The following is a 121,896-nucleotide window of genomic DNA, read 5'->3' on the forward strand; positions in this document are numbered from 1 at the left end:
ACTTCTGACCTTCAGATTAAAGTTTCTGTTGATTTCAAGCAGAGACCAAAGCAGTTGTGGAAGGAACACTGAAAAAGAATTGAATCCCACTGAGAGAAATAAAGGAGAAAAGCTTCTGAAGCTGGAGGAACAGGGCTGGGCATGTTCCCCAGATATGTTGGGGTGTAATGTTCCTCTTTCCTTCTAATAAACTGCAATCTGTTGAGGATTGACCATCTGTCAGCTCAACAATAGCAGTGATTTCTATGTGATAAATAAAATGCAAATTCTAACCCATTTGAATAAATTAATAATCTGTAGCAAAGTATTCTAAGGGTTTTTCAGGGTGGAACTGATTTAAACATATCCATTCAAGTTTTGATTTAAGTCATTAATCAAAAAGACTTTGTTTAATCATTTTTTCCTATGAGCTGCTCTCTTCATTTTCCACTTTGAAAGTGCACTTTTGGGGAGAGATAGGGATCTGAATTATGTAAAAACAAAATTGCACACCAATTTTTTTTCTGAACATTCTTATGTTCTTTTGGGACAAAAAAAAATACACTGCATGTTACCTTTGGAAAAAGCTTATAATTTAAGAACTGAAATTCATTATATTTTACATATAATAAATAGGAATTATTTTACTATTATGAAATACTGTTTCTCAGAACAGAAATAGGCATAACTCCAAACTTCTGATTTCCTTAGTAGCTTTCTAGATATGCCTCTAAAATACTCTCAAATCCAGCCCTTACTGCTACCTTTGATTTAACATATTCGTAGAACTTTTAAAAAGTTTGAATGAATATATTCTTTCATATAATACCTTACCATGATCAGTTTGCCTTGTAATTTATCAATTGATTATATTTTTGCAGTTGCTAGGATGTTTCACAAAATAATAAGTATTACCAAACATTTTAGTTTTATGTTTTTATATCTGATTTCTAAAAATTAACCTGATATTTATCCATGCTGGGTGTCTATATAAGTATTTTTTAGAACGTATTTAGAATGAAAGTGAAATAGTGACTTCTATTTTCTCTCTAACAATCTTGCAGTCTTCTCCTACTGTTAAGCTGTAAACGGGCAGAGTTTGGATTCATGGGAAGGCTCTCAGCTGAGAATCCGAACTGTACATAAAACTATAAAGCTTTGTTGTCCCTTCCTGTTTCTGTATTCATCCCATCTATTTTCCAGCAAACATTTATTGGGCACCTACTCTGTGGCAGGAACTTTCTTAGGTATTGGGAAGCCAACAGTACACAAGAGAGACATGGGTTCCTGTCCTCAGAATTTATAATCTACTCCCTACTTTTCTAACAGTGGCTGTAAATCGATCCTACCAATTGTTTTAAATTCTGTATTAAACTCTAGATTTAAAACAGTGACATTTTCAAATACCCTCTCTTGCACAAGGGCCCAAGCTCCTCCCTCTGGAGCACAGGCCACCGGCTATGACTCTCAGTCTCACTGATAGATTCAGTGCTGACAGTTCTATTTAATTCTGTGTTATTGCTCAACCAGTGTCTAAGGATTTCAGGACCTTCATGAAAATTATATATTTATCTTTCAAGCTCTAGATGGCTGACTCTTTACCTTATGGGAACATGCACTCCTCAACAATGAAAATATTGAAAAGGTGATTAAGGTTTAATTAAGCTGCCAAGTCAATGAGATTGATATCTTTAGAGATAATTTCCCTTGCCAGATTTTAGAAATGATATAAAATTCATTTTCAAACATTTATCCGCAAAGCTTTTCAGATTTACTTACACTACAGAGATATCATAGAAGCTCTAGGAAAAACAGAGTATTTAGAGACATCAGAGATTTTTGTTGTTGTTGTTGTTATTTGTTTGCTAAGACAAAGAAAACGACTCCAGAAAAAGGACCAAGTTACAAATGGCAATGCATTATCTAAAGTTACTTTGGAAAGAAAATTAAAAGGGCTGTTTTGACATTATTTCTCTTACTTATTTTGTTTTCTTGAAATTCCAAAGTCAAACACTGAACAAAAAGGTCAGCTGAGAACACACATATATTTGGGATAAACTGCTGCTCAGAAATGAAGCTGATAGAATCTCTCTCAGTTTTGTTTTTAACAGTGATCTGACAGATGTGCTTATTATTGCATTTAACAAAAACATGACAGTTACCTACTAAGAATCAAAAATAAAGGATACAAGATGGCTGGGATAGTCTGCTTCTGGCAAGAGGGTAGACAGGTGTTTTTAAATCCTCCTGCAGCAGAGCACCTAGATGCCAGATAAATTTCACAAAAATTATTTAAAATGGGCTTCCCTGGTGGCGCAGTGGTTGAGAATCCGCCTGCCAATGCAGGGGACACGGGTTCGAGCCCTGGTCTGGGAAGATCCCACATGCTGCGGAGCAACTAAGCCTGTGCACCATAACTACTGAAGCCCGCGTGCCACAACTACTGAAGCCAGCGCGCCTAGAGCCCATGCTCCGCAACAAAAGAAGCCACGGCAATGAGAAGCCCGCTTAGCGCAACGAAGAGTAACCCCCACTCGCCACAACTAGAGAAAAGCCCGTGCGCAGCAACGGAGACCCAACGCAGCCAAAAATAAATTAATTAATTGTTAAAAATTATTTAAAATATATACCCGAGGAACTTCCTGGTGGTCCAGTGGTTAAGGCTCCATGCTTCCAATGCAGGGGGTGCAAGTTCAATCCCTGGTCGGGGAACTAAGATCCCACATGCCACGTGGCGCAGCCAAAAGATAAGAAAAAAAAAAAAAAAAAGACTGTCTCCTGGGTTATAATCCTCAGGTTGGCAAGAATAAAATGTATACCCGAGAACATACAAAATAAGAGAATACCTAGGGATCTTACATAAAGAAGGGACTAATATATGAAAGCTAATCTAGCCACGAGGCCTCAGCTGACCTCAAGATGATCTGAACAGCAGGGAACTCGAGCCTTGTTTCTTTAATCATCATCATCATCATCCTTATTATTATTCCATTGCGTTCATTTATTAATAAGCACCCTAACAATCTACATGTGTTTCAGCTTTCATGTTTACAGAGAAGGAACTTTCCCCCAGGCTGTGTGAGGATTTCCCCGTAACTCCCTGGTGAGTTCTACAAATACTGAAATAGAGAAGCTGGCTCCTGAGTCTGTCTGTTCCCAGCTTCCCTTTGGCTCAATATGAATGAGTTAGTGTTTCCCCAGAGTAAATCTAAACTAGATATCTTTAAGAGATGTTCTGGTTAATCTACAGCTGGACTAGAAACTGATGGAGAGCTCCTAGAATATTAACATGAAAAGTGGCTGGTTTTCCTCCATTTAATAACAATCTGCAAAAAGTAAGTGTCAAAATCTAAAAAGTAGCATACCTTCACCAATCTATTGGTAAGAATGGAATTTCTATGAAACACCACAAATTTGATATTAGATGGAACTTGTACTAAATGACCTTTAAGGGACAGTTGGTTCCTTTTTAGTGGAATTCTTTTCAAGGAAGATATATGTTAGCTTCACATGGTTTAAACTAACAGTTCTACTGTGAACTACTCTCAGTGTATACATACATACTCATGGATCAAAGCCAATTTCCTTTAACAATATATAAAAAGATACATTTTTAGGGTGCTAAACCTAAAACCCTGAACACCCCAGCCGAGTAATGATATTCATTAGTACCAAATTGCACTAGTAGTCTTGTGGCTCTCATGTTAGAATAAACATAATATCTATATTATCCTAAAATACAATTCTTCTCAGAATTTCATTACATACATCAACTTTTGTCATATATCAACTAGCTGATATTTTTGTTCTTTATCAAAAAATGCTAATTATTACCAGACTTTATATGGTTCTTAAGTCATAATTCCTGATTTCTTTACATATTTAATATGAAATGGTCCAGAAGGTATGTCCACTGTCAAAGACTGTAGTTCCTTTCAGTGATACAGCACATACTGCAAAATTAACTATTACCCCACAAAAACATCTCAAATATAGTAAAAAGAACCTTGGCTTTTAATGATTGTTCAGGAATAAGAAGGAAGGCCTTAGACCTGAGCAAAGCAGAGTTAGAATTCAGGCCCCAGAAGACACTAGTGCACTCAAAAGACTTCCCCCTCATTAAAATGGTGAACTAGAAAAAAAAAAATTTTTTTTTTGCCCCTGGGAAAAGGGAGAAAAACAGGAAACTTTGTATTCTGACTCCTGCTCTGGGTAAAAAAGTAATATAAAACCCAGGAATTCTCACCTGAGAATTTTTGACTTTGGCCCTTTCACTTGGATTTGTGTTTCAAATCATACTACCTACAGCACCCAGGAAGCACCAAACATTTAAAGGTTGGCAGTGTCTTGGAGCACCTGGCAGAAGCAAATACAGACCTTCTATGGAGATACATACCCTCAGCTCAGAACTTAGGATTCCCCAAATCAGCCAAATGTGAGGTCCCAATGTTACCAGCCCTCCCAAGTCGGCCCCCAGCAAGGGTCCCTCTGCCCAGTGTTGTTGGAGACAATAGAACGAGACTGATTGAGGTTCAGAAGCAAAGGAAGACTTTAGTCTTTGAAAAGAATGGAGAGGTGTGAGCTCTGGCTCTAGAGGACATGGTGTCCCGACAATCCGTGGGCAGGGCTGCTTTACAGGGATCTCGGGGAGGGGGTGGGGTTCCTGGGGGGCTGGGGGCAGCTGCGCGCTCAGGCTCCAGATCACAGTGCTGGGTGGGCACAGCGTCTCTGCACACGGCCCCACCGCCATCTTGGATTGAGTGTCATAGCTGCGCTTCTGCCCACGGAGCTGAGGCGCCTGCGCAGTCTTCGGCACCAGGACCTCGGGTCTGATGTGCCGGGTTCAAGGCTGAGCACCTGTGAGCAAGTGAAACTAGACTAAGCACAAAGGAAAGAAAGGTTAGACTTAATTTTATTACCCAGATTCTATTTTTATTCCCCAGGAATTGTTAATGGGCTTTGCTGGTGACACCAACATAAAATGGCAAAAAAAAAAACATGAGGAAATAAGTCACCATGAGCAAAAAGTCATGGCTGAATAAGATACCAAAGGATTTCAGATATTGAAATTATCACATGGATAATATAAAATAAGTGATGACAGACGCCAGCTGTCAGTTTCAATGTGGTTCCTCTAAAGGTACCAAAAATATGAGTAAAGAACAGCAGAGTATCATAAATGACCAGGAAGTTCGGAAAAGAACCAAATATAACTTCCAAAAATAAAAAATATTGTCATTGATGAAAGCAACCTACATGTCCATAGATAGATAAATGGATAAAGAAGATGTGTACACACATATATATGTGTGTGTGTGTGTGTGTGTGTAATGGAGTGTTATTCAGCCATAAAAAAGAAGGAAGTCTTGCCATTTGTAACAACATGGAACTTGAGGGCATTATGCTAAGTGAAATCAGTCAGGCAGAGAAAGACAAATATTGTATAATCTTACTTATATGTGGAATCTTTAAAAAAAAAAAAAACGAACTCAGACACAGAGAATAGATTGGTTGTTGCCAGAATGGGGGAGGGGGGTAAATGAAGTGGGTAAAGGGGGTCAAAACGTACAAACTTCCAGTTATAAAATAAATAAGTCGTGGGGGTGTAATATACAGCATGGGGACTATAGTTAATAATACTGTATTGCATATTTGAAAGTTGCTAAGAAAGTAGATCTTAAAATTTCTCATCACAAGAAAAAATATTATCTACAGCAGAATAGTCACAGCTGAAGAGACATTGAAGTCAATGATGGAACTAAAGAAATTACACATGATATAGCACAGAGAGAGAAAATAGAAGAGAGATCAGAATTATAGACGATAGAATAAAAAAATTGAAGATAGGGCTTCCCTGGTGGTGCAGTGGTTAAGAATCGTCCTGCCACTGCAGGGGACATGGGTTCGAGCCCTGGTCTGGGAAGATCCCACATACCCCGGAGCAACTAAGCCCGTGGGCCACAACTACTGAGCCTGTGCTCTAGAGCCTGCGAGCCACAACTACTGAGCCCATGTGCCACAACTACTGAAGCCTGCGTGCCTAGAGCCTGTGCTCCGCAACAAGAGAAGCCACTGCAATAAGAAGCCCGCACACTGCAGCAAAGAGTAGCCCCTGTTCGCTACAAGTAAAGAAAGCCCGTGCGCGCAGCAACAAAGACCCAATGCAACCAAAAATAAATAAATTTAAAAAAAAAAAATTGAAGATAACTTGGAGTTCCTGAAAGAGAATAAACAGAATAGGGCAGAGACAATATTCTAAAATATGAGTTAGGGCACTAAATTGTTCACTTTCAAATGGTTAATTTTGCTACATGAATTTCATCTCAATAAATTATTTTAATATGTACTTAACATATATATAATTTCTTATATGTATAAGAAATTTAATATGTATGATACATATCTTAACATATATATGTATGTGTATATATATCAGATTCAGAAAGCACGCTATATCCCAAGTAGGATAAGTAAAAAGAAATGTACAGTTGGAGAAAAGAACAGATTATCTCTGAAACATTGACAATCAGCTGACCTCTTAAAGTAACAATGGAAGTCAGAATAGGGTGAAACGTATAATATCCTCAAGATGCTGAGAGACAATAACGTCAAAGTAGAGTACTTTACCTAGCTAAAATGTGACTCAAGAATGTGAACAAAAGAAAGACATTTTCCTTACTTCAGAAAGAAGTAAACTTATTCCACAAGGAAGAACTGAGATAAAAGAAGGAATAGTAAACAAAGAACTTTGTAAATATGGATAAATCTATATAAATATTATAACATCATAATTTAGGGGATAAAATTTGGCAGGGTTATCAAAGCATTTAATCTCCTTCATAAATTTCTCCTCCATCACATTACTTTCTCCTGTCATGGGAATCATCCTATATGTGAGCAGTCCTTGGCTTCATCCTTCAAAGATTTTAACATGTGGCCTCCCTCTTTCTCCCCCCCCCCCTTTTTTTTTTTTTTTTTTTTTTTTTTTTAAGTTTTACTTGATTTTATTTATTTATTTATTTATTTATTTTTGGCTGTGTTGGGTCTTCGGTTCGTGCGAGGGCTTTCTCCAGTTGCGGCAAGCGGGGGCCACTCTTCATCGCGGTGCGGGGACCGCTCTTCATCGCGGTGCGCGGGCCTTTCTCTATCGCGGCCCCTCCCGTCGCGGGGCACAGGCTCCAGACGCGCAGGCTCAGCAACTGTGGCTCACGGGCCCAGCTGCTCCGTGGCATGTGGGATCTTCCCAGACCAGGGCTCGAACCCGTGTCCCCTGCATTAGCAGGCAGATTCTCAACCACTGCGCCACCAGGGAAGCCCCCCCCTTTTTTTTTTTTTTTTTTTTTGTCTCTTTCAGTACTGTAGGCTGCAAATTCATAAATTTAAGGCTTTTATTCATGTTTTCAGCAAACATTGATTACTTGCTTTGTGCCAGGGTTTGTGCCAGACACTGGAGATACAAAACGGCTTGCTGTCTGGACAGATATATGAATAAGTACAGGAAGCACGATGTCAGAGATGCTGTGATTGAAATAGTCGAGACACTTAGGAGAACAAAGGAGGGAGTGATTGATTCTGAAACCCAAGGAGACTGGAGAAGACTTCATAGAAAAAGTATTTCCAAGCCAGCAGGGGAATCAAGGGCGTGCCAGAGGGAAGGATGCATGTGTGTGCAGAGAGGATCCGTGTGAAATCATATAACATGTTAGAGGAACCACAAAAAAGTTTCACATGGCCTTAGCATGAAAAAAGTGGGGCTGGGGCCACTGCTAAAGACAGGGCTTGAGAGAAAGGCACGGGTCAGCTCAGGAAGCACTTGGTCAGGCATGCTAAGAAGTTTAGGCTTTAGTACATGGACAGCAGGAAATTACTGAAGTGTTTTTAAGCTGGGCAGTCACATGGTTAGATTTGCCTTTTAGATGTATCTTATGCCATCTATGTGGCAGGTTAATCATAAGATGGGATTTCCACTTGAAGACAAAGATACAATTGAACACCAGTCTGTAGAGCAGTACAAGAAAACATCTAAAAAATTAGGGATAATATCAGAAAATATGGCCATCCAACATGAAAAATATAGAGAACTAACAAAATGCTAAAGAGATCAGCCAACCTCAAAATATTTTAAATATATATCATCAGCCAAATGAGCTTACTAGAGATGTAATGTACATGTATCGTGGAGACCAGACAGCCCTTTAGCTACCTAAGATAACAGCAGATCGATGAAAAGGAGCCAGTATCTGGATAAATGTGTCTCCAGTGTTGCAAAGAGCATTCACTGTTGGTCAACCCCTCATTCCCTTTATTCCACCTCTGCGTTCAGCCTCGTATTTTCTCCTCTGAGCGGATTTCAGGACAGAGTGCCCTTAACCAATGGCAGGTACCAAATTATCCTGCCTGTTATTGCTCCCATTGTAAATTAATACCTTAATTTTTAGGTTTATGAGTCTCCCTTTTGGCTAGAATAAATCAACCCCCTAGAATTCCATCAACTTCAAACCCACTGGTTATATTTATTTTTCTCAGCCTAACAAAGATGAGGACTATGGAGTCATCCAAGATAATTCTCACCTGCCAGCAATATTTCTCCTTGGCAATATTTCTATTGCAATAATAGGTATGATTATCTAATGTCCTAAGAAACATCCATCCTGCTCTGAGATCCTCCAGGCTATGTCCAACTCTGCAGCATAAAGAAAAGCATGAAGAGGTAGATCTCTGAATTTCTGTTCCTAAAGTACTGTGCTCAAATTTTGATTGGTTGAACAGCTAGGTGCCTTTTATGCAAGGAACCCTTGCTGACATTTTATAACACATTGGGAGATTTTTACAGTTGCATGTTTTGGATCTGTGAGCTTTGGATCTGAGGGCTTTAAAGCCATAGAATGCTAAAATACATTAGCATTCCACAGATTTTAATAAAATATTTATGAGGCAGTTTTAACATTTCCATTAACTTTAAACATTTTAATATTACTTTTAAATTTCCTCAAATTTGTCATATAACAAAAAACAGATTTTAAAATAATTGGAAGCATTTCAAATTGGCATTTCAAATACCAATCTCTCAAAAGAAGTTGCAAGTGTAATTACATTTCTATAGCTAAATCCACATTTCTTTTTAGTCATGTTACAAGATATTTATAGTATCAATTATCAGCTTCGGACTGTACTTGAATCATGTCACTTTTTAAAGTTGTTAATGAGCATGATTTTGTGTAAAAAACAATGCTTAAAACAAATAATTATCATACTAGTAATTATTCTAGTAATAATTACATCCTGAAATAATCACTAACTTGATATCACATTTTTTACTTCTTTTCTTATTTCACAGCTATCGTATTAATTAGCAAATAGCAGCTGCATAGTTGATCAATACCTCATTGTCCTTTAATTCCTTCTCCAGCCCACATACCATTTTCAATACTCACTCCCCTACCTACATGTCCTTTTGTCCCATTCTGTTACATCCACCCTCATATTTCCAAACTGGGTCAAGTGCTACTGATTTTAGAACAGTTGGCATATTGCAAAGGTGAGAACAAAATTTTTCTGGGATATCTAAGCATGTTGTGGTTTAAGTAGAAGTGAAAGGATATTTTTCCTGCTCCAACCACATCTTATAATCTTAGTGATTTCTTACCCCTGATACCTTGACTCCCCCATAGGACAGGGCTTAGTTGTAGACAAGCAGAAGATGATGTAAGACCAAGTGGTATGAAATTCCATTCAACTGCAAGCCTCCTTCTCTGTGCAGCTTGTCCTGTCATTCTGGGCAGTGAGATGCTAGCTTATCTTTTTAAGATCAAGCACAGGCCCACACCCACCCCAACTCACTTCCTTGGTTATAACTGGTAAGAGTGTCAGGAGACTCTCCAGCTGAGAAGGAGTTGCTGTACAAGCAATACCTGCCATTTGCAACAACATGAATGAATCTAAAGGGCATTAGGCTAAGTGAAACTAGCCAGGCAGAGAAAGACAAATACCGTATGACCTCACTTATATGTGGAATCCTAAAAAAAAAAAAGTCGAACTCACAGAAACAGACAGTAGGATGGTGGTTACTTGTTGCTGAGGAGTTGGGGAGATGGGGAAATGCTGGTCAAAGGTACAAGCCTTCAACTGTGAGAGGCTGAACTGTGAGAGGATAAATGTGTGCTATTTCAAGCCACACAATTTGTGGTAATTTGTTATAGTAGCAACAAGATAACTAATATACTTAGGAAATCTTCCTGTCTGGTGTTTTCAGTGCGAGGGTAGGATTGATATGCCTGTTACTCAGCGCTTTATGGAGCTTGTACTATTATCGTCTTGCTGAAAAATCTCAAAGTTTTTACATCATCAGGTAGATATCAAGTCCCAGTCTTTTCCTGAAGAGAATGCAAGACGTCTTTGCAAACTAAATGGTTTAGAAATTTTCTTTCCAAATTCATAGCCACAAAGGGAAATTTCTCCTTTTTCAGTTGCCGAACAGGCAATCTCTTTGGGCTTGGACAAATTTTTAATTACTCCTTGACAACTTAGCATTCCTGTATTAATGATGATTAGAATTTCATAAAAATTATATTTTTAAAAACCTCAAGTGGGATGGACTCGATAGATCCTGAAATTATCCTGCTTCTCTAAAATTTTATTTCCAGGAGGGATGATCTTGTTTTACACAGTTTCACCGAAAGTATAAACAACCAAAACCTAGTCTCTGTTGTAGTTTCTTACTAATGATCCTAATTTGATAATGATAGATTTGCCTTTTTTTTTTTTTTTTTTTTAAAGGATTTTCTTTTATTTATTTATTTATTTATTTGTTTATTATTTTTGTCTGTATTGGGTCTTCGGTTCGTGCGAGGGCCCTCTCCAGTTGCGGCAAGCGGGGGCCACTCCCCATCGCGGTGCGGGGACCGCTCCTCATCGCGGTGCGCGGGCCCCCCTCCACCGCGGCCCCTCCCGCTGCGGGGCACAGGCTCCAGACGCGCAGGCTCAGCAACTGTGGCTCACGGGCCCAGTCGCTCCGCGGCATGTGGGATCTTCCCAGACCAGGGCCCGAACCCGTGTCCCCTGCATCAGCAGGCAGACTCTCAACCACTGCGCCACCAGGGAAGCCCCTAGATTTGCCTTTTGCTAAAATCCCTTCAGCCGATTTCCAATTTATACAGCTGAGACCAAAAGAAAATTGATTTTTTTTCTGCAAGGAAGATTGTAAAGCTAATATCTCTAATGCTTTATGAGTCACATAAGCCAAAGTTAAAAATATTAAATTAAATATTAAATTTGAATATATTCAAATTTCAGAATTCTAGTGATTACTTAGGTTTCCTGATAGAGTTTCAGAAAGTGAAAAGAGCAGCCAATTCTATTTTAGGGGGCAGACACTTTGTGTTACAGTTTAAAGAAGGTGATTTTTTTTTTTCACAAGACTTTACCTATGGACATTGTTCAGGATGGATGTGGGAAGTTGTCTCAGGAGTCAGAGAAACCTCCTAAGAAAGAGAAATAGGGCTGTTTGGACTGAGAGTGAAGGAGGTTCCATCGTGTCTGGCCTTGGTGGCCATCCTCAAACAACTTCCAGAAAATTAAAGTTTTTGGAGAGCCTGGGGTCAAAAAGAACTCAAATGAAGATCAAATATAAACTCCAAGAATAGAAAGGAAAGGAAGAGAACCTCACACTTACCCTCATATGTTTGTCACTATACCCAGAGGTCCTAGAACAGTGCTTGACCGGTGGTAGACACTTAGTAGTGTTTGTGGAACGCATGCACGAGTGCCTGGGTGCATGAATACGAGAGGGGTTGCTTCCCTGAATAGTTTTCTAATAACTAATGACATGTCCAAATGGCACCAAGCTTATTTACTCCTTGTGGAGTCACAATCACTCTAAAAACACGTTTGAGATGTCAGGATGTATTATCAAGTCACGGATACTTTCATTATCAAAAGATTTTCCTCTCAAAGCAATGCCTTCTCCAGCTGAGCATATAGTAATTTGTTGTTCTTTAGTAATGAAGAGTCACATTATGGCTTGGTATGTTTCATAATAACCAGTTATTTTTCAGACTGCATTGCAGACTCAGTGGTCTAGGAGGAGAAAGAGGAGAATATCTGGATCCAGCAGTTTCCTTGCAGTAGAGATGTGTCACCACAATGGGGATATAGTTATTTCCAGCCAACATATGTCATGTAGTGTTCTTTATCATAAATGAGTTGAGATTTTTTAATTAGCATTTGGTATAGATGAAGAATATGGTAAATATATAACTTCCTTCTAAATTTTAAGTATCAATATTTCTATAAAAGTCTCAATCTATTGAAAAAAGGAGAATGCTATTTCAAGCACCACCCCAGCCAGACTTCACAGATGTAACAAATGTGTGCTGGGATCTGGGGATAGTAATGAGGCAGAGGATGTGTGTTGCACTCGCATCTGTTCTGTCAGCCCTCACTGTTGATGGTGAACAAACAGGGCAGCAAAGTTGAGGCCCTATAGGAAGGAGAGCTAAACCAGGGGGAGAGAATAGAGCATGACATACAATCCCCCAACCACAAGCAGAGGAAAAGTTAGGGACATAAATGGAGGGTGCAAGTATTAGGCAAGGTACCATTTCAGGCACTTAGATGAAGCCAGATTAAAAGGGAGGGAGCCTGATGGTCAGGCCATTAACGGCTCAAGCATGATTCTGGCTCATGCATGGTCAGATGGGTATGTAGAGTTCAAAACAGACGCAAAGAAATTGACAACAAATATCAGAAAGGACATTTTAGGTGTGGAAATGGCAAGCTGATCTATAGAAAGACACACTCAAGGTTAATCTTGGTTTGTGATTTTTTTTTATTGTGGTAAAACAGGCATAACATAAAATTTACCATTTGAACTATTTTCAGTACATAATTCAGTGGCATTAAGATCATTCACAATGATTTGACACCCAAAACAAAGGCAACAAAAACAAAAATAAGCCAGGGGGACTACATCAAACTAAAAAGCTTTGGCACAGCAAAGGAAGCCATCAACAAAATCAAAAGGCAACCTGCAGGGCTTCCCTGGTGGCACAGTGGTTGAGAATCTGCCTGCTAATGCAGGGGACACGGGTTCGAGCCCTGGTCTGGGAAGATCCCACATGCCACGGAGCAGCTGGGCCCGTGAGCCACAACTACTGAGCCTGCGCGTCTGGAGCCTGTGCCCCGCAACGGGAGGGGCCGCGATAGTGAGAGGCCCGCGCACCGCGATGAAGAGCGGTCCGTGCACCGCGATGAAGAGTGGCCCCCACTTGCCGTAACTAGAGAAAGCCCTCGCAAGAACTGAAGACCCAACACAGCCAAAAAGAAATAAATAAATAAATAAATAAAGTAGCTATAAAATTAAAAAAAAAAAAAGGCAACCTGCAAAATGGGAGAAAATATATGCAGATCATATATCTGATAAAGGGTTACTATCCAAAATATGTTAAAAAAAAAACCCTCATACAACTCAATAGCAAAACAAATGTGATTAAAAAATGGGCAGAAGGTCTGAATAGACAATTTTCCAAAGTAGACTCATAAATGGCCAATAGGTAGATGAAAAGGTGTTCGACATCACTAATCTTCGGGTAAATACAAATCAAAACCACATGAAAGATATAACCTCACACGTGTTAGAGTAGCTAGTACCAAAAAGATAAGAAATGACAAGTGTTGGCAAGGACATGGAGAAAGGGAAGGCTTGGCGGGAATATAAAGTTGTGCAGCCACTACGGAAAACACCTTTTTCATAACTATTGTTAGCACAACGTTGCATATAAGATTCGGAATGATTAAGAGATTGCCCAAGATCCTGGTATAGCTAATGAGTTCTAGAGGGGAGCTCTATTCTGTTTCTCCAGAAGCCCAGTGAAAAGTTCTTTCTAGACCACAGCAGCCTGTCTGGAACTGAGAGTTTGTGCTGCACCAGAAACACAGGAAGTCAAATAGTCGTTCTTAGTCAAGCTTCTTCTTACAGAAGAGTAACTCATTTTAGTTTGTTCCTTGAACAATGTCATGCTGAGAGTAAGGACAGTAAAATATGATTTTGTATTATCTTCCAGATTTATAGAGTTAAAGTTTCCCCAATTTAAATTCCGTATGTGTAGTCCAGTGTTCTGGACAATAGACCAGCGTTCTTCATCAAGAAAAATATCTCTAAGCTGTTATTTGGTGCACAGCGTGGACCTGGAACCATGCCACAGGGCTCTGTGCATAGTCAAATACTTGAAATAAAGTAGAAGCTACAAGCAATGGGATGGGAGAACAGAATTGTTGACTCTTTGATATTAGGCACCTTCTTCAATACAATGGGCATAAAAATGCAGTAGGTACAATAAGAGTAGCAGAAGATGAAATGTTTCTGCTTATGAAATACCTTCTTGAATCACACACCATCAACCACAAGTTCCCACCTGGAACACAGAATGCTTTGCCTGCTAGAAGCTCAGAGTCTGAGCAAAGCCTGACATTTGGAGCAAAGTGAGGCATCCTATGATGAATTATAAAAGAAAAAAGAACATGAATTTAAAGTAGATCTGCTCAAGAGAATGGTAGAGCTGTTGAATCTTGAACTTTCATACCAGTTGTCTAGTAAGAGAGAATCCACATGCACCTTCAGAAAAAAAAGAGGTGCTTCTTTATAGAAAATGCATGAATTGACATATGAGCACAGAAAGCTATTTTACATACTCTGATAAGTCTCCCTTTCAAACATCACACTTTCATGAAAGTTATAAATAGCAGAATTGCTATTAAAAAGAAAAAAAAGAGAACATTTTCCTCTGAAGATACAGCCCTCAGGAAGGCTGTTTTACCACCAGCAAAAAAGGTGATTTGGGGCAGCAGAGTGAGCCTGGCTTTAAGTGTATCTTTCCTGCCTTCCTAACAATGCCACCATTCGGTTTAGCTTAGGGTCTCCATTTCCCTTGGAGAGTGAGGCTTTGAGATTTGACACAAATACCCCAAGAGAAGTCACACTTGAAATGATACCAGTCTTTTATACTAGGATGACTATCCGAGTGGCCAGGTGGACCAGGGAAAGCTAGAGTCTGACATCAGAGGAAAGGGCCTCAAGGCAGGCTGAGGTCAGACTTCGCTAATTTACCACTTTGCTTGGGGCTGGCACTAGGAGTCTTGGAGGTAAACAAGCCCACAGTGCCCCCTGCGGGGCAGGAGAGCAGGGATTTGGGGTTTTGTTTTTTTGTTGGGTTTTTTGTTTGTTTTTGTTAGGCTTTGCTACCTTCAAGCACATTTTGGTAGAAACAGGAATTGTCTAAATCCACCAAAATAATGGGAGTTTTGCTTTGCCAGCTTGAATTGGAATCTGCAAAGCATGTAGTCAGCAGAATCAGTACAATCCCAGGAATGACACTCTTTCTTTCAAACGACAAACAAAAGTCATATAAAGTTTAAATCGTCTTAGAGAAAAATATAACCCTTTTCCCTTCCCCTTAATAGACATATTTTGCATCTTTATGACTTATATGAATTTTAATTCTGTGCATGCTTAGTTTTGTTTTTTTTTTTGCATCTTTCTTTTTTTAATTAATTAATTAATTTATTTATTTATTCATTTATGGCTGTGTTGGGTCTTCGTTTCTGTGCGAGGGCTTTCTCTAGTTGCAGCAAGCGGGGGCCACTCTTCATCGCGGTGCGCGGGCCTCTCACTGTCGTGGCCTCTCTTGTTGCGGAGCACAGGCTCCAGACGCGCAGGCTCAGTAATTGTGGCTCACGGGCCCAGTTGCTCCGCGGCATGTGGGATCCTCCCAGACCAGGGCTCGAACCCCTGTCCCCTGCATTGGCAGGCAGACTCCCAACCACTGCGCCACCAGGGAAGCCCGCATGCTTAGTTTTAAATGGTTATAATTGTATGTATTATAAACATCATTTAATTTTTTTTATCAATCATTATTTTGTAAGTTTCAAAGGCTACATAGGTCTGTTAGGTTGCTGGATAATGATTTACTTAATCATAGTTTTGTACCTTGACACCTTGACCAGCATTTAATCTAAATGACATACATGAATGATTTGTTTCCGTTTGAATTAATTCTTTAAGATAACAGGCATAGTGACTAGTGACAGATGCACAAAATTTGGAGGAAGAAATGTTTGAATTCAGATCTTGACTTACCTGCATTTAGGCAATGTGCTCCGGGAATATTAATTATCCTTTCAAAACCTCAGACGTCTCTTCTTTGTAACGGGGCTAGTAAAACTTAAATGATAAAACACAAATACAGCATCTGACACGTGGTTGCATTGTGGTAATAGCATAATCAAAAGTGGCTATTGTGCTGCAGCAAAAATTATCAACTATCAAAATTATTAAGTAGGATGCCTTTCCTGGTCCTCAACTTCCAAAACTAAATCCAGGAATCCAGTAAAAACAATGCCTGCCCAGGCGTCCCCTTCTCTCTTCTCCTTAAAGACCTTTTTTTTCTCTTTTTTTTTTTTTGGATTGCTCGAATAGAAGCCAAGGTACCTACCACAACAAGAGCAGGAAAGAAGAAAAAAAAGTTCAATGTAAGGCAGAGCTGGAGGGACAGTTTTAGAGCACTGACATAGGAGAGATCCTGGAACACAGGAAAATTGGAGGGTGGAGGAAGGGGCCTTTTTTTTTTTTAATTTATTTATTTTTGGCTGCGTTGGGTCTTTGTTGCTGCATGTGGGCTTTCTCTAGTTGCAGCGAGCGGAGGCTACTCTTCTTTGCAGCGCGCGGGCTTCTCATTGCGGTGGCTTCTCGTTGCGGAGCACGGGCTCTAGGCGGCGGGCTTCAGTAGTTGTGGCACGCGGGCTCGGTAGTTGTGGCGCATGGGCTTAGTTTCTCCGTGGCATGTGGGATCTTCCCAGACCCGGACTCGAACCCATGTCCCCTGCATTGGCAGGTGGGTTCTTAACCACTGCGCCACCAGGGAAGTCCCGGAAGGGGCTTTTAAACGGTGCTATCCCATGTTATAAATCATATCCATCTAATGTTCTTCAATGTATAAAAGCAAAGAACATAATCACTTTTTAAAATTTCCTTGCTGTTGATTCACTTTGTTATAAAGCAGAAACTAACACACCATTGTAAAGCAATTTTACTCCAATAAAGATGTTAAAGAAAAAAAAAATTTCCTTGCTGCTAAATTCTGCCTCTGGAATGTGTCTTTGTTCTGAAAATAAGCAATGTGGATCCCTAGATATATAGGAATTAAGTCATCATCATCATCCTCATCATTATTATCAGTATTTATTTGTAGACTTGAGATTACAGGATGAAGGGGTAAAATCACTTTCATGACTAATAACATTTTTCTGTTTAGAAAGACTGCTCTGGTTTACATTGGTTTGGCTCCTTTTCAAAAGAATCAGTCTTCTTATGTGCCAGGGCCTACAGCTGTTTGAGGTACATTGGTCATCAAGCATCGGTCTCTGCAAACCTGAGTATGTGTCAGGGCTTTCCGGTGATGAGACTCACAGAATCTTTGGGGAGAAGGGAGGCAACAGGAGAAGGCTATAGTTTTTCACGAGCAGCTAAGGCAAACCAAGCCCTTGACAGCTGTTCTCTCCCCAGCCCCCTTCCTGGCCCTCTGGTAGTCATATCGTAGTGGCCAATCCTTTATGTTCACTGTCTCAGCAACTCCTCAGTATGTGTACACAACTACATCACAAATCGCGAAAAAATCAAATCTAAATCAAAAAATCAAATCAAACTGATGAGAACAGCAGCTTCAGCCTTGAAGAGATACAATTCTTAGAAACTCCTCAGAGGAGCTCTGCTTTCACACAGAGTTCAAACAAACAGGAGATCTGTTATCTTCTTGCCCTGAATACCTAATGAAAAGCTAAAAACAAACGACATCTGTATTAGCTCAAGGTTGCAATTAAATGGAAAGCAAAATTTAGAACAACAGCAAAACCCTGATACAGATCAGTTCACAAGAGTCATGTAACATTATCAGCTCTATAAATAAATAATGCCTCTGGCCGGAGTAAATAAATAGGAAACATCTATCTTTGCATTATAAATGGCAATAGAAATGAGGATATTCACACTTACAAAAGGAGTGGCCACTCTAGTACCTCATTCTAATTAAAGAATAAAATAAAATATAAGAAATATAGAAAAATAAATGTTTTGGTCAATCTATACTGATAAAAGTCATGGAGACATACTATACCTTCTGACCACAGTAATAATTCACAACACAGCCACTAGAGCCAAGGCAATGTGTTGAATAAGTTTTGTGTGACACTGGAATCTCTTTAGTAAGATACGATAAATGTTTCTGGAAATGTGAAATGTCAAGGATGTCATGAAGTGAGTGGCTTTAAAAAAAAATTATTTGACATATTTAAGTCATTTTAAAGGGGGGCTTGAAGTTCTGTTGAATGGATTAAATTTGACAGAAAGTTCTAATTCAGAAGCATTCGAGGAAAAGAATTTTGGAAGCCTAAGATAGAGGGCAACAGAAGATAGTGAATCCTGAAGCATAGTCACCCTTACCCGGACACACCACCACCACCACCACTACCACGTACTGCGAACATACATGCAGGTTTTTAAATATGTCATAGACAACCATGAATGGGAGAGAAATGTTTTAGCGCCTGGGAGACCCACTGGGTGGCCTGAACTTGGAAAGCCTGTGATGAGTGGCTGGCTTCAGCAAGCTTGTTTGCAAATAAAGCTTGGCTCTTTTTAGAACTAGGGTGAAATCGTCCCAGCCCATGCAATCAGCACCAGCACCCCTCTGCTCTCTCTGTTCCCATTGGCCTCCTCCTGAGTCACTCCTCTTCCTGCCAAATGCCAAGACCCTCTTATGGGCAGGAAGGGAAGTGGGGAAAGGGGCATACAACAGAGGAGTGGACCTTGCTTTATCATCTTGAAAGAGGGCTGCTAAATAAGCCTCTAGAATGGTCTTGTTTCATTTTGTTGAAATGCTTGCACTCTAACGAGGCATCAGCCTTGATTCCTTATATTGGCAGATGAAAAGAGAATAGGATATGTACCCATAGCTCTAGCATACGGTATCAGCTTTTTAAGAAATCAAGTCATCTAAGTACTTTTTAAAAAAATTATGGGTTTTATTTCATGCAAATAAGCACCCCTTCTTCCTCCTGTGCCATACCACAAACTTCCCAGGGTAATTTATTCTCTAGGTCCCTCTTGGAAGACAGGGACTGAGAACATTCATTACAAAGAAGGATCAACTGAAGAGCATTTCCTTTAGTTAGTCCTGTAGGTATAAAACTGCTTCTATGTTAGTAAGGACTATCTACCCAAATACCACAAAATAAATGTTTTAAACAGAATCCTTCCTTCTACAATCTTGGGCTCCTATCCTGCTTAAAGCAAAGATGGAAACTTGATACAAGAGACACTGTGCCTCTAGGAACACGAACTAAATGCGCTACAAACACTCTGCCTCACTACCCTGGCTTGAGTGTCCTCTCATCCTTCCATTTATTTCCTGTTCTGGGAAGCACAGGAGTTAAAAGTTTTGGACCACGATGGCTGAGGGATTAAAAACGGATATGCTTGCTAGTGGTAGTTCTTAATCTGCTGCAAAAACAAAAAAAACCAAAAAAAACCAAAGGGAAAGTTTCATGCTAGATATTAAAATGCAAGCTTTACAGTGACTTGAAATCCTTTCAAGGAAATACTCAAGGGAACAGAGAAATCAGCCCGCAATCAATTAGGAATAGGTGGAAAGTGCTTTGACATGAAAAAAAAAAAACAAAAAAACACCATCATCCTCAGGACTCACTGACAATTGACAAATAGAGGGGAGAAACGATTGCCTGAGATACATCATGACTTTAAGAGATTTGAAGAGAACAGACACTGGGGCTGTGTCTCCAAGGGAATTGTGCTAAATAGCAGTGGTTCTCAAAGTGTGGTCCCAGACCAGCAGCATCAGTATCACCTGGAACTTCTTAGAAACATTCATTCTAGGGCTCTGCTTTACCTACCTAGGTAGATGATTCTAATACTTGCTAAAGTTTGAGAAACACTGGAGTTACGTTCTGGTAGGGCTTTCATTTCCATATTGTATCACCCATAGTGTGTGTGTGTGTGTGTGTGTGTGTGTGTTTAAAACTTTAGAAGAGGATATTAACCTTTAAATTTTTGCTTGTTTTAATCCAGGGATGCCAGTGGAGGGAGTAATAAACTCAAAAGTGGGATCAATAAATAACAATAAGTAACCTTAAAATGATAGAAAAAAGGTCAGTAGGAAAATATGCAAACTGCTTTTTTTATATTCATTTTCTTAACAGTCAATTGTGAGTCCCTCGAAATTCTATTGATTTAAAAATCATATTTATTTTCATTTGGAAAGAACCTTAGGAACATCTGTTACCTTCTCATTTTACAGCTGAGGAACCTGATGGGGTAAGGAGTTGCTGACACGCTTGTTAAACAGAAACTCACAATCCAGGTTCTGAGGAAGAGATACAGCAGGTAAAAGTTTAAATTGAGTAGACATTCTTGATTTGGAAGAAAAATAAAATATTTACCCTCGTTCTATGAAATTAAGTGGTTCATTTAACTGTCTTCCCCATCTCCTGGCTGCTGCCAGAGGCTGGTGGCTAAGGCTGAGATCTTCAGAGGAACACATGCTCTCTCGGGAGGCCATGGGTCAGCAGAGCAGACCGTGGCCCCAGTTGCAGCGCTGCCTTTGCCAAGGGAATGGAAGAGCCTTTTCACTCCCTGCTTCTTCCCTCCTCCATGACAGGCGTAGCACTAGCAACAGCCCTCACCTTCCTTCTGTAAATGCACGCTTCAAATCCGGAAGGAAATCTCAAGAAACTTGCCCAGAGAGGATTGCTCTTGAGTGAGTAAAGGAATAAACTTTATTATAATTATTAACCACTATTATTTTATTTATGCACGATATCCCTCCTTCTTTCATAAGGTATTTAAGGGGGGACTTTGTTTTTAAGGGCTGGGTATCTGTCCCATCCGCTACCAGACCTCAACATCTTCACAAACCAAGGGGATGGAGAGTCAGACCTGGACCCATGTCTCAGTCCTTCCTACAGTGATGAGTTCACTGCCTTGCACAGAATAAGGGATCCATGAATATTTGGTGAATTACTGAGTGAATGTGAGAGAGGAATGAGGTAACTTGGCAATGGAAAGCGTATGGAAATTTTCCCATTTGTCAGATGAGAGGGATAGTTCCTAAGAGTTGAATCCTTTGTTTTTTACCTTTAGGAGTAAAGATAATAAGAGTATATAAAGTCAGGTTAGGATCACCCTGAAGTAAAGCATGACAAACCAGATCCTTATGTGTCTCTGCGTCTGGGTGAAGAGATCTTCCACATTTTCAGGGAGGAAGGTACCTTGGGTTTGGAAATGTTCCAAGCCAGAGTCCAGGCAATCTTCACAATTGGGATGAGTTATGGTTCCAATTGAAAATGAAAACTCAGAGCTAACAAAAAAAGCAATGGTGAGATCGCAGTAAGATTTGGAGACAAATTATGTTATATGCCATCATAAAACATATAAGGCGTCTGCTAATAGTATGAAAGCTCAATACCTATTATCCTGAGGAGTATAAAACTCAAGTGTCAGATAAACTCTCCATTGCAGTACTCCTAATAATTCTGTTATTTTTCCTACTACAACTTCTATGATAGCTTTCAAGTGACTAAATGAATTAATATAAATTTTTTTTTCATTCTGCCTGGGCCTCTTGCTATTTAAAGTCTTAATAAACAGTGAAATAGACAAGATGTTGATTGTTGGGAGGAAAAAAGATGGGAGGCAAATGACTTTGGAAGCAAATCAATAGCTGATTTAATTTAGAAAAAAATAGAACTATTTAAAGAAAAAATTCTGCAATTTATTTTTTTAATCATTATATTTGTGCTCAAAAAACTTACAGTGCAATATATTAAGATTTTATATGTTAGCTTCAGTAATAACTGATTGGAAAATGCAAAACAATATCTTTAATATATTAATAGCTTGGACTTCTCTAAATATTACATGTGACACATAGTAACCAACTGATTATCTTGACAAGATGTTTTAAGTTCTAACACTTTGGTTTGCAAATCTATTAGGAAAGCCATATAAATGACATTAGAAATAACTTCCTGTGGGCAAATTTTTTAAAGTAAGGACAAATAAAAATATCTTGGCTGAGAATCATGGAGATTGTGGGGAAGTAATATTCTTGAAACTGAGTCCTCCTAAAACTGAGTTCTCTTACAGAGTTTATGAGTAACCTCTTAATCCAAAACTGTATTCTCTTTCTTGTCCTGCCCTTGTTCCCCTCAGGACTGAAGTATCAAAGGACGGGGGCTGGGGGGATTGAAACCAAGCAGTACCCTCTGGGGCTTTCCCAGTACAAAAGCTTCTCCATGTCCCCCGTTTCCTGTTTGTGGAAAAAAGGCTTTAGTTTCCTAGGCCTTCCCCTAGTTCCAAAGAGCAGACTCACACAGTTAATGACTAGAAAAATAGTCACAAGACGTCCTAGTTTGTCCTAAAGGGATATAGATAACAATCTGATGCATACTTTGAGTTGTTCTGGAGAAACTAAGACCCCCATCCAGGTGGAGGATGGTGACTACATGCTGGTCACAAGCACGTAGACCCCAGACTGGCTGGAACCAGAAGGTTGATGATCGAGATTCCGGAAACATGACGCTGTTACCAACCAATCAGAAGAGGGTCCATGAGCTGGTCACACATCCTACAACCCTCTCCCCTATCACTGTCTTTAAAAACCCTTGCCTGAAAGCCATAGGGGAGTTTGGGTCTTTTGAACATGAGTTGCCTGTTCTCCTTGCTTGACACCCTGCAAATAAACCCTTACTTTGCTGCAAACACCCACTGTCTGAGTTTGGCTTTCTTCACCGTGGGCACACGAGCCCTTGCTTGGTAGCATTCTGTTTCAGGCAGGGATTGATAAACGTGATCTGAATGCTGAAATTCTCTCTGTTCCTTTTTCTGATGGCCCTTCTTCCTCTTTGATTTCCAGATTGCTTTTTGTTTATTTGGAAGCTCATATAAGCCCAGTGAGGGCAGGGGACATGTCTGTGTTGTATATTCCTGTATCCTCAGCAGCTAATGTAGTTCCTAATGCATGTCGGTACAATGCAAGTTGGAGAAAGAAAGGGATAAAAGAAAGAATACTTTCTGTTGACATGTTTAGAATATCCTTGACTGGTCATTTCCTTGAAAGAAAAGCAATAAGCCTTAAAGATTTACAGTCACAGTCATTGACTAGTGGTCAGGGTTCATGAATAGTAATATATGTATAATATATTGAATCTTTTTCTTGTTTATGATATTTAAACCTAAACCATGTTGCAACAAGAATAGGGAATGCACTAACAAATTATGCACTGTAAATTTGCAGAGGCATATGATTATTCATCCTTATTCAGAGAATGTATTTTTTTTTCTTTAATGTTCTGTTGGGCTTTTTTTTTTTTTTTTTAATTTATTTATTATTGGCTGTGTTGGGTCTTCGTTTCTGCACGAGGGCTTTCTCTAGTTGCGGCAAGCGGGGGCCACTCTTCATCGCCGTGCGCGGGCCTCTCACTATCGCGGCCTCTCTTGTTGCGGAGCATAGGCTCCAGACGCCCAGGCTCAGTAGTTGTGCCTCACGGGCCCAGTTGCTCCGTGGCATGTGGGGTCCTCCCAGACCAGGGCTCGAACCCGTGTCCCCTGCATTGGTAGGCGGGCTCTCAACCACTGCACCACCAGGGAAGCCCTGTAATTTTTTTTAATCTTAAAATAATTTTTATATTTGTGTCTATTGTTGTGTTTGGACCAAAAATTCTTTAGTATATATTTAATTGGAATAGACCGCTGCACCTGATGACTGTACCATCACACTGTGAGTGAGAAGATGTCACCAGGGAACCAGAAGCTTCTCCTTTGCCTGCTTAGCTAACAAGGCTGAGCAAACACTGACATCTAACTCCCCCTTTGCTCTCAGATCCCATGATCTAAGAGGAACTCAAATTACACTATTTTAAAACAACAACAACAACAAAAAGTGCATGTAAGTTTTCAGCCTTTTATAAATAATATATTTTCAGAACTCAGCTGCGTTCAAAATTTCAGCTGGAAACTGAGTTATGTATCATAAATGGAGTCAGTACTTTACACATAACAGATACTCAAATATTTGACTGATGCTTTAACATTGCTGATCCAGAATTCCTATGCAGGCAGAAATTTGGATTGAGAAGAGAAATATAAAATTATCTTTGAAATAATGAAGAAGTATAGAGGCTTCCAGGGTGGTGCATAAGACAAGGGTGTTAGTGGCGGTGGTAGTCCTGATGGTTGTGATAGTAGTGTGATAAATTTGTTGAAGGGATAGGATGAGCTCCCATGGTACTTGTGGCATTTGAAATAGATCTAAGAAGCAAAGAATTGTGGAATGCAGAGTCTGTTCCAGAACAGCTGAAAGTGTGGTGTGGCTGGAGCACACATGTAAAGAGAGGGAAGGAAGAGGGCTGAGGCTGAGTTGGAAAGTCAGACCACATTTTATGGAAGGTCTTGGGTGTCTTTGTCAAGAGTTTAGATTTATTCTCCAGGCAGTATTAAAGGTTTTAAGCAGGAGAGTGAAATGAACAAATTGCGTTTTAGAAAACTCTGGTCGTAGATAGAGAAAGAATTAGGTTAGAGAGACCGGAGAGAGGAGGCTGTTGCAGAAATCCTGGTAAGAAATGACAACAGTCTGAACTAGGGCAGCAGTTGCGGGAGGTTTAAAGACATTTCAAAGGTAGAATTCACAGGATTTGGCTGTTGGTTCTGTGCAAGGAGTAAGGAAATCAGAGGATGAGACCTTACCCCCAACACACTGGGCACTCGAAAGCAAGGTGATGTGTCTTTAGTGCACTCATTCGTTCCACAAATATTCATCAACCACCTATTCTATTGCAGGCATTGTACTAGATTCTGGTGCTGCAGAGATAAAAAGTAGGTAGATATTAACAGGCAATTCTCAGGAGAAGAAACACGTGAAGAGATGCTTGGCTTTCTTAGTGATCAATGAGATGTCCATTAAAACAACAACAAAAACATTTGGGGGGAGAGTCTGGCAGATTGATAAAAATAGAAAAGAATAATAATACCACAGTAACATATCCCAGTTTTATAGACGAGTGCACACACGTACACACACACACACACACACACACACTCAAACACACACTAACGTGTAGGAAATATGAAAATTGTGTACACTACACTTGTTTATAGTGGTTCTTCTCAGATAATGAGGTTATGGTCTGGTGGCTTTTATTTAATTCCTTGTGCTTTTTTTGTACTGTATAATTTTATTTATTTTTTTAAATTTCGTTAAATTTTTTTTAATTAAAAAAAAATTATTTATTTTTGGCTGCGTTGGGTCTTCGTTGCTGGCTTTCTCTAGTTGCGGCGAGCGGGGGCTACTCTTCGTCGTGGTGAGCGGGCTTCTCATCGCAGTGGCTTCTCTTGTTGCGGAGCACAGGATCTAGGCGCGTGGGCTTCAGTAGTTGTGGCACGCGGGCTCAGTAGTTGTGGCTCATGGGCTCTAGAGCACAGGCTCAGTAGTTGTGGCGCTCGGGCTTAGTTGCTCCGTGGCATGTGGGATCTTCCAGGACCAGGGCTCAAACCCATGTCCCCTGCATTGGCAGGAGGATTCTTAACCACTGCGCCACCAGGGAAGTCCCTGTACTGTATAATTTAAAAAATTTTTAACTATGTATTACTCCTATAGGCTAAAAATAACTAATAATGCTATTATTTCTACTTTGGAAAAAATGATAAAGAGATAGTAGAGGGCATGGGAGAGGGAAGGGCAAATGGAAAGGAGTTGGAAGCATGGAGTGTAGAGCGAGTCACTATCCGTTCAGCATCACAAAACACCAAGTGCTAGAGACAGCCCAGAAGAGTTTAGCACTAATCCTAAAGGTAATAGGGAACTAGGTACAGCTTCCAGTCAGGAGAGAGACCTGGACCCATGCACAGATCCATTTAGGGTCAGCATGGAAAATGCACTGAAGGGGCTTGGTTAGTGGCTGGGAGATCACGTAGGAGGCCAAGAGGTGATGGGACCTCCCACGACATGAGGATCCTGGTCAAGTTAAGTGTGCAGCCTTTCTGTGCCCCAGTTTTTGTCTGTAAAATGCAAATAATAATAGTAAATACCTCAAAGGGGGATTCATCATGCAACAACTAATGAAGGTCAGTTTTCAGGACCCCTCACTTGCACCAGTCCAAGTATTTACTTTGTAAGTACTAATTTTGGTATTTGTAATTTTCTTTCTTTTTTTTAAATTTTATTTTATTGTGGTAAGAGCACTTAACATGAGATCTATCTTCTTAACAAAATTTTAAGTGTACAGTACAGTACCATTAACCATAGGCACAATGTTCTACAGCAGATCTTTAGAATTTACTCATCTTGCATAATTGAAACTTTATACCTGTTGATTAGCAACTCCCCATTTCCCCCTCCTGCCAGCCCCATGTAACTGTCATTCTACTCTCCGATTCTATGAGTTTGACTATTTCAGATATCTCATATAAGTGGAATCATGCAGTATTTGTCCTTCTGTGACTGGCTTATTTCACTTAGCATAATAATGTCTTTCTTCAAGGTTCATCCATGTTGTACCATATTGCAGGGTTTCTTGGTACTTATACTTTTTTGTCCTTTTTCTTTACAAGAACCCCTAAAACCATACAAGTTTCAGGCCTCAGGAAGCTTGGAGCCATTTCTGACAAGGCTTAGGATTGCTCTCAGGATGAAATAAGCTAATCAGTTTTGGTTGGTACCTGCCATAGGAGTGTCAAGTGCTTTTATTATGTGGAGGTGGAACATGGATAATGGATGCATCTAGGATGATCCCTGGGTATTCTGGCTTGGGCTACAGGGTGCTATTCGCCCATATAGGGACTATTCCATTTTAAAATGAAGGAATACTGGTTCAGTTTTGGATATGTTGAAGTTTAAAGTGCAGATAAAATACTGAGTGAGAGTCCAGAAGTAGGCCATGAAATGGTTAGGTAGAGAGCTCAAGAGAGAGGTTAGGGTTATCAATTTGAAAATTATCCAAATACAAAAGACAATTAATGTCACAATTATGGATGAGAAGGTCCAGGGAGCATGGGAAAAATGAAAATTGGAAAGGGCTCGGAACAAAATTCTGGGGGATACCAATATTTAGCAATGAGTCAGATTGTGATGGTGGTTACATGAATCTATATAATTTCATAGTACTGTACACTGCCCTTCCCCCCATAAGAGTGCATGTAAAAACTGGTGAAATCCGAGTAAGGTCTGTAGTTGAGTTAATAGTACTGTACTGGTATAAATTTCATTTTTGATAAAGTACTATGGTTATGTAAGATGTTATTTTGGGGGAAAGCTGGGTAAAGAGTCCACGAACCACTATTTTTGCATCTTCTTTGTCTTTATTTCAAAATAAAAAACTTTTTTATTTTTTAAAAACGAGGCTGCAGCAGAATCACTGTGGATAGCCTTGGACATGCCCGTTTAGATAGGGCTGATCCAAAGTTGCTGGATAACTTGGAGTAAGATATTGTGTGCTGATATTTTATGGTTCTCTTGAGCAGCGATCTAATTTCAGGCTAATTTCAAAAGAATGCAACCAACTGCACAAGCTAAAACAACTGTGACATTCCTGCTACAGTCTGTCTCCAGCCAATAACAACCCTAAATCTTTATAGGAACAAAGAAAAGAATCAGGCAGAGGCAGAGAAGACTAGAAGGGAAAATTCTAGAAGGGGATGAAACAAGAGGAAGTAGCCCCTGCATTTCTCTGTGGCTCTGAGTATCTAAGAGAGAAACACCTGTTCAACCCAACACCTGGTTTATTCCCAGACACTAGGAAAAAGAATTCTATTTCATTCAGACACTTCCATAGAAAAATTAACAAAGGAAAAGTAAAATCAGCTAGTTTTTGTTTTTGGTTGTTGTTGCTTTCAGAAAACATAAAAATCATTAATAATCTTTAGAGGTAGCCTATTCTCATAGATCCTTCAGGATATAAGGATCGTTTGAAGTGATTCAGTGCCGTGCTAAATGTGGTCTGTGGACCAGAACCATTGGCATTCCCTGGGGGCTTTTGCCAGAAATGCAGAATCTCAGGCCCCACCCCAGACCTATGGAATCTGAATCTGTTTTTTAAAGCCTTCAGAGGACGTGTATGCACGTTGAAGTATGCAGAGCCCCGGTCCAGCCAATCCTGCCCTTCCACCACCTTCCTAATCATCAACAGAAAATTAATAAAGAGGTCACTTCGTGCCAGCACATGGGAAAATAACTTCCCATACACAAAAAGAGCAGTGGGAATAAAATTAATTTTTAAATTCCCCAGAAACAAAATCGCATTTTCAAAAAAAGTCTTCCTCTTCCACATTATGGTCTGCTTTCCTGCTGCTGATTTCGGGTTAGCAGCTGAGAGGCAGCAGGCTCTGGAGCTTTGTCAGGCACCAGGCAACCCCTGTGGGTGAGGGAAGGGCTCACCCTGTGGCCCCTGCAGCTTCCACCTGGCCATGGCCATGAGCCTCCTCTTCACTTTGGTGGGGAAGCTGCCCGAAGGGGGCTGGAGCACAGAAAGAGCCCAGAGGGGAGAGGGGAGTCAGGGATTCTACATCCTGGGATGTGTCCTGTCTGACAGCAGTGCCTCCTTCAGACTGTGGTATTGGAATCCATTTTTTCCCCCAATAACTGAGTCACTGCTGGACAGGTTGTTTAACAGAGAAGTAGCAAATATATTGCACTCAGGAGCTATGACTCCTGAGATCTGGGTTAGCCAAGCCCCTTCATGGCAGGTCACCTCACTGAGCCTCTGTTTCCTCTTCCATAAGATGTGGGTAGTATTTGCCACGTCTGGTGTGAGGGCTGGAGTGATAATAACAGCCACCTAAAATGAAGGGTTGGGGCTTCCCTGGTGGCGCAGTGGTTGAGAATCTGCCTGCTAATGCAGGGGACACGGGTTCGAGCCCTGGTCTGGGAAGATCCCACATGCCGCGGAGCAGCTGGGCCCGTGAGCCACAACTACTGAGCCTGCGCGTCTGGAGCCTGTGCCCCGCAACGGGAGGGGCCGCGATGGTGAAAGGCCCGCGCACCGCAATGAAGAGCGGTCCCCGTGCCGCGATGAAGAGTGGCCCCCACTTGCCGCAACTGGAGAAAGCCCTCGCACGAACCGAAGACCCAACACAGCCAAAAATAAATAAAAAAAAAAAAAAAAAAAAAAAAAAGAAGGGTTGTAGGGACTGCACAAGGTGATATCTGCCCAAGCATGCTGACACCCGTGAAGCATCACACAGCATAAAATATATTTTTTATTGATATTCATGATATCAAGAACTGATCTTAAAATCAAAGAACAAATATATTGATTGTAAATATATCTATTGTAATCAGTATAGCTTGATTATAAGAATATTGTAATATAATGTAAAAAGTAAATAGTAGCAATAAATACTTAGTAAAGTTTAGAAAGCTTTCAGTTTTGGTTTTCCATCAGAATGAAAGAGGACTTTTGAAGGATGCAAGGATTTAAAAAATAACTATGGTAGTTAATGTTCCCTGAGATTTATGAACTATACTCTTTATGATCTATTAGGTGGAACCATATGCAAGTGCTTGTATCAGCGCTTCATGTGGTTCTACCTAATATTTGCACTATAGTAAATTTTTAAAACGAATGACAATTTCCTCTAGTGGTGCTTTTGTTTGAAAACATCAAGGGTTCTGATTCAGGACGTCTTTTTTATTAGAAAGTTAAGAAGTATCACCCTTAAAAAGACAAATTCTTTTGACCATTTGAGGTTCTGCTTACTTTAATGCATTTTGTTCCCAAATGTTTGAGGTAATGCAGATGGCATGCATTATTCAGAAGACTGGAGTAGAAACATATATTTTGATTTGCTTTCAGCTGGAACCAATTACATTATATTAATGTTGAAATTGATACAGGTAACATTACTAAGTGAATGTGCAATATTATTACACGGTGAATTTTAGCTCCATGTTAGTATGTCTGTGCCTAAAGCAAGTATTAGAGAAATACAGCAACTCCCATGACATTTCTGGGCAGAGTAATCTAACTACAGATTTCCAAGTTATTACTGAAGTTTTATAGCCTGCATCACATCTCAAAACTTTCTTTGTCTGTGGAGGTATTAAATAAAGGGCTACAGGGATAATAGGAAAGGGTCGCTTTGGGTTTCAGTAGTGACTATTCCAACACAACAAAATAAATATAGATGTGAAATTTCAGAACTTAAGGGCAGGGGAGGAGGCCGGGGGGTGGTGGGGGGGGATTCTTACCACTTTACGTAAAAAACTCTTTTATTTGACAAGTTGATTCACTTGCCTATATGGCACAACACACTTCTTCAGAGATTTTCACAGATCTGTAAAATGAGAGAGTAATACCCATAGGGTGAGGCTGAGCGTGAAATGGTGCAGTATGTATACAAAGCGCCTAGCACGATGCTCGGCACCTGGGAGACACTAAGCAGTTGTTCGTTCTCTTACGTGCAGTCCTTCTCCAGTGTCTCCCATCTCAGTAAATAGCACTTAGAGGAACAATCAGTTGCTTAACCCCCATATCTGAAAAATATGCTTAATCCCATCCTCTCCACCTCTCCTCCCCACTCCCCAACTCCAGGGAAATTATTAAGGTAGCTACAAGACTAATCATTCCGGGGCTGCTGGTTTAGTTTTACATGTTCCTTTTTAATGGCAATAAAGGAATCTTCTCCAAAGATCAAAAATGTTAATTCCAGTTTAATATATATATATTAAATATATAATATATGTAATATTATAATATATATGTAATATTATAATATGTATTATATATATTGTTCCTTTTTAATGACAATAAAGGAATGTTGCCTTTTTTTACATGTTCCTTTTTAATGGCAATAAAGGAATCTTCTCCAAAGATCAAAAATGTTAATTCCAGTTTAATATATATATATTAAATATATAATATATGTAATATTATAATATATATGTAATATTATATTATGTATTATATATATTGTAACATCTTTAAATTTGTTTTTTCTAATATTTATTTATTTATTTATTTATTTATTTTTGGCTGCATTGGGTCTCAGTTGCGGCACGCGGGATCTTTGTTGTGGCATGAGGGATCTTTCATTGCGGTGTGCGGGCTTCTCTCTCTAGTAGTGGCTCGGGCTCTCTAGTTGTGGCTCGCATGCTCAGTAGTTGTGGCACACAGGCTTAGTTGCCCTGTGGCATGTGGGATCTTAGTTCCCCGACCAGGGATCGAACCCAAGTCCCCTGCATTAGAAGGCAGATTCTTAACCACTGGACCACCAGGGAAGCCCCATTATAATATTTTATATATATATAATATTTAAATCACCCAAGTAACTGCAAAGTAGCTACTCTGCATCTACATATTCAGCATCTACTATGTTCAAAATATTTTTAAAATTTAACAATGTCTTAAATAGTGCTTACAATATGCCAGGCACATTTAACTTAATGGAACAATTTTTTTCCTAAGCACTTTACACATACTAACCCATGAAGTAGTTATTATCATTACCTCATTTTACCAGTGAGGAAATGGTGATACAGATGGGTAAAGTAAATTTGCCTAAGATCACAGAGCCGACATGACAGACTCAGAACTTGAACTCAGGCAGCTGGTTTTAGGGTCTCTGCTCTTAACCACTCCAAACTGCTGCCTCTTTGTAGGGTACAGAGTGTTGTGTACATTATCTTATTTAATGGCTAGCACAGTCCTCCAAAGTAGTTATTGTTATCCCAATTATATAAAGGTGAGAACTGAAGCTTTGAGGGTAAATTACCCAAGTTTATGTAGGTAGTAGGTAATACTGGTAAGGATTCTAACATGAGCCCATTTGAGAGTTCATGATTCAAGTATGTATTTATTTTTGGAGCTAAATCGAAGAAACCACCGAATTTCTAGTCTTGGTAAAATTTTCTTTAGTAGGATGTTTCAGATTCTTCCAAAGGATGTCACCTCTTGGGAACTAGATAACCAACAAGACACTGTGTTATAGTAGGAAATGCTGACGTTTTAAAGTCAAAGATTCCAGTTTAAATTATAGCTCTACCACTTACTAGCCATGAGATTTTGATCATGTTACTGAATGTAAATAAACCTCATTCCATATGGTTTTCGGAGGAATTCAAAGATATTATATGGAAACTACTCATACTGGATATACAGTAGTAGTTATTCAACAAAATGTTAATTTCAACAAAATAATTCTGAAAACAATCTTTGGGAATCTTGTCTTTGTCAGATTATTGCTGTGTGGTTTAGAATATATTACATAAACCTTCTGAGCTTCCATTTCTTCATCTGACAATTGCCTCCTTATTGATTCATGGTTGGGGAAGTGGGGTTGAAATAAAATGGCCAGTAGAGGACCTTCCACAGAGTTGGGCTTCACAAAAATGATATTTATTACTATCGCCCCAAATTTATTTTTTCAAAAAATTTAATACAAACTATTTTTATCTAAAAGAATTAAACAAATTCCAAAAGTCCTTACTTAACTTACTCTGGTGGAGTTATTTATAGACTCTGAGAGTAGGCTTAATATATACACAGTTTTCTGTGGGCTGTTCTAAACTTGATTTTGTTAGCATTTTAATTTCTGTCACTTCAGAACTGCATAAGAAGCACCCCACTGTTACAATCAAGCCTTGCGACTAAATAAAGTTCAGTGATGTTTAGTTATGCTGTGATCTGACACCATGGGACTTGTCTATATGTAAATTAAACTAAAGAAATTTATTTATGGCAGAACTGGCTCTTTTAAAAGAAGTAGGCATTCTCAAGGTCTACTTCTGTCCTGAATGTGATTTTTTTAATAGCCAATAACTTTTTTTGTTGGTAATAACAATACTTAAGTGTTCCAGACAAACTGGGACTCTAGGAAAAAAATAAATTCAAATTTATTTGATTTCTCATCTTCATATATTAGTTATGGCACCGAGTATTTGCAGCTCTATTAGGAAGATAATATTGCTTAAAGTTTGTATTACTGGACTTCCCTGGTGGCGCAGTGGTTAAGAATCCACCTGCCAATGCAGGGGACATGGGTTCGAGCCCTGGTCTGGGAAGATCCCACATGCCACGGAGCAACTAAGCCTGTTTTGTGCCACAACTACTGAGCCTGCACTCTAGAGCCCATGAGCCACAACTACTGAAGCCCGTCTGCTTCAACTACTGCAGCCCGTGTGCCTAGAGCCCGTGCTCCTCAACAAGAGAAGCCACCGCAGTGAGAAGCCCGCACACCGCAAGAAGAGTAGCCCCTGCTTGCTGCAACTAGAGAAAACCCACGTGCAGCAACAAAGACCCAATGCAGCCATAAATAAATAAAATAAATAAATTTATAAAAAAAAAAAAGTTTGTATTACTTTAGGAAAAGAGACTTTATTTTTAAAGCAACATCATCAGTTAGCAATCCAAACATGCAAAAAAGACTAAGAAACACAGACTGTTCAGGAAATAAATATGACTGAACAACAAAGAAAGAATTTCTGGATAGAATTGTTTGAAATTTTTGACTGTAAAATGTAACCCTTGGTGTATTTTTGTAAAGTTTCATAAAATAGCAGACTTTTCTTTTTTTTCCATGAATAGCATCTCTGCTTTTGAACTCTCTATGAACTGATGCATTCAGATCTGTGTCAAGTATTGTGTCATCTGCTGTAACATCAGTTTTGGGGACCATCAGGCTGGGATGCGTCAGCCCCAAGTACTGAGAGTGCTGAGGATGGAATTTCTGGACCTAGATCTTTCTATCCAAATTGCCTGAATATGCCAGAAAAGAATTAGCTGTTCTGGAAGGGGAATCCCCCCAAGACAATCGAGGCTGTCCAACAACGAATTCCTGGTGTTCAGTGGATTTTACCAGCAATTCATCACACATTTCTCTTCTTAGCTTCCCCATAGGTGATAAGCTCTAGAAGGGGAAGGGAGCCGCGTCTAACTAGCCAACCAGCACTAAAGATACCCTCTTCCCTTGATGCTTGTAATCCCTAATTACACAGAACTTGGAAAACCTTTACAAGTATACATGGAACACTTAAATATAATCACCATTTTAATAATGCAGAAAATGAAACTGCTTTGCTGTTTTATCAAGGGGTTCTTTCACATTCCACTTACAGGTTTCTCCTACAAAAAGTCAAACAGTGTTGAAACAGAATTTCAAACTTCAGGTGTATTCTTGCTAGTCTTTGACTGAAGGGCATTGACATTTTCTTTGAGTCTCCATCTCCACCTCCTGTAGAAAATCTGATGCTCTCATCCAAATGTCCAGACATTCCCAAGGGGGTTACAGTCTTAAGGACACCCTGTTTCTGAGCCTTTGCTTTCCCTAATTTAGTTCAGTTCAGCGTCATTCGCATATTTGTCTTCTTCTGGACCATGTAAGCAAGACATACTGAGGCTCTTTCCAAAATTTCTAGCCAAAATTAAACAAAAACAAAACACAATGCATTTTTTGGCAAACTGCACTAAAGGATTCAGGAAATTTAGGCTTCGTACATCACAATAGCAAAAACAGCTTCAAATGCAAAAGGAGGCAACTTTTTTCTTCTGAGTTTTTTGTCAATCTGCCAGGTTGCCTGTCTTCTCCTCTCTTCTCAGTGTGCACTGCTTCTCATTCCTCACTCCACTTCTTGCCAATCTCTGCTCATTTCTAATATAGTAACAGTATTACAAAATGCTGTGAGTATTCTTTCATTTATTCATCTCATTTTCCTGTGTCCTCTGGGACTCACCTTGACTATAAGTGGCTTATGTTTCCTGAAGCCAGGCAGAATAAGAAGAACTTTGGTGTCTGGTGTTAAACTCCACCTATTATGCCTACAAGTATATAGGAAATAAGGTCGTTTACTGAGCAAGTCATTAGCCTCTTTATAATATAAAAAGTATCAATTTGACCAGAACAAAGCCAAATCAGGTTAGTAAGAAATGTCAAAGGAATTGTTTTCCATAGTTTAATTAATAGATTTTTTAAAGGATATTTATGTATTTGCTAAAGAACAGACTGTATACTTTATATGGAAATATGGAATTTACAAAGACTACATATGTATCTCTAACTCTATGGGTAAGAAATTAATTTTATCTACTTATTATTCAATTTTTAAAATGCTGCATTTGTCCCTCACCCACTATTTGGTCTGCAAGAGGAAAATTATACTGTACTAAGAACATCACAGTTATTGATCTTTTATCAAATGCATGCTTTTCACAGATGAACAGTTTAACAAAGGAAAATATAATATCATAGACCTAGCCTCATGTAGAAATTTTAGAATATTATCACATTAGTCCTCAACATATAATGCACTTACCAGGAGTTTTATTTTATACTGAGTCATCCTATTGATTTCAACATGAGCTTGGACCAATTAGGTTGTATCACCAGTGATAAGCTAGAACAGTTCATGAGAGGGATGCACTAACAACTAACTCACTTCGTGTCTAAAGTAATTTGGACACTTTTCCTTTTAATGATATTCATAATTATGTGATACACTCTCTGGGTTTTCTAACCCCCTTGACAATATCATATAACAGATGAAGAGAAAAATACAGTATATTTTCAGCATGTGGCTAAAACAAGCTGGACCACCTGGATGAAATTGAATCTATTATAATTTATAAAACTTTTAGCACATTCATCTAACTAAAATGCTGGCTTCTACTTAAGTCTTTTACATTATCACCCAGGAATTGTAATTATAGTGGCTGTGACATGCCTAAATACTTAAATAGGCATATATCATTCCTAAAATTCACTAACAAGTATCGATAGATTTTCCTTCTGAGAACACTTGTGTTATCAAAATAATTCTATGTAATATTATTGTTTTTATTAGTGGCACTGTGACAGAGTTAAAATAGTATTCACATGTGCTTTTTTTTTAGAATTTATACCTAAGTGATTTTCCTAAAATTCTATTTATTCTTTCCTCCCTTCCAACTCCTACCTTCCCCTGATCCCTATTCTCCCTCTTTTCCTTCCCTGCCTCTCTTTCCCACCAGGTCTTCCTTCCTTCCTTCCTTCCCTCCTTCCTTCCTTTCTTCCTTCCTTCCTTCCTTCCCTCTGAAGTAAATTCTTGATTGGAAGAAAATAACTTCATCACTCTTAATGAAGATAAAATTACATTTAAAAAAATTATTCAGATTTGCTTAGGACAAAACCACTCTTGGCTAATCATTAAAGAATTTTAGTAAGAGAAGAATATCAAATGTCATTATTAATATTTATTGAGCACCAACTATAAATAAGTTATTTCAGTTACTTTAGATAACTACCCTCTGAGGTAGGTCCTATTATCAAAGCTCCATATTACAGATGAGAAAACAGGCTCAGAGTGATTAAGTAATAGCAACTGTGAGATGAAGGTTGCTTCCAACCCAGGCACTCGGATTCCAGAACTAGTGGTCCTAGGCACTCAGCTACAAGTATGTGATATGTATTAACATCTTTAAAGTGGGGCAGGCACACCACTCGAGGCACACAAAGACTTTACAAGAATAAAGGAGTCTCCAGATAATCAATTTCCAGATTTTAATTTCTTATGTGTTATTTCCTAACATCTCTTTTCCTACTTTCATATCAAACTTTCATATTAAAACTTCTCAGCAAAACAAAACAAACTCCTCCCACTTTGCATAAAAAAACGCACAGCTCTCACCTCCCCAGATCTTATCCTGGCGCATTGCCCAGGGTGTAAAAATCTCAAGAGTGCCAAATAAAAGGACAAGTCAAAATACTATTTGAGGAGAAATCGCCTTTAAACCATCCTAAACCAACCTTAGGGCTTCTCGTCTTTCCCTGTCTTAGACATCCATATTTCAGGTAAAGGCCTTAGAAAAGGAGGAGGATTTGGTGGGGGCGGGGGGGGGGGGGGATGTTATTAAATCAGATATAGTGTAGAGTGTGTGAAAAAAATGGTAGTTTCATTTAAAGACCTCACCTGCGTCTTCCATTTCTTCACTATTGTTAGAGAATGAATGACTTTTTTTTTTTTTAACATTTATTTATTTATTTTGGTTGTGCTGGGTCTTAGTTGTGACAGGTGGGCTCCTTAGTTGTGGCACGCAAACTCTTAGCTGCGGCATGAGAACTCTCGGTAGCAGCATGCCTGTGGGATCTAGTTTCCTGACCAGGAATCAAACCCGGGCCCCCTGCATCAGGAGCACAGAGTCTTAACCACTGCACCACCAGGGAAGTCCCCCGAGAATGCATGACTTTTGAGAAGAATCTGGTGAGAACAAAAGACAGGGGAAATCAATTGGAAGTTATGTATTAGCAGCTGGTCTACAACCAGTTGTTGCTAACTTTGGATGCCCAGGTGAAAATGACCAAATCAAATCATGCAAACATGCTAATTGGGCCAAGGTATACAGTGGTGCAAAGACAGTGGAGAGTCCCGTCTATGAAATGGTATGTGCAGATGGTTTAAGGTAAGTAAGCCTGGAATTTATGGCTGTCCATGGAATGGCCTACTGGGCAATGTCAGTGTCAGCCATATAATTATCTAAGTATAAACTGGAGATAGTTCATAATGGAAATAGTTCCCTTTATGTGATACCTGGCATACCTTACTTGGTGACCTCAAAGGGTAGATCTGGGCCCCAGGGTGTGTTCCTAGGTGATGTGGGAAAACCCGGGGAACTGGGTTGGTGGTTTCAGAAATCTCCATTATTTGCTTGTGTCTCATAGTCACTTGTATTCTTTTAAATTATTATAATAGTAAAGTTTAATATTAGATAAAAGCTCTGATTCTCATCAGTCTGTTTTGACTCTCTGACCTTTTTTATTTTTATCTCAGCAAGATATAATAAAATAAAAACAATTATTTTCTGCTAATCTCAAGTACCTCTTCAGCCTTAGGAGCAGGGGAAGATCCAGTTATGTGGTGCTTGCTGTTTTTATAATTTGGGTGGACTTCTGTAAGAAAAAACAAAATTAGGAACAAAAGTGAATATTTATTAAGAATATGAAAAATAAATCACCGAAGTTACAAGTTTTACACCAAAATTACGAATTTGAAAAAGCTGACAAATAGTCCAGAGATCACAAAATCCAGAAAAATAACATAAATCTTTTATTAAGTACTTAACTTATCCCGTGATTCTTTTTTTCTTACTTTTCTTGGCTCTATACTCATTACTTCTTCATATGAAAATGATTTTGTAATACGTTCCATAGAAAAAATAGAGAATTCGTTTTTTTCCTGTAGCATGGTTTATTAGGATAAGTTTTAAAAATATAGTAAAGGAAAGTTTATTTCATCTTCACAATTCAATATTGATACTGTCATAAATTTTTACAATTGTCAAGTTTATAAGAACCACTAATATAGTTTTTTGACTAGGCATTGATGAGAACAAAATTATTTGCTTATACTTTTACAAGTCTGATGACTGGAATAATTTTAAATAGATTAGCTTCTAACCCCATATATTTCAAACATTGTTTCTCCTCCACCAGTCTTTTGATGCAGTGTGCTGTAGGATACATTCACAGAGCAATATGACCCTGAGCTGGCATCTTTATGTTAGGGCAACAGGTAAGCCAGCAGAGCAGGAATTTTCCTGGAAGTCAGTACTACAACAGGATGGCTAGCGATAACTTAATCATACACAGAATTGACTATAAACATATCTCATAATTAAGTGTACAACCAACTCAACTTCTCCTTACCCACATCCCAGAAGTCAACACCAAGGACAGGAAGGGAGTTCAAGTGTAAAGAGTCAGCGGTCTTAACTGATTGTTAAAATCTTTTTTCTTTCTGTGAGTTTTACTAAAACATAGAAGTGAGCACATTTCAAGGGCTGCCTTGGAAGGAGCCTATGCAAGTCAAGGAGCCTGACAATTAACCAAGTAACGCACATTATGGTGATCATTTAAAATACAGGGGTAATGTTTTCCAGGGGGTGCCAAATTAATCAAGTTATGTAGGATAAAACACAGAGACGAAAACTTCAACATGATTTTAGATTTTTGTGCATTTTCAGTAAGACGATTAAAACAGCTTATTGAGAGTTCCAATTCTGGCATAACAGCGTGACGCGCTCTGCAGACCACTCCTCAAAAGATGTAAAACTCCGTAAGAACAGTGAGAGTCTGTGGTATTTGAATCAAGAGCCATTCCCTCCCTCTACCCTCCCAGCTCAGCGAGGCAGAAACTCCTCTCCAGACTGGTACAGCACAGAGCACAGGGCTGCCTTGCGCCACAGCTAGCAGTGGGAAGGCTGTCTGCCTGGGAGGGGCAGGGCACCAGCATATCTCCTCCTGCCCCCAGCGACCTATTGCTGAAGCTAAGTTCTGGGTGTGTGGCAGAGAGGTGGAGGCTCCCTTCTTGTGCCCAGCCACCACTAGTGGGATGAAGTCACTACCTGGAGTGTGGCACCGCTAAGGATACTGGGGCCTCAGTGGTACCAGATGGTCAATCTTAGTAAAGTCTTCTTGGTGTTCTTCCCAGAAACTGAGGAAGTGAATAACTATACCCACTTGGTGACAGATATTTTTGCAGTCAAGTGATTTCCAATTTTTTAATTTAAAAAAATGGAAGAAGGATCTATTGGATTAAAAAACAAATTTGAATGATATATTGTAAAGTGATTCAGGGCATATGATTTGGAAGTAGTTCAAAGAATTGAGTGACAATGCAGTTATAAAATTCCTTCTGTTAATTCTGTTTTTTTTTAATGTGGACAGAGTTCCTCAGGCTTTACATTTTTAAATATTAAAAGGAGAATAGAATTGATGCTGAATTCTGTCCCATTCTAGAAATAAATGATAATCATCTGCAAACAGATGAACTAATTGAAAAAAAGAGTCGTTTTCACCTCATCAAGATATATTTCCAATAAATATATACTCTTTGTTCAATAAATATTTATCCAAATGTAGGATACATATAATATAAATAATTCTCATAGTCAATGCAGGAGATATTTTTTTAAACTGTTTAAAATGTAATTTATATATCATAAAATGCACTCATTTTAAGTGTGCAATTCAGTGAATTTTATTATGCTTACAGAGCTGTACAACCATCATCACAATCTAATTTTAGAACATTTTCATCACCCTAAAAAGAAAACCTTGTGCCCATTTACAGTCGATTCCATTACTAACCCCAGCCCTAGGCAACCAATAATCTACTTTCTGTCTCTTTCAAAAAAAATCATTGAAACAGAAATATATGTCTTTGTCTGGCTTCTTTCACTGAGCATAGTGTTTTTGAGGTTCATCCATGTTGTGGTATATATCACTATTTCATTCATTTTGGGGATAGAACAATATTCCATTGTATGGATATACCACATTTTCAAAGATCCGTTCATTGGTTGATTGATATTTGGATTGTTTTCACTTTTTGGCTGTTTTAAATAATGTTGCTATGAACATTTCTATCAAGTACACTTGTGCACTTTGTGTATACAATTATTTGTATTATTGTTTGTATTATATGTACTCTATTTCCAGAACAAGACAGAATTCAGCATCCATTCCATTTCAATTTTAATATTTATAGATGTGAAAACTGAGAAACTCTATCCACCTAAACAAACTAAATAAATAGGAGTGAAAAGAGTTTTATAACAGCATCATCACTTGATGTTTTGAACCAAGTAAAATGGAAACATATGTCTACACAATTCCACCTATGAGAGGAGTTGCTAGGTCATATAGTAAGTCTATGTATAACTTTCCAAGAAACAAATTGTTTATCAAAAAGTGACTGAATCATTTTACATTGCTACCAGTAATGCATGAGGGTTTGAATTTCTCCACATCTTTGTACACCACCAGTTAATATCTATCTTGTTTATTACAAACATTCTAGTGGGTAAGTAATGACATCTCACTGTGTTTTTGATTTGCATTTCCCTAAAGACTAATGACACTGAGAATCTTTTCATGTGCTTTCTGGACATTTGTATGTCTTCGGAGAATTGCCTATTCAAATCTTTTGCCCACTTAAAATTATATTACTTATCTTGTTAATTATTAGGTTATAAGAGTTCTTTGTATGTTTGAAATACAAGTAAAATATGATGATTTGAAAATATATTCTCATAGTCTATAGGTTGCATTTTCAGTTTCTTGATGGTGTCTCTTGAAGAGCAAATGGTTTTAATTCTGATGATGTACAATTTACCATTTTTTTTCTTTTATTGATTATATTTTGGGGGGTCATATCTAACCAGAATAAATGAATATTGGGATAAAATTTCATCAAGTGATATGGAGATATGAGTTTAAGAAGAAAAGGAATGATGTAAAATTTCCTCCTATTAAAGAAAAGCTTGTTAATATAGTTTTAAAAACTGATGATGGATATAAAATTATCTGGTATTTAGGTTCCACTGGCTACAAGTCAAAGTTATGTAACTGTTTCATTTTAGAATGTCAATTTACAATAAAACAATTTGCATCCCTTGCAACTCTCTAAGTGAGATGAAAAATTTTGATGCTCAGTCTAAAAATGAGGGAGAAGGTACAGAGTCACAGTTTTTCAGAATTATTTTTAAGGTGTATAAGAGCAAAATCATCTAAAACCACTGTGTTAATGTATACACCGCTAAGAGGTTTTTCTCTTTGGAATGGCTGGCTGTTATCTTTCTGAGATTCCAGAGAACTATCAAGTGGAACTACCAGATTTTAAATTTAAAAGCCTCCCCCCCACTAGTCATCCAATATTCCCCATCATTAATTAATTTTGATTGAGGGGAGTAACAATTCATCTGGAATTAAGTCTCTGCCATCCTTAAACAAGTCACTTAGTCTTAAGAGCTCAGGGCACATCATATATATGTATGTATATATATGTATATAGTTTTTTAAGGCAGGCCTATTCAAGAGTGTAAAATCTGACATCTGTTGACTGAAGAAAAACGTACAACCTGAAAGTTTCAAGATTAAGTTTTATTCGGGGCTCTTATTAAGGACAGTTGCCTGGGACACAGCCTCTCAGATAACTCTGAGGAACTGCTCTGAAGAGGTAAGAGAGGAACCAGGATATGTAGGAGTTCTGTGGGGTTTTCTGGTTTTGGGTTTTTTTTTGTTTTTTGGGTTTTTTTTTTTTTTTTTTTTTTTGCTTTAAAAAAAGTGGTAGAACATCAAAAGATTACCGCTAATCACAAAGAACAGACATCTAAAGTTCATGATCTTAGTGCTTTTCTCTCTGTGGGAAGATGCAAGAGTCTGGGCTCATTATTCCATAGATAGGCATCTTTACTATCTAGGGCCAGTATCCAAAGCATAGACCGCTTTCGATTTTTCTCCATCCTAAACTCCCCTCAGGGCTCCTGGGCGGGGGCAGGGGCTGTTGCTTTGGCTTGATCCTTGTAGGACCGGAAAAGCAGGTAGCATTCCCTGTCCACACAGCTATGCTATCTTACTAATTTTAAAGAACTTCTGAAGAAAAGTAGAGTATGTTTACTCGGATTTTCCCCTGTTAGCTTTCCATAATCATAAATGGTATCGGCACACTTGCTATTTAACCTTAGGAATCAGGAATTTAACATTTTTTGCCCTGCTGCTACAGACTTCTGGCGCACACGGCTCCCCCTAGCCGTCAGAGCCCTCACGGCCCACCGCTCTCGCCCACTCCCTCCAGCCGCCTGGGGTCCGCGGAGAGCCAGAGACTGCGCAAGCGCGGGGCCGTCGACGTGGCCGGGGGACCCTGGTTGGGGGTCCGCGCTGAGCCGCTGGCTCAAGTGGTTGTCTCCGGGCCTTCCGCCCTCCATCCTTTTCTCGCCCTAGAGTTTTACGGCGACTGGGGTTCGAAGTGGACTGACGTCTCCCCAGAGACCATTTAGAAGGTCAGAGTGGACAGAATTTAGGCTGGGCAGGCGGGGACGAGTTCCCCAGGCAAAAGCCCGAGTGGGCCTCCCATGAAAGCCGAGTTGCGCGGGCTGCGCGCTCGCGCTTGGGTCACGCGGGAGCCGGGCTGGCGGGCCGGGCGGCGCGGCCGCGTGACGTGGTGCGCTCTGTGGCGCGCGGCTCCGGGGGTTTTGTCAGTTCCGGCGTGCGGGCGCGAGCGTGCGGGGCGCCGGGAACCGCGGGCTGGTCCCGGCTGAGCGCTCGGCGGCGGCTGCGCCGCGTCTGAGGGAGCGGGCCCTGGGCTGCGGCCACCGGGCGGGGAGCTCTTCGGCCGGTGCCGAAGCGCCCGAGGTCTGGAAGGCACAGGTGGGGCTGCGGCCGGCGGCGGGAGGGAATCGCCCCTGCGTGGGCCCCCAAGGCGGGTGGGTTTGTGTGAGCGCCCTGAGCCCGCGGGCTGGCCGGGCGGGAAGGGTCGAGAAGGCCGCGACCCCCAATCCAAATCTCGGAGATGAAACTTTCCTGGAAGGGAGCAATTTCGGGAGAGAATAGTCTGAGAAGTTGTTCTTAGTTAACCCCCATCGCATAGGTTTACGGCACCTTCGAGCTCCCTACTCCCCCTCCTCTTATTTACTGTTAGTGTTGCAGAGCGCCGCCTTTCTCCCTTCGGTCGCGGTCCTCCCGACGCATCTCTATTGACCAGCTTTTGCTGCCCCACCCCCGCTGTTTACGTTGGCTCTGAAAATCGATTATTCACCCTCACCCAGCGCTTACAGCTTCGTGAAAGTTCGATAGTCTTTCTTTCCAAAAAGGTCAACATTAGGAACGGATAGCTCGCGATATTACTCCTTCGAATACGATTGTTCGTGTTTATTAGGGATTGAGCACTGCAGAAGGTCCCTCCGATTTCATTTCTGTGTCTGCAAGAAGTTTCTCTTGGAATGCGCAGTTTCGTGACACGGCATTATTGCGTTCCTGTAGGGCTGGCCCAGTTCTGCACTCTCTAACTGTAATGAACTGCTTTACTCTGTCTCTTGAGAATGCTCGAGATTTGCTTTAGTGTATTGTAATTTAACGGATTTGCCTTCAAGATTGTTGCTGCCTGTGAAATTACGTTGCCTTAAATATTTAGTGATTCAGCAGTTTTCTTTGAAATTTCCAAAAGCAAGCCAAAAAAAGGTAATATAAGAATGCCCCCCCCAATTATAAATGGAGCTATTTTTTGATTCGCCCTCGTTCACATTAAAGGACCTCATTTGGTGACTTTATATGAAACGTGTTGGAAATAGGAAGCTTTTATGTGTGTCGTCTCTTAACCTGTGGGGCTTTCTGAAACGTCATTGTGTGTAGTTCCTCTAGCAAGCCAGAGTAGGGTGGGATGCTACAGGAGGCAGTTACAGACAGGTCTTTGCAAGAAGTTCCCGCTCCTTTTTTTGTTTTGTTTTGTTTTGTTTTGTAAAGGGCCAGATGGGCGGGCATTGGAGCAACTTCTGCTCCTCCTTCTAGGGAGATGAGTGGTTGTATTATTAAAGACTACTAGTGATGTTGACCGTTAGCATGATTGTTACTACTTTCAGTGTTAATAGGATTGAACTAGGTCCAAGGGTTTGTTGGTTCAGAATTTAACCTTTGCTCCTCAGTATTTTTTTTAAAGCGCGCGCGCACACACGGTTATATTTGAAACAAATATATTTTAGTTCTTTTATTAGAACATTTAAAAAATAACTTAAATGTGCCATTGGTATCTGGAGCCAGCTTTTGGTTGTGATTGAAGATGGTAATAGTGGTGTAGGTACTGTTTTATTTAATACTGCAGATTGACATTTCAAAGGCTTTTTCTGTCCCCAACTTTAAAAATTCAAGCGTCAAATCATGTAATAGTAGTTTTTATCTTTTCAAGACACTTGGTGAACACTTAACTATGGTTAAGGATATGATAGACATTGTTTTTTCTAAAGTCACCATCGTATAGTCCTGTTCCTGTGAAGTGCATTTTCTCAGAGGCTACTGAGAATAAAGCAAATCCCAGAACAACGACAAAATAGAAATATAATATTTTAGTACAAACTTTTTTCCTTCTGTGTTGAGATTCGCAACTGCACTTCACCAGAAAGATACACAGGCTCTTCTCCCTGCTAAATTTTTTTCTCTTCAGAGTGGAGATGCCCAGCAAGGAAGGCTGTTCAGCAGCAGCTGACCCATGGAATCACACCCCCCCACCCCCATGCACACACGTGTGTGCACACACACGCCTGTCTTCCCTTTGAATAGCTCTCCCATTTCCTTCAGTGACACATTATTTAAGAAATCTTTCAGCACACTATGTGAAATAAGCTTTGAAATAAAGATATATGCAAGGTCATATTGCTTCTACTTAGGGTTCCTTTATCGTGCCTTCTTTCTGCCTTTAAATGTTATCTGTTTTTTTAAGGCTTAAGACCTAAGTCTAGCATGAAACGCTCCAAGTACCCTTCACACCTCCCTCACTCTGCTAACTTGTAAGCACAGCAGGAGGTTTAGCTTTGGAATCAGACATTTCATTTCGTTTTCTTGACAAATATCTTTTGAGCCTGACTCTTTGAATCTGTCTCTTCCATTTACTAGTTCATTTACTAGTTCTTGAGCAAGCTGCTCAATATTTGTAAAAGATTTTCTAAATCAGATCAGACCTCCAAGGATATGAGGAGTAAATGGAGCATAGAACAGTGCCAAGCACATCCAAAGAGCTTAATAAGAGGTAGTAAATTATGGTGCTTCTAAGCATCACAGACCATGTGTGTTTTGTGTTTGCAATATAATAGTGAGTGGTTTTAGAACAATGTTTTTAATTTGCTTGTGAACCCCCAAAATAATTTTTGTAAAACTATCCCCCTTGCACACTTTAGGTTGTTTTATAATGTTTTACATCATACTTTCAGGTAGTTGGAAAGGATGCAGTTTCCCACGTGGTATAGATACTGACATTTTAATATAAAATTGGTATATCCCTCTTAACTATATCTCAAGGAGTATCATATTGCACTTTTATAGCCATCACCATCAATTTTAAAAATACATGGTATTTTACACAGTTCCTTTTTCTTGAAATTGTACTTTGATTTTTACCCACCCCCACTGAATATTATCTTGTAATTTATTTATGCTTGAAAGCTTTTTGTTCTGTCATACATGTCTTTAATAAAAATATTTGTGTAAGTTGAAACTAAGTTTTAAAAATTTCCTTTAACTGTAACTCTAGGAGTTATTTTTCTTCTGGACTGAATTATTACAAGTAGTAATAGTTGGTCAGAACAGTATAATACCTGATGGATTTTGACAAAGAATAAGTAAATATGAAAAATGGAAGTTTAGTGGAAATTTATATCTTAATGAGATTGATAGTTGGAATCGTGCCTCAATTGAAATTGACACCTCTGATTTTTTTGGGCTGTTTCATAGTACCATGCCTTTCCATTCTGGGGAATACACCATAGTAAAAATAGGAATGAGTGAGAGGTATTTTTGGTAAAGTTTTGTAAAGTGGGAAGATTGAAAGGAGCTTGGAAGAGGAAGAACAACAGCATGATAGCTGAACTGCAGGCATATTCCCAGGGAGGTCAGTTTTAGTGAGGAGTACTAAATGGAAGTACAGGGATCTGGAAGCCTTTTTCTTAACATTATATATGTTGTTGCAACGTGTTCCTTGACAAATCTTCATGTGCCCTAGGGGTACACATTCCCTAATTTAAAGACCATTTGAGCAGTGGTTATCAACGGGGGATGATTTTGCTGCCAGGGTACATTTGGCAATGTCTGGAGACATTTTTGATCTGTCCAAGGGGTTGGGGGGAGGGTGTGCTGCTTCTGGCATCTAGTAGATAGAGATCAGAGTGCGGTTAAACATCCTACAGTGATCAGGACAGCCTCCCATAACAAAGAATTTTCCAGCCCAAAATGTCAATCAAACCGAGGTTGAGAAACCCTGGTTTAGAGGATTAGTTTTGGAGTCAGGCTATTTAACTTTATAACCTAGGGCAGTGGGTTAGTAAACTTTCTTTGTAAAGTGCCAGAGAGTAGATAGTAAAATATTTTAGGCTTGTGGGACACATATGATCTCTGTTGCATATCCTTGTTTTTATAACCCTTTAAAAATGTGAAAATAATTATTAGCTCCAAGGTCTTTCAGAAACATGTGATCTAAGGGAGTTACTGCCTTCAAACTCAATTATTTTTCCCTCTGCAAAGTACTAGTGATAGTAACAATGCCTCAGGAGTTGTTTGTAAGGATTAAATGAGGTGAACATCTAGCAAAGTCTCCAGCACACATTAAACACTCTGTAAATTGTGCGTTGGTAGTAGTGGTGTCCTGTAGCAAGTAGCAAAAAAGTGGGTGCCAGGTCACAGTGTTGTTCAAGACCCTATTCAAGTCAATTGGACAAACTTAAAAATGCTGGTTAAATTCCCAGATCAGCTCACAAAAGCCTATTTAACCTCTGCTGTCTTGCTTTGTGAACTCTGAGCCTCCTTGTACCCTAAGGGGTGTGGAGTGCAGAATTCCTGTCCCATGGTTTCTGAGGGAAGATCTACTGACATTCTATTCTAAAGACAGAATTCCAGGGAAAGGAAATTTCATTTTAATAGGGGACTCAAGGTAGGGCAAGTGAGGTCTGATTATGGTCAATTGTATATGATGTTTTCTAAATTGGGGACTGAATATATACATTCTCTCAACTACCGTGAAGTCACTGCATGATATGGCTGACCAATGGTTTGTTTCTTTTTCAGGTTAGAAAGTATGGTTAGGCCAGTTTTGGTGATGCCTTTATAATGTAAATTGTTGCAAAAACAGCCTTATCCTGTTGTTATAATTTTTAATGAGATCACAGGAAGACAATCTCTAAAACTGCAGTATCCACAGTAGGCACATGTGGGTATTGAGCGCTTGAGATGAAGGTACTTGGAATTGAGATCCGCTTCAAGCGTAAAATACACACTAAGTTTCAAAGAGTTAACGCCAAAAAATAAGTTAAACTATCTCATTAATAATTTGCATATTGGGTACATGGTGAAAAAATATTTTGGCTGTATTTGGATAAATAAATAGTATCACTGAGATTTCTTTTTACTTTTAAATGTGGCTATTAGAAAATTTAAAATTACATATGTAGTTAACATCATAATTCTGTTAGACAATCTGCTCTAAAGCTTCAGTTTACTTTTTAAAAATTAGTAATTATTTTTTTTATCCTGTACATATTATTAAGAATTAGATATTTTTATAAGACTTGCAGTGAAAATCAGAGGTCCCACCCTCCCAGCCTCATCCCTTACTCCCAAAGGCAGCATGTATCAATTTTCTTACCAATTCTTTTGGTCTTTCTGTCGAAATCTGTAAACAGGGTGCTTATATTGCTACTTTATTTTATTTTTCAGTTTTAGGCATTGTCCATTAATTTCCTAGTAGGAAAGATGAAATTTTAGGTCTTCCATCCTATACCACAGGCACAGAAACTTCCTATCCATCCATATTCCCATCTTCTCAATATGGTTGTATTATAATTTTGCTTGTATCAAGATTCATTATTTACATTATTATGACATTAATCAAAACTGAAACATGCAGTACATGATTACTTTTCTTTCTAGCTCAGCATCTTGTTTTCCCTGGAGTTAATAATTGTCTTGATTTTTATTTCCTTAGTTTACCATGTACTTAGCACTGATTAAACCCTGAGCCCTCCCACAGTTATTTATTGGGTTGGCCAAAAGGTTAGTTTGGTTTTTTCCGTAAGATGGCTCTAGTAGCACTTAGTTGTCTTTAACTTCATTCAAAACAATTTTGTTAGATTGTACGTGACAGCTGTCATATCAGCGTGCATTTAAAAAAAGACTTATCAAAATTGGTGAATTTTAATATTGAAGATGGGAGAAAAAAAGCAACGTTTTTGGCATATTATGGTTATTATTTTAAGAAAGGTAAAAACACAGTGGAAACACACAAAAAGATTTGTGCAGTGTATGGAGAAGGTGCTGTGACTGATCGAACGTGTCAAAAGTGGTTTGCGAAGTTTCGTGCTGGAGATTTCTCGCTGGACAACACTCCACAGTCTGGTAGACCAGTTGAAGTTCATAACGATCAAATCGAGACATTAATTGAGAACAATCAATGTTATACCACGCAGGAGATAGCCGACATACTCAAAATATCCAAATCAAAAGTTGAAAATCATTTGCACCAGCTAGGTTATGTTCCTCGTTTTGATGTTTGGGTTCCACGTAAGTTAAGCGAAAAAAACCTTCTTGATCGTATTTCCGCATGAGATTCTCTACTGAAACGTAATGAAAACGTTCCTTTTTATTTTATTTTATTTATTTATTTATTTTTAATTTATTTATTTATGGCTGTGTTGGGTCTTCGTTTCTGTGTGAGGGCTTTCTCCAGTTGCGGCAAGCGGGGGCCACTCTTCATCGCGGTGCGCGGGCCTCTCACTATTGCAGCCTCTCTTGTTGCGGAGCACAGGCTCCAGACGCGCAGGCTCAGTAGTTGTGGCTCACGGGCCCAGCCGCTCCACGGCATGTGGGATCTTCCCAGACCAGGGCTCGAACCCGTGTCCCCTGCATTGGCAGGCAGACTCTCCACCACTGTGCCACCAGGGAAGCCCAAACGTTCCTTTTTAAAAACAAATTGTGAAGGGCGATGAAAAGTGGATACAGTACAACAATGTGGAATGGAAGAGATCGTGGGGCAAGCGAAATGAACCACCACCACCCACACCAAAGGCTGGTCTTCATCCAAAGAAGGTGATGTTGTGTATATGGTGGGATTGGAAGGGAGTTCTCTATTATGAGCTCCTTCTGGAAAACCAAACGATTAATTCCAACAAGTACCGCTCCTAATTAGACCAACTGAAAGCAGCACTCGAAGAAAAGTGTCCAGAATTAGTCAACAGAGAACACATAATCTTCTATCAGGATAACGCAAGACCGCATGTTTCTTTGATGACCAGGCAAAAACTGTCACAGCTTGGCTGGGAAGTTCTGATTCATCTGCCATATTCACCAGACGTTGCACCTTCGGATTTCCATTCATTTCAGTCTTTATCTCTTAATGGAAAAAAATTCAATTCCCTGGAAGACTGTAAAAGACACCTGGAACAGTTCTTTGCTCAAAAGGATAAAAAGTTTTGGGAAGATGTAATTACGAAGTTGCCTGAAAAATGGCAGAAGGTAGTGGAACAAAAGGGTGAATACGTTGTTCAATAAAGTTCTTGGTGAAAATGAAAAATGTGTGTTTTATTTTTACTTAAAAACCAGAGGCATTATTTGGCCAACCTAATAGATCTCTTCTCAAAACTTAAGAACACATTAGGTATTCTATCAATTTTAGTTGCTTGAAGACATCTCTGGAGTTCAGTCTTCTACTCCAGTAAGAACTGGTTGCATAATTGTCATCTGTGAACTGCTGTCATCAGCCTTGTGATTCCTTTCATCAAACATGGAATCCAAGAAAAAGAAGGTGTAATATCTGAGCAATCACTTGGTTGGGTTTGGAAGTTATTTTCACTCAGAGTCATGAATTAATTATACTGTTTTCTTCTAACTTCTGTTGGGTTTAAAAAGTTCCTTAGCAATCTTATTTCTCTTTTTATTTATTTATTTATTTTTATGGATAAGCCCTTTTAAGATGGTCCCTTTGAGCCTAATGTTCTGAAATTTCATGGTTGTGGGTTTTTTTTCATCCTTTGTTCATTGGTCTTTCTAATCTGGGATTTCGTGCTTTCCAATTCTGGGAAATTCTTTGAATTGTTTCTTCAGCTCTTCTATCCCTGATATGTTTTTTTATCTATTCTCTATTCCTGGAAGTTTTGTTATTCAGATGTCAGACCTTCTAGACTGAGTTCTCTCTAATTTTCTTGTCTGTTCTTTCCTATTTTTCATCTCTTTGTCTTTTTGCTCTGCTTTGCAGCAATTTTCTATAATTTTTTAACCTTATCTTCTCATCCCTCTATTGAATTTTTCTTTCCAGCTGATTTATATATAATTTTTAAAAGCTCCTTTAGTTCTTTGTCCTTTTTTGTATGTGTATATTCTGTTTTTATTTCATGGATGCAGTATTTTTTTTTCTTTATGTTGATACAAAGGTTTTTTGGAAGTGTTCTACTCCCTGCATATTATCCATTTCAACCAAATTGCATTGTTCTTATTTTTTTTTCTTTCATACTAGATGTTTTCCTCACCAGTTTTCTGATTCTCAGCTCTCTGCTTATGTATAAGATTGGGGCACTAAAAAGTTAATTGGAGACTCTCTGGGGTAGAACCTATCAACCATGGCTTCTCTGAAGAGTTAGTTGCTTGGACAGTTCCTGGGGGAACTCTCAGTGCCACTTTCTTTAGGTTTTTCCTCTTGGTGGTAGTCAGATTTCTCAGAGAAAACACTATAATCTTTTTTCTGGAGTGGTACCTATCTGCCTGGACTCCAAGACCCAAGTTGGGGAGAAAAGGTTGAAGGTCTCAGTATTCAGTATCTAATTTTTCATTGTCCTGCTTTTGATATTTACCCTTAATCATGTCTGATAGTTCCCTGTCCTGAGACATTTTATTTTATGCTCTTTTGAATGAAAATATCCAATCTTCTTTCAGGGCTGGAGAGAAATAGTGTTTTGGGGTGCTTGGTATAGGAGAGATCTCAAGGTCTACTTTGTAAATTAGCTTTGAATCAGTCCTTTTTTCAGCTCTACCTCTACTCCCTCTTCCAGAGGAAGATTGAATCCCATCAGTTCCTGTGCCTTTTGGAGGTTCTGTGATGAGATATAATTGGGGCTGCTTCTCTGGTTTCCCGATTGACAGTGTAGGCTTCAGCTTTCTCAAATCTGTTTTGTGAGTTACTACTTGTCTTCCTCCTTTTTCAGAAACAAAGCCCTGTTGACTCTTCATCCTCCCTCTTTGTGAGTTATGGCTTTGTTACTTGTTTTATTAAAGGATATAATGTGCAATATAGTGCACTAATCTTAAATTTACAGATTTTTTATGTATGTATACACCCATGTAATCACCACTCAGATCAAGATAGCATTTCCATATGCTGTAAGGTCCCCTTGTGTCCCTTCCGAGTCTATACCAACACCTGTAATCATTATTTTTGTTTCTACCATAATAGACTAGTTTTGCCTGTTCCTCGACTTTACCTGTAAAATCATATAGTATAGTATAGTAGTCTCAATATGAAGTCTTTTGTATGTGGCTTCTTTTGTGCAATTGGTGAGATTCATCAGCGTTACAGGCATCAATTTAAAAAAAAAATTCCTGCATATTACTGCATAATATAAATATGCCACTATTTATCCCTTCTCCTATGGGTGGGCATTTGGGTTGTTTAGATTTTTTGGCTTTTGTGAATAAAGCTGCTGTGAATATTATTGTACATGTTTTTGGTATGTATATTCATTCATGTCTCTTGGTTATATACCTCTAAATGGAATTGCTGGGTCATAGAGTGGGTGAATGTAGCTTTGGTAGAAATGCCAAATTTCCATAGTGGCTGTAGCATTTTTCACTTCCACCAGCAAAGTACATGAGAGTTCCAGTTGCTGTCTTCTCTAACACTTGTCAGTCTTCAGTTTCAGCCACCTGATAAGTATATATAGCCGACCCTTGAACAACAGGGGATTAGGGGCGCCAGCCCCCCCACGATCAGAAGTCCCTCTACTGCTGTCTCTGCCTCAAACACAAAGGAATCGGTAAATGACTCATCCAAGGGCAGGAAGCTGAAACAGTTTGGATAGAATCAGCATGCAGACCCTAGTTCTTTTGATTCCACGTAATGTGATCTCTAATCAAACACAAACTCTCCTCCATACTTAGTTAATTTAAAGAGCTGTAAAATGAAAATACAATACTGTATTTACTGAAAAAATCCTTGTATAAGTGGGTCCCCTACTGTTCAAGGGTCAGCTGTAGTCATGTTATGGATTTTAGTTTCATTTCCCTGAGGGAATCATGTGTTGAACACCTTTTCACATGTCTTTTAAATATTCTCTTTTGTGAAATACCTGTTCATGCCTTTTTCTCATTGAAAAGAATGGTTATGCTTTTTTAATAATCTTGTAAGTCATTTTAATGGAGTTTTGGGAGGAAACAGGGCTAACTGCATGTGAGTAACCTGCCACCTTTAAGTGGAAGTTGGGTAACTTTAAAGCTTCATTCAGATCATTTTTTTTCTCATTTCTGTCCTCTCCAATGTATGATTCAACCTCATTTTTAATTAGCTACTATAATCTGGAATTATAATGAATTTTAGAGTAAGACTTTTTTGTTCCGACCTTAAAGATACAGGAAACTTTTATTTCTTATAAGAAACTGGAATAAGAAAATTATTCAACAGATGTGTTCTGGCTTATTCTCTTATGTTTTTTAATTAAAAAGATATTTATCAGAAACTAACATACCATGGTAAAGCAATTATACTACAATAAAGATGTTTAAAAAAAAAGATATTTAGGACCAAGAGTATTATTTATTTATCCATTCAACAAATACATATTGAGTGCTTTCTCTACGTCAGATCTAATAATAGGCTTAGGGAATACATCAGTGAACAGGATGGACAAGCAAGGTTCCAGTCCTCTGAAATATATTCAGGTAGGAGGAACTGATAATAAATAAGTAAACAAAGAGCTAAATAAGGTAATTAAAGATGTATTTCCTATTTTTCAGAAATGGAACAAGAGCCACAAGATGGAGAACCTGCTGAAATTAAGATCATCAAGGAAGCATACAAGAAGGCCTTTTTATTTGTTAATAAAGGACTGAATACAGATGAATTAGGTCAGAAAGAAGAAGCAAAGAACTACTATAAGCAAGGAATAGGGCACTTGCTCAGAGGAATCAGCATTTCATCAGCAGATCCCGAACACATAGGTCCTGGGTGGGAATCTGCTAGACAGATGCAACAGAAAATGAAAGAAACACTACAGAATGTACGTACCAGACTGGAAATTCTAGAGAAGGGTCTTGCCACTTCTCTACGGAATGATCTTCAGGAGGTGCCCAAGTTATATCCAGAATTTCCGCCTAAAGATATGTCCGAAAAGTCACTGGAGCCTCAGTCCTTTAATTCACTTCCTCAGCACCATGAAGTAAATGGAAACACTTCAACTACAAGTACAGAATCAGTTTCTACACCTAGTACTTTTTCCTTACCGTCTCAAAGTCATCCATCAGAAGCACCTCCTGCGTATACTCCTCAGGCTGCTGAGGGTCACTACACTGTATCCTATGGAACAGAATCTGGGGAGTTCTCATCAGTTGGGGAAAACTTTTATAGAAATCATTCTCAGCCACCTCCTCTTGAGACCTTAGGGCTAGATGCAGATGAGTTGATTTTGATACCAAATGGAGTACAGATTTTTTTTGTAAATCCTGCAGGGGAGGTTAGTGCACCTTCATATCCTGGGTACCTTCGAATTGTGAGGTTCTTGGATAATTCTCTTGATACAGTTCTAAACCGTCCTCCTGGGTTTCTTCAGGTAAGCCAAAGAAAAATGTAAACATAATTTGAAATATGTGTAGAATATATTATTTTTATTTGTAAATATTTATAATGTGTCCAAGACAGTAAGTGCAAAAAGATTATTATAAATTCTAGTTCCTTTTTAAATATATTTCATGAAATTTATGAGCCTTGAGCATCTATGTTTGTGTTCGATAGCCTTTCTTTTTCCTGTTCTTTAGATGTAAACTCTTGTTTTAGTACTAAATTTGTGAATACAGAACCTGAGGGAAATCAGAATATTCATCCTTAACTTGTAATTTTTTATCTGAGGAAGAAACGTAATAACTTTGACTTCAAAAGGGATTTATGTAACTCATGTGTGAATGTATAACTGTAAATTTCTATACATGTCAAGCCCCAGCTGAGGGGCTGAACTGGGCTAGATCCAGTGTCTGGAATAGTGGTTCTCAACTAGTAAGAATAGCCCCCACCCCCAGTCTCCCCACCCTGAGATATTTTGGCAGTAGTTGGGGACATTTTTGGTTGTCACAGCTGGGACTGGGGAGTGTGCTACTGCTACTGGCATGTATAGTGGGTAGAGGCCAGGTGTACTGCCAAACATCTAAGCAGGAGAGCTCTTCTCAGTAAAACAATTAACTGAAAATTTCAGTCATGCCAAGGTTGAGAAACCCTGGTCTACAAGTAGAGACTGTGACGATCATCTAAGATGCAGTCCTAACTTTCCAAGCACATAAGTTTACCAGGATGCCCTTGGTCCAAGAACAAAGACTGGTGCTAAATAGAGGTTGTTGTTAGGAAACTGTTGTGGAATTAGTAACGTATTCTGAAGGTGATGGTCCAATATCAATCTGTTTTTAAAAGAGTCCAATATCAATCTGTTTTTAAAAGAGTGGACATTGGTACAGGGAAATGGGGTTCTAGAAGTAAGGATTCAGTATACATTGGGTGTAGCAGAAGGGTTTGCATGTAAGGGAGATGACTATTTGAGCAAGGCAGGTGCTTTTATCCAGAGTCCAGATGATGTGGTTTAGTTACAGTACTAGTTACCCAGATTTATTTTCTCTCTTGGTATATTCTATTTTCAATTCTTATGCAGCTTGTACATGGAGGCAACTTGAAGGTTGTTTAAAGATAGTTGGAGACTTACTGGGGATGTATAAAGGAGATATTTTGGGGCATTGTTGAAAGGAAAACTTCATTAATGGACAGGAAGAATAGTGTGAATCTCGTAAGTTATTTTAAAAAAGAAGCCTGGAGGTTAAAAAGAGTAGGCTTTTTGATTGGGATCGGGAGGGGGCTGATAAAAGATATAATACTTTCTGCTGATCTGTAATAGAGTAAAAGTGGAATTTAAAAAACCTTTGGGGCCTGGGCTACTGGAGGTGTGGGTAATGAACGTCAGGAACATTCTACATGTAGAATGAGCTCATGAGCTCAACCATTAAAATGACTTGTTCTCTAGTAAAAATTTGTTCTGTCTTAGTTCTTTTAATTTTGTTTTTAACCTTTCCAACATCTCCTATTTTGAGTCCTAAATAAAAAGTAAAGTTGTACCCAAAGTTTGAGTCTTTTTAACGGGCTCTCATTTACATGTATTCGGATATTTGTAGCAGTGTCCTTAAAGAGAGTTACCAGGTGTTCACTGAATTTTTTTGTTCTGAAAAACAAACATTGAAACAACTAAGTATTAGCAGTTAGATGTAATTTCTTATGCTGCAAAAAAATCTCTATTGCTTTATTTAGGAAATTAGAAATTAATTTGGTTTTAAATAGGCAGACTAGAATTCTATGGCTTCTAAAAACTATTTTTCTCTTCACTTTAGTTTTAATATACTTTTTAAACTTGTTAAATTTATAGTCAGTTCATAGGGAACTTGGACATGAGATTGCCCTCTGATAGTGAAACTGGGAGAAGTCAGCCTATGGTGGATGAGCTCACCAATCTGTAATAATCTACCCTAAGAAAGGTCTATAAAGTTTTATTTGAGAAGATTTGAGGATACTCCATTTCAATCAAGGTGACCAGAATGTAGTTAATCTTAGAGAAATCATGGCATAGTAAAAGAAACCTTTCCCAAACTTTAGTCATTTAAGTACAACCATTATGATTTTTTTTTGTTAAATCCAACACTTGTTATTCATATTTTTATTTAAATGTCTCATTTGTTAATTTTTTCCTAAACAATAACAACTGTGAAATTGAGGGAAAGATACTGTATTTTTCCCTAATACATGTTAAAATATGTTGCTACTCAACTTTAGTTTGTATATTACTTGAAGTCATTTCGTATACCACAGATGGTTATATATCATACTTCGGAAAATACAGTAATCAGTTTTATTGTAACTTGTCTGAAGTTTGACTTTTATAAAAGTTGGCGAGTGGCTTTTGAGATGACTAAAAAAGAGAGAATCCATTAAAAAAAAGAATTTGAAAATGTTTGTTAAGCACTTTCTAGGAAGGAGTCAGACTTGAGTGCTTGATCCCTGCACATTTGCATTCTGTTGGTCAGAGATGATGATAGTATACCAGAATTTTCCATCATTTATATGAAATATTTAATCCCTTTGACTCATGTTTATCGCACAGTATTTTGATAATCTGTTGTTCTCCCAAGTTTCTTAATATTAGGAAGAGAGTGTCCTGGGTGAGGGGCGAAGTTATATTCTGGTCACTCAAAGAATAATGGAAATGAATAATTTGGGTATTCTGATTTAAACTTAGTTTCTTCTGAATTTAGATCTCTAGGAGGTGAGCTTAATTAAGTCCTATTGTGGTAATCTGACGTCCCCAGATGACGTTGCAGGGCAGCTTTGTGTCATTTTGATTTAACTTCACAATAGATAGTGAACCCATAAATGTAACTTAATCTTCTTGCTCTGTCAGATCAGGTTGGGTTTAGTTAAAAGAAAATTCAACATTTTGAATGCTGGGTTTCTAATTAAAATAATTGTTTAGTTTCTCCGGTGGCAGATAGGATGTGCATAAACCCTAGCCCCACTTCTTGGTGTTGACTCTGAGCAACTTAACCTCTCTGTGCCTCAGTTTTCTTGTAGTTAAAATGACAACACTAACCAAGAGGATTAAATCAGTAAATACGTTTGGAGTACTCGGAAACAGTTTGATTTCATTTATTTCCACAAAAGGGTGTCTAATTTGAATAATAAAGAAAACCTTAATTTACTTTGACCATTTATTTAAAGCTAGACTCGTTGGTTAACAGTGGTCTGTTTAAGGGCACCACCTTTAAGACTATATAATTAGTGGAGCAATAACATTTTTAGCACAGTTCCTGTGAGTGTTTTGCGGGGAGATCAGACTAGCAAATGACTGATTTTTATTGGGGGTTTGTCGATGCTGATGGTTCTAGAAAGCCTTGTAAAATGCATTTCAAACTTTAAAATGTGTGTTTGCTAGTATAACAATATTTAAAACCTCGGTGAAAACCTAGTTCTATTAATTGATTTGTTTTAAATTAACCTTTTCAGGTTTGTGACTGGTTGTATCCTCTAGTTCCTGATAGATCTCCAGTTCTTAAATGTACTGTAGGAGCCTACATGTTTCCTGATACAATGTTACAAGCATCAGGATGTTTTGTGGGGGTCGTCTTGTCTTCTGAATTACCAGAAGATGATAGAGAACTCTTTGAGGATCTATTAAGACAAATGTCTGACCTTCGGCTCCAGGTAACTTATGCAGTCACCTTCAGGATGTAAACCTACTTTAACATAAGCACTTCTGCTTTTAAAGAAACTGTAATAAGCTCTAATGTGATCATAGTTAGGAAAGTGAGAGTATATAATTTGCCTGTGTATTCACAAATACAAGTTGGGAATTGGCTGTAAATAGTGATTAAGATTGTGGTCTCTGGAGTCAGATTGCCTCTGTTTGAATTTGAACTCTTCCACTTAATAGCTGTTTAACTCAAGCTGTTGATCTTCTCTACAGTTTAGTTTCTTTATCATAAAATCAGGATAATGATAACATCCACTTCATTGGGCTGTGATGAAGATTAAAAGTTAATACATTAAGGCACTTACATCAGTGCTAGCAAGTAGTAATGTTCTGTGAATATTTGCTTTTGTTATGACCACTGTCTTACTTCTCAGTTGGGAAAGTGGGCCAATGGGACTAAATGGTGAAATGAAGGTAATTTCAGCATTAGCATCTGGGTAATATTGGACATTTTAGGGGTATGACTTGAGGAACAGGTTTTGTTTGAGGGAATTGTCTTTGTTCTCATGATGAACGAAGGCAAAATAAAATGTGATTTAAAATACGGTTGGTCATCCTGTGAACTTGCCTTATTTAGCCCATTTCCTCGGCCCACATGCTGATCTGTTATAGGGAGTTGAAATAGAGTATAATGGAGATATTTTCTTTAGGTGTTCTTGCCCATCCTAACGTAGGACAAGAGGGGAAAAATATGTTTGATTGTGTATACTGACAGTTATCTGAGGTTGAAGGAGATTGACAGCATGGTAGTGTAATCTTTTATTTTCTCTTTCATTCAGCAGATACTTAGAATTCATTATTTAACCTGGTTCTATGTTAAATGATGGGATGGGAAGAAAGAACAGAGGAGGCTATAAAGATACACATATAACAGCTCCTATTCTTGAGCACCTTACAGTCTGTTGAATAACCACAGTACAGTATGATAGGTGATGGAAAGAAAAGTGAAAGGAGGTCAGGGAGGATTTCAAAAAATAGTTTCCTTTGAGTTCAGTCATGAAAGATTTGTTCCTTTTTTCTGAGGAAGTAGAATACACTTTTAATCCATACCTGTATTAAAAATTTAAGATCGAATAGATACTTAAGCTGTGTTAACAAAACCCACGACCCCCATACAGAAGTGTGTGTAGCCTCGATGTGCTTAGGAGAGGAGTTTACAAAGGCAGCAACATGGTCAAATGGATATGGGTTTACGTCTAATAAGCTTTGCTGTTTACTAGCTGAATGAAGTGGCATTCCTTAAGTATTCCAGACCTTTTATGGAGCTGTTTCTCCCTTTACCCCTACATTCATTTGGCCTATATTACTGGGCTCTAGGAAAGAAATTAAACTGACGTTTAGGTTATATGTTTACTTCCTCTGTTCAGTTTTATTTTTTGGTTGAATGTTATTTTTAGTTTTCTGTATTGTCCTAGAACTCCAACAGTAAACAAAAGCTAGTTACTAGCTATACTTTTGATTTGCCTTTACTCTTAAGCATTCATTCAGCAAAGTGTATGCAAGCAGATCACCTTTAGTGCTGAGTGCAAAAATGGAAAAACAAAATCAACCTTCCAACAATGCAGAGTAGTTAAACTGGATGTGAGGTTTGTTAATTGCCTTTATTTATTTATTTTTGAAATTTTGAATTTATTTTTTTATACAGCAGGTTCTTATTAGTTATCCATTTTATACATATTAGTATATATATGTCAATCCCAATCTCCCAATTGTTAATTGCCTTTAAACTCATTTAGTCTTGTATGTGTTTCCTAAAACTTATAATTTATTATTTAACTAAATTCAAATGTAGCTGCATCTGATTTAATGATCACTTGTACCAATTACTGCTGTAAGTTTATCTCTTGTACTTGTTTTTTTGAAATTTGCTTTGGGCTATATCCTGTGAGCCAAAGAACTCAAAGGTTTGAGGTTTGGTGATGAGATAAAAGTATAGAGAAAGACTAGTAAAAGTAGTTGTAAAACACTATCATTTGAATAGGTGTATTATTGGAGCATAGTGTACCGTAGCTTAGAGGAAATTTGAATTTGAGCTAAGCTTAGGCTTTTACTCCCTAGGCCAACTGGGACCGGGCAGAAGGAGAAAATGAATTCCAAATCCCTGGAAGATCAAGGTGCCCCTCTAACCAATTGAAGGAAGCCAGTGGCACTGATGTGAGACAGTTGGACCCAGGCAGTAAGGATGTGCGTCATAAGGGAAAACGGGGGAAGAAAGTAAGTAGAGTAAGTGAAAGATCAACAAGGTATGAGTGTGTGTTCTATTCTAATGGTACCTTTCACCAGTTTAAATTATTTATAAGATCCCCATTTACTGAAGCAGAGCAACTTGCAGATTCACAAAGTGATCACTGGTAAAATAATTATAATCAGCTTTAATATTCCCTTTCCAAGTATTTGTTACTTAACTGTTTTAAAAGATAATCTATGTTTGGGGGGATAGTTTTTTGCAACTATCTGAAAGATTTTTATAATTATGTTAATGATGTGTATGCTTTTTTGTTTTGTGTTATTCTCCACCTTCCTATATACACCAAGATCTTGGGGCTAGGTATGCTTTTCCTTACACTACCATTCTTATTCAGTTCCTTATTTCTTCATGAGTAGTCGACAGAACAGAGAAAATGGGCTTTTAAAAAATACATTTAGTAGTTTATTCTTTCATTTCTTAGATTTTGTGATATGTTCCAAATGGTAAATTTGGATTAGAGTTTAGGAAATATTTATTGAGTGCTAGAAAGCTGAGCATAGTGGGAAAAATTTTAAATTTCTCATCTCAGAATATTTCCCATCTAGTGGGGAGGACAGATTAGCAAAGAGATAATTTCTACCCAATGTGATCATTAGATGAAAGTACATAAGTTGTATAGAACGCTAGGTTGTACCTTCTACATAGATGAGTGGTGTGGGAAGCAGTTAAGGGGGCTCCTTCTGGAAGGCACTATGGCTAAGATGAGCCCCGAAGGTGAAATAAGCAAACCTATGGTGAAAGAAAGTAGCATTGTGTGAGCATTGAATTATAAACGGTTTGGTACTGTTCTTTGTTGTATTCCATACTATAAGTGCTCAGTAATTGTCTTTGGAATTAATGAATATCACATGAATATTCTACTTTTACTTGCCAACTGTCACTGTGGGTTATGTTGAGCATCTTAGACCAGCTTTATGAGGACATTGGGAGTCCAAAATGGAAGTTAGAACTTCATTTTTAAAAATTTAATTCCTTGGTTAAAAAAAAATCTAATTATATTAAAATATATATATACCTTTGGAAAGCTTTACTCCCACCTTTGTCCCTGTCTACACCATTCCTCCTGCCACTGTCGGTAATTACTTTTATTAGGATCTTGTGTTTCTTTCCTGGGTTTTTTGAGGCAGATAAAAGCAAACAAAATCTGTAATTATTTCTCTCCCTTTCTTATACATAAGGGAACATCATATAGAGTGTCCTATATTTTTTTTTTTTTTTGATAATAAAGTCTGGGGTAAATAGAGAACTTCCTCAGTCTTTTTTACCTCATATTTCATTGTATGAATATATCATAGTTTCTTTAATCAGTCTCTTATTGAGGGGTGTTTGGTGTGATTGTTTGGTATTACAAGCAGTGCTTCAACGAATAACTTTGTGGAGCCATTGATTCATACATCTGCAGGTAATTCATCAAATAAATTCTTAGAGATGGGGTTACTGTGTCAACCGGTAAATGCATTTGTAATTTTGATAGATTTTGCTACATTGCCCTCCCTAAGGAGTATACCATTCAGCACTGCGCCAGTAGTTGTTTGAGCATGCCTGTCTCCCCACAGCCTGCTCAGCAGAGTGGGCGGTCTGTTTTTTGGCAATCCGATGATGAGAGAAATATATTGGAATATATTAATTTACATCAATTTTATTATGAGTGAAGTTGAGCAAATGCATAAGGGTAACTTTAATTTTGTTTTCTGTGTGATGTCTAGTTATGTCCTTTGTCCATTTTTATTACTGGGTTGTTAGTCCTTTTCTTCACAATTTCTAGGAGCTCTTTATATATTAGGGACATTGGCACATTGTCAAAGATAGAAGTTGCAAATTACAGTGAGGTCTGAGTTAGCCCACTCCTAAGTTTTTAGAATGAAAACAAATTTAGCTTTAGATTTTGAGTGTTGGCCCCTAGCTGTTAAATTAGCAAAGTACAAGTATTTCTGTGTTTCCCATTTCCATTTAAATGGATTGGTAGATTCTGTGTTTATATACTTTTATTTGCTTTTACTTGATTTCTGTCAAAACCAGTTTATTTGGATACATTCTTCCTTACTGACTGAGTCATTTAACAGAAATCTTTTAACCTTACTGACTACTGTATGCATACATACGAATATCTAGGGGGTGATAGCTCTATGAAGGAACTCAGAGTGGTCAAAGAAAGAAAAAAGTTAATCAATTTAAATATAATTTGATACATGCTGTACTGGAGGTATGTTGGTATTTAAATCTTACTTACCAATGGTACCTAACATAAGACCAGAACAGTTTTCACCTTCATGGTGGTTACGGTATTGCACTTTATGTAATAAAATGTACTTATAACTAGGTTGGCTGGAAATATTTTCATTAATTAGTATTTGTTGGCTTAATATTTTATTACAAAATGCTTATGATTTTTCCTCCTCTTAGTATTTATTTCACATTTTGAAATATTTTTACTGTTTAGACCAAAGGTACTTCAAGTGAAGAAGTTAATCTGAGTCACATTGTACCTTACGAGCCAGTTTCAGAAGAAAAAGCAAAGGAATTACCTGAATGGAGTGAGAAAGTGGCTCAAAACATTTTGTCAGGTATTATAGTAATGTTAACTTTTTTGCCTGTATAATGTGAAACCTTTGAATCCCATTAGAGAATACTTGGAAAGATACTATTTTATGTTTTGGTTTTAAATGATCAGTTTATAAATATTTAAAAATAGAAGGAACTAGTCTCTTTGAATGTCACATATTGTCATATTGGTGTAAGTTCTTCTTGGTCTATTATTGTCTGTTTTACTCTTGGGAAAATTGGTAGTGAAAAGCTTCAGGAATCTCCAAACTTTCAGAATAGCTCTGAACATAAAATTAGTTATTTTCCTTTCCCCTTTGAAATTCCCCCTTAATCTTTTTTTCTCCCCTCTCCTTCCTCCTTCTCCACCAAAAAAATGACATTCATCCGTCTTTGGAAGCAAAGTAGCACTCCCCTAACCTTATAGCAATATAGGCATGAGGAGACCTGAGAATTACAGCCAAGCTGTTTGGGAAGTAGACCCTACTATTTAATTATGGTTAGAAAGGGCTTCAGATCATTTATTTTAAAAACAAAATAATCATTACTGACACATATGTTTATACTTTAATTGGTTAACAATTTAACTGCAGTAGCTCTCAGATTGAGACCTTCTATTTTGTTTTTTAAAAAACATCGCCAGTCACTATTATTCAGTAAGTCAAATTCATGACCCAGTAAGGGGATCTTAACTAGTTATTTAAAAGACTATCAATATAGGTTTCCATCTCTGGTTTATAGGTTTAAACTCATTAAAATAACGAAGGTGTCTAAAGCAGCGGAAATCTTTAACATGAAAAACCAACAAACTAAAATAAGTGAAAAATGATTAAGTAGTTAGGAGCAAACAAAATATTTTGCCCAGTGTCAAAGAGCTGCTTGAGACAAGTAGAAAAGATAAAGCCAAATTTTCAAATATATGTGTAACAGTAACCTTGAAAGAGATTTTTAAAGAAGTTGTAAAGGGACTTCCCTGGTGGTCCAGTGGTTAAGACTTCACCTTCCAATGCAGGTGGTGCAGGTTCAATCCCTGGTTGGAGAGCTAAGATCCCACATGCCTCCCAGCCAAAAAAAAAGTAAAATGTAAAACAGAAGCAATATTGTAACAAATTCAATAAAGACTTTAAAAATGGTGCACATCAAAAAAAAAAACGTTGTAAAGAAAAACCTTCAGTCTTACTACCTTGCCCCCTAGCTTTACAGGCTGCTAAGTTGTTTATTAGGTCAGTATTCAGAAAATTAGCCCTTATCCACACATATGTACATAACTAAATTCAAAGGTAATTAAGTTTTTGAGTTTATACTGTTATAAGACTTTATAGTATCCATGTGTAACAAACCATCCCAAACTTAATGATGTGAAACAACTATTTGTTTATGCTTAGGAATTCTGTGGGCCAGGTATTCCAAAAGGTCATATCAGGGATGGCTTGTATCTGCTTCATGATGTCAGGGCCTCAGCTAGGAAGATTCAAAGGCCGACTAGTGACTCAGTAGCTGGGGGCTGGAATCATCTGCAGACTCCTTCAGTCACACTGAAGTTGGCATCTGGGTTAGGAGAGCTCAAGATCTAGGACTGCCTACACATGACTTCTCCATGCCTCTTGACTTCCTCACAGCATGGCAGCCTTAAGCTCATCTGGCATCTGCGTGGTAGCTCAGGGTTCAAGTGTGAATGGTCCACCAAACAGGCAGAAGCTGCATTACCATTTCTGACATATTCTTGGAAATTTCCAGCATCATTAGTTATAAGCAAGTAACAAGCCTGCCCAGATTCAAGGGAATGTGACATAGACCCCACTTCTCAATGGGAAGAATGTCAAGGTCGTGTTGAAAGAAGATGTGGAGTAGAAGGTACTGTTTTTGACCATCTTTGGAAAATACCACGTGCCACAAAGTCTTAGGCCTCCTAGGCACCATACAGATTCCACACACTGGTTCTATTCGAAGAAGTAGGTCATCCTGAGAGCCAGCTAACCCTGAGGAGAGATCTCTTCAGAGATTTCAGAAGAACTGTTAGCAGTGCATCATTTGAAAATGAGCCAAAACTACCTTCTGGTAACACTTAGAGACCTTCTTTACTACTTGGGACTTCAATGTCTTCAGGCTTGTAACTCTCTTCCTTTTCATCCTGTATCCTCAGGGCTAGAGTTCTAGCAATAGCCCTAATAGTCAGTAACATTAAAACTATTTAACTGCCAATCAGAATACCTGTCTCCTTATATACCTCCTTTTAATAGGTAGCATGAAAAACAACTAGCTCACTGACTACTTAAGGTACAAGTAACAGAGAAAGGTGTAAGAAATATCCATGATTTACTCCAGAAAAAATTATCTGATCTGTCAAGAAACTATTTCTACCTGACTCATGTAGGTTCTGTACAAATATGAGTAACCAGGGATCTAAATTGAGCTCATTCACCTTAGCCCAATGATGAGTAAAGATCAATAAAAGCTATAGTCTTATACTTTATGAATGTAAGAGGTGAAAAAAAAAAAAAACTGCTTAAAATTTACACTTGTAGAAAATTGGCTTGAGAAGCCTAGACTTACACTTTAAGAAGGCAGCCGCCAAACATTTTAGATGGAGTAGAGTCTAATAAGCTACTTTGGGAGGAGGTAGAAGATTGGTGGCAGTAGACTGAATAGAGTCCCCACTGGGTTAGGTTTGAATTAGGTCATTTTGTGTCATCTGCCAACCTCTCATTTATTCAGCATTCATTCGTTGCCTGCTATATCTCAGCATTAACTGGGTGTGTAGGACGCAGATATGGATAGAATAAATCTATATCTGGCATTACACGTGCCATTTAAAAGGTCTTAATAGCTACCAATGAAATACTGTATTTCCATAGCTTCCATTGCAGCCTCTGCAGTTTTAATTATCTCTTCCATGGTGATATCTTGTTTATAATTAACATCTAGTTTTTCTCTTTATTAGTCCTGTGACTTTTCATTTATCTCACTTCCACTTATTTTTCTGAAAGTCATCGATGGACTCCATCCCCCTTGTTTGATATAGTTTCTTTGTAGGGTTATAGTCTACTTGAGCTCGCCTTTGTTCATTGTCATTTATTTTATGATTTATTAGTTTTCCTTGAACTTCAAGCTGTTTTTCACCTAACACTTTTCAATCTATCATAAAAACACATAATTTTTTCTTGACTAGACATCTTCAGTCCCTTTATTGTTATGTGAACTCCTGGCTGGAACCTGTTTGCCTGGGTTTGAGTCCTGATCCTCCGCCAAGGGTAGGACAGTGGGGATAGGGTTGGAACCAGAGGTGGACATGTTGTCTGAAACAGGAAGAGAAGCACATCAATTTTTCCAATCAGTTACTACTTGGTACTTTTCATTCACATTTTAAAATAAACGGGTATGATTTTCACATTATCATTGGATGCCTGCTTACTAATGGGCTGAAGTAATTATGTAAAAACCATGGCACAGATCTTGGAAAACATACATAAGTATTTTTAAAGGCTCATTGTTTCAGGGTATAGCCAAAAAGGAGATATTTAAAATTGTAACTCTCCCCAGGGGAGGGTAACACTTTCCTCCCCCTCTTAGGGAAAACTGTTCTCCTTGTGTTTGTTTTCTTGGTTCTCCCATCTCCTTCCCACATCTCCTTTTCCCACATGCTGTCTGGCTCAAGGCCTTTTCTCTTCACTAGAGAAGTCTCTGTCACCCTGCTTTCTCTCGGACAGTCTCTGCTTTCATTCTTGCTGCAAGAAGCATGAACAAGGCAAAAAGCTAGGGCCTAGTCTCATGAGAAATAGCTAGAAATAGCTCAATCTTCCTTTCTTTTAGAGTTTTTCTTCTCCTGAATTATTTGGGAGTTCTCATGTCTTTGTCATTCAGGTTTAAAGTGCAAATTAAAAGGTGCTAAGATCAAGGGATTTGGGATTGAGGAAGGAGCAGGACCCCCTGCCTTATGTCCTTAGCCGAAAGCAAACAAGCAAAAGTTCTGCCTTGGCATCTGAGATACAGATTGTTGGTGTATCTGTCTCCTTCAAGGCTTTGTGGGGGGAAAGTGGTGCCTGCACTAAGGCGAAAAGGACAAGGATACTGGGTCTTCTAGCCAAATACCCTCGTAATGGCACCAGAACCCAAAATTAGTCCCTAGCAGTAGTATACTGTGGTAAGTAATATATAGAGACGCCTACAAGTTGTAGTGACAGCACAGAGTAATACAGAACTGTTGTTGAGTGATAACATGACCTAAGTATTGAAAGACGAATTTACTTAGAAAAGGTATATATATTCCAGGCAGAACACTACAGGTACAAAGTTGGCTTGAAAATTTATGGCATGTTTGGGATTTGAATATTGAACTCCTTGGTTTTTTTCCTGTTGATCAGTTATTTGTTAAAGGGCTTAAAGGTATAATCAGTCCTAATTTTGTGCAATTCAAAATTTTCCTTTAAAAAGGTGCTTCCTGGGTGAGTTGGGGTTTGGTCAAAGGTGCTGAGTTTACTGGCAAAGCCATCCAGAAAGGCGCTTCTAAACTCCGAGAACGGATTCAACCAGAAGAAAAACCAGTGGAAGTTAGTCCAGCTGTGACCAAGGGACTTTATATAGCAAAGCAGGCTACCGGAGGAGCAGCGAAAGTCAGTCAGTTCCTGGGTAAAGTAACTTTAGATTCCTTTACTTTTTTTCAGTTAAATTAAAAGTAATCTCTTAGTCCAGGTTAAATCTCATTTAGATGGTTTAAATTTAAGAGTAAAGAATTAGAACAAAGCAGTTTTGCCTTTCTACTCATGGTAGAATCAGTAGACCAGCAACATCAACCTGAGAGCCTTAGAAATATTTCAGGCACTTGACACACCTACTGATTCAATATCTCCATTTTTATAAGATCTCTAGGTGATTCTTATTTGCATATTAAAGTTTGAGAAACACTGGTTAGGGGTTGTTTTGATGTGTTGGAGAGGGGAGTGTCTGCATTTGAAAAGGAATGTATTTGCTATCCTTGAATATGACATATTCTTTTAAGGACAACTCACTTCCTAAGCAGTTGAGAGTCAAGGGTGAGGGATGTATTGTCTTGAGTAAAGCTGGCTTAGTGATTCTGGTGTCAGCCTTCCCTAGTAATATGCCTCTAAACCCCTCTCCTTTGAGGATCACAGCTCTAAAGTTTGGTATTTTAAGATGGTCAGATAGCTCCTTAATGGATTGTCATAAAATTTAGTAAGATTATCTTTTTGGTATTTGGTATTCTTTGGAGTCAGATTTTTGGTTTGTTTACTTTTACATAGACCTAAATACTTCATTACTATTTCAGTGAGTATTTGCTGATAGGGAGGAAAAGTATGAATACACTTAGCTGGAAAACATGAAAGTGGGACCTACCAGTCTTGCACTGCAGATAGAAAAGGTGGATGGTTCTCTTCTAAGCAAATTGCCAAAAAGAACATTATATTTAAGAGTCAATAAGCTCTGCAAACACATCCTTAAACTAAGAAATAGCCTTGTTTAAAAAGTAACCAGCCTTGTTTTCATTCTTTTTTAAATAGGAATGGTAACATTATACAGCAAAACAACTTTAGATGCTCATGGAAGAATTTTGCTAAGTGAGAGTGGTAAAATCAAGGGAAGAATACACTTTTTGCTAAGTTTTTTTGTTTTTGTTTTTTTATGGTTATATTAGTTGACGGAGTTTGTACTGTAGCAAATTGTGTTGGAAAGGAATTAGCTCCACATGTCAAGAAGCATGGAAGCAAACTTGTTCCAGAATCTCTTAAAAAAGACAAAAATGGGAAGTCTCCCCTGGATGGTGCTATGGTTGTAGCAGCAAGCAGTGTTCAAGGTAACATAAAGGTCTAAAAATTCAGGAAGATCTATTTGATGAGGGCTGGTTTTACTTACTTTTAAATGTATTTGCAGGATTTTCAACTGTCTGGCAAGGATTGGAATGTGCAGCTAAATGCATTGTTAATAATGTTTCAGTAGAAACTGTACAGACTGTCAGATACAAGTAAGTTGAATTTTATCATTTTAATGATGAAATCTCTTGTAGCATTTGTAAAACTCTAGGACAGTTAAAATGATTGTATAGTTATTTTTATTAAGTATCTGATAAAACAGTTTTTTTTCACTTGCTATTTTTAAGTAGGGAGAAGAATAAAGTTTTAGCAAATTAATAGTATTGCTGTGACTTTGCCTTATGTTACTAATTGTTATAAATACTTGTTCATCATAAATGGAAAGAATAGGTTTAAGGTTTTTTTTTTAATGCCTGGAATTTCTGTATGCCTTATTAACTGCATGTTCTTGATGGGTGATGTTTGCCTATAGTTTTGATGGGGAAAACTTGAATTATAATTAAACTATTATACTTTGTTAATACTAGCCCCTTCTAATATACAGAGAATGTTAAATTTTCACACCTTATGAATCTACCACTGTGCATCTCTATTGGAATAGATAGATGGTATGAGAAGACATACCATTAAGAAATAGACAAACATAGAAATGAATGATTTATTCAAGTTTATCTGATAAGTGGTATTAAAGATAAGACTTAAGAACAGAATTTTCTGATTTTAGCTCTTTATTCTGTCTTTATAAATACTAGAGGGCTAAACTTAAATTTAGTATGAAGGACCTGAGTTGTTTTCTTAGCTTTGAATTAGTTTAGATCTTAATATTTAATTTTATTTAGAAGAAAATAAATAATGGTGTTCTCAACTCTTGGTTATTTGTGTTAATTATTTACTCACTGACGGCATTTGAGTTCATACTTATATATCAGACATTGTGTTCAGTGCTTTCCATGTGTATTACTTAATCTTTAATAACGCTATTATCTCCATTTCACAGATGAAGAAACCAAAAGCATAGAGCCTTAAATATCTTGTTAAGAATTGTACCACTAGTAAGTGGTAGAGCTGAGATGTAATCCAGGTCCCTCTGTCATGCAGTGTCAGAGAACAGTGCTGGGCCAACACTGCCCTTAATGGGATATCTGTGCAAGTTTAGTATCTAGAGTTATTTTCTACCACTACCTAGCATGTGTTTAGACTCCCTCCCACCACAATAAATTACCTTTGGTTTAGGAAATACTAACTTAATTTTCAGCCTAAGTTGATTTTATCTGCTCAGTCTGGGGCATGCATACCTTAGAATCAAAGCAACACAGCCATATCATCTTGGAGTGCCAATTTTACCAAAGGATTTGGAAAAGAAAATGCAGAGTAGATCTGAAATTTTGGTGGAGATGTAAAGCTCAAGTCTCCCAGCTCACATCCTGCTACTTGTGGCATTGACCTCTAACACTCTTTTTGTTATGCCTTTCAGGTTACTTTGATGGATGAGTCATAATTAGGAAAATAGTTTCTTCTTTTGTTGCAAGAGCAGGAGAAAGTCAGAAGTGTGTTTTAGACCAAAAGTGGGTTATTTTTCGATTATCATATGTTAGCACGGATAAATAAGCAGACATATGATTAAGTAGGGAGTGCTTTATTGGGTTTGTCCATTTCCTACTTTAATGAAAAAAAAATGCTTACCTAAGTACAGTTAAGTGGAGCCCTGTTAAAAGGTTTGAGATTCACATAATGAGGAAGTACAGGTTTTGATGTAGATTTTGTATTTCTTGTCCTTAGTGAGGAGAACTTAATATGATAAATAGGGTATTTTAACAGTGGTTCTGAGCTAATTTATTTCTGTTATGGTGTACATTGCTAGTTTTATCCTTTCCTCCAAAGATTCATGGAGTGAAAAAAAGGTGAGAATTTAGTTAAGTAGGTTTGTATTTCCAGTTATAAGGGTACTTTAGTCTTAGCAGTAACTTAATTAGGAAACTTGGAAAGATGGGAGGGACAGTGGGGAATAACAGGTTTTGTCCAAGTAATACTGTTTTCTCACTTACAAATAATCTGGCTCAGAAGTAGAAATTGCTTTTTAGGAGAAGAAACTGCAAGTATTAAACCAGTTATAACTCAGTGATATTTGTCACTCAAGAATTGGAAAAGCTAGTTGTTCTTTAATTTAGTTCTCAATAATTTACATAAATTTATATTTATTTACATTTATGAATTTACATTTATTTACACTGTGAAAATTATTTGACAGAGTGAGCATTTGTGATTTTCTGCTCTCATCCAACTGACGGTTGCATAGTAAAGAAAACTTATTATTTTTGGAAAATGTGTATTCTTATTGTCTGTGAGAAATTATTCCCCCAAGTAGTCATGTAACATTTTATGGAAAAACTCGAACGAACTTTTTGGCTAACCCAATATTATATAAACGTCTTCATCTGATTTCTGGTAGTATAAGCCAATACAGAGGATTATTTTTTTAATTTAGGCTATTTAAAGGCAGTTTGTATTAGAGAATTATATTCTCCATGCCTTTTATGGTTTTGATTATGATTCAGGGCTGTGTTCATTGATTATGAATGATTTACCTAAAGATCTATATAATTAATTACACTCCTAAATTTTTAAGGTAAATGTATAAGAAATATTTATTAAGACTTTATTTTTTTGGTTACATTAATACTTTTGTCCTATTTTAGATTTAGGAACATGAAGACCTACAGGAACAATGAAAAGCAATTAAGTAACTTTAAACCTGCTATATTTAATTGCAGCATAGTATCTATTAAATAATTCATCACTCTTCTACATAGCTTCTAAAGTTCACCTTTAAGCTCCTTTTTTTCCACTTTAAATTGTTTAGAGGAAAATAATATAACTTCAGTAGGTTAGGTGCATTTTTCTTTTCCCCTCAGTAATATTTTATCTTAGAACACATTTGTGAAGAATGAGCTTAGTAAAAATATTTTCCTATAAGAATTTACTCTTATAAGGTATAGTATTTTATTGGATTATTTAGTGAATTTTAAGTAAAATTCCCCTTAAATTTGCACTGGGTGAAGGGGCAAATTCAAATCCATTTGAGGGTATCTCCTTTGGCAGATGTCATGTTACCCAAAATGAATTCTATATAACATCTACTCAGGAGTTATATAGGATCAATCTTCTCTTTTCAATATGGTAACTATACAAACATTTAAACACAATCATTATGTCTTCCGCTTATTTTTTCTTCTCTACTCAATACTCCCAGTTTAACAATTCCATATATAGTTTGAATTCCAGATCCTTCCTTCATCAGTGTTGTTCTCAAAATATGGAACCCAGAATTGAATCTAATATTCCAAAAGTCTTATAACCAGATTAAATACAGTAGGGTTGCCTCCCTTGTTTTGGTCATATTTAGCATGTGATAAACGTGGCACAGAAGACAAAGAGTATATCTTTATAGTAGCTGTTACTTTATTGGCCCATATCAAACTTGGATTTGTTTTTTTTTTCTTTTTTCTTTTTTGACTTTTATTTTATTTATTTTTATACAGCAGGTTCTTATTAGTTATCCTTTTTTCTTTTAATTTTAATTTATTTATTTATGACTGTGTTGGGTCTTTGTTTCTGTGCGAGGGCTTTCTCCAGTTCTGGCAAGTGGGGGCCACTCTTCATCGCGGTGCGCGGGCTTCTCACTATCGCGGCCTCTCTTGTTGCAGAGCACAGGCTTCAGATGCGCAGGCTCAGTAATTGTGGCTCACGGGCCCAGTGGCTCCACGGCATGTGGGATCTTCCCAGACCAGGGCTCGAACCCGTGTCCCCTGCATTGGCAGGCAGACTCTCACCCACTGCACCACCAGGGAAGTCCTAGTTATCCATTTTATACATATTAGTGTATATATGTCAATCCCAATCACGCAATTCATCACACCACCACCACCACACCACACCCCCGTGGCTTTCCGCCTTTGGTGTCCATATGTTTGTTCTCTACATCTGTGTCTCAGTTTCTGCCCTGCAGACTGGTTAGTCTGTACCATTTTTCTAGGTTCCACATATATGCGTTAATATACAATATTTGTGGGCTTCCCTGGTGGCGCAGTGGTTGAGAATCTGCCTGCCAATGTAGGGGACACGGGTTCGAGCCCTGGTCTGGGAGGATCCCACATGCCACGGAGCAACTAGGCCCGTGAGCCACAATTACTGAGCCTGCGCGTCTGGAGCCTGTGCTCCGCAACAAGAGAGGCCGCGATGGTGAGAGGCCCGCGCACTGCGATGAAGAGTGGCCCCCGCTTGCCACAACTAGAGAAAGCCCTCGCAGAGAAACGAAGACCCAACACAGCCATAAATAAAATTTAAAAGAAAATTCTTCTAAAAAAAAAAAATATATATATATATATATATATACACACACACAATATTTGTTTTTCTCTTTCTGACTTACTTCAGTATGTATGACAGTCGCTACATCCATCCACGTCTCAACAAATGACCCAATTTCGTTCCTTTTTATGGCTGAGTAATATTCCATTGTATATATGTACCACATCTTCTTTATGCATTCATCTGTCGATGGGCATTTAGGTTGCTTCCATGACCTGGCTATTGTAAGTAGTGTTGCAATGAACATTGGGGTGCATGTGTCTTTTTTTTTTTTTTTTTTTTTAAACCAGAGGTATTTCTTTACTTCTTTCTTTGAATGCTATAGTTATTGGCATTTAGGCAGGTATTCATACTATTGCTTTAAATAGAAGATTATTTGTAATAGAGCCTGTTTAAATGTGGAGAGTACATTGTATTCTTTTATTTATTTATTTATTTATTTATTTATTTATTTATTTATTTTTGGCTGTGTTGGGTCTTCGTTTCTCTGCGAGGGCTTTCTCTAGTTGCGGCAAGCGGGGGCCACTCTTCATCGCGATGCGCGGGCCTCTCACCATCGTGGCCTCTCTTGCTGCAGAGCACAGGCTCCAGACGCGCAGGCTCAGCAATTGTGGCTCACGGGCCCAGCTGCTCCGCGGCATGTGGGGTCTTCCCAGACCAGGGCTTGAACCCATGTCCCCTGCATTGGCAGGCGGACTCCCAACCACTGCACCACCAGGGAAGCCCAACATGTGTCTTTTTGAATTATGGTTTTCTCTGGGTATATGCCCAGTAGTGGGATTGCTGGATCATATGATAATTCTATTTTTAGTTTTTTAAGGAACCTCCATACTGTTCTCCATAGTGATTGTATCAATTTACATTCCCACCAACAGTGCAAGAGGGTTCCCTTTTCTCCACACCCTCTCCAGCATTTGTTGTTTGTAGATTTTCTGATGATGCCCATTCTAACTGGTGTGAGGTGATACCTCATTGTAGTTTTGATTTGCATTTCTCTAATAATTAGTGATGTTGAGCAGCTTTTCATGTGCTTCTTGGCCATCTGTATGTCTTCTTTGGAGAAATGTCTGTTTAGGTCTTCTGCCCATTTTTGGATTGGGTTGTTTGTTTTTTTACTATTCAGCTGCATGAGCTGTTTATATATTTTGGAGAATAATCCTTTGTCCATTGATTCGTTTGCAAATATTTTCTCCCATTCTGAGGGTTGTCTTTTGGTCTTGTTTATAGTTTCCTTTGCTGTGCGAAAGCTTTTAAGTTTCATTAGGTCCCATTTGTTTATTTTTGTTTTTATTTCCATTACTCTAGGAGGTGGATCAAAAAAGATCTTGCTGTGATTTATGTCAAAGAGTGTTCTTCCTATGTTTTCCTCTAAGAGTTTTATAGTGTCTGGTCTTACATTTAGGTCTCTAATCCATTTTGAGTTTATTTTTGTGTATGGTGTTAGGGAGTGTTCTAATTTCATTCTTTTACATGTAGCTATCCAGTTTTCCCAGCACCATTTCTTGAAGAGACTGTCTTTTCTCCATTGTACATCCTTGCCTCCTTTGTCATAGATTAGTTGACCATATGTGCGTGGGTTTATCTCTGGGCTTTCTATACTGTTCCATTGATCTATATTTCTGTTTTTGTGCCAGTACCATACTGTCTTGATTACTGTAGCTTTGTAGTATAGTCTGAAGTCAGGGAGTCTGATTCCTCCAGCTCCATTTTTTTCCCTCAAGACTGCTTTGGCTATTCGGGGTCTTTTGTGTCTCCATACAAATTTTAAGATTTTTTGTTCTAGTTCCGTAAAAAAATGCCATTGGTAATTTGATAGGGATTGCATTGAATCTGTAGATTGCTTTGGGTAGTACAGTCATTTTCACAATATTGATTCTTCCAATCCAAGAACATGGTATATGTCTCCATCTGTTGGTATCATCTTTAATTTCTTTCATCACTGTCTTATAGTTTTCTGCATACAGTTCGTTTGTCTCCCTAGGTAGGTTTATTCCTAGGTATTCTTTTGTTGCAATGGTAAATGGGAGCGTTTCCTTAATTTCTCTTTCAGATTTTTCATCATTAGTGTATAGGATTGCAAGAGATTTCTGTGCATTAATTTTGTATCCTGCAACTTTACCAGATTCATTGATTAGCTCTAGTTGTTTTCTGGTGCCATCTTTAGGATTCTCTATGTATAGTATCATGTCATCTGCAAACAGTGACAGTTTTACTTCTTCTTTTCCAATTTGGATTCCTTTTATTTCTTTTTCTTCTCTGATTGCCGTGACTAGGACTTCCAAAACTATGTTGAATGATACTGGCGAGAGTGGACATCCTTGTCTCATTCCTGATCTTAGAAGAAATGCTTTCAGTTTCTTACCATTGAGAATGATGTTTGCTGTGGGTTTGTCATATATGGCCTTATTATGCTGAGGTAGGTTCCCTCTATGCCCACTTTCTGGAGAGTTTTTAATCATAAATGGGTGTTGAATTTTGTCAAAAGCTTTTTCTGCATCTATTGAGGTGATCATATGGTTTTTCTCCTTCAGTTTGTTAATATGGTGTATCACATTGTTTGATTTGCATATATTGAAGAATCCTTGCATCCCTGGGATTAATCCCACTTGATCATGGTGTATGATCCTTTTAATGTGTTGTTGGATTCTGTTTGCTAGTATTTTGTTGAGGATTTTTGCATCTGTATTCATCAGTGATATTGGTCTGTAATTTTCTTTTTTTGTAGTGTCTTTTTCTGGTTTTGGTATCAGGATGATTGTGGCCTCATAGAATGAGTTTGGGAGTGTTCCTTCCTCTGCAGTTTTTTGGAAGAGTTTGAGAAGGATGGGTGTTAGCTCTTCTCTAAATGTTTGATAGAATTCACCTGTGAAGCCATCTGGTCCTGGACTTTTGTTTGTTGGACGATTTTTAATCACAGTTTCAGTTTCATTACTTGTGATTGGTCTGTTCATATTTTCTATTTCTTCCTGGTTCAGTCTTGGAAGGTTATAACTTTCTAAGAATTTGTCCATTTCTTCCAGGTTGTCCATTTTATTGGCATAGAGTTGCTTGTAGTAGTCTCTTAGAATGCTTTGTATTTCTGCGGTGTCTGTTGTAACTTCTCCTTTTTCGTTTCTAATTTTATTGATTTGAGTCCTCTCCCTCTTTTTCTTGATGAGTCTGGCTAATGGTTTGTCAATTTTGTTTATCTTCTCAAAGAACCAGCTTTTAGTTTTATTGATCTTTGCTGTTGTTTTCTTTGTTTCTATTTCATTTATTTCTGCTCTCATCTTTATGCTTGTTTCCTTCTGCTAACTTTGGGTTTTGTTTGTTCTTCTTTCTCTAGTTCCTTTAGGTGTAAGGTTAGATTGTTTATTTGAGATTTTTCTTGTTTCTTGAGGTAGGCTTGTATAGCTATAAACTTCCCTCTTAGAACTGCTTTTGCTGCATCCTGTAGGTTTTGGATCGTCATGTTTTCATTGTCATTTGTCTCTAGGTGTTTTTTTATTTCCTCTTTGATTTCTTCAATGATCTCTTGGTTATTTAGTAACGTATTGTTTAGCCTCCATGTGTCTGTGCTTTTTATGTTTTTTTTCCTTGTAATTCATTTCTAATCTCATAGCGTTGTGGTCAGAAAAGACGCTTGATATGATTTCAATTTTCTTAAATTTACTGAGGCTTGATTTGTGACCCAAGATGTGATCTATCCTGGAGAATGTTCCACGCACACTTGAGAAGAAAGTGTAATCTGCTGTTTTTGGATGGAATGTCCTATAAATATCAGTTAAATCTATCTGGTCTATGGTGTCATTTAAAGCTTCTGTTTCCTTATTTATTTTCATTTTGGATGATCTGTCCATTGGTGTAAGTGAGGTGTTAAAGTCCCCCGCTATTATTGTGTTACTGTCAATTTCCTTTTTTATAGCTGTTAGCAGTTGCCTTATGTATTGAGGTGCTCCTATGTTGGGTGCATATATATTTATAATTGTTATATCTTCTTCTTGGATTGATCCCTTGATCATTATGTAGTGTCCCTCCTTGTCTCTTGTGACATTCTTTATTTTCAAGTCTATGTTATCTGATATGAGTATTGCTACTCTAGCTTTCTTTTGATTTCCATTTGCCTGGAATATCTTTTTCCATCCCTTCACTTTCAGTCTGTATGTGTCCCTAGGTCTGAAGCGGGTCTCTTGTAGACAGCATATATGTGGGTCTTGTTTTTGTATCCATTCAGCAAGCCTGTGTCTTTTGGTTGGAGCATTTAATCCATTCATGTTTAAGGTAATTATTGATATGTATGTTCCTATGACCATTTTCTTAATTGTTTTGGGTTTGTTTTTGTAGGTCCTTTTCTTCTCTTGTGTTTCCCAGTTAGAGAAGTTCCTTTAGCATTTGTTGTAGAGCTGGTTTGGTGGTGCTGAATTCTCTTAGCTTTTGCTTGTCTGTAAAGCTTTTGATATCTCCATCAAATCTGAATGAGATCCTTGCCAGGTAGAGTAATCTTGGTTGTAGGTTCTTCCCTTTCATCACTTTAAGTATATCATGCCACTCCCTTCTGGCTTGTAGAGTTTCTGCTGAGAAATCAGCTGTTAACCTTATGGGAGTTCCCTTGTATGTTATTTGTCGTTTTTCCCTTGCTGCTTTCCATAATTTTTCTTTGTCTTTAATTTTTGCCAATTTGATTACTATGTGTCTCGGCGTGTTTCTCCTTGGGTTTATCCTGTATGGGACTCTCTGTGCTTCCTGGACTTGGGTGGCTATTTCCTTTCCCATGTTAGGGGAGTTTTCAACTATAATCTCTTAAAATATTTTCTTGGGTCCTTTCTCTTTTCTCCTTCTGGGACCCTTCTATGCGAATGTTGTTGCATTTAATGTTGTCCCAGTGGTCTCTTAAGCTGTCTTCATTTCTTTTCATTCTTTTTTCTTTATTCTGTTTTGCAGCAGTGAATTCCACCATTCTGTCTTCCAGGTCACTTATCTGTTCTTCTGCCTCAGTTATTCTGCTATTGATTCCTTCCAGTGTAGTTTTCTTTTCAGTTATTGTATTGTTCATCTCTGTTTGTTTGTTCTTTAATTCTTCTAGGTCTTTGTTAAACATTTCTTGCATCTTCTCGATCTTTGCCTCAATTCTTTTTTCCGAGGTCCTGGATCATCTTCACTATCATTATTCTGAATTCTTTTTCTGGAAGGTTGCCTATCTCCACTTCATTTAGTTGTTTTTCTGTGGTTTTATCTTGTTCCTTCATCTGGTACATAGCCCTCTACCTTTTCATCTTGTCTATCTTTTTGTGAATGTGGTTTTTGTTTCAGAGGCTGCAGGATTGTAGTTCTTCTTGCTTCTGCTGTCTGCCCTCTGGTGGATGAGGCTATCTAAGAGGCTTGTGCAAGTTTCATGATGGGAGGGACTGGTGGCGTATAGAGCTGAGTGTTTCTCTGGTGGGCAGAGCTCAGTAAAACTTTAATCCACTTTACTGCTGTTGCATGGGGCTGGGTTCCCTCCCTGTTGGTTGTTTGGCCTGAGGCAACCCAGCACTGGAGCCTACCTGGGCTCTTTGGTGGGGCTAATGGCAGACTCTGGGAGGGCTTACGCCAAGGAGTACTTCCCAGAATTTCTGTTGCCAGTGTCCTTGTCCCCAGGGTGAGCCATAGCCACCCCCCGTCTCTGCAGGAGACCCTCCAACACTAGCAGGTAGGTCTGCTTCAGTCTCCCCTGGGGTCACTGCTTCTTCTCCTGCGTCCCGATGCACACACTAGTTTGTGTGTGCCCTCCAAGAGTGAAGTCTCTGTTTCCCCCAGTCCTGTCGAAGTCCTGCAGTCAAATCCCTCTAGACTTCAAAGTCTGGTTCTCTAGGAATTCCTCCTCCCATTGCCGGACCCCCAGGTTGGGAAGTCTGACGTGGGGCTCAGAACCTTCACTCCAGTGGGTGGACTTCTCTGGTATAAGTGTTCTCCAATCTGTGAGTCACCCACCCAGCTGTTACGGGATTTGATTTTACTGTGATTGTGCCTCTCCTACTGTCTCATTGTGGCTTCTCCTTTGTCTTTGGATGTGGGGTATCTTTTTTGGTGAGTTCCAGTGTCTTCCTGTCGATGATTGTCCAGCAGCTAGTTGTGATTCTGGTGTTCTCACAAGAGGTAGTGAGAGCACGTCCTTCTACTCCGCCATCTTGGTTCAGGACCTCTGTCCAAACTTGGTTTTTTTTTAAATGAACCTTTTATTTAAAATCTGGACCTTTGTCTTATTTTTGGGCAATTGATATTTGTACCTAAATAAAAAGTTTACATTTATTCTTGCTTAATTGCACTTTGTTGGATTTGACCCATCATTAAATCTATAATTTTGGCTTCAGATTTTGATGTATGTCATATTAGCCTTCCATTTTGTGTTACCTGTAGATTTGAAAGACATGTCTTCTCTACATCTTAAATATTTTCCACAATTTTTTGTGGATGAAATCTAATCACATGCTTACTGTAGCCTTTCCTCCTGACTGATCTTTCTTCAAGGTTTAATGCTTAGTGAGATTGGTGGGTCAGCTGTCTACAAATCTCCTAACAGTATTGTCATTTCTCACCTTTCAGTTTTGTCTGATTAGATACTTCTTACGGTGGTTGTCTTCCACACCCATTCATTAAGTATTGGTTCTGTCTAAGGTTTTACTCTATACTCCCTTTTCTACTCTTTGTGGATATCATCTATATCTGTGGCTACAATTACCACCTGTATTTCAGCAACTCTCAAATCTATGTTTCCTCTTAAGTTTTAATCTTCAGGCTCATACATCCCAACTACATACCACTACAGCCATTCAGTCCCTGAGTCTTGTTGTTTTTTATATTCATCCCTTTAGCTCCAGCCTCATTAGCACTACCTTAGAATAGATTTTCATCGTTTTTCATCCAGCTCACAGCTTGTTTCCTAACTGGTTCCTCAGTCTTAAACCCTTACAGTTCACAGTGCAACCTGTATTAGATCTTTCTAAAACAAAAATTTGGTCATGCCATTCCCACTGATTTCAAGATAAAGTTTAAACTCCTTAGCTTCACCTATAAGGTCCTTCTTAACCCATCTGCCTTTGATGGATAGACTAATAAGAAGCTATGTCTATTTTAAATATTTAAGGTTAATATTTCTAAGAATAGTTTTGAAGGTTGCATGTAAATTGAATTTTAGGCAGATTTATTAGAAAGTTGTGACTGAAACTTTGCTATAATTAGTGAAATCTGGAATCACTGCCAGTGTGCTGTTTTGCTATACATTACTGAATGCACTGGAGAAATTTCAGGAAAGTCTCATTCAAATTGAAAATTGAATCCCATTGACTTATTTAGAGCATTCTTTATATTCATTTTTTATTCTTAAATTGGCGGTGTTACTCAGTATATAAAATCTAATTTAATAAGCTCTAATTATAGTTAACTTTTTTTAAAGTAAGAATAAAAAATAAGCTTTATTGTTTTTAATTTTTGCTAGAGATAGGCTTTCTCGGAGTCTTTAACTGTGTAGTTTGAATCTGAATAAAGAAAAGAACTGAACAGTTATTTATCAAGCAAGAGAAGAGAGTAGGTGCCTGCCAGGAATCCTGGTTCCAGGGCATATTGGGAAGCAGAGGTAATAAGTGAGGATATATTTAAAAAATAAACACAACTGCTGAAAAACTATTGTATAGGGTCTTTAAAGATAGCTGTATGTTTAGTACTATGGAATTTTCAAAGTGCTTTAACATATACGTCTCATTTTATAAGATAAAGGAGAGGAAATTGATGAGATGCAAAGAGGTTGAGACTTCGCCAGGGTCACACAGCTGGTTGTTGGCATGGTCAGTATTAGAATCTAGTTTTCTGGCTCCCAGTTTGGTACTTTTCTCCAGATTAACAGGAGTTGCTACTAAAGTGGAGACAGCATGGAAGAAAAAGAAAAATCATCAGGGGACCAACACAGACTTCTTTTTCAGTATATTATTTTTTTTTAAATGTAGTCTTTAGAATTGTATTGCATATAGAAATATCGTAAGTGCAGTTTGAGGTATCAAACTGCATCAGTAGAATAGGGAACATTCGAAATACTCAGAAGTGGAAGTTTATGAGTCTGGAGGATTTCCTGTGCTCGAAAACACTAATACGGCCACATTCTTAAGTTATCATTGTCACTTCATTGTAGCTAACACAGGCCTGAAGAGAGAAGCCCTGAGAGAAACCTGCTCAAGCAGGAGTTACGGGCACACTTCCAGTGCTGAAACTGCTGCCGCCCCTTTCTCCTCATTGAGCCTGAGCATTGCCACCTGACCGTGAGAAGGCCCAATGTCTTCTGCAACATCAGCAATCCTGTGGAGTGCTGAGGGGTTGCAAAGCAACAGGGACAGGCAGAAAGCAGTCAGAAGCTTTTCTGTTGGGTAACTGTTGAAACAGCCCCAATCAAGAGTGGTACAGACATAAGGTTTGACAGATGTAGGCTCTGCTGTGCCCTGGCTCTGATTAACATTAGGCAAAGGACAGAATGAGGTATCATTCAGAAGCATAATAAGTTTATTTCATATTGCTACACTGAAGTTGAAAAAAAAGACAAGCATGAATAAGCCAATAGGGTCACAAGCCACTGTTTTAGGCCAGGCTAATAGTAATAGAGTACTTGTTAATTCAGAGGACAGATCCAGTGTTAGAAAAAATGTCCAGATATTGGGTCTCGAAGCATCTAGGAAACTTCAGTGTGTCCTGGAGAAAATTGTAAAATTTTGCCTCTTTGTTCTTGTATGTTGTTTAAGCAATCCTCTACTTGGGGAAATGTATGGACAAGAAAAGCTTTAAAAGCCTGGTACTTAAAAACAGGTAGAGAGTAAAACATGAAGTAGGATGAGTTTTAGTGTCCTTGTGTAAGACCTCAAGTTGTATTATTTTCTTATGGAAATGGTATTAAACACCATCAGTGGTATTGATTATGGTCAGGAATAACTACTTTTGTGTAATGCTTTGTAATTTCCCAAGCCCTTTGCTATACATATGAACTCAAGAAACTCTTAGATGGATAGGGCAGGACTTCCTCATTTAATTCATTCAACAAATATTAGATGTCAGGCACTGTTCTAAGTACTTGATACAAGAGATCTTTCTCTAATGGGGTTTATATTCTAGTGAGATGAACAATAAGCAAATCAAAAACAATGGGTGCAAAAAAGTTCTATAGTATGTAGCAGACATTAAGTTATAGAAGAAAGAGCAGTTTAAGGGGGGAATTGATTGGCCGTGGGGTGGGGCATGCGAGGTAAGGCAATTAAAATAGGTTAAATGCTGAGAGCATAATAGCTGACTTGAAGAAGGTGAGGCAGTTAGCCACGTGCATACCTGGGGTGAGAGTAGTCTAGGCAGATACCAGCCAGTACGAAGGTCATAGGGCGGCGCATGTGTGCTTGGTGGGTTCAAAGAACAGCAAGAAGGCCAGTGAGTCTGCAGTGGGGTGGAGTGGAGTGAGGAAGAGTGTTGTAGAATCTCTGCTTAGAGACAAACTCAGATTCCAGTAGTTTGAAAGACTTAACCAAAAGTCTAGTTAAGGTAGAACTCAAAACCATTTATAGTGACCTATAGTTGTTTCAGTTAGAATTCTCTTATATTTACAGAAGAAGATAAGGAAATATTGACTGATTAACAACCTTTATTATAATTTATATTTTATTCTTCAACATAAACAGTCTTTATTACATTAATCTCAGCCTCAGCTTATTTTCACAGTGATTTTGCTAAAGGACAAAATAACAGCCTTGGCACAGTGTGATTTTATTCTTTACTGTGTTTTAAGTTATTAATTAAATTGAAACCTAACTTTCTATTTTGCTCTTGGATAACATGCTAATCACATGACCTATTTAATACTAATTCAGAAGATCTTAATTTATATTTGTAATTTCATTGTATTTTCTCTAATCTTTCTTTTAAAGATACGGGCATACCGCAGGAGAAGCTACGCACAACGCAGTAGATTCTGCCATCAATGTTGGTGTAACTGCCTATAATATTGACAACGTTGGCATCAAAGCAATGGTGAAGAAAACTGCAAAACAAACGGGACACACACTGCTTGAGGACTATAAAATTGTTGATAATTCTAAGGGGGAAAATCAAGGAGGAGGAGCAAGTGTAAACATGAAAGGGGAGAAAGATGAACAGAGAGAGGAACTAGAGAAGGATGGGGCAAAGAAGAAAGATAAATGATGGAAGTGCTATGAATTGTCTATACCAAAGTCTTACAGATGGATGCAGTTTTGTTAAATGGCAAATGTGGAATTCCCCACAGATTAACCAGGATCTTTAAAATGTATTCATTCCTACAAAGTGACTATTTCATAAGCTTTATGGCATGTATTCTACTTCTAAGGAAAAGAATCAGTATTCTTGCATCTGGCCTTTAGAAACACAGTTACATTCTCTGTGAGTTGGTTTTTTTCTAAATGTGGCTAAAATATTTTTGCAGTTAAAATACGACTAATAATGTGCTATAAATCTCATTAAACCTAACATTAAACTATTTTTGTATTTGCTGTCTTTCAGAAAGCAAAGTAGGAAATTATATATTTACATAAAATTTGGCATTTAGTAACCTTAGTTCTGTTTGTACTGGGAAGGAATGCTTTAAACATTGTTTCCTCTTTTTGCACTAATTGTGGATGTTTTTTTTTTAGGTGCTTGTGAGAATTTTCAGTGTGTAAGCTAAACAAAAACTGTAACCCTAAATGAAAAGAATTCTTGTATAACATTTAAAAGACTCTTTCAAAACAAGGAGTAGACTAATCATGAAAAATAAAATGAGGTTCTGTAAAATCATTTGGTAGCTTATCCCTTTGTTAGGAAATGGAATGGTCTTTTTGATTTTAAATGAATACAAATAGATTTTTAAGTCTTCTAGATTTAGACTGTTATTGATCTATTAGGAGCCTAGGAAATTTGGGGATATGGTTGGTATTGTATCAGAATTCAAAGTGATTATTATCAGCTTAATTGGACAAAAATGTAATCACTTTTACCGTGTCTACTTCTGTAAGTTTGCCAAAAGGCTGAAATTTAGTAAAAACTAAAATATAAACAGCTGAGTTTATGTATGATAAATAATTTTTATTTTGGGATTCAGTCATTGGAATTTTATATATTAAAAAGCCAATAAATTAAATTATTAGAAAGGTTTTACTCATAATTAAGGTAAAGAATGTGAAGACTTTAGGCTTTAATCCATGGTGGCTAGGCATAACAGTGTCCACTTTGGCAGAAGACAGGATATTCACAGACCTATAAGCTACAAATATGTAAGTAAAATAGCTAATGGCATTTTATTTTTGTTTAATGATTTTAAAAGATTGGTATTGGTTTTCTTAGTATAGTCCATTTTAATATTTCTGAAACTCCAATTGCTATTTAGTTTATTAGGCTTTATTTAAAACTATATAAAGAATGCACTTTGTGAATAAACTGTCTTTGATTTACTTGGCCTCAAATATATTCATGGGTTTGTATTTCAGGGACACAGAATTGGTGGAGCCTTTCCCTAGGGCCAAGGATAATGTACTAGTTAAAATGGAAATAAAATTGAATTGGTAAATAGCTTCCAGTCGGTCTCTGCCTTATTTAAGTTTAAGAAATGGAATGACACATAGTGGAGCCTAAAGTTTAAAAAATTACCTTAGAGCAGAGGTCAGCAAAATTGGACTGGTCAACAGGAACCTAGTTGTCCATTTCACTTCATTCTACTCTGTTCACTTGTTTGTGGGTTGCTTTTTCAGATCAACAGCTAGACAGAATTTTGGTAGGTATAGCTTCTATATTCCAGTTTTCCAGAGAAGCAGAACCAATATGTATTATAAGGAATTGGCTCGTGCAACTATGGAGGCTGAGAAGCCCCAGATCTGCAGTCAGTGAGCTGGGTACCCAGGAGAGTTGATGTGCTGTATCAGTCCAAGTCTGAAAGCCTGAGAATCAGGAGCACCAATGGTGTATATTCCAGTCTGAAAGCTGGGAGGCCTGAGACCCTAAAGTGCTCATGTTTCAGTCTGAGTCTGAAGGCCAGAAAAGACCAATATACCAATGAAAGCTGTCAAACAGGAAGAGTTCCCTCTTATTCAGCCCTTTTGTTCTATTCAGGTCTTCAATTGATTGGGTGATGTCCACCCATCTTTTAAGGAGGGCAATCTGCTTTACTCAGTCTACCGATTGAAATGTTAATCTTACCCAGAAACACCCTCACAGACACACCCCGAATGATATTTGGCCAAATGTCTGGACACCCCGTTGCCCAGTTAAGCTGACAATAAAATTAACCATCACAGCTTCTTAGCCTGGTTTTTATTTTCTAGAGGTCTTTCTCCTAGGTTTTCTTGGCTTTTTGAGACACAACAGATCTAGTGTCTGACGAACAGTTCTCAGTATCTACTGCTACCAGGGTTTTTCCTCACTTTGCCCCTACAGACTGTCATTCCCCCATGCTATACTGGGTAGTTTTCTGGCATTGCCTCTAGGAACCTACTAGCTATAAAAATAATGATAGCTAATGTTTAGGTAGTGTTAATATGTTCTAAGTGCTGTTACACAGACTAACTCATTTTAACCTCACAGTATTCTTATGAGATGTATACCATTACAGTCTTCATTTTACAGAATAGGACACTGAGGTATAGAGAGATGAAGTAACCTTCCCAAGATGTAAGGGAACAGTATGAAAGAAGAGGTCACACACATGCTTCAAAAAGGAGGGCCTGTTAGGCCAGGCATCTTGTCTTTCTTAAACAGAGGTAGATGGGGAAAGACAAATGGTCTTATTTCCTCTGATTACAGCTGCTTATCAAATTAATTTTTTATTATAATTCCATTGGCTTAATAGTTGGTAGAAAATTCCTTGAGATATTAGCAAAATAGATCATCAGCCCTAGATTAGCAAAATAGATCATCACTACCTAGGTGATAGTGTGAGTTTTTGTCTTTTTCTCTGTCTTCACAGGTATTTTAGGGTAAGCTAAGAAAAGCCAGACTTATTAGGTAAGTCTGTAATGCTGTGCTCAAACAGAAATTAGTTCTCTGGTCTGTTCTTGCCAGAATCAAGACTAAGTGTTTTTAAACAGACTTCCTAATGGATTTTGCTATTTTGTGTTTACTTTAGCAATAGAATTGCTTAAAAGAGAATATTTTGTTGATTTCTGAATAGCTTTTCTTCAAAAACATTTTTTCTATTTACAGTATATTTTAAAGATCCAGAAGGATGAATAAAAAAATGTTTTTTAAGACCACAGGTCACATGAAAAATAGAAACCCGAAATAATGTCTTTAAATGTATTCTATGCAAAAAGTTGTCATATGTGAAGAAACAGTTTGATCAACCTGGAGGCTATTCATTGGAGGAAAAAATGACTAGTGCGGGAAAGTGTTCTCTCTCCAACCCCACATCCCACCCAATCTGTTCTGTTCAAATTTAGTTAGCCAGCTGAAAAGCAACTTGCTAGAGTGCTACCAAGAAGCAAGATTACTGAGATAAGGGATAAGATCCCAGCATTTGCATGTTCAAGAAGCCCCACAGATAACATGTCTAGTTGAAACGTTGCTATTTAGGGAGTAACTGAGCTGGGAGCAGAAAAAGAGGCTTTGGTATACAGCAGTTTTTAAATTTAAGGCGTTTGAACTAAAGCCACACTGATGACAGGGTTCAGCATATAGCTGTGGGCGAGGAGTGGAGATAAAGTGATGCGAGTTGCAAATTGAAGGGCGAGGTTGTAGACAAGACCTATGGTGGAAAGACTACTTTTTTTGTCCAAGTCAGTAGACAGGTGTGACTATTAAGTCTCTGGGTGAAGCAAGGAGAAGTAGATGGTGTCACACCCAGATGGCATAAGGAGTGGGTTTTTACAGGAGGACGGAAGAGTAGAAATCCAGGAAGCAGCATTAGAGGTGGAGAGGATTCCTGACCCTCCTGACCCAAAGGAGCAGGGGTTCTACAGAGAAACTAGAGAACAAAACCATCAGCTCTTAGCTTTTGGTATTTCAAAAGCTATGGTTTAGGTGTGAACCAGAAAGATTTGGGAGAATATAAAATGCATGACTATCTCTCTGCCATGCAGGTCCCTCTCATCCCCACCTCCCCAGTCTATCAGAGAATTAGGAACGCTGGCTGAGGACGAAGGAAGGGAGCCACCAAGACAGAATAGACACGGGTGAGTGTCTAAGGGGTGACCAGCACCTTGCTCCCCACAGCTTGCCTCAGGCTGGGCACAGAAGTTGGGAGTACAAGATTTGCCACACCACGTGACTATTGACATACTGACAAGAGACCTCCTTCACTTTTCAGTTAAACCGTAGGTTCTTTGAAAGCAGTGAAAGCACTTGGCATCTCTTACACATCACTGTATAAAATAAACCCTCGATTGCTATTAACTGAACTCATTCCTCAAAATGCTTCACATTATCTCTTGCCCACAAATTTGGGTGGTTCTTTTGGACATTAGTCTGTCAGTCTAACGTGCTACTACATTACGTTCTAGTTAATTCAATTCCAAACTTCCCAGTACAGAGCCCTCTTCTTGTGTGAGCGGCCCTGGGCGGCCCAGTCTGGCCCCGCCCCCGGGCGTCGCCCAGTGACGTCACCGGAAGGCGCCAGGCCGCCACCGTGAGGCAGTTCGACCCGACTACGGCTGACAGGGCTTGCCCTCTCCCAGCTCCTGGGGTCCCCTCAGGTCTCGTGTTCTAAGCCATGTGAGGGAAGGGCGTGGGTGGCCTCTGATCTGACACGGTGGAGGAAGGAAGAGGCGACACCTTCGACGGTATGAGCACCGACCGCCTTAAACTGGAGTTCCTGGAAGAAAGGCACCTGAAGTGAGTCGGAGGGCGGCGCGCGCTCCCGCCGGGTGTGGGATTCACGTCGGCGCCGCCACGCCGAGGGCCTGCGCCTGTGGGAGCCCCGCGGCTCAAGGCCGAAGCCCCTGAGGCCGAGGTGACTCCTGCAGTGTCATTAATCCCCGGGCAGAACTGGTGACATCTGAAAACAGTGTTTTATAGGAAAGATTCATTTAGCTCTTGCGTTAGGTGTTATAAATAGGCAGGTTTTGAGGTTCTGCCTTCAGGAGCAAGTCCGGTGGAGAGTACTGTGTGCACAGACTCTAATGCTGAAACACGTGTTTGCTTGTGATGTTCCACTAAGTTCAGGGTTTCTGTTTCAAATTACAAAGGTTTCGTTTAGTTATGCTTCTCTTTCATCCCTTTAGAAGAGCTTAAGAATTGGTGACACTTGGTGAAATTGAAGCCCCTACTATGTATACTTCTTAAAGTACTCACTATCAGTACTTCTTACTAAGTCTTTGGAACATTTTAAGTATCTTTCTAGATACCCCTACCCCCACCCCCACCGCAGGCCACAGGAGGGCTAGACTCTCCTGGGTGTCCCTGTAGCTTCCTGCGCTTTCCTCTGTGGTAGCTCCAACCACACTCTTAATTGCTCAGTTATTTCTTGGTCTGGTACTAAGCTATAAGCACTCTGAGGACAGGTTCTGTATTTCCGGAAGCAGTAGCATATAGGAGCCGGTCCTTTAGAGGAATCCTGCACAAATTCAAATCCCAGCTCTTATCACTAACTCAGCAAGTACATGATCTTGGGCAAGTTAATGAACCTCTGAAGCCTCCGTTTTCTCAAGTCTAAGACTGGCATAGAAATCAGTATCTCACACATCATGTGGTTGGTACCAGGACTCAATGAAATGTATGTAAAGCACTTAGCGTTGGCTTGTAATAAACATCCAGTGGAAGTTAGCTGCTACAATTGCTGTTCTGTTCACTTACCGCAGAATCTTCAGCACTTAGCACAATGCCTTTAACATAATAGGCATTCAGAAATATAAATGATTCCGTCATCGTATTTTGATAACTACTATGCCACTTGCTGATGTCCTAAATAGATAATCTCTGGAATGCTATGTGTGTGTATTTTTTTTTTTATTAGTGTTTCTTTTTTTTCCTTTTTATTTCAGGTTGTCAGTTGTTACCTGTTGCCCTAGCTATTCCTTTCTGTAGTAATTTGCAGCGCCTTTTCTGGGCTTTGAGAAACCAGATAACCAAAATTGTCAGACTTCTTGAGGCCAACTTTAAGAATAAAGGGTTTTAAGTGGTTACATGGGGAGCTTTGAGCTTTAGTGCATTGTAGTGTCCTTCTGGACCCGGGTAATCGGAAGCCTGCATTTGCCTGATTACTAATTCTCAACCAGGCCTTCAATAAGTGACGTTTCGTAATAGGTTGTTCCTGAAGTAGTGGTAGGTTACTGTGTATTATTTTTCTCATGTTATTTTTAATTGAATCATAATTAACAAAATGTGTTTAATAATAGGGATATAGTACAACTCTCAGTGCTTGAAATAAGACACAAGATAGCGGAACTGGAAGCCATACTCAATAGTGACGATGAAGGTATATAAGTAAATATTTTTATTTATGACTCCTGTATAGCTATTGTTCATTTTACCAAGATACCTATAGTACATTAAATTACATATTTGGAATAATAGTGTCAAGATTTCAGTATTGCTTTTTGACAGCATTAATAATAATTTAATATAGAGGCTTTAAAAACGTATTTCAGAGTGTCAAACCTGTTACTTTATAATTATTTATCTACTTACGAGTTCAAAATGTTCATTCTTCAATTAGCAAAACCTTTGTTACGTGAGATAAATACATGATTTCCTTAGTAATAAAATATCACACGTTTTCTATATAGCTCAAGTAATAACCTTTATATCTTAACTGCTAGATTTGGGATATAACCTTAAAATCCTTATCTAGGTTTTGGCTGTTTGTTTGTGTTGAAAGAATGAGGGAGGGGCAGGCGAGTGTTGCACACACACACTCATCACACACACCTACACACAGCAACGTACCCATATATCCTTAAAATTTATAATGTCTGTAAGATGTTAATTTATGACACAAATATTGATTGAGATCCTGCCATATGTCAACACTTTGAATGGAAGACCTTTCTTTTCCCTTTTCTAAAGAGTTTCACTGACTACTGGGAGGAAGTGTCAAACTAAAATATGAGCAGGAGAAGTAATGTAAGTTCTGCATGAGGAGAAATGGCAGCTCAGGTAAGGGGAACCCAACACACCTTGCATGAGGGCAGAGGAGGCAGTGTTGAACTGACTACTAAAGAACAGTAGGAGTTTATTAGGGTTATGGGGGTGGGCTTTGCTTCTTAAACCCATTCATACTTTTCTTCTATTGGGGAAGCCATGAACAAAATGGATTAGTAGCCATATGACAAATATAATGCTACTTTTCATAATACCCAATGCTCTGTTAAAGCTTGCTTGGAGAACACTGCTTTGTCCCAAGGCCAAAGTAGCTTCCTACGTCTCCATGTCTATATCCTTAATAAAACTGGCTCTGTGGGGGCAGACTGTGAGTACACTTACCAAGTAGTTGCATTGGCAAGGCTGGCTGGAATTTCCTCATCCATCTAACTACAGATGAAACAGGTCATGCTCACAGATACACACACAATGCAGTAACTATGCCCACAAGTAAAATGTAAGCCCAGCAAGTCGTATTATCAACAACTCTTCTCACGGGGAGGAGCTGGAATATGGGTATAAAGAGAAAAGATAAAATGGTAGGCGAGAAAGTTCTTTCCTCAGTGGGCCAAGCTAAAACCTAAGGTGAAGGGCAGAAACCTTCATCCCTTCTTCAGAATCAACTAACGCCAGGAACTGTGTCAGGTGAGATGTTTATTATTATTCCCATTTATGGAAAAATGAAGTTCAGGAATTTAAGTAACTTGCTAAGATCACAGAGCCAGGGGTTGGCAGAGCCATGATTTTAGCCTAAATCACCTGTCTGCCACCACCACTACTACCATGACAACAGCTGTCTCCCTACATTGGCACACAGTAGTTCTGGTTATCTACTGCTGCATAGCCAACCAGCCTATCGTTTAGGGTTCTAAAGAACATATGTCTCTCACAAGCCTGTGGATTGACTGGGTTTATCTGGGAAGTTCTTAATTGGGGTCTGTCATGTGATTGCAGTCAGATGTAGTCTGGCACTCAGTCATCTAAAGGTTCAGCTGGGCTGGACATTTCAAGATGACTCACCCATGTGGCTGGTAACTCATCCTGGGTGTTGGCTGGGAGCCCAGCTGGGACCACCCATCAGAAGTACCTACACATGGCTTTGTAGCTTTTGCTTCTCACAGCATGGTGCCTGGGTTCCAAGAGGCTGTATCCCAAGAGCAAGCGTTGCAAAAGGCACCGTGACAGAAACTGCCAGTCCAGTTAAGGGCTGCTCCCGGAGCTGGCAGCGTCATTTCCATTATATGCTATTGGTCAAAACAGCCACAGATTTGAGGGAATGGAGAAAATCTACTTGTCAAGGTCACGTTGCAGAAGAACATGTGGGATGGGATGGATTCTTGCAGTCATCTTTGGCAAATAGTCTGCCACAGGGAGTATTAAACATAATGCCTCTTGAGGAGAACTCTTAAGTAGCTGATAAGGGTGGAACATGGATTGTAACGAGAATGTGACAGGAGATGAGATAAAAGTTTATGAAGAAGATGAAGAGTAGTCTTAAAAAAAAAAAAAAAAAAAAGTTTATGAAGAAGATGAAGAGTAGTCTTTAATATGATGCTGATGAATTTGTATTTATCCTGAAGGCAATGGGGTAATATTAAAGGAGTTTTTAAAATAAATTTATTGTTGTTTAACATTATAAAAGAAATAAATGCACAAGTGATAACCATGGATACATCTGTTTAGGTAATTCTTTCACACTTTCCACCCTCTACTCAAATCTTGCTACCCCTCTCTCCATTCTCACTCTCAGCGAATGAGCTTACCTTCCTCTTTCAAAGAGAACCAAGAAGCAATCAGAAGAGGATTTCCACATGTTTCTACCAAGAAAGCTACCCACCTAAATACCTGCATCTTTGCACATCCTCTTACTTCCCTCTTGTTCCTCTGCATATTCTGTGTTACTCTTATTTAATATCAATCCCTCCACTTGTACAACAGATGCCATTACTCTCACCTCCTCCAGGATATCACTCCAGCGATTGATTGTCCTGTCTTTGCTGCGCCGTTTTCCCTGCTCTACTGAATCATCCCCAACAGCACACAAACATGCTGAGTTTATTATATCTAAAAAACAGATAGCAACCCTTCTTTGGCCCCACGTTTCCCCTTCTACCGTTATCCCCTTTCACCTTTCACTGCTCTGTGTACAGCAAAACATTTCAATAGAATCGTTTTTTTATTTGCACTCTTACCTGTTTATTCGTATTTAATCTACCTGTTTTGTAACAGGATTAATTTTTAGGCAAAGCAGCAAGCAGAACAAACTTCAAAGGGCTTCACATTCGCATAGTGGCCTTTTGAAGCCCTTTAGGATTCATAGGAAACTATATTCAAAAAGAGTGGTTTATGTTTTAAGTAAATCTGGATTTCACCATCTTAAAGCTTGGCCACAAGACAAAGAACAAGACAGAAAATGTCCAGGAGACTTTAAAAAGTAAGAAGAGTCAGTATTGATGTAGGGGTTTAAGTGCATTTTAAAAAATTGAAACCTCACCACTACCCTTTGAAAACAGTATCACCTCATTTTATAGATGAAAAACTGAGATTCAGGGATTCTAAATGTCTTTCTCAAGGCTATAGAGGAGGGGAGGGATAGATCTGGAATTGGGATCCAGGCATTTTGCCGTCAGATCCCAAACTCAGCCTCTACTTCTTTTCCACTTAAGTCTCTTAAGTTTGCTTCTCAAGTTTGTTCTTCTGGAGAAGAGAGCCTTGATTTACTGAGGCTCTGGGACATTGCTCATCTAGGCATAGAAACGGGCTGGATTTGCCCAGCACAAGCACGATTATCTTACTCTCTCTTGGACTCAATCCAATCAGAAGTTTCACCTCTAATCAACTGAAATTGCTCTTATCAAGGTCACCAGTGACTTTCAATTTGCAAACAACTGACAAAGGATTAATCTCCAAAATTTACAAGCAGCTCATACAACTCAATATCAAAGAAACAAACAACCCAATCCAAAAATGGGCAGAAGACCTAAATAGACATTTCTCCAAAGAAGATATACAGATTGCTAACAAACACATGAAAGAATGCTCAACATCACTAATAATTAGAGAAATGCAAATCAAAACTACAGTGAGGTATCACCTCACACTGGTGTGAATGGCCATCATCAAAAAATCTACAAACAGTATATGCTGGAGAGGGTGTGGAGAAAAGGGAACCCTCTTGCACTGTTGGTGGGAATGTACATTGATACAGCCACTATGGAGAACAGTATGGAGGTTCCTTAAAAAACTAAAAATACAACTACCATATGACCCAGGAATCCCACTACTGGGCATATACCCTGAGAATACCATAATTCAAAAAGAGTCATGTACCAAAATGTTCATTGCAGCTATATTTACAATAGCCAGGACATGGAAGCAACCTAAGTGTCCACTGACAGATGAATGGATAAAGAAGATGTGGCACATATATACAAGGGAATATTACCCAGTCATAAAAAGGAACTAAATTGAGTTATTTGTAGTGAGGTGGATGGACCTAGAGTCTGTCATACAGAGTGAAGTAAGTCAGAAAGAGAAAAATACTGTATGCTAACACATATATATGGAATCTAAAAAAAAAAAAGGTCATGAAGAACCTAGGGGCAAGATGGGAATAAAGACACAGACCTACTAGAGAATGGACTTGAGGATACGGGGAGGGGGAATGGTAAGCTGGGATAAAGTGAGAGAGTGGCATGGACATATATACACTACCAAATGTAAAATAGCTAGTGGGAAGCAGCCGCATAGCACAGGGAGATCAGCTGGGTGCTTTGTGACCACCTAGAGGGGTGGGATAGGGAGGGTAGGAGGGAGGGAGACGCAAGAGGGAAGAGATACGGGGATATATGTATATGTACAACTGATTCACTTTGTTATAAAACAGAAACTAACACACCATTGTAAAGCAATTATACTCCAATAAAGATGTTAAAAAAAAAAAGAATTCTCACCTTATTCAACATAAGGGATTTCATACTGGAGAGAAACCCTAAAGTGAAATGAAATTGGGAAATTTATTATTAAGGTTTTATAAGGGGGACATAGACTTTTCCTATATAGGAGAATTGGGTGTTATAAATGTGCTTATTCTTTTCAAATTAATTTATTGATATGTATTCTTATTAAAACAGCTGTTTTTTCTTAACTTCAATAACTGACTAAAGTTAACTAGATGAATAAATAGGGATAACTGATAAGAAATTTTGGGGGGTTGACAGGACTCCTACAATGTATAATAAAGCTATAATCATTAAAACTGAAAACAAATCAATAAAACAGAATAGATAGTGTATTAGTTTGCTAGAGCTTCCATAACAAAGTACCGCAGACAGGCTGAGTTGAACCACAGAAACTTATTTTCTCACACTTCTGGAGACTACAAGTCCAAGACTGTGATGTTCACAGGGTTGGTTTCTTCTCAGGGCTTTCTTTCTGTGTCTTCACGTGGTCTTCCCTCTGTACCTGTTTGTGTCCTAATCTCTTCTTCTTATTATGAGATCAGTCATATTGGATTAGGGCTAACCATATGACCTCATTTAACCTTAATGAGCTCTTTAAATGTCCTATCTCTAAATACAGTCACATCTGAGTACTGGGAGCTTAGGACTTCAACATATGAATTTGGGGAGAGGAAGGAGACACAATTCAGCCGATAACAGAAAGAGATTCTCATTTATTAAAACGTTGTACTACTGTGAAATTCAGGGCCAGGTTACTAAGTTAATTAAAAAACTGTTTTCAGTTATCTACGAAAAAAAGGAGAAAACCATTTTCATTTATGAGACTTGTGGGAAATAGATTATTACAAAAACTGCACCATACATTGAAATAGGAAAGTACCAAATGATCATTGTTTTAGTCTGCTCGGGCTGTCATAACAAAGTACCATAGACTGTGTGGCTTAAACAACAGAAATTTATTTTCTTATAGTTCTAGATCCTGGGAAGTCCAAGATCAAGGTGCCAGCCGATTTGGTTTCTAGTGTGCAGACCTACTTCCTGCCTTGCAGATGACCACCTTCTCATTGTATTCTCACATGGCAGACAGAACAAGCTATGGTGCCTCTTCCTTTTTTCATAAGGGCAGCAACCCTATTGGATTATGGCCCCACCCTTATGATCTCATTTAACTTTTATCACTTTCTCACAGACCCCACCTCCAGCTAAAGTCACATGGGGTTAGGGCTTCAACATATGAATTTTAGAGGGACACAAACATTCCATAAAAATCATGAAGCTATCACTTTCTAATTACTGTCTTCCCCTTCCCACCATGAAGAAAGAACAACTTTAGCCTGCCTGCCCAAGTTTGGGAAAGGGCTTCTGGGCAGAGAACTGGAACCAAGGAGCCAATTACCAGTAATGTTTTATTGGAATCTGTGTCACCACACAGAGCTTTAAAAGAGCTAAAAGAGGGACTTCCCTGGCAGTCCAGTGGTTGAGACTCCGTGCTTCCAATGCAGGGGGCACGGGTTTGATCCCTGGTCGGGGAACTAGGATTCTGCATGCTGCGTGGCACTGCCAAAAAAAAGAAAAGAAGAAAAAAAAAATGAGCTTCTTTTAAAGTGATGAATTATTCAATAAATTCCATTTGGAAAATTGATATAATATTTAGAAAAATAATCCCTTTAGATCTTCACTGTATACTTAATTCTCAAAACTTCTGAGCGGACTTCCCTGGTGGTCCAGTGGCTAAGACTCCGTGCTCCTAATGCAGGGGGCCCGGGTTCCATCCCTGGTCAGGGAACCAGAGCCCACATGCCACAGCCAAGAGTTCGCATGCCGCAACTATGACCCGGGGCAGCCAAATAAATAAAAAATTACTCTAAAATAAAATAAAACCTTCCAGATGGATTTAATATTTAAATATTTAAAATTGTTAAATATTTAAAATTTAAAGATTTAAATATTTTTAAATGAAACAAAATATAGATGAATGTGTATTTGTTTATGGATAAAGAAGGCCTTTCTTAAAGAACAGTAAATCACTGAGGAAAACATATTTAGGTTTGACATCAGAGAAAGTAGCTTCCCTTGACTTAAAGGAAAAAAGACCAATATGAGAAGTCAAACAGTAATCTGGTAAACACATTGGTAGCCAAAATGATGGACAAAAGGTCTATATTTTCACCACATCTATGTCCTCTGCAGTTCATTTAGAAAACACTAAGTTCCCTGTAGATAAATATGAGTAGGACATAGAGATAACTCGTGAATATGGGAAAATATCCAACTTGCTTTTAAGTCAAAGAAATTTGTTGCCTATAAAAGAAGTAGAGATTTTTTTTATAAGTGAAATAGGAACTTTATACATTACTGATAGCAGTGTAGTACTACCGTTTGGGGAAACAATTTTGCAGTAAATTTCTTATGATGATAAAAATGATAACAACAACAAAAACAACTAACTTTTATAGCAATTTCTGTGTGCCCTGCACTGCTTTAAGCACTTCACATGTTTTAATTAATCCTGTCAATATCCTATAGTGTAGGAACTTTAATTATCCTTATTTTACAGTTGAGAAATTGAGGCACAGGAAATGTAACTTGCTCAGGATCACAGAAATAAACTGGTGGAGACATGGCTCAAACCCACTAGTCCTACTTTGGGGATGTTTTTCCTCATGGAGTCTTCTGAAAATATGCTGGAGGGCAGCTTTACTCAAAGAGATAGTCTTTGCACCGTGCCCCCTTTTTTGTACCTGTTGGTATTTTTGTTCATGCAGTTCTTGCTGTTTGAATATTCTTTTTCACCCTCTCTGGCTTAGAACAGGTGTCATTCCCCCCAAGAAGCATTTTCTGTCCCTCTTCAATCTTGACCTCCCCATTTCTCATTCCCTTCTGCCACCTTCCAGATTGTATATCTTTCTTTGTATACCATTACAACCAATTAACCAAAAAATTTCTTAAATCTTCTGGCTATATGTTTCTGTACTCCCCACCCCTCCCAACTTCTCCTACTGCTGATTGACAGCAGGGATTGTGTCTATTTTATTTTTGAATCCCTAGTGCCTCGTACAGTGCCACGTAGTAGGCTCTTTCCTTTCCTTGTTAACATTTTCTTATTTACAAAGTCTTTTCAAGTTAATATAACTCCATCACTGTAATCATAAATATAGTGAACAACACAAACATGAATGTCCATGTAGGGCCACGTTTCAATCAGTTCAACTGTGTTCTTCTTAACAATTTAAAAATTATTATTTGGCGTTGTTGTTTAGTTGGGCTTTGTTTGTTTTGTTTTTGTTAATGTGCTATCTCTCTTTGGGAAAAAAATGTCCATATCTGAAAGATAGGCCTCCACCTAATATTCTCTTGCTTTATGAACTTCCTCTTTTAAGGTCAATTTTGACCATGAATCAAATTTCTAGAATTTTTCAATTTTTGGTTTGATTTTACTTTTCACTGTAGTGATTCTAGCCAAGATCCCTCTTTGAGACTGCAAAGCAATTTAATTTTTCCCTTCAAAGGTACAGTGCTTGTCTTTTGTTTGTTTTTAGAACTACTGCAAAAGCAGTGGTTTCATGGAGTTACTGCTCAGGGTATTTTTTCTCCCAAGAGACACAAATGTTTTTGCTAAATTTTTATCCTCACAGTCTGTATTTTGATAATGACTTATTATTAAGTACATCTTAGGCCTTGATAGGTTGGCTGCTGTTGTGCTCAAGGTCAAGGATCATCTTTTTTAGGGTCACATTTATTGTGACCATCTAATGAGAGCACCACATCTCTTACCTGGGCTGGTTTTAGACGGCTCTGGACATTCCTTAGTATCAAGATTATTCCAGAAACTTGCTATTTTGAATTGCTAATCTTATTCCCAGTTGAAAGCATAATTTAAACATTATTGCATTTTTTTTAAATTTTTTTTCTTTTAATTAATTATTTTATTTTTGGCTGCATTGGGTCTTCGTTTCTGTGGGAGGGCTTTCTCGACTTAAGGCGTGTGGGGGCCACTCTTCATCGCGGTGCGCGGGCCTCTCACTGTCGCGGCCTCTCTTGTTGCGGAGCACAGGCTCCAGACGCGCAGGCTCAGCAGCTGTGGCTCACGGGCCCAGCCACTCCGCGGCATGTGGGATCCTCCCAGACCAGGGCTCGAACCCGTGTGCCCTGCACTGGCAGGCAGACTCCCAACCACTGCGCCACCAGGGAAGCCCCAACATTATTGCATTTTAAAGACAGGTGAAAAATTATTTTTCAAAAATTTTGGGACTTCCCTGGTGGTGCAGTGGTTAAGGATCCGCCTGCCAATGCAGGGGACATGGGTTCGAGCCCTGGGCCGGGAAGATCCCACATGCCATGGAGCAACTAAGCCCGTGCGCCACAACTACTGAGCCTGCGCTCTGGAGCCCACGTGCCACAACTGCTGAGCCCACGTGCCACAACTACTGAAGCCCGTGCGCCTAGAGCCCGTGCTCCGCAACAAGAGAAGCCAGCGCACCACAACGAAGACCCAACGCAGCCAAAAATAAATAAATAAAATCAATTTATAAAAAAAAAAAAATTTTTGTAAAAATTACAAACCTCAGTATGAAATCAGTACTTCTGGCTTATCACAGAACAAAGTGTGGCAGGGAAAGTCAAACTCAGTGTGGTCCTTTTTCAGAAAAAGAAAACAGTTGACAGCAGGAAGCTGACCAAATTTGTGGGGGTCAATGCTGGTATGTGAAAAGAAAGCAAAAATTTTATCAATCTCCAGTTGTGTGGGCCTCCATCCACTTGTTAAGCATTTGGATTAACGACTTTGGACTTCGGTTTGGAAGGGCGTTCCTGCCCCTCTCTTTGGTAGACCACATCTGATTAGAGATGAGAGCGAGGGCAGGGTTGTGTTAAGGTTGAGGAGGTTGGCAGTGGTGTGAGCTAATAAGTCTTTCTGCTTAGACTCTTCCATCAACTATTTTGTAGCACAAGTTGCCCCATGTATGCAAAGAGCATTTAAAGTTGAGAAACGCCATTTTTTCTCTCTACGAAGTGTGACTTTCAAGACTCAAAAAAAAAAAAAAAAAATTAGCTTTGGGCCTTGGAGCTGAAAAGGAGGTTTTAATTCTAGGCTGCATCCTCCTCCTCCTCCCAGAGCAATAAGACAAATGTTTTGGCCTCAATAGCCAAAGGGATTTAGTGAAAGAAAACTGCTTACGGATAAGAGAAGATACCTGAATAGGTAGCCGAAGGTGAACAGTGTTACCATAGCACAGCGGTTAAGAGGACACACTTTCAAGTCAGAACAAACAGGTTGAAACCCCAGTTCCCCATTTTTACTTTGTCATCTTAATACTGTTATTTGACATCTCTGAACCTTGTTTTCCTCATCTGTAAAATGGGTAACTAAGTTTTTGTAAATGAGGATTAAATTAGTTTATATATGTAAGGTATTGTGTGCTTTTAACACAGCAAACACATAATTAGTAGCTGTTGAACGGACTTCAGAACTCTTTTGCAAAGGAAAAAAATGAATATGACATTGGACGGGAGGCTAGTACTCCTTAGGCTGTAATATATGGATATTTCAAGTTCCAAGGAAAGAAGCATGTTCCTGATATTTCCTCTAATAGAATTCCTTATAAGGATACACAAGGAACTAAAGACAATAGGGGGTGGAGAGTAAGAAGACCAGGAATCAATAGTGACAGTGAGGCCACTGGGTGGGAATTGGTGAGTCTGGTGTCGGCACAGATCCTGTGTAACGGAGAACGCGTGCTTAGACATGAGTTCCCTCCAGTGCATCTGTGTTACTAATAAAGTCCAGTATAGTAATGGAGTAGGACTGAGCTAATTAATGTTGTTTTAATGAATAAATGAGAGGTGATGAGGTGATCTTGACCATCCCCACCTCTTCACTCAGGTGGTGAATGGAAAACCCGTTATGAGACACAACTTGAATTGAATGACCAACTAGAAAAGCAGATTGTTTCTCTCAAAGAGAAAATGGAAAAAATCCATGGAAATCCTTCAGGTACAGAAGCACCTATATATATGTTTTATAAGTTGAGTTAAAATTGATAAAACATCAATTGCTCATATTTGCTTTATTGTAGGCAGACTGTCTTCTATTCGTGTCTATGAACAGCTGCCAGTGGTGAGTAAAAGATGGTTAAACAAGAGGAATAATTGAAGGAAATTATGTGTATTTTTCCCCAGACAAATTTCAAACAGAAGTTTAAAGACTGTGACAAGGTCCAAATAAAATATTTTGTTCAGTGGAGCTTTCCTGTGAGGTAAAGAATCCTATAAACAAGGCCTTCAGCTTGGTCTCTCCCGTAAAAAGCTGGGCAGGGATTCTGTTGCAGGTACAAACAAAATGGAAGTGAAAGGATCTCAGTGGTCAGGCCGGGGGGAAACCTGAGTGTGTCTATTCCTTACAACCTGAAAGAGCCTGTTTAACTCAGAAATACCTCTCTCATACCCATCTAAAACAGTTCCATTCTAGTTCCTCTGGAATACACACACACACACACACACACACACACACACACACACACACACACACACACACACACACACACACACACACAGAGTATGTTTAAAATCTAACAACTGAGAACCCATAAAATTACCCTGTAACCTCACCGGGCTGCTTCACCTACTTTTTCTTTTGGTTGCCCTAGTGACATCTTTCTTCTTTTGAGAGGTAATTTTAATCCCCAATAAATGAATTTATGTTTTCTACTTTACAAAGAGTATTCGTTTGTTTTTCATTCATTCAAATATTTGTTAATATTTTTTTTAAATGTAGAGGAGGCCCAAAGCGTGACTTATGTTGAACTCTTGCTGAATTTTTATTTCAAGAATACTCAGAAAAACATGGAAATCTTGTAAATAAATCAAGGGTACTTTGCATGAAAATGAAAATACAATACTCAGCTAAATTGGCAGGACTTAATATTACAGTAATAATAATAACTTGTCCTAAATTAAACATATGTAATATGCAAATTAACTTATGTACATTATTTCAGTCTTGCAACAAACCCCATGACATAAAATTTTATATTGTTATTTTAATACATGTGATTCTAAGCTTAAAGAGATTGAATGATTTACACAGTTTCACACAGTCTGGAAATGTGGAGTCAGAGTCTCTCCCTCTTAAACCTCTGCCATTTAACTCTGCTATACCAACAGCCCTTTGATACTGCTGATCAGAAATAATGTGTTTCTTAGTAGCTGTAGGTAGAGCACTAAGCTGCCTGCTGCATTCACAGAAGTCCTGGGCATTTATGGAGAGTGCTCTTTGAATAACTGCAAACCTTTAGTGAAAGACATAGAAAAATCTTGTATTTTTGTTAATGAATTGAGGGAGAAATTAACTTTTTGGTAGACCTCTCTGTTATTTACAACCCAGAAATACCCTTATGTCTGTGTGTTGGAAAGTCAGGAAAATAACGTGTGTTTTTTTGCTGTTGGAAAAGTGAAGTTTTTTCCTCTGCCATGGAGTCATATCTCCATCTTGTGGTATTTAGAAATTGCTGCAAGGGCTGTTTTAAGCTTAGTGTTTCTTAACTGTAGGTAGAATTTTATTACTACCTACAGAATATAAAATATCAAGTTCTACCTACAGAATATAATATATTCTGGCTTCCTGCTTCTTGACAGTCATAGCTCAAGAAACGGGGTATCTAGCCTCATGGAGGGTAGCAACAAGTGCTGATGTGACATGGGAGAAGACTCTATAGCATATCTAAGAAGCGTTTAATCAGTTTTCTCACTGCTACCTGAGACTCTGTAATATATTCATGTTCACAAAAATACACTTACTTCCCTTGATGAATTTGTGTTATTCTTGAAGAAAATGTCTTTCCCTAAGAGGTTTAGATCTGGAGGCAGAGAATTACATTTCTCTTCAGTAAAGAACAAAAGAAATGTTAGAAGAACCAAGAGTGGGGCCACATACTAAGCAGAAAGGAGAGAGAATGAAAGTTCAGGCTCTTAAGGAGCTGGTCCTCTCTATTCTCTGGGCAGATGCCCTGAGTACCTGGGTTTTCTTACACAGCGGAATCCAGGGGGCGTTTGTCTGAAGAGCAGGGATCAGGAATCTAACCAGGGAGTTGGTGATGGAAGTAGCCAACTACTGAGCAAAAAGCATTGGGGATCCAAAAATCCTATATCCAGTATAGGAAAGAAATCTCTCTTTTCCGAGGACAAAAGAGATAGTCTTATTCTTTATATCAGAAACAATATTTGTGAGATTCAGACATGTACCATGTGTGTAATACATACATTTTTGGTTTTCTATTAGGTTGATAATCAGAGAAGAGGGCCTAAATTAGTTGTTTTGTGGGACAGAGTATGACCTCAAACGCTATTTGTAAATTTACTGACTCTCTATCCTTGTTGTAGATTGCTTAATCTTTAGGAGTAACCTGCACCCGCATACTTAAGAAACTGATGTCAGTTAGTTTGAATACTGATTTTGAGTAACTTCAAAGTACAGCTTTGCTTATGAGCAACAAAAGGATGAACACTGGTTTTTGACCTGTGTATGTCTAATTTCCTTAAATGTTATCATTAGAAAAAGAAATATGAAACGTCCAATAAGTTATTTTCAAACTGGACCACTAAAGTGGACTTGATTTTAATATTTTAGAAAAAAGTATTTACTTAAGTGAGAGTGGGGTTCTAGTCCTTGTTCGGATACAGATTAGCTTCAAGCCTTCAACCTTTCTGAAGATTACTTTTCTCATCTGAAGGTAGTATGATTAGATACACTTTGAAGTGCCTTACAATGGTATAATTTGTTAAACTTTAATTTTAGCAAGATGTCTCAGTTAAGGGTTATGTTTGGCTGCATATAGGAGAAAGGCTTAAACAAGTAAGGTATTTTGGAGCTTTTCCTCATGTAACAGGAAAGGTTGAAGGTGTGCAGTCCAGGGTTGGTGCAGTGGCTCTATAATGCCTTCAGGAATCCAGACTCCTCCTGACTTTCCACTCCGCCGCCCTTTAATCAGTGGCTTTGTCCCCATGCTCACAAGATGGCTTCTCACTTGCTTCACAGTCTCATTCAAGGAAAGAAGTAGGATAAGGGAAAAGGGAAAGGTGAAAGCCAGTCAAGTCAACTTCCTCTTAACGGGCTGCACCCAGCAGTTTCCCTGTACATCTCATTGGTTAGAACTTTATCACCTGGCCACCCATGTTTGCAAGGAAGGCTGAGATTTGTAGTGTTTTAACTGAGCAGAGTAGGACGAAGGGGAAGATGGACATTGGGTGTGCAGTCAGTTCCATCTGCCACGCACAAGCTCTATATCACCACATTTCATTTTAAGGTACTATGTATTTATTTAATATTATTTGGAAAATAAAAGAGAAGAACAGTATTAAGTTAAACACATCTACTGTTGTCTTCTGAGTAATTTTTGGTATGTATTTATATTGATTAAAAGGAACAACTCAATAGATAAGACAACCAAAAGGGAAAAAAAGGAATAAAAAAAAGGACTGCACTTTTTTTTTTTTTTTTTTTTTAATGCTATTCTTGTCTGCTTACATTCTTTTTTTTTAATGTATGTATGTATGTATGTATGTATGGCTTTGTTGGGTCTTCGTTTCTGTGCGAGGGCTTTCTCTAGTTGTGGCAAGCGGGGGCCACTCTTCATCGCGGTGCGCGGGCCTCTCACTATCGCGGCCCCTCTCGTTGCCGAGCACAGGCTCCAGACGCGCAGGCTCAGTAATTGTGGCTCACGGGCCGAGTCGCTCCGCGGCATGTGGGATCTTCCCAGGCCAGGGCTCGAACCCGCGTCCCCTGCATTGGCAGGCAGATTCTCAACCACTGCGCCACCAGGGAAGCCCAGGACTGCACTTTTAAAAACTATGTAATTATAACCTTACTTCATGGACAATTTTGTATTCTATTGCTGTGTTCACCATGGACAATTAAATCAATTATTTCTTATGTTTTCTTCATGTACATTTTTAAGGGCTACATTATATTCCATTGCATTGGATTATTAATGTTCAATTACTTTCCCCTATAGTTCAATAGTTTAGGGTATTTCTGGCTTCAATTTTAAATACAACAAAACCCACAGAGGACAATATGGAAAAAAATATATTGTAGTATTTGCAAATCTTTGGATTTTTGTTACTTTTTGGCCTCAGCTTTTTTAATGAAAATACTTTATAGAGTCGAGGCAAGATGATCTTGGATTTGGTATATGCCATTCCAGTTTATTTTTAAATACCTTTCTACATATATTGTGTCTAAACATTCATATAAAAAATATCATGCTGTATGTGGCATTCTTCTTTTTTTTTATTCTATCCATGTTAATACATAAAGATCTAGTAAATTTTATCTGCTGTATAGTATTCCATTAGATGTATATATCCTAATTTATGTATTCCTCTATTTCAGTACATTGAAGATTTTTCAAAATCTCACTATGACAAACGTTGCCAAGGTGAACATCCTTATAAATGTCTCTGAGTACAGAGTGTTCCTCTGGACTTTGCTAACTTTTCTACAAAGGCTAGAGAGTAAATATTTTCAGCTTTACAGGTCACCCCATCTCCCTTGCAACTACACATTTCCACTGCTGTGTTCTAACACATCTTCCTTTACAAAAACAGGCTGCAGCCAGATTTGGTGTCCAGGCTGTAATTTGCTGGACCTTGATTTAGGGCAGTGGTCCTCAAACTTCCGTAGTAACAGAATCACCTGGAGAACTTCATAAAAATATAAAGTTCAGCCCCATTCTTTATCCAGCTTGCTACCTCTACAGTCTTTATTAGTTCTCCAGCTAACTCGAATACATACCAAAGTTTGAGAACCGCTGCTCTAGCACACTTATAGTGGAGTTTTTAGATCATGAGATATGCACATATTCAAATTTTCAAATAAAGATAACATCCCTCTGGATCGATCTATCTAAAGACACCCCAGGTCTACAGTTAGCTCAGCATGTCAGAAATAAATAAGAGAGGTGATGGGAGATGAGCTTGGAAATACATTCAAGGACTACATAATAAAGGATTTTGTATCCATGTTAGGGAGTGTGAACTTTTTATATGTGATGGGAAGCTACTGAAGTATTTTGTATACAGTTTTAAAGTCATCTCCTATCCCACCCCCCAGGATTTCCCAGGGATGGGTGAGACTTGAGGCAGGAAAACCAGTTAGGATGCTGTTGTAATAATCTAAGTAAGGGAAGGTGTTTTTCAGCTTGGACAGTAGTATATGGGGATGGAGCAGAGGTGACAGATTGAAGAGATGTTGAGGAATGTGGATTTTATAAGTATCTGGATGCTGGGGTGAGAGTGGGAGAGGATTTGAGGATGATGAAGCTTGAATAACTTTGTGGATTACAATGAGCAGGGCTCTAGAAATCAGAACTAGTGGGGATAATAGGAAATGACTTAGGTTTGTGTGTATTACACAGATATCAGTGGTCAGTCAGCAACTGGAAATAGTTTTAGACTGCAGAATGTTGTCTCTCTGAAAGTAGAGGCCATGGAGTCATCAGTGTCACTTGAAGTCATGAAAGTTTAAGAGATTGCTCAGGCAAAAATATATAGTCTGACAAATAGGATTGAGGGTTGAACCCTTGGAAATACTAACATTTAAGGTAATTCAGTGAAGATCAATGAGAAGGAAAAATATTGAAAAAGGATGAAGGGGAGAACTGGGCAAGAGTGGCATCCCAGAAGCCAAGGGAGGAGAAGGTTTATGAATGATCGGCAGAAGGATGTTCTCCAAGAAACTCTGGTGCCGGGTAGGATAGAGCGCATGGTCCACAGTTTGGGCAAGTTATTCAGAGGCGAAGGGTGTAAGCAAGTGCGAACCAGAAGAGAGGATATTGAGAAAAGAAGTGGTGCAGAGGAAAGTAGGGGTGAGAAAATGGAGTGAGTGTAAGCCATGGAAACATGGCTTCTGGAATTAGACTGTTCTGGTTCAAATTCAAACTATGGGACGCTAAGGAAGTTATTTCATCTCTGTGAAGCTTAATTCCTCATCTGTAAAATAGAGTTAATTAAACTCTCTTGCAAGGTTGTTGTGAAGACTACTAGAGATATGTAAAGCCAAAAGCATAGTGGCTGACAGAGTGAGCAGCGTGATAGTCCTCTTCCTTCCTTCCCGTGATAAAGGAGAAGTAAAATTTCAATAGAACAATTCTGTTGTGAGATTAACCTTAATCTATTTGGAAGGAATAAGGGCAAGGGTAAGGCCGAGAGATGTGCAATCTGTTTGACTTATTTAGCTCTGCTGTTGCACAGTTGTGAATCTTCTGGTACCTTCCTAAAGCTCTCGCAGAATTTTGTGGTTCTTTGTACCTGCCCAGAAAGCAGGGGCTTCTGCAGGGAGTTAAAGCTTCTAATAAAAAGCACAGAACCTTTACTTCCCTTGGGCTAGCTGGGTGTACATTTTCTAGCCCCTTCTGTTTGTGTCCACCAGAAAAAGAATGTAGAGGCTCCCTAATGTTTCAGGAATTTCCAGGTGTGTCCTGCAAAGATCTGTAGCCTTTCTGGAAGGCTAGAATCTGTTTTAAGCATACCAAATAACTAAAAGTTAAGGCTAATCCGGCTGTTTCACCTCTGATGAGCAATAGCTATTTCTCAGGTTCTGACCTGGCCCTCCAGGCCTCTTCATTAATCTCTAGTTAGGTAGTTAGGTTACAGAGCTAAGGATGCACTGCGCTTTTTATCAGAGCTTGATGGCTCGCACCATGCAGCCCTGCAGAGGGTTCCCCAGCAATAAATTGAGTAATCTTTCAGTGCTTTACTGTGACTACTAACATTTGGCAGTGCATGTCTTGTTTCCTAGATTAGCTTGTTTAGGCCAAGTCAAGCTTAGTACCTCTGATACTGTGCCACAAACAGGAAAGAGGGTTGGCTCCTCTACTTCCCAACTTCCCTTTACTGCGCAGCACTGCTGCATCCTTAGCTGCTGGTCAGTCTTTCGAGTAGTGGTTCTTTAATTTTCAAACTCTATAAGAATCACATGGATAATTTATTGAAAGTATACATTCTGGGCATTACTCTCAGAGATACTCATTTCTTAGGTCTAGGGTAAGCCCTGAACATTGGTCTTTTTAGCAGGCATTTCAATAGGTTCTATTACAGCGCACAATTTGGGAAAAAGAAACAAACCAATTTAAGGAATTTATATCCCTCAGAGAAAGATGTGCAAGACAGCGTGTCTTGCAACAAGAGTTACTCTAAAGTCTTTATCACCAAGGTCCACCATTTCCCTGTGGTCAGCTCTATGACAGTGGAAGTCTTGGTCCTTGACTCACCTGGAATCAAAATCAGTGACACCTTATCTCAGTCTCTTTGGGCTGCTAAAAAAAAATACCACAGACTGGGTGGTTTATAAGCAACAGAAGTTTATTTGTCACAGTTCTGGAGGCTGAGCAGTCCAGGATTAAGACACCAGCAGATTCAGTGCTTGGTACGGGCTCGCTTTCTGTTCATAGACAACGCCTTCTTGCTGTGTCCTCACATGGTGGAAGGGGTAAGGGAGCTCTGGGGGATCTATTTTTATAAGAGCATTAGTCCTATTCATGAGGGCTCAAACATCATAACCTAAGCATCTCCCAAAGGCACCACCTCCTGATACCATCACATCAGGCGTTGGGATTTTAATATGTGAATTTGGGGCGGGGGCACAAACATTCAGACCATAGCACCCCTATTTCTCTCTGCTTCTAATTTTTCCATCAGTGTACTCTCCTTTGTTTTCCACTACATCCAGACAACTTGGACCCTTCAAGGAAACCTCTTACCAGCACACATGCTCTGTCAATCAGATGGTTAGAACACAGGAAATCCTGCTCCTAAAGCCAACAAGACGGCCTGGGGGGGTGGGGGGGAGGCACGAGGGAGGACGTGTGGAAACAGAGGAACATTCTTTAGGAAGATATTTAGTCTCACCTCAAAGTTCTCTACAGGACTCTTGGTCAATTTGTAGAAAATCAATTCATAGAAAACCAATTTGCCGAAATTCAAATCCTTACTACGTCCTTATAAATATAATCTTAAGGCATTTAAAGAAAGGTTCAGTTAGCTAAAAACTAAGTCTGTAGAATCAATATGAGGTATTATGTTATAGGCATCACCAGATTCGTGTTCTCCCCAAAGATCAGAATGGTTAATTTGGAGACAGGTGTAGCCTCAAATCAGAGAAAAGTTACAGATTTTATATATAAATCTAATAACAGTGTTGTCCACCAGGGGGCGCTTGGCATTTGAGCATGCAGAACGCCGTGCTCATTCATTGTTGCAATTGCTTTCACTGAGAGGTACAGATACCTAGGAGTTGTGATTAATTGTATTCTCAGGTTTTTCTCTTGTGAGCATTCAATAGAGTGATTTTTTAAACTTGTAGTTTTTATGTGTTCCTCAGTATAGTAATTGCAATTGTTTTAAAAAAATAAGTGGCTAATAGAGCTTCTTTTCCACTTGGTATAGATGAAAGGGACTTAAAAAAAAATCTAAGTATATTTGATTTCAGGTATGTGAATAGTATCCTGAAATTTCTTATTCTTTCCCTGTTGTTTCAATTTCCTGTTGGAAGGTGACTTTTTACAAGCAAATTAAGACATGAATATAGGTGAAGTATGATACTGTTTGGAATGCTAAGATCTGTTTAGTTTCAAAAACAAAACAGAACAGCTTTTCCATGATAGTAGAAGAATTAATTTTGTGTGTGTGTGATTTGGGGTGGGGTGGGTAGTTTCTAGCAGAGTCTTCAATTTAGCTGTAGCTTTAGGATGTCTTTTTAGGCTGCAGTTTTCTAGTACATGATGACTGATTATATAATCAGATAAAACCAGCTCCTTGGGAAGACCAAGAACTTTAAGTTGTGGGTCTTCCAATGAACTGGAAGTGATGGGATGAGAGACTATGTGCCTGTGATAAAATCGTTTTTAAATACTAGTTTATTTTGAAGTTAGTAAAATAAAGAATCAAAATCTAGAATGAACCTTAAAGTTATTGTAGTATGATTTTATAATTTTTCAAGGATTTCTGATGTGTATAATAATTTTATAATTGGAATCACAAATGTATTGCTTTTAATGGTCCAAGGTATTTAATGACTAATGTAGTTCTGCAAAATCCAAAATGTGTTCTCATTTTCTCTCTAGGCAATTTTTTAAATTATTTACTTATATAACATTTTATTTTTTAGAGCAGTTTTAGGTTCACAACAAAATTGGGAGGAAGGTACGGAGATTTCCCGTATACCCTCTACCCAACACGTGCATAGCCGTTCCCCTTATCAACATCACTCATCAGAATGAACCTAAATTGACCCATCATAATCACCCGAAGTCCATAGTTTACCCTAGGGTTTACTTTTGGTGTTGTACATTCTATGCATTTGGACAAATGTATTAACGAATTTTGGAAGACCCTCAGTTGGAGGAATAGTCATTGACTTAGAGTTGAGGAAGCAACAGAAAGGTGCCTGCCGAGAGGAATATCAGTGAAGTTAGAGCAGTCACTCTTCAGACCCACTTAGTGCCTTAGAACTTGGCAGCACCATGTGCTGAAGAAGGTGGAGGTGAGGAAGGAGCTGGAAACTGAGAGATTAATTGAACATATATACGTACATGGAGCAGTTAGTTACTAGCAGTTAGTTAGCAGTTAGTTACTACCCCATGTAGCCAGGATACTCTCCTTCAGTCAGTCTATTTTCTGGAAAAAAATTAAGCTGCAGTAGTTTTGGACTTTGGGCCTTCAGGCACAGATGAGGGTGAGAGTGAGATACAGGTCTAAAATGATGGAATTAAAGGAAAATATGCGATCTGGATAATGGAACTCTCAGCTCTCCCCACCTTGCCCTACTCCCAGAAAACCAGCAGCTAGGATTAACCCTTAAAGAGTAGGAGGTTGGAGGATTCTTCATTTGAAAAACTGAAATGCCCTTAAGAAAAGCAGTCAGTCTGTCCACCCAGAGAATGCACCTCACAGACTTCCCAGGACAGGAAGGGTAACTGACTGAGGACCCTTGGTGTTGGGCTTGAAATCCATCACTGCTTTGCATCAAGACCACACCTCCCACAGGCTGTTCCAGGCCCATGATCAGGTGCAGTGGGAATACCAAGGCAGACCTATCCCTAGGAAACATGGGACCCCACTGTCAGTGACTTTGGCTTAAGGATTCCCTGCTGGCTTTGCCAGACTTTCCTTAGGCTGCATGCCAGCCTGGGATGCTTCCACTTCCAGGACCTTCTCTCCCTCTCCCCTTCGCTGGGGGTCAAACTTGCATTACAGTTGACTACTTTACCAGCCCTCTCCTGTTCCTTCCCTGTTTCCTTTCACACAGACATTTCTAATAATAGAATCTTTTCACATTTAACCCCATCTTGGTATCTGCTTCTCAGAAGACCACATCTACAACTAGAGGTACTGGGAGTGATATGAGAAAACAGGAGGTTAGATGGGATTTGGCACTGGCTCACTATGTAGCAGGCAGTAGGGGCTGTCCTGATTAGTAGATGTGGCACCAATAGATCCTGGCTCAGTGTGGCCGTTCAGTTGCTAAAGATTTCACTGATGGTGACCTTGGAAAATGTTCTCATGGAGGGAAATACTGTGGAAGAAGCCATGATGCAGGCATTTGGAAAATATGGGATTATTGCCAAATTGTATTGTCATCCTTCATAAGGATAATGAGAGGCTGAGAATAGTTAGCAAGCACTTAATACCTAAGAGTGAAAAGCAGAGAGCCTTGGTGGTAGCCTGTAAAGAGGCCGTCTATACCGGTAGTGAAAGGGCAGCCACAATAGAACAGCGAGGCTGAAGACCCGATTGTGAGGGCTGCAGAGCTCCAGAGGCATTTGAATGCCCAGTCCAAGCAGGCCTGTTATGTGAAGGGCAGGGCCCTGATGGGGATAACCAGGGATCCTAAAACTGTGACAGGACAGCTGGATGGATGCTCGTGATGATGTCAACTCTACAGCTCCACCTGGACCCTCTGGATGGGCAGAGGTGGCCCACCTCTAGCTCTAGTAAGGGCTAGGGCACTCACTGTCCTGGAAGCTGCTCGACAGGCCTCTCTCCAGCAAGGCAGCCAGTACCCCCACCCCCCCCCCCGCCCCCGCCTCAGGAGCTGCCCTCGCCTCCAATCCTGGCTGCCAAGCCAACTCATGATGGTGCTGTTCAACAGCTATAATTTAAAGAAATTAAGAATGGAGAAGCAGAGGCTGAGGACAGTTAACCCAATAGAAAACATAGTTCTTTGCTCATTTCCCATACCTGAACCAATTTTCAGATCCAGAAATCATTGACCAAAGAAGTGGCTGTGTTCCTAAAAGGAAGGACCCCACAACATCAGTCCAAGTACATATCATGACAGTGTCTCCAGGCTTCCCCTGAAGAGACCTCTGACCACTTTTATAGGTGACTGTACACTGTGGGAAAGGAAATAACCAGACATTTTGAGGTCTGAGTTGACATTGATCCCCAGAATGGCAATCTATGCTTGAAGTCCAAATCACACTGGGCCCAATGTGCCCACGGACTCCCCTACTCCCACAGTGATAATTTTTCCAGTCCCTGAGTAGATAATTGAAGTAGATATACTTGGCAGTTGAAGTTAACCCCCCATTGGGCCCTCATCTCTGAAGTAAAAGCTATCATGGTGCAGAAAACCTAATGGAAATGTGGGAAATTGTGCCTTCCCCACCCAGGGCCAAAATTGTAAAACAAGAACAATTTGTTATCCCAGGGAAGAGGGCCTAACATAGCTCTGTTTAATTTGCCAGTCTGACCCCTGTAAAAACTAGGTGTATCTTGGAGAAAGACTGTAGGCTACTGCAGACTTAACCAATTAGTAGCACCAACTGTTTTGCCAGATGTGGTATCACTGCTAGAGCAGACTAACAAGTCTTCAATATAAGGGTATGCAGCCACTGATTTGGAGAATGCACTCTTTCCATTCCAATTAGAAAAGAGGATCAAGAAGTTTGTGACTTCTGGTTTCAGCTCCAATATGTATAGTGCTTGGGAGTCATCAATCTTGTCATAACAACACAAAAAGGTGGATAACCTGAAAATCAATGACTCTTCTTGACTCCTTAGAAATCTGAATTTGCAGGAAAAATTCCCACCCAAAAATCTGTATGAATAGACAAATCCAGACAGTCACCGAGATCTGCTTAACCTGGAACAGAAGCTGCTGCAAACACAAACTGATAGGAGCACTTATATGGTAAATGTGATGAATTACTGGAGGAAGAATAGGCAAATCCATTATTAAAGTTGGAGACGTAACACCTCCTGTCAGCAATTGATAGATCAAGAAGGCAGAAAAATCAATGAAGATATAGCTGAACTGAACATCACTATCAATCAACTCAATCTATTGACATTTATAGAATATTCCATCCGACAACAGCAGAATACAGATTCTTCTCAAGCTTACATGTAACATTCACCAATGTAAACCACATTGGTGGTTTAATAGGCACCCTATTAGATTCTGAGCTTCATGCGGATAGGTCCTGGGTTTGTTATTCTCACTGTGGTATCCCTACCACAATGCCTGACACATAGGAGGTGCTTGATGAATATTTTTTAATAAATAAATGAATTGTAAAATTAGGAGACAAGACAAGGAATCCAGTCTGCATGGGAAGAGCAGCAAGATATATTCTCACCCAGAGAAGGCATATTAAAAATGCTTAAACCTCAAAGGTTAAAACGGCACATCCGCACTAACAATAACAGAAATCATCCTTTTGTCATAGAAACTGCCACTCGATTAATATTCCTAAACCCCTGCTTTCATCATGTCACTTCTTTAATAACTTTCAAATGCTCCCAGTGTGTAGACTCCTGAAACTAGCATACCAAGGCTTCGCTAACCAAGGCCTTCCCTAGTTATCTTACCTTGCCTCTTATTTATTGCTCAAATACTTTGCTTCAGCTCTTGAATTAATGTCTTTCCTATCTACATTTCTTGTATGAGCTTCTAGAGTTTTGGACCATATCTCATTCAGTTTTGGACCATATCTCATTAATATAAAAATAATTTTATTCCAGTTGTTTATTTGTAAATTAATTCCTTTTAGAATTTGGAGTGCATTTTCCCATTGACTCAATATTAAAAATGGTTAGATCCTATTTTACGTCTCTAAAAGTGTATTTAACAAACGATGTAAGTGAAGCATATTACTATGGAAAGCTAAGCTTGGAATCCTTGGAGAAAGGGTCTATGCAGCAAAATTTTGAACTACATCCATCACTCCCTGATTGTCCCTTCAAAAACTGTCATCCTTGAGCACTGGTTTATTTCATAAGCGTTTGATTTTCTATAGCGAACTCAGTCGGTTTATCCTCTTGTATTTACAGGGCTTTCATTGATTTTCCTCTGGAGCAAGTTTGTATTTGGGGGAGGGGGATTGAAAACCATTCAGGACGCCAGTGCATAATTTTTGAAGACAAATAATGCCTGCCTGAGAAATATCACTGATCATGTTTTAACAGGGATGTTAAGCAAATATGCATAGTGGAGAATTGTCACTTCCAAAGGATTTGTTTTATCACTGCTATTATTTTTAGAGACTAGAAATTGCCCTGTTTCAGCTGACCTAATTATTCCTATTAATACAATCTTTACACTTCTAATAGTTATTAACAAGTATCTAAGAGAGAATAAGCAAATTTTTTCGAGAATGAGCTGTGTTTCAGGAGAAGGGTATGCGCTCTAAAATAGCTTGCAGTTTGCTCTGTGGAGATTTAAATCGGCAGCTTCCATTTTTATTTGAATGCTTCTTTTAATAAATTCAGTGACCTAGATCATGACCAACAAGAGTTGTGTAGAATTTGACTTGGTGATTTTACTATCTAACATGTAAGAATATGGGAAATAATTGGAGTTACTAGAAAAGATCAGTTATTAGTTTAGGAATTAAAATTTTAAACCAAATCAGTGTAGTGCATTATTGCTCTGTCACTTGGCTAACCTTCTTCTCTACTCGGCGTCAGCTATTTGTGATGAGGGGTATTTGTGATGGATTGATGTCTTAGTTTCCAGAACTGTCCTTCTCTACAATATTTTCACAGTTCCCCTCATTATCAACCTTATCGCCTGTTCTAACACTCTGCTTTTGTTACCCTGGTAACAATCTTGTGAATACACATACAATAATTGTTAGTGTGTGTTGTCTTTGGAGTCAGATTACCTGGATTCTAATTCCAGCTCTACCATTTATTAGCTCTGTGCCTTTGGGCAAGTTATTTAACCTCTAGCAGTTTTCTCAACAATAAAATGGAAATAAATATATTAGCCATCTCCATGGCTATAATAAGAATTAAATGAAATAATCTATGGAAAGCACTTCGCACATGGCATATTGCTAGGGTTCAATGAATATTGTAATTATTACTATTACTATTACTGAAAAGGTACATATTAAAGACTTCTGAAATCACAGACTGATACAGAGTAGAAGGAATTTGCCAATGAAGAACTTGGTGGTCATATCTATTGTTATTTAGAATGTGAGCACATGTAAAAATTTACTGTTTATACTTTCAGGAAGCCTTAAATACATTGCTTAAACAACTAGAGAAAGAAAAAAGGAGTCTTGAAAATCGAGTGAAAGACTCTGCACTGAGACTGGAACAAGAGTCAAAGGTTTGTTTTTATTCTATACTAAGACGTCCCTTTGGAACTGCCATGATTTTTAGTATGTTATCTACAAACCTACTATATAATTCTCACAATATACTTACAAAAGTATTTTGTACACCACTTGAAAAAAGCATAGCGACATAAACTTAACTTAGCAGTAGTCTCGCTAGTATTGTAAATCTTCTCTGATGCTGGATTCTTTACTTCTGTATCTTTCACCTAGTGTTACCACAAGACCAGCCGTGAGCACTGTACATACCTTGCCGAAAGGTCTCAGGTAACTTTTGTTTTTTTTACTTCCAAGTTCTAAGAGTTTCCTCTTAATGTAAATTATGTTTTTCACTTTTCTAGTTTTTGATTGGTAGGGAAACAGCTGTTGGAATTATGGGAAACAAAGGTACCAAGTTTCTGTATATGGAGGGTGAAAAGGAAAATATATAATTTTTATAAAAAGGTAAAAATGAGATATAAGTTTCCCATATTAAGAGTGTATTTTGCATATTTGCTTCCTTAGCTGTTCTTTTAGTTTGATTTGTAATTGCTAGAATTCAAACAAATAAGTGGTTATCCCTCTGCTGTCATGAAATTTAAGGCATTTTACCTCATAGTTATGCATGGTGAAGTCTAAGATAGACCCAACATTGCTATTGCTAGAAAGTGTGTACTTATAAATGACAGGACAGGAAAGTGATCAGTGAATTATGAAAGACATTGCACATATTTTCCAGTTTTTCATTTGCTTTTTCATTTTATTTATGATGTTGTTGTATATAGAGTTTGTTCTGATGTTGTCAGACCTATCTTTTATTTATGGCTTCTTATGTCATAGTTTAAAAGACTGTCTTCACCTCAGTGTTTCATAACATTCATCACATCTCTTTAGTACTTATATGGCTTAATATTTGACATTTAAATATTTAATGTTTATTAACTTTATTTTGGTATATGTTTTAAGTTTAGGATATGAATTCAATTTTCAGTGTGCATTATACAAATGGAAGTGTCCAAAGAGCAGTTGGATATATGAATCTCAGAAAAAAAAAAAAAAAAGATCAGGATTGAAGATATGGATTTAGAACTTATTAGCACAGAGATGGTAAATGACACCATGTGAATGAATGAAATGCATCAGGGAGAATACACAGGGTGAAAAGAAGAGATAGTCTAAGATACAGCTCTGAAGAGTTTCAACAGAGATAGTCAAGGGAAGAAGAGCCAGATAGAGGGCTGGAGTCGTCAGGACATAGCTACGTGAGGCAAGGAGGTAGAGGACCTTGAGGGCTGGTTTTGCCATAAAGGTAATCGGCTAATCACTGATCTGGAGTCTCCAGAGGTTCAATGAAAGGACTGAGAGGAAAGGAGTTAGCACTGGGGATTGGAGCCGACAAGGGGATGCATAGAGCAACTTGAGAATGAGAGTCAGGGCAATAGGGGATAAAGGGAGGCTTGGACTTCTAGTGCCAATGAAAGTAAGCAGGAAATTGAGACAAAATAGCATCACTCACAGTAGTCTTTTATCCACAAAATGGACAATCACTTCAAACTTTATGGTTCTGGATGCTTGGCTGGAAGCCCTGCAGCACTGGCACCCACATGCCTTTCCTCAGACCATGTTCTCTACTTGGAGTACGTTGTTTCTTACACTCCAGTTCGGCTTCCTTCAAGGTGTAGCAAAATGCCAACTCCCTTATGAGGCCGTGATATGATGAAAGACCACAGACTCTGGAGTCACTGCAGATTTGGATTTGAATATCAGATTTGTACCTAACTGTGGTTCAATCTTTTGGGGCCTCAATTTCTTTCTTCCTCTGCAGAAGGAAAGCAGTGGTACTGTAGTTATCTTGCAGGGGATTTGTGAGGGTTTAGAGATATAATGTAAGTAAAGTGCTGAGTGAAATGCTTGGCACATAATTGGTTCTAAATTCCAGTAAATGGTGAATATTATTTTCCTGTGTTTCTTTCCCGATCTCCCTAGCCCCTCTCTCTGCTACAGAGGCATCAGAATTTCTACTTGCATTAGCCATCCTCCTTTAGCTTTGTTTATCTGAAAAAATCATTTGGGTGGAATAGTTCCTACTTTGATTATACAGGATCACTGAACATACAATCAAAGCCTATTTTAACAGCTTCCCAGGAAGATGTTAATCCTGTTTCCCTGTATAAATGTTAATAAGGATTTTCACTCTAGAGTGAATTGTTAATCTTTATAGTCAAAATGGTTCCGACCATGTGGATACTATGGTGACTGGAAAGGTCAATGAATGATTTGCAGTTCTTCCCATGCTGAATACATAAATAATTGATTCTTTAGTAGATAACTAGAGCTTTTTGCTGAGTCTGCTGTTTATATTTCTGCTGGCTTCACTGTTTTGACTGAAACTGAGTTTCCACATCTCAGGATTCTTCTAAGTTACACCGTGTATAAGACATTGCTTTTTAAGAATATACAAGCAATATAGCCAATATTTTATAATAACTATAAATGGAGTATAACCTTTAAAAATTGTCAGTCTCTATATTATATGCCTGTAACTTACAGAATATTGTACATCAATTATATTTCGGTTTTTAAAAATGAAAGATTAAAAAAAGGATATATAGGCATACCTCAGAGATATTGCAGGTTTGATTCCAGACCACCACAATAAAACAAATATTACAGTTAAGCAAATCACGGGAATTTTTTGGTTTCTAGTGCATATTAAATTTATGTTTACACTATACTGTAGTGCAAGAGCATTATGTCTAAAAAAACAATATCCATACCTTAATTTTAAAATACTTTATTGCTAAAAAAATGCTAACCGTCATCTGAGCCTCCAGCAGGTCAGAATCTTTTTGCTGGTGGAGGGTCTTGCCCGGATGTTGATGGCTGCTGACCGATCAGGGTGGTGGGTGCTGAAGGTGGGGTGGCTGTGGCAGTTTCTTGAAATAAGACCACAGTGAAGTTTGCCACAGGGATTGACGCTGCCTTTCACAAACGATTTCTCTGTGGAATGCAACGGTGTTTGATAGCATTTTACCCACAGTAGAGCCTCTTTCAAAATCGGACTCAATCCTCTCAGTCCCTGACACTGTTATCAACTAAATCTGTGTACCATTCTAAATCCTTTGTTGTCATTTCAGCAGTCTTCCCAGTGTCTTCACCAGGAGTAGATGCTATCTCAAGAAACCACTTTCTTTGCTCATCTACATGAAGCAACTCCTTATCCGTGAAAGTTTTATCATGAGATTGTAGCAATTCAGTCACATGTTCAGGCTCCACTTCTAATTCTAGTTCTCTCATTACTTCCATCAGATGGAAGTTACTTCCTTTACTGAAGTCTTGAACCTGTCAAAGTCACGCACGAGGATTGGAATTAGCTTCTTCCAAACTCCTCTTAATGTTGATATTTTGACCTCTTCCCATGAATCATGAATGTTCTTAATGGTATCTAGATGGTGAATCCTTTCCGGAAGGTTTTCCATTTACTTTACCGAAATCCACGAAAGGAATCACTATCTATGGCAGCCCATAGCCTTACGAAATGCATTTAAGTAGTAAGAGTTGAAAGTCAAAATAACTCCTTGATCCATGGGCTGCAGAATGGAGGTTGTGTTAGTAGACATGAAAACCAATCGTTGTCTATCTCCATCGGAGCTCTGGGGTGACCAGGTGCATTGTCAATGAGCAGTAATATTTTGAAAGGAATCTTTTCTCAGATTATATAATAATAATAATGAAAAAGTTTGAAACATTGCAAGAATTACCAAAATGTGACACAGAGACATGAAGTGAGCAAGTGCTCTTGGAAAAACGGTGCAGATAGACTTGCTCAGTGCTGGGTTGCCACAAAACCTCGAATTTGTAGAAAAATTTCTACAGATTTATTTGTGAAGTGCAATAAAGCAAGGTGCAGTAAAGTGAGGTATGCCTGTACAGTGCACTGTGTACTTCACAGTCAGGCAGAAAGACTGACTAGAGCTTGTTGAAACACACAATAAACTTAACTTCTAGTCCCACAGAGAATTCTAGCAATGCATCTGAGAGTTTTTGAATATAATGCTTTGGTTTCCAGATAAGGCACCTGAGGCAGCTCTGTTTGATTGTAAGGCAATTCTAATTTTTAGGCTTGTTAAAGCATCAACTCCTTACTTTTCTTCCTTGAAACTTCTGCTCCTTCTTCTTTTTCTTTGAAACTTCCTTAAAACCCGTTGCTTTTAGTTCCATCCTCTGAAGAGGAAGTCTACACTCTTTCTATACGACAGCTTTTCAAAGATTTGAAAACAGCTCTGCGTCTTCTCATAGCTTTTTTTACCCCCTAAGCTAAAATATTAAGTTACATTAGCCATTCCGCACGACATAGGTTCTAGACTAACCAGCTGTTTCGTTGCCTTTTGGGACAACTCTATCTTGTTATTGTTCATTTGAAAATAGAGCTCCCAGGTTTAAATGTAGAGTTGAGATATAATCTCAACAGCATAGCTGTTAGTCTTGTCCTCACCATACTCATTTTTCTTCTCTGCTCTCTGAGCAATCATTCGGAAATACAGGTGAGGTGTTGTTCCTGGTATAAAACTTCAGTGGCTTTGCATTGTCCAAAGGATCTCAGCAAAGCTGCTCAGTGTGTTTTACAAGGTCCTGTCTGACACGCAGCGCCTGCCTCTCCAGCTATGTCCTTACTTACGCCCTGTACTGCAGCCAGACCGATGATATATGTGATTCCTGTGTCTATCATCTGCTTTATACCTTGACGCCTGTGCTGCTCCCTCTGTCTGGAATGTCCCTTCCCTAGTTCTTAATTGGCTACTATTCCATGTGGATCCCCCTAAAGCCAGAATTAGTTGCATCTGTTGTATGCTTACAAAGCACCTATGCAAACCTCTGCTAAGGCAGCAAATTGTACAATCTATTTAGTTTGCTGTTTCCCCAATAGATTGTAAGAACCAAAATTTGTCCTTGTACCCCAGTGCCTAATGTAGTGGTGGCACATAGAAGATGCTCAGTAACATCTTCTGAGTGAATAAATGAATGAATTCCATCTTCTGATCCAAAGTTGACACTTTTAGAAAATTAGTTAACATTTTGCTTCACAAAGCAAAGAGTTCATCAGGTGTGAAATCCAACTGTCTTCCCTCTTGCCTTCAAATGTATTCACATCTTTATCCATCTTTCCTGTTCCTCCTTCTGCCTTAAAGAAAAAGGATTCCATACTTCTTCCCAAGTCTATCTGCTGCCTCTAGGACTCATTTCATAATTATTTTCTCATATTTTCCATCTCTTCTTCCCAAGTCTATCTGCTGCCTCTAGGACTCATTTCATAATTATTTTCTCATATTTTCCATCTCTCCTCCACTGACTGTGGTGTGTCCTTTGTCTGCAGCATGCTCATCTCTTCCACCAAAATACAACAAAAACAAACTTCTATTTTGCCCTATCCTCATAAAACTACTACCTTAGCTTTCTTTTTCTCAGCTAAACTTCATGAAAGAGTGGATACACTCACTGCCTTTGTTATTCACTCCTCGACCTCTTTCAGCTGCCTTCTGCCCCCAACAGTTTATCTCTCTGACACAGTTTATCTCTCAATAGCCAAATACAATACAATGACTCCTTTTCAAGCCTCCTGGTAGCAGACATGTCTGAGGCGTTTCATACTGTTAACTGTGCTCACTTTTTAAAACTATCACCCACCCCCCTTGACTTCCATGACAGGATATTTTCCTGGGTTTTCCTGTTGTTTAAATGATGGCCCTATCTTTAGTGATTCTCCTATCCCTTAAAAGTTGCTTTTCCAAGTGTAAATCACCAACTCTCTTACCTCTCTGTGTGCTCTTAATAAACGATTTCATTTACTCATGGCTTCAGTTACCATCTCTAAGGTCATCAGCCTCAATTTTTCCTGAATTGCAGATTATATTTACACCACCCACAAGACGTGTCCACTTTTGTATCCTGGAGGAATTTAAAAATAGACAATAAATGAAAATCTGATCTTGTCTTTCCATTTCAAGATACCTACAGCTCCTATTGTCTTATCAACCGTAACGGCAGAGTACATATATTATTTATATTTAGTGTCTGTAAAAACTTTTAATGGTCTTTACCAAATGGATGATATGATTTTCATAATTCACTCTATATTTATTTTGAAAATTGCATGGACTATAGGGTTGAGATAGAGGGTTTTCCAGAATCTTTAGAAGCCTGATAATACTGGAGAAGGCCAGAATTTCCCATTATTCTTCAGCTTCTCTTAGTCATGCTACAAAAGGACCTGGCTAGGAAAGAGTTAACTGGGAATTGACCGTTCCTCTTATCTCTGAAAGCAATCATGAAATAAGAGGATAAATGCTCAACTATTTGTATTTCAGGTCTCTGGCTCCTACCAAGTTTCTAAAAGGCAACAGATGAGACGCAAGAGGGAGGAGATATGGGGACAGATGTATATGTATAGCTGATTCACTTTGTTATACAGCAGAAACTAACACACCATTGTAAAGCAAAGCAATTATACTCCAATAAAGATGTTAAAAAAAAAAACACACAACAATAAGGCGTTCCTGGGGTATTGATAATGTACTATTTCTTAATCTGGATGCTACTTACATGGAAGTGTTGAGTTTATGAAAATTTAACAAGCTGTACATTTATTATATGTGTACTTTTGTGTTTGTAGACTATACTTCAATTAAATTTTTTTTAATCCCTTTAAAAAAATAAAATAAATAAATAAATAAAAGGCAACAGATGGATCAACTGCCTAGAATGAAAGAGAATCCAGTGAAAACTTAAATATAACTATATCTTTCCTTTCTAATTAATTATATTCACATGTGAATGGTACTCACAAAACAGGTGTCCATTGTATTTTTGGAAGTTGAACGTCCAGATTTTATAGCAACAATGTAAAATAGCAGATGATAAGAGAACTTAAAGAAGTTTGTTCTCTCCATTCACCATTTATATATATTTTGTAGGTTCCAGGAATGCTTTTCATCCTCAAACATGATAAGATCTTGTTTTCCAAGCTAGAATAATACTGTTCCCAAGTAGAGCGTACAACTACACCATTAACAATGATATAAATCCAATTAAATTATCAGCCTTAACCTTTCTAGTGAGGAAATATGGACACTGAAATAAATGTAGATGCCAGTGCAGTTTAAACTATGTTTTCCTATGTGAACAAAAATAATTAAGAATGAATAAAGAACAGAGGAATATTT

The 121,896-nt window shown here is 38.5% G+C and overlaps 2 protein-coding genes across 6 annotated transcripts; both read left to right on the forward strand.

The window, feature by feature from the left end:
• Positions 1 to 42,681: 42,681 nt before the first annotated feature.
• On the forward strand, positions 42,682 to 84,612 carry SPART (spartin). 5 transcript variants are annotated; one of them, XM_057533145.1, is made up of 9 exons: positions 42,682 to 42,843; positions 53,534 to 54,345; positions 57,822 to 58,019; positions 60,127 to 60,291; positions 62,757 to 62,880; positions 67,289 to 67,483; positions 68,508 to 68,666; positions 68,744 to 68,834; positions 82,959 to 84,612. In XM_057533145.1, the coding sequence occupies exons 2-9, from the start codon at positions 53,536 to 53,538 to the stop codon at positions 83,230 to 83,232; spliced, it is 2,016 nt and encodes a 671-aa protein (XP_057389128.1). In that variant the 5' UTR covers positions 42,682 to 42,843; positions 53,534 to 53,535; the 3' UTR covers positions 83,233 to 84,612. The 5 variants fall into 5 exon arrangements, with proteins under 5 accessions (XP_057389128.1, XP_057389129.1, XP_057389127.1 ...); XM_057533144.1 differs by lacking the exon at positions 42,682 to 42,843 and adding an exon at positions 43,018 to 43,210; XM_007193640.2 differs by lacking the exon at positions 42,682 to 42,843 and adding an exon at positions 43,020 to 43,210 and having other exon boundaries at positions 60,127 to 60,282.
• A 279-nt stretch (positions 84,613 to 84,891) lies between these two features.
• Positions 84,892 to 121,462, forward strand: CCDC169 (coiled-coil domain containing 169). Its single transcript, XM_057532712.1, has 10 exons — positions 84,892 to 84,923; positions 86,003 to 86,012; positions 87,788 to 87,864; positions 89,367 to 89,446; positions 99,955 to 100,065; positions 100,148 to 100,188; positions 114,592 to 114,690; positions 114,911 to 114,964; positions 121,042 to 121,070; positions 121,411 to 121,462. The coding sequence occupies exons 1-10, from the start codon at positions 84,892 to 84,894 to the stop codon at positions 121,460 to 121,462; spliced, it is 585 nt and encodes a 194-aa protein (XP_057388695.1).
• Positions 121,463 to 121,896: the final 434 nt, after the last annotated feature.

The sequence above is a fragment of the Balaenoptera acutorostrata genome, chromosome 18, assembly GCF_949987535.1.
Source record: "Balaenoptera acutorostrata chromosome 18, mBalAcu1.1, whole genome shotgun sequence".
Classification (NCBI taxonomy): domain Eukaryota; kingdom Metazoa; phylum Chordata; class Mammalia; order Artiodactyla; family Balaenopteridae; genus Balaenoptera; species Balaenoptera acutorostrata.

Bases quoted from the DNA above. Each gene is read 5' to 3' on its own strand.
- SPART (XM_057533145.1), top strand. From the start codon at position 53,536: ATGGAACAAGAGCCACAAGATGGAGAACCTGCTGAAATTAAGATCATC. The intron at 60,292-62,756 runs GTAAGTGAAAGA...TTTACTGTTTAG, and splicing joins GGGGGAAGAAAGTAAGTAGA to ACCAAAGGTACTTCAAGTGA. The intron at 68,667-68,743 runs GTAACATAAAGG...ATGTATTTGCAG, and splicing joins AGCAGCAAGCAGTGTTCAAG to GATTTTCAACTGTCTGGCAA.
- CCDC169 (XM_057532712.1), top strand. From the start codon at position 84,892: ATGGAGGCTGAGAAGCCCCAGATCTGCAGTCA. The intron at 114,691-114,910 runs GTTTGTTTTTAT...TCTTTCACCTAG, and splicing joins GACTGGAACAAGAGTCAAAG to TGTTACCACAAGACCAGCCG. The intron at 114,965-121,041 runs GTAACTTTTGTT...TTTGTATTTCAG, and splicing joins ACCTTGCCGAAAGGTCTCAG to GTCTCTGGCTCCTACCAAGT.